The sequence below is a fragment of the Elaeis guineensis genome, chromosome 2 (genome assembly GCF_000442705.2).
Source record: "Elaeis guineensis isolate ETL-2024a chromosome 2, EG11, whole genome shotgun sequence".
In the NCBI taxonomy this organism is placed as follows: Eukaryota; Viridiplantae; Streptophyta; class Magnoliopsida; order Arecales; family Arecaceae; genus Elaeis; species Elaeis guineensis.
This window is the reverse complement of record NC_025994.2, coordinates 67192127-67326410: the sequence shown is the minus strand read 5'-3', so window position 1 is coordinate 67326410 and position 134284 is coordinate 67192127. Positions and strand designations below refer to the sequence as shown.

Sequence of the window (134284 nt, the reverse complement as noted above, 5' to 3'; positions counted from 1 at the left end):
AGACCCATTTGCAGCCAATGGGCCTCTTTCCCTGTGGCAACTGCACCAATCGCCATGTCTGGTTCTGGTGGAGAGACTGCATCTCCTCGGACATCGTCTGGACCCACCGCTCATATGGGTCTCCATTCACTGTCACCAAGGCATATGACAGCGTCTCCTCGAAGCCATATCGGTCCGGTTGCCTGATGGTCTTCTTGGGCTTGTGTAGGGCAAACACCGATATCAGTCCTCGATCCAGCTCACTCCTGCTGGACCTCTCCACCTCGATCATCCGTCCGAGTTTTCTCCACCTGTGGAGACACCTTAGGTAGGTTCTCTACCTGAATATTATGTCCTCCCGTAGTACCTACAAGAGGCAAAATCAAAGAGGTAAGCTGTCCAGCAGCGCCCTGCTGGACCTCCTCCTGCTCCTGCTGCTCCTCCATGTCTGCTCGCCTCCGTAGGACTGACTCCTCATCAAAAGTCACATCCTGACTAATGATGACCTTCTTTTCCAAGGGATCCCACAGTCTGTATCCCTTGACTCCTCGTGGATAGCTTAGAAACACCGCCTTGCGTGATCTGACGTCTAGCTTGCTCCGCTCACCAGCTCCAATGTGCACATAAGCCGTGCACCCAAATACCCGTAGATGGCCTAGCCCAACTGTCCTCCCAGACCACACCTCCTCTAGAAGCCTGCCATCCAACCTGGTGTGAGGTGATCGATTGACCAAGTAACCCGCTGCGTCTACTGTGTCAACCCAGAACTCCTTTGGAAGCCCTGCCTGCAGCCTTATGAATTATGCCTTTTCCAGAAGTGTTCTATTCATCCTCTAGGCCACCCCATTCTGCTGTGAAGTCTCCTTAACTGAGAAGTGTCTCCTGATCCCACACTCCTCACAGTAGTCCCGGAACTCTCTGCTGGTGTACTCCCCACCATTGTCTGACCTCAGACACTTCACGCTCCTCCCCTGCTCCTTCTCCACCTCAGCTCTCTAGATCTTGAACTTGGTGAAGACCTCTGACTTCTCTCTCATGAAGTAAATCCAGAGTTTTCTTGAGAAATCATCAATCAGGGTCATGAAGTATCTGGCCCCATTCCTAGCTGAAACTGGGGCTGGTCCCCACACATCCGTGTGTACTAACTCCAGAGGGGCTGCACTGCGGGTTGTACTGATGTTGAACTGAACTCTCCTCTGCTTTTCCATCTGGCAAGGCTCACAGATCTTCCCTGTAGCACCATCTTCCAGATCAGAGATGAATCCTCTCCTGCTCAACTCCCTCAACCCCTTGTCACCTATGTGGCCTAGGCGGTAGTGCCACATCCTGTAAGCCCCTGCTGGTCCTGTGCTGCAGCTGCTGCATCAGACTCTTCGGTCACCACAGATTCCTCCATACGATAGAGGTTATTGTCCAACGTCTTGCCTCTCATCACTACCATAGCTCCATTGGAGATATTCAGTACTCCGCTTCTAGCCCTACTGCTGAAGCTGTATCCACTGTGCTCCAAGTAGCCTAGTGACACCAGATTCTTTTCCAGCTCCGGGACGTGCTTTACATTTGTCAATGTCCTCACAATCCCATCAAACATTCTCACCTTGACTGTCACTATCCCAGCCACCTTGCAAGGATGATTGTCGCTTAGAGTCACTGATCCCTCATCTGTCTTGGTGTATGTCGCAAACCAAGACCTGTGTGGTGTGTAGTGATGTGAGCACGCAGAGTCTAGTGTCTACTCCTCTGTGTAATGCCTGTGACCATCTGATACCACAAGTAGATCATCCTCCACCTGCTGCCCAGCAACTGCACTCACTGATTCTGAGCCACTTCTTTCTCCCTTCTTGCTCTTCCATAATGGACATTCTCGCTTGAAGTGCCCGAACTCGTTGCACTTGAAGCATTTCATCTCTTTCTTTCCCTTCCTGGACTTGGACCACCCCCTGGACTTGCTTCTGCCTCTGCCTCTACCTGTCCTCTCCCTTACTGCCAAACCCTCCTGGAGAGTCTGATCTCTGGACAACTTTTCTCTTTGCTTATTAGACCTCAGCACTGAGACCATGTCCTCATATTCCAGAGTCTCCTTGCCGTAGAGCAGTGTAGTTACCAAAGAGTCATATGATCCTGGCAGTGAACACAAAAGCAACAGGGACTTGTCCTCCTCATCCAACTTCACCCCGATATTCATCAACTCCGTGCACAACTGATCGAACCTCTGAATGTAGCCAATCACATCAGATCCCTCCTGCATCCGAAGACTGTACAACCTCTTCTTCAGCATTAGCTTGTTGTACATATTCTTCCCCATATACATGGTGTGCAACTTCGACCAAAGGCCCTTCGGGATCTTTTCTTCCAGCACTAAATACAACACCGCATCCGCCAAACATCCTCTGATCATCGAGCATGCTTTCTTCTCCAACGATGCCCACTGTCTATCTGTCATTCCCTCAGGCTCTCATCCAAAGCCTGATCCAGATCTGCTTGCACCAGAAGATCCTCCACCTGGATTTTTCACATGAAAAAATTTTCCTTGCCATCAAACTTCTCAACATCGACCTTCATATTGCTGCCCATGACTGGATCCAAACCAAACAAGCAATATAAAATCAAGAAGTATAGAATATACCTTGATGGTACCTTGCTAAAAAATTTCAGCACTTGGGATCTTCAACTTCTCGTGCTTGAAACTGCTTCCTCACCATCGTAGCTTTGATACCAACTATTGGAGTACGATCCTGGCTCCTCCCACAGACCTTGGGTGCAACAGAACCAGCAACAAACAGATCTGGAGACTTCTAGACTCGATCCAAGGCCCTTGACGAAATCAGCCTGATTGCTGTCTTCTTCATCAGCCTTTCGTTCCAGATGAAGAATACCTCTGAAATCACCTCTAAAAAATCCAAGATTTGGTACCCAATCAGATCAGACCTGGACCGAGGTCCTCCAATTCATAGATCTTGAATTGGGACATTCTAGATAGGGAAGAAGGTAGATGGAGACAGACCTTGCAGATCTGTCCTGCTGCATCCTTTCTTGTAGATCTGTTGATGGAGATCTCACCCGTGCCTCAAACAACCTCAGATCAACTCCAGATCTGAGAGAGACTTGTACCAACCTCTTTTCAAGAGATTTCAGATCTTAGACCTAATGTTTGGGTGACTGCAAAAGAGGAGGGGAGCAATCTGGTTGGCGGCTGCAAGGAGGAAGGGGCTAGCGCCTCCTTTCTTTCTTCCCTTATCTGGAGCTGGCGGCAAGAAACCCTAGGGTTTCTTGTTCCTGGGGCATGGAGGATGGTTGGAGAGAGAGGGAGAAGATAGAGAGAGACTTGGGAGAAAGAGTCGTCTATTACTTGACTTGATCAAACCTATACAAGTACATATATATATAAACACCGGGTCAAGTGACCCAGATCCAAAACTCCCTTGACCAATTCTATGGGAGATTAGGTTAACCCAAGCCCATGTACACCCATGACTCGACCTAATCTCACCTATTCTGGGCCCAGACCTGATCCATAAAGAGTTGGTCCCTTGAGGCCCACATAACCTAGACCTCAAGAACCCGAAAGGCCCACAGCCTTTCAACCTAGGGCCCAACTAGTCCTAGAGCCTCCATGAAACCCTCATGAATGATGGACCTTGGCCTTAGCCTTGATTCTCTGGGCCTTGGGCACACCACCTGGATCATAACAAAACGAACCACATCAAAGGCACAAGGGACCTCATCTCGATGAGAGAAAAAACCCTTGTCGAAAATCTCTAGTCCCTAAGGGCAAATCGACACGGCGACAACCAGGAACCTTCAAACTACGTCGGCAATGAACAAGATGGAAGACAAAAAAAATTCAGTGAACGACGACTCAACGCAAGAACCGACGAGGGATTACAAACTACGTCGACTTCAAACAAGACGGAAGACAAATGGAGTTTGGTAAACAACCATTTAATACCAGAATGGACAAGGTAATAGACAATTTCATTTTTATTTTGTTGGTGAAGTACACGTTACAAAGCCTTAAAGGCCAAAAAAAAAAAAGAAAGAAGACAAAGAGGCTCTAAGAAAGTCCAGTTTCATCAGACTTTGAACTCTCAGTTCTAGCCATCGTCGAAAATTACTTCAAGTACTTGTCTTCTTCTTTCAGTCCCCCTTTTGGGTCAGCAATCACTCCAGCATTATCTTCGAAGTACATGTAGACACCATCTTAGCCACGCCATGGTTTCCACTGCCTCACGATGATGGCGGGCATGACCTTCTTTCTGAGGTCAGGTTCCCCCTCACAGTCATGGCGGGCATGACCTTCTTCCTGAGGTCGGGTTTCCCCTCATGATGACGCGCACCAGGAAGCCCTCGCGATCGAAGATGTGCCATAAGCGCGGGCTCTGGGCCATCAAGGTGAAACACAACCAGATCTGTCTCTTCTACCCTCACCTTCTTCGCCAACCCGAAAGTTGCAGTGTCTTCCCGCTCGTGGGCTTTCAGGCTCTGGGCTAACATCAGGGCCGCATCCGTGCCCATATCTACAACGAAGGGAGACCATCGTAGTCTACAAATGGGGCCATGGAAGCGGAGAAGGTTTTGAGGCTAACCCAAGCCGGTCCGAGGGATGCAGGGGTACAGAGATAAGGATGACTCAACGGATGCCTAAAGCCAGGGAGAAAAGACTGAAGAAGCTCCCGTACAAAGTGAGATCCCCGAAGGGGGGAGGCAGGTTTAAATAAGCGATGGGGTCCGATGTAATAATGACTGCAAGACTCCTCAGACCAGCCCGTGACCGCCGCATGACCCACTCACTGTGGCAAGCGGCTAGAGGTGGCCGACAATTAGTAAAACCATTATGGCACCATACCTGGGATCGCGCTCCAACGGAAATTCCAAAAAGAAGAAATCTTTTTTGAAAAGGCTCCAGTACCAGCATACCGAACGTCAAAATATCTGACAACCGCTGAGTACGAAAATCAAAGAGAGTAGCTTCGGTCGTGAGAATTTTTCTATACTTCCTTCATTCGGAATCTGAACTCAGAAGTAGGGGGCTGGTGTTGGGTATGAAATACCCCCCGATCGAAGTCTATAAAAGGCCGACCCTTCCGGACTTCTCCGACAATGAGTTCCTCCATTCGTCTATCGGACCGCCCTAAAAGCTCTCTGGGCCTCACCACCAGCCGACCTTCTACAGTGACCAACTATCCTCCGAACTCCTTCCGGACTTCATCAATATCTGAGCTCCTTCAACAACGAGGTCTCTACAGTAATCAGACTCTATCCAAGTTTCTACGGCGGTCGACCACCTTCAGGATTTCGATCGAGCTCCTACGAGAGCATTCTACTATGAGCGATCTACTCCGAGCTTCTACTACGAGCAGTTCCAGTCGAGCTCCTACGAGACTCGAGCATTCTACTACAAGCGATCTACTCCGAGCTTCTACTACGAGCAGTTCCAGCCGAGCTCTTACGAGAGCCGAGCATTCTACTACGAGCGATCTACTCTGAGCTTCTACTACGAGCAGTTCCAGCCGAGCTACTGTGAGAGCCGAGCATTCTACTACGGGCGATCTACCCCAGATCTCTACCGTAAGCAAATTCTATTCGGGCCTCTACTGTAAACAGATTTCTTTCGAACTTCTGTTGCAGATAGACTCCAGCCGAGCTACTCCGTAACGAGTGGGCTATGGACGAACTTCTACAGCGGGATGCTACTCCGAGCTTCCATGACAACTGATCCTCGCACGAGCTCCTACAATAAACGGCCCCCTTTCGACCTCTCGCAAGAATCAAAGCCCATCCGAACTTCTCCAGTGGATGGATTCTAGACGAGCTTCTACGACGGACGAGCTTCAGCAACTAGGTCCCTGCGATAACCGATCGCCTTCGATGTCTGTCGAGCCTCCTTAGCGCTATCCGAAGTCCATCGCTGGCCGACCTCCTACCAGGCTCCCCATAAAATCGGACTTCCCCGGTGGACGATCTTCGGATGAGCTTCTGCATCAAATAAATCCCAGACTGACTTCTCCGGACTTCATCAACAAAGATCTCCGTCAGAGCTCCTACAACAGATGACTCCTGCCTGAAATGTCAGCATCCGAAGCGTCTGACAATAGTAGATTCGTCAGCGACCTCGGAACATCCGAGCCTCTCCTAGAACGATGATATAAAGAGCCATTCTGCTCCATCAGACATCCCAACCGAGCTTCAACCGATGGATCCAAACTCTCTGACAAGTCACGACAAGAGCCGCCATCCTGCTCCACTCTCTGCAATGGATTCCATGCAGCTCCACCACTTTCTGACAAGTCACGACAAGAGCCGCCCTCCTGCTCCACTCTCTGCAATGGATTTCATGCAGCTCCACCACTCTCTGGCAAGTTCCGACAATGGACACCACTCCACTCTCCGCAACAAGCTCCACGTAGCCCTGAACGACCCCTGACGGCACTACTCTCCGTAACAAACTTCAATGCGGCTCTGAGCGATCCACTACCAGACGGTTACAGACATCGCTGTCGGTCAGTTACACCCTCCGTCTATAAATAAAGACCCCCAGATACGTTCTTCTCTAAGCTGGTAACTCTATCTCAAAACTCTGCTAAAATTTTTGCTCGAGCACTCCATTTCTGTTGAAGCAGAGTACTGACTTGAGCATCGGAGGATCTTGCTGGAGTACCCCCAACTCCGATTTAGACTTTCTTTGCAGGTCCCGACGGCGGCCGTGGTCATCCCAGCTCCAGCTTCTCCAATCTCGACGGATCTGCACCAACAACTATCAACCCTAATTAAATCGATCACATTGTATTTCAACTTTTCAAATCCATCTCATGGATTATCCTGGTCAAGGTTTTGCTAAATTGAAATACACTGACGCATATCTCCTACCAATTCAGAGAGGTCAATTCCATCTTGACTCACACACCGACTTGATAAGTACTTGACTGTATCTAGTATCCTTCCGTCACTAAGTTAGAAACTCAGATAGTCCAATACTAAAGTACAGTGAGTTGCTTACAAGTCACCATGGTGGTCTCCGATCAGAGAGACACTTATATCCATACCCTTCACAAGCTACTCTTGACAGCAGAGTGCTCGATACATGATCACGTTCGATATGAATGTACTCCTACATTCCATCTGTATGTCATAATAGTGTCTCCACACTCCTTGATTAAGAGGACAACCAATTTATATGGCACACAATGACCTAAACTTGATATCGCTATCGTTCTAGTAATAGCGTATCATTTGGTCACGAATAATTTTAAGCACTTAACAATAAATCTTTCTTTATCGATTAATATATATAGTCCTAAAGACTTCATTACAATACAGGAGTTCAAAGATAGTTAATTTGTAATAAAAATATCAAATAATTTTTATTAATAAAAATTTATATATAGTTTACAAGATGAGCACAATCGTCTAACGATTGGTTTTGGGACATATTTTCCAACAACATCCGTGTCATGGCATCTCCCTCAATTAAAGTCAATGGGGCTACAGTAGTCACGGTCGATTTGCATCCTGGCTCCTTGGGAGGGGGTATAGGTCGGGATTCATTTTTCTTCCTCACCTCGATTGGTTGATAGGATGGAGGCTCGACCCAGGAGGTACTCTGTGGACCTCGGGGAGCATCGCTTCTCTCTGAATTGGCAAGTGAGGGAGTGGCAGACGAGGACTGGGATGGTGCTCGAGTGGGAAGAGGCTCTGCCTCCTTGATCCTTTTTGGTACAGGAGCAATAGTGGACGGCTTTGATTGTTCCTTCCTCTTCCGTTCCTCCACTCTATTCGAGTTAAACCTTATTTCTACACCGAAAGGTTATATATTTAGAAAAAATATGATAATACAAAAGGAGGAAAGAAAAGCAAAAAAAAATACATCAATCTTACTTGGAGGAGAGTATAGGCTGATACCGACATGAAATAATGTCTGATCATCAATACACCTGAAAAGCTTGGGTGCCTTGGTGGTTATCAAAGCTGAATGAGCCACCTCATCTTTGGGGAGGATTTCAGTATTGGAATTATGCTTGGTGTTCGAGCACCCCCAAGAGTTCTAAAATCCCATGGGACAGGAGCTCGGACAAAGAAGAAACAACCTTTCCAGCCATGAATTGAGGAAGGTAGACTAGGTCCAAACTTGCATTTTTTTTAGGTGAGAAGTACCACCAATCTTTCTCACTCAAATATCTTTTTAAAATAATCAAAGACCTAAACAAAGAAATCCTAAGTTCTATACCCTGGAGGCCATTATTATGAACACTATAATCATCCTAATTGCATTTAGGGTTATTTGAGTAGGATGGATCCTTTAGAAATCAAAAATATTGCAGAAAAAAGGGTGTAGTGAAAATCAAAGTCCAAATCAGAGGGCTTCATCATAGAAGGCTATACAACTCTAAGGGGGTTCAGAAACCTGATCTTCGGGACCCGACACCAACATCTCATACTCATAAGGTATATCATATTTTTTTTAAAGATTCATTAGGTTCTCCTCGATCAAAATAGATATCTTTGTTTCTGGATCAAGATAGTCCATGAGATCACGTACAGGAGATTTCACACCGCAGTTTGAACTCCCCTCGTCTGTGGGATTGGTATCCGGATTTTCTTGAAGAGGATTTTCTATCTCTAAGGCTAATACAGACTGGGTCGACCTAATTTGTCAGTCATCTATAATCTTCTTCCCCTTCCTACCTCTCTTAGACATTTTCAAAGAAGGTTCTCTAAAGAAAAATGAAGAGGGGGATATGAGAAGGACTGAAAAGGAAGAATGGCTACTCTATGGTTGAAAAAAAATAGATGAAGAAAAGGTCGATACCTAAGAGAAACAGATGAAATCTTCTTGAAAGATGAAGAATAGGCCCCTCTTTTCCCTCTCTGATGAACTTCTCACTATTTTTGATGGCCATTCAGTATAGAAAAGTCTGAGAAAATAATCTAACAGCACCTTTACACAATAACAGCAGAAATGAACAGTGACCGAAGGACAAAAGCCTTTTATAGGCGAACCAATGGCCTAGATTAACTAGCTTTATTATTGATTCTCGACACTTAGCGCTAATCCGACAACTCAGTCAGATGATGGTTGAGCACATCCCCTCCAGGTTTAGCCATGATGGACCAATCCATGCTCGGGCTGATAAGCCAATCAGGTGTCGATAAATGGCCTGCTCTTATTTGGTATTTTCAAACCATCCATTTAAGCAATGATTGTGAGAGATCTGGCAGATAGTTTTCTGAAAGGTCAAGTCTTCATTTTCACCCCAAATATTAAATTCTGTTATTATTGAGATGTGGCACCTTTATATCCGACGATGGAACCTATGAATGATTGAGCCCCAGGGGCAAAAATGGAATCTGACTTTCAGTTTGGCAAAACTTTGGAGAGGCACGAGTCCAATTTTTAGTCCGCAAAGCTCTGCGAGGGCAAATATGGAGATATGATCTCCTGATCGATAAAAATTAGATCAAAAGGTAAAGTATAGAGATAAGATCTCCTGATCGATAAAAATCGAATCAAAAGGCAAGTATGGAGATAAAATCTTCTGACCGATGAAAATCAGACCAAAAGACAAGGATGGAGATAAGATCTCCTGATCGGTGAAAATCAGATCAAAAGGCAAGTATGGAGATAAGATCTCCTGACTAGTGAAAATCGGACCAAAAGACAAGTATAAAGATAAGATCTCCTGATCGGTGAAAATCGGACCAAAAGGCAAGGATGGAGATTTTACCGACCAAAAGGCAAGGATGGAGATAAGATCTCCTAGCCAATGAAAATTAGATCGAAAGACAAGTATGGAGATAAGATCTCTTAGCCGATAAAAATCGGACCAAAAGATAAGGATGGAAATAAGATCTTCTGATCGATAAAAATTGGATCAAAAGATAAGTATGGAGATAAGATCTTCTGATCGATAAACATCGAATCAGAAGATAAGTATAGAGATAAGATCTCTTGATTGATAAAAATCAAGCCAAAAAGCAAGTATAGAGATAAGATCTCATGGCCAGTGAAAATTAGGTCAAAAGACAAGTATAGAGATAAGATCTCTTGATTGGTGAAAATTGGATCAAAAGGCAAGTATGGAACTAAGATCTCTTAGCCGATAAAAATCGAGCCAAAAGGCGAGAATAGGGAGAAAGTTTTTTGATCGATAAAATTCGATCTCGATGGCAAAAATCTCCTAAACCAATGAAGACCCAATCTACGAAAGGTAGATGTGAAGATACTACTTCCTGGTCCAATATGAAAGTTATCACTGCGGACATAGGAAGTAGGAGGCAAAGTGTTAGTGCACTAAACTAATCCCAAGCCACGTGGCATCATCATATGAGGTCAAAGAACTATCAATCTCGAAGTACCAAATTGCGGTGCACTAACTTACTGATTAGCAGACTCAGATCAGTATTTTACCGACCTGAATTGAGATATCCCGATATTCTATGTACTCGAGATGATAGGTCTGAGCTGATAATAATAGATCTTTGTTTCACCCCGATCATTTGTCGAGGTGAGCTACTACTTTAGTGACGGCGGCCATCTTACTAGATTCCGCCACAATCTCTATAACTAGGCCATAGTTGGCCACAATCTCATATACAGTTGGAAAATATAGCCAGGTATAACCTAACAAACTCTATAACAGCTTAACAAACTCTAAAACGGTCTCATCAATCTCTCTATAAATAAAGGGCTAGAGAGTCTCCATTGGTAAGTATACAATTCTAGGACTAGGAGAGACTCTGTCAGTGGGAACTCTGCCAATTATTGAAAAAGAACTCTAGTTCTCACTCAATCTAATCTCTCCAGTTCTATTCAAATCTTCTTCCCATACTCTTCTACTTTTTTCCACCCTCTGTTCTCGAGGCTTGAACTGACCTAGGTATCAGAGGGTTAAGAACTGGAGGATCCTCATTTGAATTTTGACTGATTTTTTAGGATTCTTCGAAGGAGAATTAGATCAGATCACTACAGCCACTCCAGTCCATCTTCATTTGATCCTCCTCTGTTCCAGATTTGAGCCTCGTAGCAACAAAATCTATATATATATTTATCACCAAATAATATTACAATAATAATGGAAGCATAATCTTAGTGTCTGCACTTGCAGATACGTAAATCAAATGTCTACATTTCTTTATCTTCTATATTGCTAAGTAGTGGCTATAGTTTAGTGATTTTTAAAAAGCTTTTGAAAGAAAAAAAAAATAAAGAAAAAAAATCCTTATTAATGACCTCCCAAAAATGGTCTCATCTACTCATTGTAAGAGAATATACATCGAGCTCCAATAATGGCTGGGTAAGCATTTTGTATATACATATATATATATATATATATATATATATATATATATATATATATATATATATATATATATATATATATATAAAAGTAGAAACTGAGTAAAAATGGAGTAGTCAATTAAGCTATCTATGTAAGCAGCAAATTTTTAATCTATGAATGTCATGTGGATTGAAATTAATTTTCAATATACTACGTATTTGGCCTCTCCTATCTAACAATCCTTCCGATATTAAATGAAAGCATTATGTCATTCATGGATGTAATTGAAATTCACTTATATATATTTAATCATGCTATTAAAGTCTGCTATTATTGATATTAAAAATATGAATAGACATCTGTTACTATTCATAAAAAATATTTTTTTAATAAATGAACAATTCCATAATGTAGAACCTATATCCAATGCGCAGGTTCACAACTAGTATAAGATAAAGACTATTACCTAAACAATACCCATTGTTCAGGTGCCTGCAAGAGTCTGACTCTTCAAACTTCTAAAACCAGACACAGAGGCATGGAAGCATGGATGTAGGGAGGCCTCCTAGGAAAATAGAACGCCAGAACTCATTTAATATGGGGTTGAGACTTCTCAGGAGCCAAATAGGAATCCCAAGCGCCCACTACTCCTCAACCATCATGCTACCCATATCAAATAATTCCGTATGGTTTTAACCGTCTTTCCATGCTACCTAAACCCTGGTCTGCATTTTAATAGCCCCAGTTTAGCATTCGGCATGCGAAATTAAATGACGTGTGCTTCAAAAGTCCCAAATTTTGTTATGATGGTTATCTTTTACTTTTGACTACAAAAATATATTCAGTATGTGAAGTTAAATGATGCATTTTTTAATTCATCATTAATTCAAATTGCTCAAATTTTGTGATGATGGCTATCTTTTTCTTGTGAAGTTAAATGATGCGCTTTTCAGTGTTATGGAAACGAACCAAATGGCTGAAATACCGCAGGAATTAAATGGCCGTGGATCCCTCAAATGGCTGAAATAAATATCATGAATTAAGATTACGAAACTAACCCTCAGATGTTGAAATAGAAATTAATCAAATGACCAAAATGTAGCGAAAATTACATGAGATAGATATGAGATGGAGGTTCTAACAATGCAGAAGATTTCATTTTTTAATATATATATTAGATTAGATAAGGCATGGTTCTCCTTTAATACCCTTAACCCCTAAACTCTTGCAAGGGGATTTGATTTTGATCACTTTGTATACCGATCAAAGATTTTATTAATTTGGTTAGCTAAAAGTAAGCATGAGTTCACGCTTGTCATTAATTTTTTGGTACATTTTAAATTATATAATTAATTGTACTGTTTATGTTATATGAACGTTGCATGCAAATATCCTTAGCGATGTCGGCAGTTGTTGCCGATTATTTGTTAGATACCGCAGATAAAGGCGCTCCTGTTCTTCTCTGGTTCGCGGTTCTTCTCAGGGCCCCGGTGTCCGTCCCCGTGATGGCGAGCAGAGATTGATGAACAACTCCGATCTCTTGATTCCTTCGATACCAATCGGCCGTGATGTTCATCGCGGAGGCACTGCGATCGAAGGTAGCAGCTCGGCTACGGCCATGGCTGCAAGAAGAACCAGATATGGAGCTCGAACTAGGGTTTCTACGATCCCATGGGAGAGCGAAGAACCTGTCCTTCGATCCCTCGGCACTCAATTCTTTAATGGAAGACTCTGTGTCTCTAGAATTCAAAAGTTTTAAGGTTGGGGAAGTCCATATTCGGGTTTCTCCCTGGTCTAGCCCTTCCCTCGTTCTTCAAGTGCGAGGTATCGATGTAACCCTAGCTCCAAGGTTTGTTCTGAATCTTTTATCTTGTTTCTGTTTTGTTTTTAAATTTTTTGGCTGTAATTTGATGAAGTTATAAGTTTTTAGGAGTTGATGGTTGGTATGCCCATGGTTTATAGGGAAACTGTCAGCAAGAAGCGTTCGAGTTCGAGAGATTTAGCCGCAAGAAAGAGGAAGAAGGTGATTGCTTCGATCGATCCTCAGGTACTTTAGTGGCTTTAACTTTTTTTATTTGAGTCCTTTCGAATCTATTGATGTTGTTTCGAGTCTGGTCCCACTGCCTTGCTATCTTTGAACCGATAAAACCGCTGTTGCTGAATTTTAGGTAATGGAAATTAAACTTTTCTCATGGAATGATATATCAAGGATCGGGTGTGGCTAGAGCCCCTTCATGAAGTAAGATGGAAGCCTAATAGAGCAACTGAATGTGTCTACCCACCCATGAACTTGCCAAAAACAAATAGAAAAGGAAGCAAAGATTAATTAAAGCGTACTAGATAAATTCTGATTAGAAGGGCAAACCAACCGTCTCACAAACAGGAAAAAAAAAAAAGAAGAAAAACTTTAGGATGGAATGATTCAAAGAAAGTCACGTTTGCGTGCTTGCTCATGGCACGACTCCATTAGTGTTGGCATTCAAAAAACCCTAGAAACAAGTAACATAGGTAGTAGCTTGCAAGACGTTATTCCCAATGTGGTTGTGTAGATAGGATTGTGTTGGGAGGATTCCTCATGAGTGCAGAATACGGATCTTCGTCCAAGATCTCAACGTCGATGATGATGTTGATACCACAAGAGAAAGAAAGAAGAAAGAAGCACAAAGGACAAAATCAAAAATAACGTGGATAAGCACAAGACTTACCTCTACGGGGCATACAAACTTCACTATGAGAGAAAATAAATACAAAAGAAGATCATACCCTCTCAACTCTCATACATCAATCTCTTTTTCTCAACAAGAAGCTCTTAACTCTCAAAACCCTCTCAATGTTCTAAAAAAAACTTAGGAAGACTTTTCGCCTCCCAAAATCCTCAGTCGCTTTTTGTGCTCCACAGCCGTTAGGCCTCTTAAAAAAGCCCTAAAACCGACTTCTGTTGGGACTTCAGAACCCTCAGACCGTCTGATCACTCATGCACGCATTCGCAGCCATCCGATCGCACCCACACGCACCCGTGGTCGCCCGATCGTGCACACCCGCATGTAGACTGCGCGCTGTGCACGATGGACCGCACCTAGGACATGTGCTATGGGTTGCACGCGCCTGTTGGCCTGCATGCCTAGTCTGCAGGCCTACTGTGGGCAGAATTTTGAGGCATCAAAAATCCAACAATTTTCACCTCGACTCGACATTTGACCTTCACATAACTTTAAAAGCTTTTGGATAATCTCACCTCCATGCCCTAGGGCAAATATCTGGCTGCTCATGGATGGACAAACATGAAAGTCGAGCTTGACCATTTGATCCCATCTCCATCATATACTGTGATCTGCCTGACCTGAAATCTGCTCGGGATAGTCTCTTGCGGCAATAGAAACTTAACCCTACGACGTCATCTGTCATCTTTCGAATCTCTTATCTCATGCCTAAACCATTTGTACCTGGAGCTCTACCTCATGTTGAGCTCCCACTGACATCTGAAGCTCCATCTTGCACTGAGCTCGTTATCAAGAGGTAGTATCCTCCACATTTCTTTCCCTTCATAGCACTCCTATAGTCACGCACAACCTTCAAGATTCTATTATTAGCTCTCCAACTATAGCTGCTTGAATCCAGTCTGCTCAGTGAAATCAGATTACTCTTGAAGTTGGATATGTATCAGATCTCATCCAACTTCCTCACCACTCCATCATGTATTTGCAAGTTGACTGTCCCAATGTCTTTGATCGCATAGCTTGATCCATCCGGTAAATGAACAGTGATCTCATTACTTTCTAGGGAGTCAAACAATTTTTCTCTACAACAAACATGATATGAACATGCCGAATCTAAAATCCACTGAGGAGAAGAAGTAGATACCTCATCTGAAATCAGAAAAACATCATTATATTTTTCAGTGTTGCTATTTTGGACCGCTACCGCAGTAGCTTTCATCCGATCTTTGAGTTGTGGACAATCTTTGACTCGATACTCCAACTCATCATATCGGTAGTATTTGATCTTGCTGAAGTCCCTCGACTTGGATCTAGACCGCCCACTTTGCGATCCTCTGCAGCTTCATCTTCTGCCCACCACCACCTCCAATCACCGTCAAAGTCGAGTCGCCGTCTGAACTCGAGGCTCAGTTCTTCCGTCTGAGAATCTCATTCTGAAGAAGTACAGAAATGACCTCATCCATCTTGATGGTGTTCTTCCCCACAAGAAGATCAATCATCAAAGACTCAAAAAAAAGAAAAAGCGACGAAAGTAAGATCAACGCCTTGTCTTCTCCTCAATCTTCTCGCCAATGCTGAGGAGATCAATGAGGATCTTCTGTAAGTTGCTGAGATGCTCCTGTATGCTCTGTCTCTTGTTCATCTGAAACTGGTAGAACTGCTTTCAGAGGAAGAGAGCATTGGTGAGTGACTTTGTCATATACATCTCCTCGAGTTTCATCCACATCGCCATCGAAAAAGTCTCGCTAAGCACATGAATCACTACATCATCCGTCAAGTACAAGCGGATCGTGCTCACTGCCTGCATCTGGAGCCGCTTCTAATCCTTCTCCTCCATGGTAGTCGGCTTCTCCTTGCATAAAAGAGCATCAATCAATCTTTGTTAGATGAGTACATCCTTCACTCTCGTTTGCCATAAGGAGAAATTGCTCTTTCCATCATACCGATTGATTTCTACTTTAATTGGGCTTGTCTTCTCCATCTTCTCTAACCTCGATCAACACCGCCATAATCCAGACAACATGGTGCTCTGATACCACTTGTTGGGAGGATTCCTCATGAGTGCGAAATATGGATCTCTGTCCAAGATCTCAACGTCGATGACGATGTCGATATCATAAGAGAAAGAAAGAAGAAACAAGCACAAAGGACAAAATCACAAAAAATGTGGATACCTTCATGGGGCATGCAAGCTTCACTATGAGAGAATAAATACAAGAGGAGATCACACCCTCTTAACTCTCATATATCAATCTCTCTCTTAACAAGAAGCTCTCAACTCTCAAAATCCTCTTAATGCTTTCAAAAAAACTCAAAAAGACTCTCTGACCGCCTCCCAAAATCCTCAGCCGCTTTTTGTGTTCCACATCCGTCGGGCCTCTTAAAAAAGCCTTAAAACCGACTTCTATTGGGACTCCAGAACGGTCAGACCGCCTGATCACTCATGCACGTGCCCGTAGCCATCCGATCATGCCCGCATGCCCCCGTGGCTGCCCGATCGCATGCATCCGAGCATGGACTGCATGAAACCACGTGTGGACCATGTGATGGACTGCATGGTAGACCGCGCCTCGCATGTCTCAGGCCACGTGCTGCAGGCCGTGCATGCCTGGGGCTGGGTCTGCAGGCCTATGTGCCTGCAGGCTGCGCGTGCCTGTGGGTCTGGTTTGCGGGCCTGCTGTGGGCTGAATGTTGAGGCACTAAAAACTCAACGGATTGAGTTAAACATAGCAGACTTTGAGTTGGCCGAGCACAAGTTTGCTAATTCAGGTTGGACTTGGCAATAGTTTTGCACCAAACTAGGCATTGGTCTTTGTCTAGGATAAATTTCTGCTCAATTTTTTATCTGATTGGCCAGGGCCAAACAACTCAGATCTGAAACTTTTTTTTTTTTTTTTTAGCAACCATTTTTTGAATAGTGTATCACCACTGGGTAGAAGAAAGAAGCAGAAAATCTGCAAATTTCTTGTTGCCTTTGTAGCTGGGAAAATTCTACATAGGGTACTACAGTTGCTCTGGATTATTTGGAAACCTACTTCCACTTTCTAAATACTTCCATTCTTTCCTATCTATTTTTCTTATTTAAAGTCCCACTTCTTCGCTTCTGTACTTGATTCCACTTCTGCATCTGTTTCCATGTCAGGTAATTAAGGTCACTCCTAATATATTCAGGATTAAAAACTTATCTGACCTTGTAACACAATAAGTTGCTTAACTATGCTTTGGTACTATTAATTTGGTAGCAAGATGGGCCACTGCTGATACCTACCATGTTATTTTTGAACAGTATTATATGATATGGACTGCCCACTTATATTATTGCTTTGGCCAGATGAATAGTTGAATATGGAGTGAAATGATAATCATGTTAGCATGCTAATTACATCTCCATAAATCACAGTCAATGCACTGACATCCTCAGATCGAAAGGTTATTTGGAAAATGAACAAGGAAAACATGCTTAATCCAATCAAGAGATAAGTTGGAAAATGGATGGCTTGAACAAAGGTTAAGTAAGTGCCCCTCTCTTGGTGGTGTCGCCATTGTGTGCAATTGTGCATCGCACCATCACACACAAAAAATATTGGATTGCCTAAATAGAGTCCACAGAGGACAGCTAGTGTATGAAACAAAATTTCCAACTGAAGGGAACTCTTTTCAGTTTGTTTGAGTGAGGAGGTTAGAAGACTAACCTATAAGGCATGAAGAGGATGATAGATCTCATGGTTAAACATGATTTTGAGGCAATATGATTTGAAGAAGGCCTTACTGTAAGAAGACAAGGGCAATGGTAATGATGTTTATGATACATGTCTGACGTGCATTCTATGCATCATGGTTTGTCCTGTTATCATGTTCATTTACTTGTCATACTCCCACATATTTTTTCACATGTAGAATGAGTGTTCATATGTGAATCTGCATGAAAGATTACGTGAGGCCATTATGTATCTAATATATGCAGATGTAGCATGATAGTTTTATTCCAACCTCTATGAACATAATGTTAGCTCAGACACTATAGAACATGCTTCTTATTATTTTCAGGGTGCTTCCATGCATGAAATGATTGAAGGACTTCTGTATAGGTCTTCTTCAGTAAATACAGCGACGTCTTTGTCTGGTGTTATATTAAGTTGTTGTCAGGTACAACTCCAAGACATCCAATTAAAGTTGCAATTTATGAATGCATATCATACTTGTGTGTTGAAGGTGAATGATATTTCTTTGGAACCTGAGCTTCTTGAGTACAGTTCTTTCTTAAGAGGAATACTACACTCATTACTTCTGCCTAGCAAGGAGAGAATTTTAACTATTACTTGCAATAGTCTGGAGTTCAGGTTGAAGGATAATGATCACACAAACTGTATCACATCTTTGATGGGTCTGTCAACATGTGTCAGATTAAAAGGTTTTCAACCACTGGGATTTGGTATCCAAATAGCACATGTAGACATCAAATTTTCACCAGATAGTATTCCTCTCCTTTTGGTAATGTCATATGTATTATCCTCCAAAGAATGTGATGGTGTCAGGAATGGTCAGGAGCTCTGGAAGATAGCTGGACAAAAACTTGGTTGTTTGACTCTTCATAGAACTTTTTTGCAAAGGATTGTTAACATTGTTGTGCTATGGTCACGATATGTTTGTGCCTATGAGTTACTGCTATCATTGGTTGGATATTCTGCTAATGTGACATTAAAAGAAAATGTTGCTAGGGTGTCCAACGATAGCAAATGTTTGAGTCATGCTAAACATCAGTGGAAACTAATTAATGAACTAGAGGAGAAACTTCCTGCAGAGGCTGTGGGACGTGCACGACAGATAGCACGCCACAGAATATCATCGCGCTCATCATCCACTGATTTGAAGACATCAATCAGTCTTGTAACCACTTCATTGTTAAGAATTCTTGCACTAGTATCACTTCTTTGGAGATTTATCTGCTTCATCTATCAGCTAGCTGCACGTTTATTTTTTAATTTGTGCATCCTTTGTCTGCACCAAGGAATCAGTAGATCATCTGCACTTATTCTCGATGGTGTTTCTCAAGATTCTTGTTTGCAGTTTCAATTGACTCTCAGTTTAGGAGAACTCTACATCACCCTTTGTTCTGCAACTTCTGCTCATGATCCTATCGGTGGAAAAGTTGAGCATGAAGCAAGGTTTCATCATGTTAAACTGCCTTCACTTTGTCTAATAATGAAGTGCTTGTGCTTTAACTATACAGTCAACAGCATTACAAAATCATTACTTAGTGTTCTTGGTGAACTGAGGTTATGCCTGTCTTATATTTCAAGCATTTCATTTGGGGATAATGACCCAGGAATTAAGCGAACCTTATCTTTTAAAGCACCTAAAGTTCGGTCTGGCACTGAATCTAAGATAATCATGTGGAGTGACCCTGCTCTGGCATATGATCCATCAGAACGAGATGCTATTGATTCTTCAATTTCTGCAGATAATGCTTCAGTCTTTGTCTTGGAAAATAATATTGGAAACTTGTGGTCAAATTGGAAGAAAGTTTGTCAGATATATGCAGAGATAAATATTCAGCAGACTGAGGAGCCATTTGTTCTTTGCGAGCTTCAAAACTTCCTTATAGATCCATATCTTGACAGTGGAGACTATGGACTTCATAAATGCAGCTTGACAATTGGAAAAATGAACCTTGATTTGGATTATTCATCTATAGTTTTTTCTTCTCTGTTGCTTGGGCAGCTGCATCATTGTTGTCATTGGGCTACTACTACTGGGAGAATGCAAAGTCCTTCATCTTCGTCAATTGTACATGAGGAGAAACCTGAAATCAGGATGGAGGATAGGATAAGATCATACACTAGTAGGCTGAAGATTCTGTTGATTAATATGATTCCAGTTAGGAACATCCAAATTGGAGCACTCATTGCTGGACCATCTATTCGAATTTTTTCACAAGATCAGCTGTCCCATGATACTGAACAATACAAGAGCCCTATAGTTGCTAAGGAAAATAACAATTATTTTTTTGCTTTGGATCTCGCAAATATTGAATTTGCTGTGTGGCCAGCTTCTAAAGCTGTTTTAGCTGCGCTGACTGAAGAGTCAAGTTTCAATGAGGTGGATACTGAGTACATTTGGTATAAGGAACCCCGCACGTTAGACATTTTGGAAGCACATGCCAGTGAAAGATATGTTGCTCGAGGGCGGATTGCGCTTGATGCTTGTTTAAGATTCATGGGCATAGTTGTATCCATTGACCATTTAGAAGTAAATCAGAAATCTCATGTCGTTGGACCCATGTCAATAACAATACATTCCTCAATCTGCAGGTAAAGTCTAATGTACTCCTACTCTCTCTTGTCCCTATCTATCGAATTTCACCATCAATTCATGTTGCAACCTGAGCTTTTGCATCACAATTTCGGTACATTTATTTGTTTTACTGATTTTGTGTATAAGTGCAGGATAAGCAACCTAATGCAATTTTTTTGATAATTCCTGTCAGGATATTTGGATATTTGATGTCCTTAACAGGGTCATACTTGTGGGCTAAATTGTGCTTTGTCTGGATAATATTGTGTGTGCCACCCTCACCCCCCCACCTAGTGGCCACCCACCATCCCCCATAGAAACAAAACAAAAACAAAAAAGCTTGATAATTAAACAAGACTCAAATGTTTCCCAGAATCCCTATAGTTGACCCTAAAGGCATCCCCCTGAATTGGGAAGTTGATTGGCAATTTGAAGACTTGAATGTAGCTATAATATCATGTTAATTTTCATGATATTCTCAACATGGAATTCAAAAACCTAGCCATCACCTTCCGAAACAGAAGCCTTGAAAGTCAACCAAGTCATTTAATGCCTAATCATCAGGCATCATCAGGCATTTCAGACTTTCATTCTGCATAGCTTCAGACCTGGTCCTTTCATGATGTTTCACATGTTCTTCTGGTGGCAATTATTTTAGCAAGATAATATATTCAATTAGCTGGTTTTGAAGGGTTTTCATTACAAAATCATGAACTTTTCCTTTTCCAAAGTTTAAACTTTTTTTATGTTTGATGGTTAGGAATGTTAAGGTGTTTCATTGTTAAAAATAGAAGGTTTGATATGGAAAAATCGTAAAATGATAAGGAGAGAAAACGTGAACTTGGAAATTCTATATAGAGTCCAAATTATCAATTTCATGATATTAGAGCTTTTATGATTTGTGCAACAAATGAATTATGATAAAATCATCACTCAAAAAAACATAAATATCACAACACATAATGTTACCATATCAATTTTAGACATTTATTTTCTATCGTTTACCGCACTTGCCCGTGGTTGGGATGAGACTCTTCATGGACTTAGTTTTCTGTTTGCATATACTTGTGGGGTTGAGGGCCATATGCTCAAGTGCATGTGGCCATGTTCTCCCATTCCCTGATTGTTTTATTTTGGTAATATTAAATTTTATCTTCATGCCCGCTTGTTAATTTGCAATTTTGTAATATTTGGGAATCTTTTGCAGAGATTATCTTCGTTCATTATCTGCAGAAGTAGATGTTCTATCAATTAGTCTCAGTGGAATTACAACTGGTGTTGCAGTTTATTTATATGCGGATGAACTTTTGATTTTCCTCCAGGTAATGATATTTTTATCAAATCTTTTTGGTTAGAAAAAAACTTTATTGGGATTTGAATATTAATTGAAAGTTGACGACCACAAACTTGAACAGACATTTCATTTTTCCTCTTTGTTATTTGGTCCTAATTTGGAATATCTATTATCCCTTCTATTCCTCCTTGTTCAATAATTTTGGCTCCCTTTCCTAATGGGAAAGTACCAGAATTCCTAAATCACATTTCATATAAAAGATTCTCTGAAATACCCAGTAGATGTTCACGTGTTTCAACCAAGGTTTGAAATCCTGACTATACTGTCCCATCTTGACCTTACACGGCATGCTATATCAACCTGTCCTGATATGGGTGTATTTTCTGATTTGGCAAACTCATCTCACACAATACCAATATTGTATGCTGCTGTTGTTATTCCTGATTGTAAGGTGTTGTCCAAGCTGAGTGCCCTGCAAAAGGTTGTCATTGGCAGCCAGTTAGGTGCTGGGCAGTTCATCAAGGTACTTTGTCAAGGTCTGCCTCATAAACTGTCAATGTTCAGGCCATTTGAGCTTTGAAAGTTACCATATGGGCAATGGATTTTGTTTTAAAAAAATGTCATTATTTTCTTTAATTGTAGATGTCTATGAAGTCAAAATTTACTAAATTTGGTCTAATGGTGTAAGAGCATAGTCTTGAATTAATTTATTGTTATAGTAACTTTGAAACATGTGAATGTTATGAAAATAACGGTGGGTTTTAAAATATCATTCTTTTTTTTTTTCCTTCTTCTTTTTTCTTCTTGAGCTATAGAACATTTGTATTTTTGTTACGTGGGTAGTTGAATTGGACTTTGCCAAGTTCTATTAACTAATACTAAATTAACATCAAAGTAAAAGGATGATGCAGGATGATCTTAATTACAACAGGTGTTGGCATAGGCACAATTCATTGATCTGCTTCAAGTTTTAATTCTAATTTCTATTCTTAAAACTTGAAAAAGTTTGTAATTCTTAATACTCATTTACATGTCCATGATATTTCTGAGCAATATGCAAATTAGATTGCTGGAACAATTTAGGAAATGGTAAGGTGAATAGGACCATGGGAGAATGATGAGGTTAGCAAAACCTGCTTAATTTTACCCTACATCAGGGCTTTCTATTAATCAATCTTAAGCTGGAAAATTAATGATAATATGCCCGCATACTGATTGTTATAATGCCCTTTCTTGAGCATCAAACAAGTTAGTCTTGTTGGCAAACACAGACACAACTGCAATATTATGATCTAGTGTGGTTTGACATACATCAGGGTGGTTCATCTCTCACCATGCTATGCATGCGTGCAAGTAGGTTTGTTTCTTAATAGCTTGTTTCATATAATTTTGTTTATTGGTATATACTGCCTGTGTTCACGTCTCTTCTTCTTTCAGGTTTTTAAAGCTATGCTTTCAGCATCATCTGGTTTTAGTAATTTGGACATCAGTCTTTGTTATCCTCGAGAATTCTTCAGTAAAGTAATGACTTTAGCCAAGAAATATAATGATCCGGACTTGGCAAAATCTAAAGCTACTGATGAAAACATGTTTATTAAGAATACAGAAATTTTAGTTGATGCTGCACTTGAATCTGAGTCTGTGGACATCATTTTGAATGATTCACGAAATAAACATTTAAGTTCTATGAATTCCGATGAAGCTTCCAGCAGTGCCATGGACAATGTCAGCATGCGATCTACATGCAAGGAGATAATGATAAGCAATATGATTAAATTACTTAGTTTCGGTATTGGAGTCTTTGTTCAAAAATCTTTCATCCAGATCTCATGCAGTGGAAGTTTTGCAGAAATGCTGATTAATATTTCGAAAATTCAGTCAGTTGTTTTCAACCATCAAAGTTCTGTGGAAATTGGCATGGATATATTGCAGCTTAAGACCCAACTTGATCAATCTTTAAAAAAATTACATCAATTCTCACTCTGTAACTGCATATTCAGTTTACAAGTTGGTTCTCATGGTGGTGCCTTCCCGACTTCATATGAAGCAGAAAGAGCCTTTCTGAATGCTGGAGAACCAGAGACCCTCTCATGCGGTCCAAATCATAATGTGGAAGCAGGTCGATTGCTTGTGACAGATAATCCTGGGTCCTCATCTGGTTGCTGGATTTTCATGGAGATTAAATTTGGTGAGGTTTTTATGGCTGAATGTTGTATGAAGACCCTGCTAACTGCAACACATCAACCAAGTATGCTAAAAACTTCAATTTCCTTTTGCCAGGACCTCCAGACAATCAGGTGCAAACTCCAGGTGGTAATAATGGCTTGAAGATACAACTGTTAATGCTTCAAATACATTTGCTGCATATTTTTCTTTTAAAAAAATTAATGATTTTTCATATCATTTTTGGACATGTTCAGCGATCCTGTCATTCATATTCTCTTTTCTTTAATAAATAGATTGCTCTTTGTCTTGCTTCTACTGGCATCATTAGAAGAATATCCTATTTTTCTCATTTGGCTTGTCTCAGTCAGTCTTGTTTCAGTGCTTCATGTACTTTTTTTGCAAATTTGGCATTAAATACACATTTTCCTTCTTTATTGTTTTCTGAAAAGATACACCGATTTAAATTACTTGCTTCTTATGCGGTGTTAATATTGTGGACAGGGTGGTTTAATCTTTCTTGAAACATCAACACTGGCTATGTTCATTGAGTGCTATAAATTGTATTGTCTTCTGGCCATGAAATGCTTTTCATGGGTGTGCAGTGTATCTGGAAAATCATCTGAAAAAGTTGGCATCCTGACACTTTCCAGTGAACATATTGTTAGATCAACTAACTGTTCCATTGAGGAGCATGACATAGGCATTGTGTCCTCAGCTTCAAATTCAGAAAAGTGGAAGGTGTTCGAACATAACTTTGTCAGGGCACTTAATGTAGATATATCTCAGTTTTCTCTTGCTCTTGCTGTTACGGATGGATCAGGTAAATAATTGTAATTTCTTATATTTTACAACCCAGCTTATAATATACTGATATCCTTTTGTTTTGGTTCACTTCTTAGACAACATTCAGGAGCTAATTCTAGAAGCTGATATGAGCCTGCAGCTTATGAGCTTTGGGAAAAGTCTCTTATTTGATTTAAATCGATTGACAATTTTTAGTCAGCATCTTCATAGAAATATGCTCAATCAAACAAGAGAATCTCTTATGCCCCATTTTCACTCCAATACAGCAGTTGCTTTGTCATCTCATGGTAGATCTGGTGAACTTATTCTTGCTTCTCAAGTTTCAACAAGCATGCCTACTGGCCTTGGTGATGCACATTCTACAAGTCTTCCAGCTCCTGGGCAGGAAATTTTGGTGGAGACATCTGGATTTTCTCCCTTATATCATGGCAATTACATCTTAAAACATCTGGCTGCTTCTATTAAGATCGACAAGATGGTTTTGGAGAATGAAGTGGGTTTTGGCCAAGTGCAGAGTGGTTGGTTCGGGGAGGGCTCCATTTCTGGTTTTGATTTGACTATAGCAATATCTGAAATTCAGGTCCACAATGTTCCCTTTTTTTGTCTTTTCTGAGTATCTCTTTAACTGAATGTTTTGGTAATTTCTTTAGAGGATTGCGGAGATATGGTTTACTTCTGCTGGTCTGAGTGACACTTAAATTAGAACAATTTGTTTTACATGATAATTTTGTCACATCTACATCAGGAGCAAATTCTTTGACTCGCGTGACATATTTCATTTTCCTAATTTGGCCAGTTTTACATTTTTAAGGGGTACTTTTGAAAGAACATATGAAATAGGTATAATTCTGCAAGCGATTCTAAGCAATGCAAGCTTATGGTTATAATTTATAAAGTTTGTAGATGAATCCTTATTTCCTCATTATTTGGAAGGATTTTTTTTTAATTTTTTTTTAAATTTGATTCTTATCACAGCACTGAATGAGTTTGTTACAGTGCAGTATGGCGTCTTCTTCAAGTGTGTGTGTGTGTATATATATATTTTATAAAGCATATCTAAATACTTTTATTCACAGATGCTTTTGGCTTTGTATGCACCTTTATGTGGGATATTCGCTGCAAAGGCTGGCCAAAACTTGACGCAGAATTTTGCCTCTAGGAATCAAGGATGGACCACTGATACAGACTATAAGATTCCTGATGGTATTTATGTTTAACTATCTGCACAGAACATGTCCATATCTGAATAAGGTATCATGAATTTGAACAAAGTTCTGTTCTTTAAATAGGAGCAATTGTGGCACTCCGGGATCTTCACCAGCACATGTACTTTGCAGTTGAAAACCGACAGAAGAAATATTGTTTAGTTGGTGCACAGCATTACTCTCTTGTTGGAGAACGAGCTCTCTTTCGGGTATGTAATTTGATTTTCCCCCCCAACTCCCATTTTGCATATACTTATGAAATAATAATCACTGACTGGTAATTGCTGTAGGTAATATATCTTATGGAGAATGGAATGAAACTGTTGTGATAAATTTTCATAAAAATGTATTTAAATTATATAGCAATCTTTTTGTGGCATGAGTAAATTTCTTTGTATGTTTGCAACTTTTTTAATTTCTATATTTTGATTTTGTTAATCAAGATAAAACAAACACTTGCAAAATTGCTTTTACTCTATTATTGCATACCATTATCTTATTATTAGAAAAGAGAAAGTCTTATATTTTTTCAATATTGAGATGATGTAACCTTGTTATAACTGCTTTATTTTACATTGGATTTTTAAAGGGAATTTGTGATGCCACTTAGTTTATGATATACGGGACTATGGCAACACTTTGTAGTTTGTAGTGCTGCCTTCCCCTTTTCCTGCTTTTTTTTGATTGATGATAAACATATGTTTTTGATTAGTTGGCCTTAAAAGCTAACTAGAGGGCATGTTCTAGCATTATTGGGCCTGTGGAGTGCATGATAGAGCATCATTTATCCTGTTGAGCACCTAATTTTAGAGAAATACAAGACAAAAGCCTTTATTTGGCTTTCGAAGTTGCGAAGGGGTGCATTTAAATCAAGATTGCCCCTTCTAATAGTTTGGAGAAAAGGTGAGGCCAGCTACTTGGGAGTGGAGCACTCCTCTCTCCTAAAATATAGGATAGAAGCGTCGTTCGCTTTTGTGGAGTGCACCCTCTCTCTCCTGACCTTATTAGTAGAAAGGGGCCAACTCTTAAGTAAGCATACCTTCTTGCCTATGTGCATCCTCTCCCAATAACATTAGGAGATGCTGGCAACCTAGAAAGGGGGGCCTTTTCTGTAAAAAGAAAGGCTGTTCCTTGAGTGAAAAAAAAAAAAAATTCTCTCTCCTTCGCACTTTTTCTCCTTGTTCCTTCCCTTCTTTCTCATCTCTCCACACAAGCTACGCCCTGGGGTGTGGAGAAACTCCTGAGGTCTTTCCCTATGGGAAAGCAAACTAGGTGGTGAGTTGGCATGCATAGATAGTGTAATGCTTTAAATCCTCAGGCTTGTAATTGTCAGTGGAAGCTTGAATAACATAAATCAAACTAATGCAATTAGGTAACATATGCATCCAAGGTTTTATGTCCTGATGGGATGGGGGGTGTTCCAGCTATCTCATCGCATTCCTGTGAGTAAACGGGATAGGAATGGATTTGGAACTCCGAAACCCATGCATGCAAGAAGAGAAGAAGAAAAGATGAAACAAATAAAGGAAGCAAAGATGAAGAAAATGAAAAAGTGAAAGAAAAGAAGTTAAATGAAAGAAAGCAATGAAGGGAGAAGGAAAGGAAAGAAAGGAACGAAAGAGAGAGGAAGAGAAAGGAAAAAAAGATAGAAAGGAAAGGATAAAGAAAAGGAAGAAAAAGGAAAAGAAAGAAAGGAAGGTAGAAGAAAAAAAGAAAAGAAGGAAATAAAGAAGAAACGAAAGAAAGGAATGAAGAAAAGAAAGAAAGAAGGAAAAGAAGAAGGGGAGAGAGATGGAGAATATCTATCAGGATGTGTGATCGGGACTACCGTCGGAACAGGGTAGGACAATGGGGCATCCTATTCCATAGAGAAGTCGGGACACCCTTGTCTCATGGGATTTAAAACCTTACTTTGATCCTTGTATCTTGTCACTTGAGAATGTCTTTTGCTGTGTTTCTTGATCTTGGGTTTTGTGATAGTCTTTTTTGCATTGTATACTATACTTTATTAGATATCACATAATCATGTCTTCTTAGGAATCAGGATGTAGTCAAGAATTCTTTAGATGCTTCACTTCTTAATGAACTTTCTTAGTTACATGCGGGGTTTGCCGAACTGACCGAAATTGGATGGTTCATGGCATGCCGAACTGTACCAGCAGCCTATTGGTATGATTCCAACATGAAATTTAGAACACCGAAAGAAAAAAGAGGAAAAGAGATAGAGGGGGAGGGAAGGTGAGGGAAAGAAACCCTCCAGAGGCTGGCTGAGGTCATTGGAGGGCTATTGTACCATTTGGAGGGCTGGCAAGAAGGGGATGGGGGAGGAGAAGGAAGAGAGAGAGAGGAGAAGGGAAAAGGAGAGAGACCTTTGGAGGCTGTCAGAGGACCTCTGCACCCGTTGGAGGATCGACAATGAGGAGGAGAGGGAGAATGAAGAGAAGGAAAAGAGAGAGAGGCGGGGAGGGAAGGAGAGGGGAGAGAGAGAATTACCCTTTGGAGGCTTTTTGAGGAAGCTAGTGTTTGGAATTGGCCGATTGAAAAGGGATGAAAGCCCTTATTTTGTATTTCTTTTGAGGATATCGGATGACGTTGGCAATGCCATTATGAACTTCACCTAATAGAAAGTCGGCAATGTCGTTGCGGATATCATCTAATAACCCCCTTTTTTAGTTTGCGGACCTATAGTGAAGTTGGTCAAAAAAAATTAAAATCATGAATTCGCGATTGAAACAAGGGAGTTGAGCGTGGGGAGGCTCTGGTGGACACCACCAGCGTCCCCACCCTCTCTTTCTTCCCTCCCTCTCCCTCACCCTCACCCTCTCCCTCTCTTCCCCTCTCTCTCTTGCCCTTTTCTCAGTTCGGTTTAACGCTACAAATGGGTCAGGTTGACCCATGATCTGGCCCAACCCGACCCGCTTAGATCTAATCCAACCCGTTTTAAAGGATCCATGGGGCCAGATCAAGTTTTAAAATTGGATTCATTCAATTTTATGGGTTGGATCTAGATTTATTGAATTCGGACCCGACCCGACCCGAATTCGGTATTGGATCCAACATATAAACCATAGAGCAAATAGAGTGGGATTAGAATTCCAAATGCTTTTGTAGGCTGTAGCATTGTTATTTGTTATATAGTTGTGAGATTCTGAGGAATTATATTTATGCTTAGATTGTTGGTCTTTGCCAATTGATAGTATAAATTGTGTTTATCTTGTACATGCTATCAAGGCAAAGATCATCAATCTATTTGTTTGTTATGATTTGTTTCCTTGGATTACAGAACAAACATTGTACCAAAAGTGGAAATAATATTTTAGTTGTCAAGAAAAGATAGAGATGTTGTAGAGAACTAAATATGATCTTCAAATTGGTTTATGTATTCATGTTTTCTTTTTGAATTTTAGCTATATTTTAGTTAGTTCTTGATAGCAATTTATCAAAGTCTTATAGCATTTGATGGTATCCGTTCATTTGTGAAATTTTGTGCTAAAGTTTTCTTAAAAAATGATTGAGCTTTAATAGTTAAAAATTGTGGATTGCTTGTAAATTAATAGCCAAGGCAAAGTAATATTTATTTTCTTTTATCAAAACTTCTTATATGTTGGCCTATCATACGAATCGAGCTCAACTTGAACCTGACCCGAACCGGATCGAAATTTTTTGAGTTGGGAATGGGTTATATATGGACCAGACCTGAGCTGACCCAAATGATCCAATGGGGTAAAATTTTTTACCATGGACCCAACCCGATCTGATCCGATCTTTTTTATTGGATTGGGTCTGGATCCAACATTAGGACCGATCAAGGAACCGGATCGCATCGAGGTCACTCATGATCCGATCCGATCTGACCCATTTGCACCCTTTGTTCGGTTCGTTCGGAGTTCCCACTCCTTAGGTCATTTGAGGGCCTCCCGTCCTCTGGCTGATATTGCCAGCGTCTCCACCTGTCTCCCTCTCCTTCCCCTCCCCCCCTTTCTATCTTTCCTCTTTCTTCTTTCCTCTCTCGGTTCGGTCCGTGTGGAGTTCCCCACTCCTCCGATCATTTGAGAGCCTCCGCAGCCCTTCAATGGGCATTGCCGGCATCTCCACTGTCTTCCTCTCCCTCCCTCCCTCCTCTCTCTCTTCCTCTCTTCGGTTCTCCTTCTCCCCCCACTTTCTTTGCCACATCGGTTTGGGCCTAGTATGGAACAGTGTGGGGGCATACCAAATTGTATTGCCAATTGATCGGTAGGGGATCCGGTTCCGGCACGGTGAACCTTGATTACATGTACATATGTTTCAAACTTCAAAGTATTTTGATAGTTGAGGGAATCGGACCTTTCTTGATTGCACGGAGATTTGGAGCAACTAAATATTTTGCTTCATCCTATGTGGTGACACCTCAGACCACTGACTTGAAAGTTCCCAATAGAAGATTTGCTTTCCTTGTTTGAATCTCCACTAAGATGTAGTCGAATATTTAATGTAGGTCATGCCTTGAACCTGAACAAAATACTTCAACCATAAGTGAAACCACCAGATAATTCAAAGCCTTTACGATTCAATATCACACTACTAAGGGACAGCTTCAAGACCATAAAGTTCACCATACTAGGTGTGTAAGGAACCAGTTAAGTTGTTGGCAAATGCAGCAAGAGAGAAGTTATGGCAAAGTATATGATATAGTTTTGATCAGCTTCTTGGTGTAATACTATGCTGTAAAGATTTTAAGCAATCAATCACAAATGCCTACAGGCCTTATCCTATTCAACAAAGAAAAGTAACTTGTTGGGATATTGAAATGTGTTCTTCACCAATTGACTTTTCTTCTAGAATATTTATTAGATGTTGGGTGCCACTAGTATTTTAAACAGGAAGGGAGTTACCATAAAATGCCATACTAGACCGAACCGCTTGGTACATCCTGTATCATATTGTACCGATCTCATACCAATACGGTGTTTTGTACCATACTAACACTCAGTATGCGATCTCGTACCATACCAAACTACATACCAACATTGTAATTGGATGGTATCTGTATGGGGTCGGTACTGAGACGGCGAACCTTGGATTGATCATGTGAACTTTTATCATTTGGAGTTTTGTGCTTTCTTTCTGACTGCTATTTGTCCATAGTTGGAAGTCACAGTAGGGCAAATGATGCTACAATTGTTTTAGTGATAAGAATAGTTGTTACCGGTGGACTTCTCATAGTTTTATGCTCGAAATCTGAAAAGTAGATTCTGTTTTTTTTGCAAATCTTAGTACTATAATTGAAACATTTCTCAATTGGCTTGTGTTTAGGTGAGGTTCCATAAGACTTGGAGAGCAAGAGCATTGTGGATTTCCTTGGAATCATTGTATGCCGAGAACGAAGAAGGTAAACCGTTGTGCCTGAACTACAGTCCAGGATCAGGCTTTGTTGAAATATCTAGCAGCAATGGTAAAAGGTGTTCCCTTTGGCAAACCATCCCATATGAACCTGAGAGTTATGAGGATGATGATGATTACATGAGATCTTGCAAAATAGCTTCTGGAAATGCTTTCTATCTTGTTAACCAGAAGAATGACTGTGCTGTTGCTTTTGTCGATGGGCTTCCAGAGTTTGTTAAGAAGCCGGGGAATCCATTCAAGGCAAAGGTGTTCAATAAATTTTCTCTAGCAAATGATCTTGGGAGGTTGCATGTCTCTAATCCCAGCTCTGGTGACACTACTGGAACGAATGTTCAAGGAGAGTCATCTTGTATGGATGGAGAGAGATCAAAATTTGATGCAAATCTCCCATCTGTAATTATAAGCATTGATAAGGTTGTCTTTACCATCGTTCATCAAGTTTCAGATGCAAATGACAAGCTTCCACTCTATCAAGGCAGCATCAATGATATTCATGTCACTGGACAGATATTACCATCCAAATTCAGAATCATAAGCTCATTCAAGATTGCTGTTAACCACTTTGATGCACAAAATAACCTCTGGTTAGCAGTCATATTTGGCATTAGCATGTCTTCTATTTTCATGATCTATTTGTTTTCCTGTTTCAAATTTTGCAGCACAAACTAGACCTTCGTTCCTATGCTTATAACTATTTTAAAATACGCAGGAGGGAAATTATTTCTCCTGTTGATTCATCTCTGTTCTTCCGTTCTAGATTCTCACATCAGATTTTAGTTAACAAGTATCAAAAAGTGCCTGTTTATTTCTATTTTGGGGTGAAGCAGGTGAGAGGTTTATATTATTGATTTGCCTTTCATTTAGTTTCAAGTTAAATGTGTTAATGCTATCAAGGTCAATGTAAACAATTTTTCATGACATTTTTGCAGGTTGATATATCTCTTACTGAGCTCTCATTAGATGTACTTCTTTATTTGCTTGGGAAATTAAATATAGCTGGTCCTTTTGCTGTGAGGAGCTCGATGATATTTACAAATTGCTGCAAGGTTATTGATCTTCCTAAGATCCCTATTGCTGTAGCCTGTAGATGATAATTTTAATTCCATGGGATGAAAAATATATAAATCCTATGTATGGCACATACACATCCTCCATGTCATATACACATACAAATATACATTCTACAATAATAGCAAGTAGCTGGCTACTCAAGTGCCTTTTTTACGTAATGCTGGACAATATGATCACAGAAACATACCCCAATACGAGCTCTCTGAATTCATGCCATGTGGATCTTTCAGTGAGAGAGGATGTATAAATGCAAAGGGCTTACAAGAATGCTTAATAGGCAGAGGAAGCTGCTTGGGATAAGGGAGCTGGTTAGATCTGTTGTCACCAATGCAAGTAAATCAGCAAAGACCACCTTGCTGGGCTAAATAGTCCTGGATGACCGATAGCAAAGTGGTACCATGAGGGAAAGGAGAAAAGAGGCCCCATCAGGGAGAAACTGGACTAGCTACGAGGAAGGGCCCATGTACGTTCTCAAGTTCAGTAGAAACAGGGAATACTTAGGCATTTTCATTGTCAGGGCTTCAAATTGGACCACCTGGACTTTGTCTTATCCTGTGACAGAAGATAAGTTCTTTTGTGATAACAGATCAAACTGGTTAGACTTGTGAGTGGTTTTGGAATTGACTGGTTTTAAGCTAGAGTTGGGATGGGATGGAACAAGGCTACTTGTCATGAAGTTTTGAGGCTGCAGAAAGGTCAGTTGAGTCTTGATAGAAGGGCAAAAGTGCAAAAAGGAAAAGGAAAAAAGGTAGTGGATGTCAAAAAGCAAAAGAGAGAAATATAGAGAATTAGAGGTAGTGTTGTCAAAAGTGCTGCCTAGGCACCTAGTGTCTGCCTAGACACTTAGAGAGGCTAGATCGCTAGGCAGTGACCAACTAGGTGCTCTTACATTAAAAGATACACTCCATATTTTTGTTTGTACTTCCTTTCTTTATTTTATTTTCACTGTTGCAACTAAAATATACTCTTTTAGTTAAAATAGAAGTGAGACTACTATAATTTATAATTTTTTTAATTTGGATCATTGCTTCCTCCATCTCTCCTAACCCAATGCATTCCTCATTTATCAATGTTAGATTAACTAAGCAGCCCTCTACTGGTTCATCTACCCATTTGCATATGCATGATAGACTAGATTTCCTGATCAAGTTCAGCATCCTTCTAGGAGGCTGTGACAATAGTTGTTAGTCTCCCTAGAAGATTTTGTTTTAATTTTTTCACACTTAGTAATTTCCTTTTCCTCTTCACTTCTCATGTTACTCCCTTTCCTTCTCATTTGGAAGTTTTTTTTCTCATCTTCTTCCTCTTTTCTATTCCTTTTCATTCATATTTTTGTCAGATCTCTATTTCCTCTTTTTTCTTATTCCTTATCATTTGGAAGATTTTTTCCTCCTCTGCTTCCTCTTTCTGAATGTAAATATGGGATTCAATTATGAGCTATAAGCTTTTGGTTTCATTCTTGGTAAGACTTGTCAAATTTTCATCTTTTCGGATTTAACTTTTAATAATGTATTTTTGTTATGACTTGTTACACCCACATTTGATTGGCTGATTAACACATGATGCAATCTTGCCATTGTTTTGATTAATTGTAACTCCTATTATGCTGTAATGGTGAATTTGATTTTTTATATGTATGATTTGAAAGAAAAACGAGTTTGATAGTGTTATTGTTGGCCTTTGATATATTATTTGCCCTTTTAAAAGATGGACTGCCTAGGCACCTAGGTGGCAGTGCTAGGCAGTTAGGGTCCATATTAGGAGCTGCCTTGTCACCTGACAACCTTGATTAGAGAGGAACTATCTCAGACATGATGAAAGAATCACTTTTTTTATGGTCTTGCGGCCATCTCATGGTTCACTCTGAACTCTGAAATAAAAAGAGAAGAAGTCTCTTATTGAAGTCTTGTAGCCAAACATTTTTTTATTTTTATTTATTTTTTATCCTTGTGGTGGAGGTGGTGTTGGCGGTGCAATTTGATGGATTCTAGAAAACCGTTGGAGAAACACAAAATAAGCAACCAATTCTCTAAAGTCAGATATCAATATTGTGCAAAATCTATGCAGACCATACTATAAATAAAAATGATAGTCTTGAAATTAGAGAATATTTCTCTTGATTCCATCTGTTTTTTGTACGAAGAACCTTTTTCTGATTTATATTAAAAAAAATTGTTCATTGCCCCACTAACTTTAATTTACATTTTCTCCTTTCAAATCAAATCAGGCCCCTGCATAAAACTCCCAAATAGTTTGGATCAAGGTCCGCTGTACCGGTATCGGACCCCATACCGGTGGCGGACCGGTACGATACGGTATTGGTACCATACCGTACCACACGATATGCTTTGGCATACCGGTTCGGTATCGGTACAATTTTTTTTTTGTTTCATTTTTTTTTTGGGTGTTCAAGTTATTAATTCATAAATACAATCCCAAAATTACATTATATTGCATATTATTGACATATTTGATTTTAATTTTTGAGTTCGGTAGCGATACAGAGACTCTTGATCCAAAATTTCAAATATATATTTATTTACATTATATTACAACTATATCATCCTAAAATTAAAATAAAATTATAAATGTGCATTAAAATATATCTAAACTTTTAAAGTACAAATCACAAAAAATGATATACTAACCTCAAGATCTGCTCTGCATTTAATATTTCATCGAGTGTCTGTGAAACTCGTAGATATTTGGATCATTGGTATAATCTGAGGGACATCAGTCCAACCTCTAACCAAGATGCACTGTACTCCTGAATATTCATCCCATAAGGCATCCTCTCTGGATTGTAAGACATCTTAGATCTCTCACTTAAACTTTGATTCTGAGAAGTATCCTCGGGATGATAGTGTGGCTGTGAGGAGCCCATCCGAATATGCCGGTAGTAAAATCTGATCCGTAAGATGCTTCAGACTGTATAGGATAGTAACCACTAGAAGATGATGCCTCGGATGCACCATATCTATATGGATCATAAGGTGGCTGCGGATAATAGGATCCATAATGCGAGGATGATTCAGATACATCCATGGACCTACACATGCAAGATCGTTTGCAGCTGCATCATGTGCTGGACGACTTTAAGAGCCCGTCGTCTATATGAAATGGCTCCCCACGGTCTCTACCGACTCATCCACCATGGTCCTATCTTGTGTGGCATATGTAAACTGGGACTCACCGATGAATTGAATATCACCCTGCGGCTGTGTCTCATAAGCAGTAGTCTCTTATCCTTCAGTTCCTTCCTGATCATCAGATCCATGACTACTACTATCAGTATCATCATCACTCTCCTAGTCTCCAAATTTGAGCCAGATAGCTCCTGTACTCTCAAGAGTGGTGCACGTGCAATTGTCTTTTCTTTTCCCCTCCTTGTGTCCTTCTGTGACTGAGTTTTCTGTGATTGAAAGGATGGATGTCTTCTTGTTAACTGCCGATCTCATCTAAACATCTGTCGCTCGAACCTCTGTGAGGATGTATCGGACATCGAGTCATGTGATGAATGAGTCTTCTGTGTCCCTCAGATTGTGGCTGATCAGTTGGAACCTTATGTGGAATATTTCTTTCTGTCCATTGCTCTGGATCCACCCTGATCTCCTAGCTACCACATTGGTTGGTCATGGAGGGGATCCCGGCTCATCAAGCTCTGGCTCCTGTTGCTGACCTGCAAGCCATCTGATGATCGGATCATCGTCCTCGTCAGTATAATCATCTAATGTTGGATCAGTGTACTTCAGTTATACTTCCTTCTGAATGCATTTTAGTCTCAACCTCAGATTATAGTAAACATATACAAGATCATTGAGGCATTTTTGTGTCAGACGATTTCTCTGTTTGCCGTGGATAAGGATGAAAGTCGATCAATTGCGCTCACAGCCACTAGCAGAGACCGTCTGGAAAAGAATATGGACAGCCACACCTCTCAAATATTCTGTGGATATTTTAAAATGAATCCACTATTCAACTGCAAAAGTAAAATTACATATCAAATTTTATGATATTATTAAGCAAAATTATATATCAATCTATGTTGCTCATTATTGATATGTAATTTATCTAGATTCATCTGCTTTTTGCTTACGACAGCTGATGGGATTCCAAAGCTGTCTGATCCCTCTCTAAACTATTTCATCTGTAAAAAATATATTTATTATATTTATAAATATATCATTGAGTATAGATCGAATTCAGTTGAATAATCACATCTGTTTTAAACTAGCATATCTTTTGCAGACACAACGATGCAATTTTTGGATGGGCATCATTTTATATATCACATTACGAAGAGCAGCAAAAAGTTCGTTATCCATATCTATTTCAGGAATGGTATATCGGAATCTCGGATTCAAATAATAAGCTGTAGATAAATTTCATAATTGATTAAGTATACTTTTACATGCATAAAAAAAATATTTTAAAATATTGTTGAATCCATACTTGCCGGCTAGATGTAAATCTCTATCCATCTGATAGTCCCAACGGCGCTCAATGATGTTAATGAATTTTTGAGCATGCTTCGGATCATTCTCACTGATCTGTTTCTTTACCCTCTCCATCATGTAATATAAAAGTCCATCTGGAGGTATCTTTCACTATCCATGGCACAAAGCACATCATATAATGGCTTAATAGCCTTCACTACCTTCTCAGCCCGCTGCCAGAATGACTGACTCGTCATCAAGTTCTCCACATGACTTCTATCAGTGCCGGCCCTCGCATATCTAATCTCCTGCCACTTGACACTGACAAACATCGACGTAAGGCTGCTTTCTTCTAAAGAAGACTATCAAGTGCTATGTAGTTGGTAGCAAATCGTGTGATATTCGGTCTTAAAATCTCTCGCCCAGTATATGTCCGCATCAATGAAAGAATCCATGTGTGATTGTAGATGAATCTAGTAATAGTTAGACAATCTCTATTATCTGCTGCACTCTACGAATCTTTTCAATATCCATCAATATAAGATCAATGCAATGTGCAGCACATGAGGTCCAGTATATCTGCGATTGCTGCTCCATCAGCAACTCTCCGACAGCCTTATATTGTGATCCATTATCTGTGATGATTTGCATGACATATTGCTTACCCACTGAATCAATCACCTCCTCCATCAGACCAAGGATATATGTGGCATCATGCATCTTATCTGAAGCATCAATTGATTTGTGAAAAAATATTTTTCCATCACAGTATGTCAAAAAATTAATGATACTCTGTCTAGTAGGACCGGTCCAACCATCACACATCACTGTCAGTCCGTATATAGGCCATTTATTCTTGTAAGAAGCAATCTATCTCTGCAGATCTCCTTATTATTGTCAAGAAGCTGACATAGATATCCTTAGGTCCTGATGGATCTACATCCTGGCCGGCAACTTGTGTGGCTGAAATGCAGATTGATAGTAAGGATTGTCTGCTGCATTTGCTGGAATATGGCTGAAATGAAACCATAATCCAATAGCTCGCAACATTTCCTTCTTCTTATCCTTTTTCATCATAGTATCAATCTTCTACTGCTTTGAATTTTGCTGGAAAAAGCATGTGGATCCAAATCATGGATGGTGGCTCCTGTTGGAATATCTCTAGGGACCTCTTCTACTGCCAAAAGCTCCCAAAAAAGATGACATGCTGTATCTGCTTCCTCTACCACCAGGCTTCTGATTGAGGTAGTCCTTCTGAACTCGAATTCTCCCCTCCGATCGCTGATCAGACCCCGATTCGTAGCATGATGGTCCAAATCTCTCTCTATATTGGCCATCTCTCCTGCCGGTACTGATCAGCCAAGCTCGCCTGAATGGCAACTTCAATCTGTGCCTCCTCATCATCTGGAGCGAAAGCCTCCTCTGACTCTCTAGAGTGATAAGGTGTCTCTGCAGCTCGATGGTCCACTTCCGTCTTTTTCTGCTTTGCCCTTTCTTTCGCTGTTTCGAATCAGCAAAGTATTTTTTCATCAACTGTCGGATCTCCTGCAGACATTTCGACACATGGACACATCAGGATAACCACCAGTCAGGTGCTGTTTCAACCTAGTCACTCTTCCTCCTTGAACTTCGTGTTGCACTATTTGTATCTCCAATGATGTCGAGATGAGAGTATTTCGCCATGATCCCAATCAATGTCATGCTCTGAATATTTTTCTTACTCATTTCTGTAAGTATAACAAAACATGAAGTTTAATAATTATTAAAAAATATTATATATAAATTAAAAACTCATAAATTCAAAAAAATATATGTTATATGCTTCAAATAATATTTTTGAATTAATATAATATAATATTAATTTTACATATTTTTATTTGATAATATTTTTTATTATTTAAATAATTAAAAAATATTTTTTAATTTCAAAAATTAAAAAAAAATCTGATGTTAGATTTAAGTAGCTTGATTGCTTGAATCATTTTAAACATGATTCTGAAACTTTGATTTTTTATTTTTTTAATTTATTTTTTTAATAATTTTTTATACATAAATATATATTAAAAAATATATAATTAATTAAAGTCAACGAATGTCATGCTCTGAATTTTTTTTCTTATAAATATCTGCAAGTATAACAAAACATGGTAGTTTAATAATTATTAAAAAATATTATATATAAATTCAAAAAAATTCAATAATAATTTTAAAACTTATAAATTCAAAAAAAATATGTTATATGCTTCAAATAATATTTTTGAATTAACTAAAATATAACACTATTTTTAATATTTTTATTTGATAATATTTTTTTATTATTTAAATAATTATAAAAATATTTTTTAATTTAAAAAATTCAAAAAAAAATTCGAGGTTAGATTTAAGTAGTTTAAATCATTCTAAACATGATTTTGAAACTCTGATTTTTTATTTTTTTAAATTTTTTAATAATTTTTTATGAATAAATATATATATATTTAAAAAATATATAATTAATAAAAATCAATGATTTTAGTGTTATCATGTAGATCTTTCAAAGATCTATCACATATGATCAAATCATACCAAAATCACAAAATTTTGGCATGATTTCTTCTTATTTTCATACTTCTTCATTCTTATCCTTTTTTTAACAATAAAAATATAAAAAATAAAATATTTACTAAAAGAATAATATATTATCTTACTTCCGATCAAAAATCAGCGTCTCCTCGAACCAGTGCTTAATTTGACGAATTTTTTTCTCTTTTTCTTATTTTTTCGATGTTTCGTTGAGTCTCAGATGAGCTCGGGAGTTTCTGAGAGCTCTCGAGTCTCTCAGAGAAGACAACCCACCTGGGCTATCACTAAAAGACAGCCTAGGCCCACCCCACTCCCCCCCTCACTTTCACGTGATGGATGTCGGTACGGTTCGATTCAACGCCGAACCGAACCGTACCGGTCCATACCACTCGATTTTGGGCGATATGGAGCCGAATCGTGCCGAACCGCCGGTTTGGTGCGGTTTGGAGGTGGTTTTTGAAAAAATGGCCGAACCGGATCGGCTAGCTGCCGATCCGGTTTGGTACGCCCCGTACCAGGCGGTTCGGCCCGGTACGGCGAACCTTGGTTTGAACTCTATTTTTTTCTAATTTGACTCCCAATTAAACCCTTTGATTCGAGTCCTAGATAGATTGGAGACTATCACCTGCTCTTTTTTCTCTTTTCCATCAAACATGCATTGCATGTGCTCTATTGCAAGTAAACTCTAATAAAAATTTCTTGACGCCAAACATTAACTAAAACTGAACTAGGCTTTAAATATGCCTTCGTAACTTGATCTTAAGTTGTGCAAACCATCCATAGGCTTGGATGTTCTTCCAACAGCAAATGTACAACTTGGAAGTATGAAAATCTCCATCAGTAGGATTTGTGCTGAAGATCCCTGCCTAGGCTGTTTGTGCTAAAAAAAGTTCAAAGGAAGGATGTTCCTATTGGTAATATGTATAAATTACTAGAAAAGTGTAAATAATTTTAAAAAGAAAAAAGATAAATATTGGAAATTATACACACACACACATATGTCAGGACCTATTTTGCTGTAACAGACATGTTACTTGTAAATCAATCATTTTCTCTATATTTTATGCAATGACATTGTCCAATCATTATTGCAAACTTGCTGAGCAATTCAAGTCAATGCCACAAGCAACTACAGCAAAGAGAAAAGAATCAATACAAAAGTTGGAAATAAACATTTAATCAAAAGCTAGTAAAATTTGTGACTCGAATTCTAGGTAAGCCAAGAAGTTACAGTACCACTGAGAGAGAAGGTGCACTGAAACCTACTTATAAGACCCACTTAATATAGTCTAATATAGTTATGTCCAAAGTGATTGTGCAAACCCAACCCACCTGGGTTTCCTAGGCTTAGGCATGCTTCATGACCCAACATGCTATTGATTTGCATAAAACTCGTTGGCAACTTCGCCGCAGCAGGCTAATTGATGGTCGACCTAGTTTAGGGGGTGTAGGCAGGTTGCATGAGCACTTGCTAGATAGTTGAGCTGCATATAGGGGCTGCCTAAATATCCAATCCCTGGATGAGGCAGGTGCACCCACTTAGGCCTGAAATGGTTTTCAGGATGCATTTTAAAACACCAATATGCAACATGCAATAAAGTGAATTGTTTAGTAAATACTAAATTTCCTAGACATTTCATATTATTGAATGAATAAATGTATTAAAGAATCTGGAAACAAACTTTATTTGCATATAGCTGATGTTAATTATTCTTAGCACTGGTGATAATTTAATTTGATTGCATATTGCAAATGATCTTGGGATGCTTCAAGACAATCATTTTATTTGCTGCAGCTGCAAAATCATTCTGGATTGAGCCTTCTTTGTCATTTTGCTGATAATCAAGATGTAATAATTGCTGGAAAGCAATCAGCTTCCATTTTCTTGAGGTATTTATGTGCTAGTAGTTGAATTCTTGTATGTGTTGGAATGATTTGTGTACTTCATAGTAGACTGATCTGCAAATTGTTTTATCACAAATACTGATTAAAGCATGGTTTAATGGTGGTCTAGAACAATTGTAGGAATTTGTTAGAGAGTTTTGAAGCACTGTGCATATGTGAAATGTGATTCATTTGCTGAACATGGATAAGGACTTTGAAAAAATTTATTCTTATGGAGTGACATCATTAGTTTGATTGATTTGTTATCTACATATTGCTACTTTCTACATGATTTTATTGATAGTAACAAACACATGGCACAGTTAGTCTTGTGATATTTTCATTCAAATTTGTGCCTGGAATAGTGCTTACTTTTTAGAGTAATAAGTGAACAGTTTTGTGCACTCAAATGTCACTATGGGCGACCTGCCGACAATGCTATCCAATTGGAGGTTGAGAATGGAACTTACTGTTATTAACTTATTATTGAAGTTAGATTGTGAGCTTGTGCATGCCTACATTGGAAGATGAAACAAGTTTAAGTTATCGAAATTTGATATATGGAAATATATTGTGTCTCATCAATGTGACAGTGATATAGAATAAAAGCAGAAGGGCAAATAAACTTGTTATAGCAGTAATCAAGTGGGAAGTTTTTTGTATTTTTGGGGCCTTGTACAAAACCATTATCCTTGTGTATGCGAAAGCACTGATGCTGTAATGGTGATATACTTTGCCACATTTATCATGGCTGAACTTATGAATAAGTTCCGGAAAAACCATAACCATGACTCACAAGTTGCATGTTCTTGGCTGGGTCATAGCATTGTATGATACTGCTTCTTTATGTGTCCCTTAGGGGCTCTTGGTTGCCAACTTTTTGATAAGTTTTCTTAGGCTTTGATCTAGTTTTTTCAAGCACACCTCATCTTTCCAGACCTTTTAACCAAAATTCGAGCCCATATGATGATTATCAGCCAATTATAATTCCCTCCTTTATTCCAACAAATCTTAAGCTCCTTCTTGTTTAGTCATCAACTCTTTCCTTTTAAGCATTAAAACAGATGCACTCTCCTCATCTATACTGTATTATTTTTGTATTATTTTTCAACCCGCACCTGCTAAATTATTTTACATTCTAATTTACAACATATTGATGGCCCTACTAATATCTTATGGAAGTTTTTTAAGCCTGTTTTTGTTGTTAAGAGCAAGGAGAGAAAAAAGTTAAGAAAGAAACCAAATCTCTGTTATTGATTGCAAGAATAAAACATAAGGAAGTGAAAAAAAAAGGAGAAGATGATTCTTCTTAAAAAATTCTTCTGAAATTTGGTCAGGGAGTAATAGAACTAATGGAGGAAAAGTAAATTAAGAGTAGCTACAATACAAGCTTCACAAAGCCAACCTTGTAGCTATTATTAAGGAAAAGTTAGTTATGAATTGATCCAAGTTCCAAAGTTCGCTAGGCCGACCTTGTAGCTATTACTGTTGCTGTGACGATTAAGACCTAATTACCTAATGTGGTGATTGCCACCGCTGTTATGGCTTCCTTTTCGACCATTATTGTTGCTATTGCTGTATCACTGGCATTACTGCCACTGCAACCAGTATCATAGTTGGCATTGCAAACACCATTTTATGGGTACATTTTGTATTTCAATTGATTCTTAGCCATTATGATTAGCTTCTGTCAACCTGTCACCTCCGTCTCTTGTTATAGATACTGCCATAACATTGCAATGGTTGTTGTGAAGACCATCAACACTACCACTACTATTTTTTTCTCCACAATAATTGCCACTACATGCTTCAGCATTCTTATTAGTGCTGCCACTGCTACCATGATTGCTAGAAACAGTTCCACAGCCCTTGAGAATACTGCTATACTTCTCATGGGTGCAATTCGTATTACCATTGATTATTAGCCATTATTGTATCATCTGTCAACCTCTCACCTCTGTCTCTTGTTATAAATACTGCCACAACATTGCCATGGTTGTTGTGAAGACCATCAACACTACCACTACTATTTTTTTCTCTACAATGATTGCCACCACATGCTCCAGCATTCTTATTAGTACTGCCACTGCTACTGTGATTGCAAGAATCAGTTCCACAGCCATTGACAATACTGCTATACTTCTTATTACTCTACTTGCATATGTATGACTTCTTAATTTTCTATTATGCTAGGACGGTTAGCCTATCAATTTTGATTGTATATTTATAATGAAGATAACTTACCTTTAAGAAACTGCATTTCAGTTCCTGGCATTTCAGGATTAGAGAGCAAGTCTCTTTGCTTTTGATTTGCATTTGATCATGGATTTCATGTGTCTTGTTTGCATATGGACAAGAAAACTCTTGGTGATGTAAATTTTGAGCACCCTAGTTTTGCTATTCTTTTTTTCTCTCAGGATCTAATCTGAGTTTTTAGTTCGTCTTGGTTGCAGCTCGTCTACTCCTATACTGCCTATGTAATTTTAGCCATATTTTTTGCCATGTACTTCAGGCATGCGTCTTTAGCTGATCAGCCTTCTGAAAGTAAATACTCAGTGTCAGTATCTCTCACCGAACAAGGGGTTTTTTCAACCTATCCGATTCATATTTCACTTGCAGCTTCTTCTATCTTTGCATGGAGAACCCGTGTTGTATCCCTTAAAGGTAATTGTTGCATTCTGATGTTCTTTCTTAAAAATTTCATTGTTATGCTACTGGATTTTGATGGGGAAATTATGGATGATATTGTCTTTGTTCTTGTTTGTTTTTCGGCTTAATTGAAGTGTGTTGATTTCCTGCAGTTTCCTCAAAAAGAAAAGAAAAGAGATATGGTTTTAAATTTCATGTTTTCGGCTAGCAAAGTCTTATGTTCTCACTCATACATAGACCCTAAATTTTCTCTTTTGAAGAAAAAGATCTTTTCCGAGCATGTAATGGGTTTGGAAGCCAATTTATAAGAGTGATTTGAAAAAGATGATGGAAGAGACAGACCAAACTTCTATCCTGCAATAAAGAAAAACCTCTACTTGCTAATTGCTATGCAAGCTTGCCCCTTGGAAAAATTAGATTAAGGATTGGTGGGAGATAGTAAGTGATCTTTTTGGAGTGGAATTGTTCTGGTGAAATCAGTCTTTTAGAACCTGCTAGTCTACTGTTTCTCAATTTTAATACCCTAATTGCAAATCTTCATAGTTCTCCAAGATAATTTTTCATCAAATAGGGGTAAATGACTAGGGTCAATCTGGGATTCATCTTATAGGCCTTAATGATATTTGTTTATCTACTCAGCAAGGAAATCCTGGGTAAAGAATCTTGGGTGATACTAGTGGAGTTATTGCATGGTTAGTAGTGTTGGAGGTTGAATTATTTACAAAGAAGTCCTTGTAGATTATTAGTCAAGAGTAGATATTAAAGAGAGAATTGTTTTCAGTAGAAGGGTGAGATTAACTGTTGCTGGGATCTGAAATGACATTTTTTTAGTGCTTGGAAGTTATAGGATGAGAAAATATATAGATTTCCTTCGTTAGTTGGTGCTGTAAGATGTTTTTCATGCATTGCTTCCAAGTTTATTTGCTTTCTGTGCTCTTTTGTTAGTATTGAACAGGCACGAAACCAGTACCATGCCTTGTCCAATTTAAACCAAGTCAGCATTTTCCCCAACTGAAAACACCCGTTCCCTGAGAACAAATAGGAATCTCTTCGCATATTTTAGTTACCTATACCTCAGATATGGGTATCATTTTGCTTCCTTAGCAGTATTTTCTTCTTTTCATTCAAATTAGTTGACTTTTCTTAACAAGCTCTGTCCATCTGCCATCATGTGACCATGTAATTTTAGTTTACTTTTCTTAACAAGCTATGTTCATCTGCCATCACGTGACCATGTAATTTGGCTATGAGAACTGTATAATTCATGCAATGAAAATTCTCTGCTATATCTTGTTTCTGTCTCTTGTTATTGTTCTCTGCTACCTTCAGCAGATTCAAGAAATTTCCCTGGGCCATTTATTGTTGCTGAGGTGCTCAAAACAACTGAGGTATGAACCATATGTAGCTTTGGCCATATTGGAAATTTATTGAATATATAATACTTCATAGAATAAAAAAAAAAATCATTTGCAGGAAGGGCTATTGCTTGTCGTTTCTCCTTTATTGAGAATACACAACAAAAGTGAATTTTCAGTGGAATTGCGTGTTCGGAGACCACAAGAAGCAGAGGGGGAATCTGCTTCTGTACTGCTAAGGAGTGGTGACACAGTTGATGATTCTATGGCAATATTCGATGCAATTGATATGTCTGGTGGTTCAAAAAGAGCATTGATGTCTTTAACTCTTGGTAAGTGAACTCAGACTTTGTTCTCTTCTGTTATTGAGTTTGTTTCCTTATTAATTACTATAGCAGTAGCTCTTGTATTAATGCAAGTTTTATGTCTTTTTTGTTTGCAAGTACTCAGTAATGGGTGATTTGGTATGTTTTCTTCCAGTTAAGTGAAATACAGTGGCTTAAAATGGAAAAATGGTTCATTCAGATTTGCAATAGCTGTAGTAGAGTATATTGATCAACTTTTATCTAACAAAAGGCTATTAGTCAGAGAAAAGTCATTGTTTTTTGGAGAATCTACCATCTCAAATAGGCTTGAATAAGTTAAGAAGTTTCGATAATCCTTTATAAGTGTCATTAAAATTTTTTTCAATAAATGCATAAATATATATTTTCTGAATGAGATGAAATCATTGAAATGAGATGAAATTGAGGAATTTAATTATTTTCTATAAATTATTTTTCTCTGCAAATCAACTATTTTTTTTATTAGTCTTGGTATTTTTGTTATCTCTTATTCCTAGGTCTACTAGTAAAGATATTCATTGATTTTGTCAGATCTAGACTTGGGTCAAACCTGTAATTATTGTCAATTAGAAAATCTCTAGGTCTCAATGTTAAATACCTTTAGAATTTATTTTTGGAGTTCCTTTATTGATGACTGATCGTTGAATTCTGTATTTTATTGAGAGTTTTGCATGCTGAAAGCAATAATTTAGTGCGAATTCTTTTAGAAATTTGTTCATTGCTTTTCCTCTATTGTGCAGGGTTTTAACTTTGAGAGGAAGACAATATGACTTCTCACTGTCCTGTATTTGCTACACCATTGTTGGGAGGGAAGAAAAAGAGAATGAAATAGAAGAAACTATAATAGAAGGCATATCGATGAATAGGTTATGGTTTGCAATTTTGCATAGACTAGAATGGAAAATTATCTTTCTCATAAGTCATCACAATCTGAGCTATAACATTACCACTTAAAGATTTCATTGTGGAGCACGTTAAAAGAATAGACATTGGGTTCCATTTACCATGACCTTTTTGATCTTTGTAAAAATTAACTAAATGGAGGAAATTGCTATCCATAGAGAGAACTATAACTTGTTTAACTGACAATGAAGAAAAGAAAATGGTATTCTTTTTTAGCTATGTATCTATAAGAGGTTGTCTTAGGTTAATTTGTGTAAGGATCCATGAGTTGTAATTGTAGTCCTATTGGGGGCAACCTAGTGAATCCATTCAACTGTCACTTGACTATGGTGAGGTTAGGTCTGATCATGACCCCCAATTCCACAGAACTCAGTCAGCTTACAGACTTTGGCAACCACCTAAGCTGGATGGCTACTTGACCTGGTCCATTGTTAAATGGGGGTTGGGAGGAGATAATATAGAAAAAGTGAGTATGGCCTCTTACCTTTAGATGCCAATCTCCTCTTGCATCTTCTCTCCTCTCCCTTTTGTAAGTTCTGTCAAGCTTGATATACATGGTTGACCCGTTACCTAGAAACTTAGCTTTTGGGTCCATTGGTTAGTTAACATGGTATGATAACCCAGCAAGGTTCGCCGAACCATCCCAAACCGGATGGTTTAGAGTGTTCCAAGCTGTAACGATGGCAAATCGGGATGGTTTGGCCGGACAAATCGGGAGGAGGGAGAGAGAAAGAGTGGAAAAGAGAGGGAGAGAGAGAGAGGAGAGGGAAGGAGGAGATGACACCGTTGGAGGTCGGTGGTGGCCTGTTGAGGCCGCTGGAGGCCCGCGGAGGCCTTCGCAGCTCGGTATCGTTAGATAAGATATTTAATTGAGAAAGAAAGAGAAAGAGAGGGGGAGTGGAGGGAGGCGCAGTCGGTGGAGAGGCTGCTGGAGGGCGCCGAGTGGCTGTCGTGGCCATCAGGCGACAGAAAATGCGCTGGCGGAGTTGCGGCCGTGGAACAGGGGCGATCGTCCCTGTTCATTCATAGCATTTTTTTAATAATGATGATGAATAGTGAAGCCGGCAAATCCATTGTCGGCTTCACTATTTATTTTTTTAAAAAAAATTTAAACATAGTGAAGCCGGTAATGGGTGTGCCAACTTCACTTGAGTGAAGCCGCCAAACCCATTATCGGTTTCATTGTAGTCGAGATTTTTTAAAAGAATCCCGTAAAACAGGGGCAATCGCCCTTGTTTCACACCGACAATGCTGCAGGCCTCGATTGCGCCATCCAGCAGCCAGTTGGAGGCCCTCCAGCAGCTTCCCCTTCCTCCTTTTTTCTTTCCCTCTCTCTTTTCCTCCTCTCCGGTTCCCTTCTTCTTTGTGTCGGTTCGTGTCAGTCTGGTCCAGTATGGACCCATACCAGCTTGTACCGCCATCCAGTAATGATGTTGTTTATGAGCTCTAGATTTTGGTTCCAATTCCCTTGCTCCCCTCCTCCAACCCTCATCTGTGAGAAAGAAATAGCCCCTTGTTTAGACCGATGCCTCTGCTCTCACATGCCCCACAATTTTTTTCTTTTTTTTCTTTTTTTTTTGTAAATCAATGGAGATCTTATAGGATTTAGGATTGATACATCACATCTCATGGCCACAGATTTAGGAGTTGGCTGGCCTCCCTCTTCAATGATGGAGACATGGAGATGGAAAACATGACTATCTCTTTTGCTTGCATTTGCATGTCCAATCTGAACTTCAAATTGTTTTTTGTGCCAATTTTTTTTGTTGTTTACTCCCAAAACTTAGGCATGATGAGGTCCTGATTCTAATGAGTGAAATCCATTGCCTGTAGAGGCCGGATAGAAAATAGTAGTATTGTAGTTAGAGCCAGCTCCATCAGGGCAGTGCCACCTGCCAGCAATAATTGATTTTGTTGTTCAACCAATTGAACAAAAATCCATTTGTGAAGTAAAAGGGGTAAAGGATTGCTATTGGTCGTTTCTCTTTGTATGTGCTCTCTCTCCTCTCTCTCTCTCTCTCTCTCTCTCCAAACACACACACACACACACGCACTCACTCCTCTCTCTCTCAGCCAGGATGCATCCTGTTTCTAAACTCCTGCAACAGCAAAAATGCAGATCTTGTGGTCTATAGCTCCATAATTTACTCTACCCAAGACCAATCAAGGTCCATTCTTTCTTTTTCTATAGGCTTTTCTTTTGTTCTATGTCCTTGAAATGATGGTTTATAATGTCTTGTAAAGGCTGGTTGTTTTGTGAATAATGATAGGACAAGCACACCATATAAGCTTGGTTGTTTAGTGAATAATGATCGGACAAGCACACCATGTAAGCTCTCTCTCCTCTCTATCAAAGTTTTCAAAAAGAAACAAAACTTTCTTGAGCTGATAAAATACACTATCCTCTATTTCAATGTATACTCAAATAGTTCTGGATTTGCTATGGTCTGGAGTTATTTTGCAAGGTTGAGTTTGGAGCTAGCAAAAATAGTATGTTCATGCTATGTTGAACAAGAAAAAAAGATGAACCAATAGTAAATATGTTGACATGGGATGAAGCATTTTACAATATTGAGAGAAATTAAGAGATAATATTTCATACACTTGCAATATCTTAAGAAGCGTTCCTTAGAAGTTTGTCATTGGGGATTTAGATGTCTCTTTACACAGCCTCGATAGTGATTTAGGAATTGAAATTTCAATGCTAGCATCTGTATCATTATACTAAAGTTTGAAGATTGGGATATAGTTATAAAACTTTTGAAGACATGGGTTTTTATGTCTATTTACCAAATCTTTATAGTTTTTGTTGCATATGCCTCTTCATGGTTTAGTTACATGATCATTGAAAAGTCTCAGGCAAAAAATAAAAGATAGGTTTTAACCTTAATATAAGAAGATGAGAAGGGTGAAAAACTGAGGATAAAATGAGGGGGGAAGCCTAGATTTAGGTTTATAAATCGGACAGCAATTAAATTCAAATGCTAGCATCCCATGCTAACATTTTGATATGCAAATTTGTCATTATACTAAAATTTGAAGATTCGGATATAGTTAGAAAACTTCTAAAGCCATGGCTTTTACCAAATCTTTATAGTCCCCTCCATGGTTTAGTTAAATTATCATCTAAAAGCCAAGACAAATATAGAACAAGATAAGTTTTAACGTTACTAGAAGATGATGACAAAGGGTGAAAAATCCAGGAGAAAATAAGCAGGGAAACCTAGATTTATGTTTAAGAATTGGACAAGTTCCTCTCCCCTCTTCCCCCCTTCCTTCCCTGAAACAGGTATGAATATCCTTGCTCCACTCCTGTTTGTAAGGAGACAATGAATCTACTTAATAAAGAACTATACTATAATCTATATAGATGGAACTCCTGTTATTGCCAAAGATTATGTGTATCCAACTTGTATATAACTTGAAATATACAATTTTGATCAATCTTTTTCATATTTGGACATTTAACAATAGCATTGTACTCCCTTGATGAAGATTGGTTAGGGGTATGACATTTATGATCACTAGGTTAAAGATGTAAAGGATTGAGGGGCTTTGAAATGAAAATTAGGAGCATGTGGTTGTTGTTTAGAGGTGGAGGAAAATGCTGGCTCTTCGTTTTTTAAGGCTGAGGGAATTGGGTAAGGCTTTTGTGTTTGACAATGGATGGAAGTAGGTAAATCTTATGTTCAAGGTTATTGGAACCGATATTGAGATCTGAATCGATTTGGTATGGTATCGGTACCATATCGTACCAACACTCGATACGGTGAAGCATGTCGATTCTATACCGACATATTTTTTTTTCATTTTTTCAGTTTCTTTTTAATTCAATCTTTTTTATTTTTGAATTATTTTAGATCTAAATTAATGTTTATTTATGTTATATAATATTTCTGTTACTTCGAAATAAAATAAAAGAAATCTAAAACAATGCATTAAATATATTTAAAGTGCAAACTACAAAGTACAATGTACTAACCTTAAGATCTCTACTGATCTAGTTTCTCGTCGAGTGTCGATGACATTCATAGATATCTAGATCGTTCGCATAATCAGGAGAAACATCAATCCATCCTTCTAACTAAGTGACATGTAATCTTGAACGCTCATCTCATAAGGCATCCACTCTAAATTGTAGGACATCTCAGATCTCTTATGCTCCGGCTTTAAGAGGTATCCTTGGATTGATGGTACAACTATGGAGGGATCTATCCAAATATATCGATAGCGAAATCTGATGCATAAGATGCTCCAGACTGCATAGGATAGTAGTCACTGGAAGATGATGTTTGAATACATCATATCATATCCATATGGATCATAAACTGTCTACCTGCGGATAATAGTATCCATAATACGAGGATGAATTTGATCTATCCATAGATCCTACTCCACGTGTAAGATCATCTGCAACTGCATCGTGTGCTGAACGATCTTTAGGAGTCCATATCTATATAAAATCATATTGTCGCAGGTTTTGTCAGCTTGTGCACCGTGGTCCTTATTTTGTGTGGTATGTATATTGGAACTCATTGATAAATCGAAGACCACCTTGTGGTTACGGCTCAGGAATGATGGTCTCTTGTCCTCCACTCCCTCCCTAGCCATCAGATCCATGATCATTAGAATTGTCATCACTCTTCCTAGTCTCTAAATTTGAGTGAGCTGACTCCACTCTTGTTATTGGGGCTTCAACTATCTTTTCTTTTTGTCTTTTCACTGAGCAGTTGCTTGATCTCCTCTCATGCCCCTCTGTGACTGATTTTTTTTGTGCGTCAGAGGATGGTTGTCTTCTTTCTGATTGAGATGATCGGCTTCATCTCAATATTTCTCGCTCTAATTTTTGAAAGGATCTTGAACATAAAGTTATGTGATGAATGACTCCCCTATGACCCCTCAGGCTGTGGCTGATCAGTTAGAATTTTACATAAAATTTTCTATCTGCCCGTTGCCTTGGATCCATCTTAATCTCGCTAGCTATCAAACTGGCTGGTCGTGGAGGGGATCTCGACTCATTAAGCTTCGGCTCCTACTGCTGGCCTGCAAGTTATTTGATCGTTGGATCATTGTCATTAAGAGCATAATCATCTATTGTCAGATCTGTGTACTTCACTGTACTTCTTGAATATATTTTAGCCTCAACCTCGATTGTAGTGAATATATACAAGATTGTTGAGGTGCCTTTATGTTAGACGATTTCTCTGATTGCTGTGGATGAGGATGAAAGTTGACCAATTGCGCTTAAAGCCACTAGAGGAGACCATCTAGGAAAGAATACAGATAGCCATGCTTTTCAAATTATTTGCGGATTATCCAAAATGAATCCACTATTCAACCACAAAAGTATTAAGCAAAATTACATATCAGATTGTATGAAATTAGTAGACATGTAATATCAATAAAGTCTTATCGTTATTGATATCTAATTTATCTGGATTCATCTTTTTTTTTTAGCTTATGACAGCTGATGACTGTCCAGAGCTGTCTGTTCCATCTGAATTATTTCATCTATGAAAAATATATTTGTTAACAAATATGTTATCAATTGAAGATTGGATTCAGTTAAATACTCATACTTCAGTTAACCTAACATATATCTTGCAAACATATAGCTGTGATTTTTGGATCAGGTACCATCTTATATATGACATTATGAAAAGTATTTAGAAGCTCATTATCCATATCATCCTAGATATACTGTACTGGAACCTCGAATCCAGATAGTAAAATTATAGATAAATTTCATAAATGATTAAATAAACTTATATAAGTATAAGAGCAAAAAAATTTTTAGAGGATTCTTGATTTCATGCTTGCTAGATGCAAGTTCCTATCCATCTGATAATCCTATAATCGCTTGATGATGTTGATATGTTTCTGGATATGTTCGGGATCTATCTCACTGATCTGTTTCTTTGTCCTCTTCATCATATAATATAAAAAGCCCATCTAGAGGTATCTTTCGCTGTCCACTGTCTGAAGCACCTCGTATGATGGCTTAATAGCCTTCACTATCTTATCAGCCCATTGCCAGAATGACTGACTGATCATCAAGTTTTCCACATGAATTTTCTCAGTGCCAACCCTTACATATCTACTCTTTCATCACTCGGTATGGACAAACATCTGATGCAAGGCTGCTTTCTTGTTTAGAAGGCTATCAAGTGCTATATAGTTTGTAGCAAATCGTGTGACACTTAGTCTCAAGATCTCTCTCCTAGTGTATGTCTGCATCAATGATAGGATCCATGTATAATTGTAGATAAATCTAGTAATAATCTGGACTGAGTTCACTGTTTACTGCATCCTATGATGCTTTCCAATATCTATCCACATGATGTCGATATAATGTGCAGTACATGAGGTTCAGTAAATATGCGGTTGCCACCCATCAGCAACTCTCCGACGATCTTATATTATGACCCATTATCTATGATGAGCTGTACAACATTCTTCTTTCCTACCGCATCAATCACCTCCATCAATTCGAGGATGTACATGGCATCGTGCACTTTATCTAAAATATCAATTGATTTGTAAAAAAATATTTTTTCATCACAATATATCAAGAAGTTGATGCTCCATCTGGTAGGATCGATCCAATTATCACACATCACCGTCAGTTCGTATATGGCCATTTATTCTTATAAGAAGAAATCCATCTTTGCAGATCCTCCTTATTATTGTCAAGAAACTCACCATAGATATCTCTAGGTCCTAGAGGATCTATATCTGAGTCGGCAGTCTGTATGGCTGAAATGACAGAGCGATAGTATGTGTTGCTTGTTGCATTCGCTAGAATATGGTTGAAATAAAATCATAATCCAATAACTCACGACATTATCCTTCTTCGGCATACTGTAAATCCTCTGCTGCTTTAAATTCTTGCTAGAGGAAGTCTGTGGATCCAAGTTATAGATGCTGGCTACTATTGAAATCTCTTTGGAGGACTTCCTTCTATTGCAAAAAGTCCCCAGCATGAATGAAATAATATACGCCTCTACTGACGATCTTCTTGACTGAGGAGGTTCTCCTAAACTCAAACTCTCTCCCAGCGGTCGTATGGTCGGACCTGATTTGTAGCTTGATGCTCTAAATTACTTTCTATATCTGGTCATCTCCTCCGGTCGATATTGATCATCCAGACCAAGGTTTGCCATACCGTGCCGAACCGGCCGGTACACCCCATCTCGTATCGGACCGACGGAGAACCGGCACGATTCGGTCGGTAAAATCGGTACACCGACGGTATCGAAAAAAAAGAACGAAAAGTGAGAAAGAGAGAGAGAGGGGAGGGGAGGGAGGGAGGTGGGAGCCGTCGGAGGCCGGCGTGGTCGGCTGCGGCCGTCGGAGGGCTTCCGAGCTCCGTATCGCCAGATAGGGCTCTCAAGAGAGCAAAAAGAGAAGAGAGCACTCGGAAGGGGGCAGAAAACCTACCGGACGGACGGTGCCTCCGTTGCGAGGCTCCCAGTGGCCGGTGAGCCGACGGTCTGAGGGCGGTCGAGCGGGCGGAGCCCCTTCGCGGCTCGTCCCCTTCTTTTTCAAAACAGACGACGTCTGTTTCGATTTTCTTTTTTTTTTTGTTTTAAACTTATGAAGTCGGCAACCAGTTACCGACTTAAGAATTTTTTTAAAAAAAATAAAAATCGTGAAGCCGGCAAATCGTTTGCCGACTTCACTTAAAACCATGTTTTTTAAAAAAATTGCGAAACAGGGGTGGTGCCCTTGTTTCACGCCTGCGGCGCCGCGCGCGTGAACTGTGCCCCGACGACCGGCAGTCAGTCGGAGGCCATCCGGCCCCGCCGGCTCCTTCCCCTTTTTTTTTTTCATCCTCTTTCTCTCTCTATTTCTCTCTTTTTTTCTTCCGATTCGGATCGTCGGTTCGGTACGGTATGAAACCATACCGAACCGTACCGTCGGCCGACTAAAACGGCCGTGGTATCGGTTCAGCATACCTTGATCCAGACTCATTTGAATGGTAATCTTAATCTGTGCCTCCTCATCATCTGGAGTGGAGGCTTTCTTTGACTCTCTGGAGTGATAGAAAGATGGCTCTATGACTCGGTGGTTCATCTACATCCTCTTTTGTTTGTCCTCTTCTTCGCTATTTTGAAATCAGTGAAGTACTTTTCATCAGTTGTTGGACCTCCTGTGAGCATTTTCGGTACATGGCTATATCGAAATAACCACCAGTCAAATATTGCTTCAACCTAATCATCTTTTTTTGAATTTTATGTCATACCATTTGTATCTCTGGTAGTATTGAGTCGAGAGCATTTCATCATAATTTTAACCAATGTCACGCTTTGGATTTTTTTTACTCGATAGATTCATTTTTGCAGGTTTAACAAAATCCACTAGTTTAATAATCATGTAAAAATAATAAAATTTTTTGTCATACTTAAAAAAAATAATTTTTAAACTTTAGAAAATACATCTGAATAATGTATGTCATACTTCTAATTTTTATAATTTTTATTTATATCTAATTTTTCTGTATTGAAAAATAATTTTAAATCTCATAAATTTAAAAAATATATTATGTGCTTCAAATAATACTTCTGAATTAGTTAAAATGTATTACTAATTTTACATATTTTTTAAATTGATTACATATTTTTTATTATTTAATGAATTAAAAAATATTTTTAATTCTAAAAATTTTAAAAATTTATTTGAGCTAAGATCCAAGTAGAAACATATTATGGATGCTACATATATTTTTCTAAGCCTATGAATATGCGTTAAATATTATTTATCTTTTAGTTTTATTCAAAGATAGGCCTAGGCTGCTATACGCATCATGCATCAAAATCTTCATAAAACGGACATTAATTTTATGCTGATAGTAGCTTGAATTGTCCTAAACAATATTCTGATTTTATAGTTATTTTTTGATTTTTATTTTTTTATAATTTTTGTTTCAAAAATATATTTTTAATTTAAAAAGTATATAGTTAATAAAAATGAATGATTTTAGCATTATCATGTAGATCATTCAAAGATTTACAATATATAATGAAATCATATCAAAATCAAAAAATTTTGCATGATTTTCTTTATTTTTCTATGTATTACCAATTTTCGATAAAAAATGCAAGAAAAAAAGAGAAACGATAGAGGAAAAGTTGGATTACCTTGAATCCGGTTGAAATATCTTGATTTTCTGATGAAATCATGGAGAATCGGGCGATTTGGGATGTTTTTTTTTCTATTTAAAACTAAACGAATGAACAAAGAGGCAGAGAAGCAACTTCTCTACCTCGTTGCTTCTCTGCCTCTTTGATGGCTTCCTCCTCTGCCTCTTTGATGGTGTTTTGCCTAAAAGCTATCGACAACCCACCCCACCCCACCCTATTGCCACCCCATGTGCTGGTTGGTTGCTCCTCTGCCTCTTTGATGGCTTGCTCCTCTGCCTCTTTGATGGCTTTTTGCCTAAAAGCTATCGACAACCCACCCCACCCTATCGCCACCCCATGTGCTAGTTGGTTTGCTAGCGAACCATCCTGAACCAATCAAAATCGTGCTGTTTTGATTTGTACCACACCGAACTGAGCAGTTTGGGATGTTTTTTTCTGGTGATTTTTGAATTTTAGCCACAAACTAGACTGATTCCTATCGATCCAGTTCGATACGGGGTGTATAAGGCAGTTCGGCTCGATACAGAATTCTATGTTTGTGTTTATGGTAAAATTGAGCTTAGATTTCTCTTTTTAACACCTTGATTTTTTTTCTCATCTTTCCTGTTTGTTTGCTCCATTAAAAGCATGAGGTCTTTTCTAGCTAGGGTAATTGGTAATTGCAGTGTTGGAAGGATGCTATTTGGTCAACAGACTAAGTGGTAATTAGATGGGCTTTGCAAAATATGTTTGGCTTCCTAGCATAGGGTTAATTTGGATCTCTGGATCAGAAGGATTAACTCAATTCTTCTTTTAACCTTTTTTTTCTTACTACTTGGGTCTGTCTAAAAGCAATACATGGATTTGGTTTGAGAAGGTTTTGTGGCCTTGAATTCTAAAGGTTTATTTGTTTTCTGTAATGAGGTTTTGGTTTTTGGGTAAAGAAAAATTGGTTTGCCTTCCTGTATAAAATTAATCAAGTTAAATTTAATTTGGCCTTGCCAAGGTTCACTGCACCGATATAGGGGCCCAGACTGGTTGACTAGTGGTATGATTTAGTACGCCCCTGTGTCATTCCGTACCGGGTCCAAATCAACATAGAGAGAGGGTGGAGGGAGAATGGGAGAGGAAGAGAGAGGAGGAAAGGAGAGAGGGCTGTCGGAGGCCATCGGAGGATAGTCGAGCTTGCTGCACACGATGGAAGCCGGAGGAGTGGGAGGGAGGGAAGGAAAGGGAGAAGGAGAGGAGGTTGCCAAAGGCCTTCAAAGGGTCAGGGGTGCCATCTTACCATCGTCAAGGCCGATGAAGGTCAGAGGAGGGCCTCCGCCCTCCTTTTGAGTGAAATAGGAGTTTTGGCCCTTGTTTCAATTTTTTGAGCCATTTATCAAAAGAAGTGGGAATTGCATTGCGGACTTCATTGTTTTTTCTTTTTTTTTTTGAGATTTTCAAGGGAAGTTGGCAAGCATTTGCCAACATCATTCGATAAACCACAAAAAAGAAAAAAAAGGGCTGAAGCCCCTATTTCGATTGGAGGGTGGAGCCCCTCCTTCGGCTATCACTGGTCTCGATGGTGGCCAGGCGGCCTTGTGGCCTTCTGGAGTCCTCCGGTGGTCTTCTTTGGCTTCCACCATGTGCAGCAAGCTCGACTCCCTCCTACAGCCTTCAGCGGCCTCTAGAGGCCCTCTCTCCCTCTTCTTTTCTCCCCCCTCTCTCTTCCTCCCTTCCCTTCTTCCTCTCCGCCTCATTGGTATCTCATTTCTAATGCTGGAACCATCTTAGTCGGTCGCCAGTATGGTTTGACACATCCCGAATCGGGCAGTTTGGTGAACCATGTACATGCCTAGTAAGGTTTTAAATCTCATTGGACGAGGCTGTCCCAATTTTTTATGGAACGGGACGTGTCGCCATCCCGTCCCGTCCCAACACTTGGGACAGAGGATGTCCCAAGGTATTCGATCAGAACGCTGGAATGCTAACAAGATGGCCTGTCCCAACACATGAGATGGTACCCCGTTCTGATATCTTACGGGACGTCCAGGATATCCCGCTGGAACCTAAATCCCTGCTACCTAGCATGGCATGTTTTGGTCAATATTAACATCTTTTATTATGTTTTTTACTAAATGGGTTTGTTTGGAAAAGATGTATGTTGGTTAGGTTAGGAAGTTTAACTAGTCCAGATCAGAAAGGTTGATTTGGTTTCAGGTCTTGGTTTTTGAATCCGTGGAAATTGGTTTTCGTTCCTTCATAAGGCTTATCAAGTCGATATTACTTGGTCTTGGCTAATTGAATTTTTGGTACTGGGTTAGGAAAGATTGGTTGGTTTGATGTAATTAGTTGGTGCGTTTGAAGGTTGATTAAACTTGGGTTAAAATGATCGACTGGTCTAAATATTTGTGTCAAGCTTAATTTGTTTAAGCTTGATTGAGTTTTGTTCTGGGTGTCAATTAATTTTTATTGGGCTTTTTCTTCAAGTTAATTATGTCTTGTTTTCTTCCATATGGATGGAGGAATTCAACCTATAGGGCCCCTCTACAACTCTAGATCCTTGGGTATTATAACAGTTGTTACTATCGAAATATGGGACTCAGTCGGAAAGGCTAAAGTGGTGGCATGTCTTTCTGGAAAAGAATCCTATAAAGCAAGTCCTGGTCGGAGTTGGCTCTAGCGGGACCCTCTGATGCTGAAGTCAGAAATCAGAAATTAGGAAAATAAGTGAGGAGTATAGTGAGACTCTTTGCACGGGTACCTTAGGGGGTCCCCTGGAGGTCTTTTTGTAGGCGAAGGTTAGAAAACCGTTTTAGACAGGTTACGTGCCCGATTTAGATGCAATGTGGTAGGATTTTCGATCGAAATTTTTGCGATCGAGTGGTGGTTACATCTGCCTTATCAATTTCGAAACCATCATGGACGTCTTTGAAATTTGAAATAAGGGCGCGAATTGGGTTGAATAGACTTTTTTCGTTGAGACTTCGGCGTGGTTTGATGGAGACAGGTGTTGAAGGAAGAAGCGGCTGGAGTCAACTGCATTTAGTAAGATAAGACTGGTGAAGGCTGAAATACGTCTGCAGCTAAAGTCAGAGATCAACTAATTCAGGTGTCCGATTGTCGGTAGATATTGGACAGTTGTCAGATGTCGATTGTCATGGAGGCTGGGACAGGCTTGATACCAAAGTTGGGATGAGACTGAGGTTAGGACCGACTGATCCTGAGTGTTCTGCCTAGGGGGTCTCTGGGAGTTAAAGATCGTCATAGGCCGAAGCTAGGATCGGGGGTTCCCGAGTTATACATTGGATGACTTCAGATGCTTCTTGTATGATGCAGGGGAAACATATTCCTTCGGGATCACACACTTCCCTTTCTGATTGTGCCGTGACATCGACTTTGCATATCATATCATCTGCCCCTTCTATTAATCCATGTCTTCAGCCTAAGTGACAAATTTTCCTCCAACAGTGATATGCATAAATATTTGGTTTCCAGGTTACCGTCTTTAGTACTCATATAAGCATAGCTTCGCTACCTTCACTATGCTGAAATTTGTTCCCAGCATCTTTAAGCTTCAAATGGCCAAAGCTAGCTCATTCGTTTCTCTTTTGTGTAGTAAGTACTATAAATGAAAGAATGTCTTCTTGTGATGTGTCCCTTGTAAACCCTTCCATAAACTAAAGAAAGACATATAGTAATTTCAAGTTTCCAACATCACTTACTGCAAACTTTCTCTTGTCTGATTTTGAAATAAATGAGACTTGCATTATTGATTTGATTAAAATGGGACCTGTTACTTAATCTGAAATATTGAGAGCTCAAAGATGTAGTTGCTGTTCCCTTGTTAGGTCTCAAAATAGGTATTGTTAACTTACATAAATGGAACAACTGCCCAGCACATTACCTTCTCAAGAAAAGGATGTAATGCTTGAAGCTGAAGGCAAAAATATTTAAGAAATAGACGCTGGCACCCTTCCAGTTCTTGGAGGAGATCCTTACCTATGCATGCAAGACCAGAACATATATGTTGTAGGTGAAGATCCATACTCTTTTCTAAGTTGTTGAATGCAGACCACTGTGGGGCATTAGAAGTTGCTGCAAGATTTTGTGTGCATGTATGTTTCCTGATGTGTTATTGAAGTTCCACATCACATGACTTTCCTGTTCCTGTTTTTAAGAAGTTGCAAGGTTAATTTAAGGTGGAATTTGACATTTTCTGCTTCAGCTTTTGTAGCCAAAAATACTAAACGGATTGAATCTTAATCAGTTTCTTTGATTTGTTTTTCTGGAATCTCTACTACTCAAGGACCATTGTTATATTGAAACAGAAGCAATTCTTTTCTGTTACCTGAAAACTTTTGTCTGTCTAATGTTCTTACCAACATCTCAATTTAATTTAAGGCATTCTCCATGTAACTTGAGCAATTTATGAACCTTTGTTCTTAGATGTTGGCTGCAATTTCATCTACATTGTTTTCTTAGATATATTTAAGACAGCTAGTTTGTCAACTTACAGGTAATTTTCTTCTATCTGTTAGACCTTATATTACTGATCATATAGAGAAGTTTGGAGAACTTGTTTCAATAGAGTGGTCAGAAGATCTGAAAGGAGGAAAAGCAGTTCGTGTTTCTGGAGTATTTGATAAGCTGAATTACAGATTCAGGAAGGCTTTTGGTGTTGAATCAACAAAATCTTTCTTCAGCTCTCTGCATTGTCCCCTTATTACTGAAGGTCAGCATGTCTCTAATCTGCATTTTTTGATTCGGACAATTGGAAGAGATGTGCCTGTAATGCAGCCAAATGTTGGTGGTGCTTCTGAGGCCATGGTTTCACCAGTTGCCTTGCAAGTACAGAAAGAGATTTTCATATATCCAACAATTCAAATCTGTAATCTCTTGCAATCAGATATAGTTGTCCTTTTGACTGAGAACCATCCAGGTAAGCCTGATGATTCGATTGACTTTCTTTAAGGTTGTAATCTTTCGCTGTCTTCACTGTAAAAAGATGGGATAATCTTTGCCGTTTGTTGCTTTACAATCTTCACTGTACTTGCAGATCTGTGCATGACCAGTGCCTGTCAGAACATTGGGAAGCAAGCAACTATTCCATGTGGATCAAGTTCTTATTTTTATGCAAATCCAGCCATGATTTACTTTTCGGTTACCTTAACCGCATATGATTCAAAATGCAAGCCAGTGAACAGTGCTGATATGGTTAAGAAAATACATAAACAGAAAAGTGAGGTCCACTATCTTGATATTGAGTTGGATTTTGGAGGAAAATACTTTGCATCCTTAAGGCTGACTCGTGCAGAGAGGGGCATATTAGAGGTGATGGGGACTACTTTGCGTGGTTATGTTGTACAAATGTTGTCGCTTTTTCAACTACACTTATTTATTTCCTCAAACTTTTCCTTATATTGTTCATGAAATTTGTTCACAGATTGATATTTTGATCATTTTGCCGGTTTAACTCCAAGATGTGAGGTCACTCTGTAGTTTAACTCGCTTCACCGCACATGCAGGTTACCATTTTTACAACATATACACTGAAGAACAACACTGAATTTTCCTTGTTATGCTCTCCTTCCTATCAGAAGCCTTTTCCTTGGTAAGGTTATAATAGTTGATGCATGCACCTCTTTATTTGGGTGGTTTCAAATAACAGCTTAATATAATTATGCAGGGTCGAATCTGGAAAGTATGGTTCCAACCTTCCTCCAGAGCTTGGTTGCATCTTGCCTCCCAAGTCTGCAAGGTCATGGTTTTTGAAGTAAGCATCAGAGACATAATTGCATGAACACAAGCTCATTTTTGTAAATGCATGCAGTTTTTCGCAGTTTTGTGAAGTCTTTCTTTCTTTCTTTATTTTAAGGATGGGGGGTGTTCTTTGCATGGTTTTGATTTTTGAAGCTTATAGCTCTTGAAAAAACTATAGAATTTTTTTCCCCAGGCTATGGCATCTTACTTGTCTACTATGATCAGATCCAATAAAGTACATTTCAAATCATTGGAAGAGACAACATCAGGAGCATTTCTCGACCTGGATATGTTATCTGGCTTCACTGAGCTATCTGTGGAAGGTCAGGATGATAATGTTGTGAGTCGGATTGAAAAGCTGGGGGTGTCTGTACAGCCGTTTAACCATGAACAATGTGTGCCATCACAGGTGGTATGCATTGTCCCAAGGTACATTATTTCTAATGAATCCATGGAGGCCATCATTGTTCGCCAATGTTATGTGGAGGTCCTACTCTCTCTCTTAAGTTTCATTTACAAGAATTATATATTTTGCTTGTATAATTTATCTACACTGCACACAAATAATGCATTTTCACTATTACTTGATTTTATTAGGATGGTATGGATGGGATCACTACAGTGGAAGGCAAACAGAGAGTGACACTGCAAATGAGGAAAAATACGAGGAAAAGGAGAGACATAAGTTTCTTTGACTCAATTCTTAGAAGGCACAGTAATGGAAATGAGGATTGCCATACCTTTATCCAGTTTTGCATAAAAGAGAATGGATGTAGTTGGTCTGGACCAATATGTGTTGCTTCACTTGGTCGGTTTTTCTTGAAGTTCCAGAGATTGTCGGTTACACCTGCTGATCAATCAAATCCAACCACTTTGAAAGAGGACAAGTTGATGCAATTTGCTGTTGTCCATACCGTACAAGAAAGTTCTAGTCTAGTTCTGCACTTCTATATGCCACCAAATGTTGCATTACCTTACCGCATAGAGAATTGCTTGCATGGAATATCCATCATGTACTATCAAAAGGTTGTATTATTGTAACTATTACAGTGTCTTTAGGTATGAGAAAAAAAGGGATTAACTATGGGATCTTTATACTCAAAATGTTGTTTGGTTTTGTTGCTGCTGATCCTTTTCAGGAATCGATGGAATCAGATATCCTAGCATCTGGAAGTTCAGTACAGTATGTTTGGGATGACTTGAATTTGCCTCATAAGCTGGTTGTTGAAATTGTTGGTACATGCTGCTTCCTCAATATTTTCACATTATTTTGATTTTTGAGCAATTGATGGGACTGTTTGTCGAGGTTGATCTTTAATTTGTTCCTTAAACATAATTTTAGTTTCCTTCACTGACCTTTATTACTTGCCCTCTTCATGTAGAGTCCTTTCCATTTTAGAGGACACATTGGTTGCATGAGTTTGAACTGCAGAGGCAAAAATTGGCCTGGTAGAAGACATGCCCATTTTTGCAAAAGTTGTCTTGACCCAAAAAACTTATGACCTAATTATAGAGGTCTTACCCTAGGTTGAGGGCCAATTGTAGAAATTTGCTTATTGTTCATGGGCAAAAATACAGATCTGCAAGTATGGGGTGCCTAGATTTTAGAGAAGGGTCTAAGCAGTTGAAGAATGCCGGAGGCTTCCTGGGTGCAAGTTGGGAGAACAATATCTGTAAGAAAGCTAAAAGCTTTACATAATGGAAGGCAAAGTCAGAACAATAATTGCACGGTACTAACTAATCTCTAATAGGATATGGTAGGAACCTATCTGGTCCTTTCTTTCATTTTCTATTCTTAGTTAACTTTTAGTTCATCATTATTTAAAGCCTTCATCAGAGAAACATAATTCTTAGTTCTAATGACAATCATTATTTGGTGTATTGTAACTGCTCCGATCTATCATTCCAAGAACACATTGAGTCAGAGACTTACATGGATAGTTGATTATGTATTTTCTTAATTAATTGTGATTGGGAATTTGTCCACAGTCTAACTAGTTCATTTTTTATAATTCTAGAGTAATTGAAGGTTGAGCTTATTCTAAAACAACTTGATTTATGATCATAGGTTGATTTCCCTATTCATATCATTATTAATGTTATTTTTGTAAAATACTGAATTGCTTGTTTCACTTCTGTAGATATGCATCTTTTGCGCGAAATTAACATTGACAAGGTGACTGCATGGAAACCATTGTTTAAGATGAGACAAAATAAAGGGCTGGCTTTGCAGTTACCAATGGAGAAGAGATATGGTCTTGAAAGAAAACCTTCTATGAATCCCATGGACTAAGTGTGTTTAAGGTGGGTTATGAGGTGTATGCAGATGGACTCTGTAGGGTACTACGAATTTGTGAGCTTGCTGACAGTTACAAGAAGAGAAGATGCTTCAGTCTTATGTGAATTTTCAGTTGAGAATTTCATATTTTGCGCTGCATTTTCTTGAGAGCAGCAAACAGGTTTGCCTCTTCATACATCTCTACCATTTTAGTGGAACTGGAGAAGCTTGTGACTGGACACTTGTTATATAACCACATATTGTTTTGTAACCAGACTTTATTGACTAAAATACCGTGTAGATTTCCAATATAACCAAAAAAAGGAGAACAAAAGAAAGGTTTGAGAAATCTCTAGAATCCTAATCTAGAAAGAATCCCAGGATCTCAATTTATGGATTTAGAAAATCTTCAGAACCGCTGTTCAAGAAGTGAGAGTTCCAATTTAAGGAATTCCTAGAATATCACAACAAATAATTAAAAAAAAGTGAAGGGAAAAAAGCCTATTTTGGGAGTACTAGAGCCATGCTTTTGTTCACATGCATAGCACGTGCATGGCACTAGTTTTCTTTTTATGGCACTTGTAGCAACCATTGATGCGAAGTTGCCAGATTCTGAGCCTTTAAGGAGCAGCCAACATATTAGACGTTCTTAACTTTATTTTTAATTATTTATCTTCGTATATATTTAATTTTCCCTGTATTGAACAAAGACAAGGAAATGTTGTTTAACAATTTCTAAGAATAAGGTACAATTCATTGGATTTTTTGGATTGCTGCATAACACTTTTTGTTTAAAAGATACATGTGTTCAACTCTCACTTCGTCACACAACAAAACAACAGGTAAGCTTTTCAATTTCATACTCATGAACAGATTTTCAACTTCATTGTTCAGAAGCTCATTTGAATTGTTGTTTCTATATGAGCCTTTTGTTTTCATTTTCTGCCTGTAAATGTATCTCCTTCATATTTTTTATCATGTTTCCTGCAGAAACCTCTTTCCAAATTTTCTTTTTGTTAGTGGTGTGTGTGCGTGTATCTAAGCATTTTCAAGGAGTGTTCCACAATAGTTGTTATGTGCTTTATCTCAGGTTCACCTATCTCAGTCATTTTGATTTTGATTTAACTAACCAAGCAGAAACGTGTAACACTTGTAAAAATTTATATTGTTACTATGAGCCAAACTTGTAATCAGCCTAACTGCAGTTCTAATAAAAGTCTTGTGTTACATCTCATTTGTCACCTAGACATTTTTCTGCCATTCCTTTTGTTGAGTGTGTGGCAATTTCAAATTTGTGGCATTTTATTTGTTTGTACTTGCAGAAGGAAGCAGATACAAGTGATCTGCAAATGTATTCCACAATTATAGTTGCAAGGCTTGCAAATTCCATGCTCGATTTATTGACAACAGATCAGTATAAACATTACTGTGCAAGAATTCAGGTACTTTATGACATTTGGAAGCTACAGGAAATTTTGGAGTCTCGCTCATATCTCTCCCTCGCACACGCGTGCATGCACACACACATTTGAGAAGCTACAGGAAATTTTAGAGTCTTCCTCATATCTCTTTACCTCACACACACATGCACGCATGCACGCACACATGCATGAATGTGTGAGCATGCACACGCTCGCTCATGTACTCATTATTGATCCTGTTAACAATGCAGTCAATAAATGTGGATGAAAAATGGCAAGGAGCTCCATTCGCATCAATGATTCGAAAGAGCCAGCTACATGATTCTGGCTCAAATGGGAACATCCTTAAAATTGTTTTCATCCTATGTTCAACCAATTCTAGTGTTAAACAAGTCAAATACTCCTCCATCATTCTGCAGGTATATACTAAATGGTAATGAGGTATTTTTAGGTTTAATTCTCTACATGATATTCTGTTCTTCTGGCCTCAAAGTCATGATTAATTACATGCATTGGTAGAGGCCTAAGCTACAGATTCAGATATGCATTATGGCAAATCATTTTCTATGCACCATCTAAATCATCTCATACCAGCTGCCTAAGACATTGCATTTATTTTACAGCCTATTGATTTGAAAGTTGATGAAGAAACATTGATGAGGCTTGTCCCATTTTGGAGAACCTCTCTCAGTGATTCTAGAACACAGAGCCGGCAATACTACTTTAAACACTTTGAGATCCACCCGATTAAGGTATGCTTAAGCTTTACCTTTTGATATCGATGCAGTTACCACTGAACATGCTTATGTTTCTGCTGGTGGTTAGAATTGGCATCCTGACCCAGAATTCTGTGTCTTTTAAGATCATAGCAAGCTTTCTTCCAGGGAGTCCATATGCAGTTATAGCTCAGCTCAAGAGACTTTGAGATCGTTACTGCACAGTGTAATAAAGGTGCTGCAAAAAGTTCTGATGAGATTGTCATCATCATCATGTTTTTTTTTTTTCTTTTTTTTTTTTGAATAGATCATGCCCTCATATGTGTGTGTATGCTTGCACACATCTATATCTACATGCATGCATATATATGAGGCAAAAGAGTTTTCATAAAAAGAAAGGTTGACATTATGGGCAGCATCCGTGGGTTCCTTTGAATGAGTGAAGAGGGAGTATGACAGAAAGCTATGCTACATTATTGTTCTGTTTAAGCTCCCTCTGTACACCTGATAAATAAGATTTCCCTCCTATGAAGGCCCTGCCCTTGTCTCAGCTGTTGAAAGATTTTTCTGTCTCTGGAGTCCTTGCACCTGTGGATCAAACAGGATCACAACTGAAAGACTCCAAGATGACAACTAGTGTTTTTCTTTTATGTAGGTGCCTGCAGTTAATAACAGAGTTGTAGAACTAAATGGGGTCCTCCTTACTCATGCTTTAGTTACATTCCGTGAATTGCTTCTAAAATGTGCACAACATTATTCATGGTAAGTTCTTGACGTTTTATCTGCCTTACTTTCATGATCTTTGTTTGGTCATTTGGTCAAATTCCCCAGGCAAAATATCTTATAAATATATGACTTTCTAGGTATGTTATAAGGGCTGTCTACATAGCAAAAGGAAGCCCATTGCTTCCACCAGCTTTTGCCTCAATATTTGATGACACTGCTTCATCCTCACTTGATGTTTTCTTTGATCCTTCTGATGGTTCAATCAACCTTCCTGGACTTACTCTAGGTAAGTAGCTCTAACATATTGGTTTTCTCATTGGTCAGTTACTTGCATAGCAAACATGGAGACTGTAACATTCACATCTCAGACTCATAAAATTCATGACTAAAACAAACAATTGGAAGCATTAAAATCCTCAGCATTTGTATATTCAATAACTCAACCTTTAAAAGAGATATAGAAGAATCTATTATCACCTTTTTGTATATGTTCTATGATATCTTAACCTGTACAGCAATCTGGATGCCTTTTTTTCCCTATAAACAAAGTCCAAATAGCCCCAATTAACTAAAGTAAATCCTTCACAAGTTAGATGACAGAAGTACTTTGGATCCATTACCCAGAATTTAGACAAATTTTTCATGGTCACAGTGAAAGAATAACCAAATATTACTAACATTAAAGTATTTGGATTGGAGTAAGCTTTTGTATAAGTTGTCATCTGTCTAATTTGGATGAGTATATACTGGACTAAGCCCCCCAAAAGAGGAAGGCAGTTTTTCTCTGTATTCTTTAATGAATTTTAGATTTACACCATCCAAAATCCCCCTACGAGTTCTTCAAAGTAATTTAACTCAATGGTCCACAAAATTGTGGACATAAAATCTTTGCTTAGTTTCAGCACTAATTAAGGAAAATGTGATGGAAGAGAAAAATCCCTTCTCCTTTCATGGACAGATCACACCTCATTGTTGTAGTCAGGTTGTCTTGGAAGTCCAATAGTTACTAAGAATAGATGCTTTTAATTTTGCACGGCTTTCCATCTTTTCTGGAAAGCGATTATGGATAATTGAATCATTATAAACTTACGGAGATATTATAATGATTAATCAAACGATTTTTTTCTTTTGGCTTAAAAGAAGTTTGAAAGGCTGAGCCTTATTTGTAGCTAGCTGACATGAACAAATATGATTTCGTTGGTCTTGAATATTGAACCTTAAATGCTCCACCTTCTCAATTTGATGTGAAACTGTTCCTTCTTTTCCTTCTTTGGTCGGCATAAAACTAGAAACTTGTACTGAAATGTTTTTAATAAATTCCTGTAGCATGAAAGCTGGGATTTGAGTTATTCTATGAAATTATCAGGGGACTCAGTTCTTTATTGAAAAGATTAATCTTAGAAAGTGAAATCATACTATATTATTAAATAAATTTTTTGTTAACACTGCAATATAATTGTATTATTTGTTTTTCCTTCCACAGTACTCAGTAATATATCTTTCAACTTTTTTATAGGCATGTTCAAATTCATCAGTAAATGTATCGACTCTAAGGGTTTTTCAGGGACAAAACGTTATTTTGGAGATCTGGGAAGAACTGTAAGCTTCATCTGTTGTAATTTATAGAATACTAAGCTGTGATATGCTACTGAATGATAATTGCATTGCATGATGTTCTCTGCAGATCAAGACGGCAGGTTCAAATGTTCTTTTTGCTGCTGTTACTGAAATTTCAGACAGTGTTCTGAGAGGGGCAGAGATAAATGGTTTTAGTGGCATGGTAATGCTCAAGCTATCTTTTGCAGTAAATAGTTCTTGTTGGTATGTGAAAACCACATGAACGATTATTACTATGGCATTCTCTACCCCTTTCTAATGCTTTGTATGGATGATTTGATTTTGTTAAGGTTAATGGTTTACACCAAGGTATCCTGAGATTGGCCATGGAGCCTTCCTTGTTAGGAGCTGCTGTAATGAGGGTGGTCCAGACAGAAAAATTAAACTTGATCATAGTCCCGGAGTTGATGAGGTAATCTTTGCTGTTATTTCCTAATCAGATATAAGTGCTCAGAGTTTTCAATATGTGACAAACAATGGAAAGATATTTTACTTAGTTTAGGACTGATGATTTACTGGCATCAAATCTCTTGCAGCTGTATATTGAAGGCTATCTACAGGCTATGTTGGATGTGATGTACAAACAAGAATATCTTCGTGTGAGGGTGATTGATGACCAGGTAATTATTTAACTAGTTACTTTTATCTCATCATATATTGATGTCTTGTATAGCTAATCAGTTTTATCTCAACATCTATTTAATATCTTGATACTAAACAATACTCCGGTTACCAGTTTTCTGGAACATGGACCAATTGCTTGAATTGCTAGGGCACTTGATTTGCTTGCCATTATTAAAACTAAATGAATGACACTACTTACGTATTCTTTGGATATATGCAAAGTTTATATAATTGGGGTTGTGTCAAATGTTGTTCCACACTTTGAATGGATTACTATATACATATATTGAGATTCTACATTTTATGTTTTAGAAATGTAGTGTTAGTTCAGGTATTTCTAAATCCCAGTGGGTAATTTCATCATTGATCAGCGAAATTGCAACCTCTTCTTTCTTCACTCACCTGGTTGGTATTTTGGACAGTTCTGGTATGCAAAATTCTGCAATCAACCAAATCTTGGCTCATATCGATCAAAACTCAATACCAAAGGAAATTATATCTTTTTTCTCTCAGCGTAAAGGACTTCACATGTCATCAAATTATTAAATGGAAAGAAAAATAAATGAACACCCAAGAGAAGAATTAATTGAAGAAAGCAAACAGACTAGCTCTCACTAGATTTGAAGTCATATAATTTTAAAATAGCAATATAATTATGAAAAGTTGAAAACCAACATAAACTCTAGAGAAAGCAGCTCTGCTTTAGGGAGGACAAGACCCTAAAGTAGGTCATGCTTTCATGCTACAGGTCAAAAGAAAAGACATAATTACAGTAGGGAGGCTTAGAAGCTGTGTCCATGTCCATGTGTGGGGTGTGTGTTATTGTAGGATAAGGGAGAGCCCTGCATAAAGCTTTCTTGATCTTTTTATAATAGAGGAGAGTAGTTAGTTCTAGAAATAACTTCCCTTGGATAGTTTTTAACACAAAGTAACCCCTTATAGTGGTTTCTGCTTGTTTTCACTATAAGTAACTCCCTTTAATGATTATTTCCATGAACAACTCCCTGCAAGTCTTATTGCATGACCTATGGCATGAGTGGCAAGTGTTAAACTATGATCATTCCAAGTGTCAAGATACAACTAAATAAATAATTTAACCAAATCATGGTAGATTCATTATTTTGAGTATTTAATATAGTTGTCCGAGGATCAGTTTATTTGGGTATAAATATTGTCATATCTACTTCTTGTTCAGAGGTCTTTTTCTTTATAATAATAACCTAAGTTATCCACCATGCATGATGCACCATTAACTTGTCTGTTCATAATGTCTGTTGTCTGTTCATAATGCTTCATATTGATACATAAGCACTCTTGATGTTCCTCCATTCCTATAAATTTCTATTCTAGCATTATGTTGTTTTTGAGATAATGTCAATAAATCTACCTTGCCTAGCAGGTTATCCTCAAAAACCTTCCCCCAAACAGTTCCATCATAAATGAAATTGAGGAAAACGTGAAGAGCTTTCTTGTGAGCAAGGCATTGTTGACAGGAGATATTTCAACAGCTTCTCATCCTTTGCGCCATCTACGAAGTGAAAGCGTAAGTTTCTTTATTATTCCTGAGTTGCTTTGTCTTCTCAGGGGCATCTTCCAAGGTCCTTGGTGTGCTACTTGAAATAATTGCTAGAAGTAGGTATCAGATGCAGCTAATACACAAGTATTTTAAATATACTCATTCCTTCAAGTGTCCATATTTTCTGGTCAAGCATAAATATTAGAAAGCCTGACACTTGACAGTTCAAGGCAATGACTATGAGAATTAGGGAGATTAAATTTAACAATGGAAATTAAGCTTCAGTGGCTACTGTGAGATAGCATTGTAGGTCAAGGAGTAATGTTACTGGGTCAGATCTGAATTTTATTATTATTTTTTTCTGAATGAAAAAGATGAAATAGGGAAGGTGAAACCTGGAAACAAGGTCATCTTTTATTCAAATCACTAGAAAACAGCTTGCATTTACTTGAAATTTGGCATGATAAAAGGTTGTTCAGTTAGTATTCACACCTGGATTCAAGACTATGGTTTAAGCTTAGAAACAATAAATAAGGATGGCAATGTTTTGTTTTGGGGGGGCGGAGTTGGACTCTGGAATGGGAATGAGTTGACTCCCATTTCAAACCATTTGGTTGGGGGGAGGCATATTCCATTCCGACTCCAAGAGAGAATAAGAATGCTCCAATCCCTCAAAATTCAATCCTTACTCTCTCCTAGTCAAGGTTTTAAATTTCATGGGATGGGGTGTTCGATTTTTTCATGGAATGAGATGCGCTGTCATCCCGCCCCATTCCGACACTTGGGACAGGATGTCCCAAGACGTCCCAATTGGGACACGAAGATGCTAGCGGGATGGCCTTGTCCTAACACATGAGATGGTACCATATCTCGGTATCCCACGGACGTCTCATTGGGATCTGAATGTGCCCTCTTATGAACCAAATCCTGTTGACAAGAGCCTCTCCCCCTCTTCTCTCCTATTTTTGTACATTCTAGCACGGCACGGTATGGACCTCCTACCATACCAGTAGCCAACTGTATGGGTTATGGTACTGGTTCAGCAAACCTTGTTGAGGAGATAATAATAAAATTGTATAGCAGCAATCTAGGTGACATAATATGGAGTAGCATTTTAATGTCTTTATGTTGTCTTAAACAAGTCCTCATTGAGAAATCTAGCTACCATACGAAGAGTTGTTATTCTACCAAAGGTCTTGCAGTTTTCTCCATGGAGTCCAAGGGACCAAGCCTTTTAAGTCATCTTTGAGAGGTACAGCAGTAGCATTGTTTAGCTTATCTTTGTTCTGTGGTTTTGTTTTTCATGTTATCACCAGCATATGCTGCTGTAGAATCTAGCTAAGTGATTGATAACACATAAATATATTGCTATGTGAGTTTTGAGTTCTTTTTTCAAGCCTGAGGCCAGAGAGTGAGCAATTCATACAATCTGGATCATGCCATTGTGGCCATCTGTCCTTTGTTTCTCCCTTCTCTTTCTTCCCTTCCCCTCATGACTTTGTAATCCTGTTGATGTCTCGGTTTTTTGAATGTATGATTCATTTACTTAACGAATTACTGATACTTCCATGTGGATGGGAGATTCCTGGGCATTTCTTTGCATGTCTTTGGGAAGATAAGCTTCTAGAAGTTGATAGCAATGGGTCTATGCATTGCAACCCCCTTCAAAAACTGAAGGTTGCATGTTTTTAGCTATTGGATCAGTTACAACAATTCAACAGTAGTCTTTTTCTAGATCATATGCTACTAGACCCATCCTTTTTTTTTTTTTGGTAAAATATGGGTTGAGGGGGGGCGTCCGGTGTAGCTACCCCCTCTGGGGGTTACCGTAAGGGCCCCCAACCTGTGGAGAAATATCCGATGCTGGGCGACAACAAAGGTGGCTCAGCCTCTCCCCACCATGTCCAAGTGGATCAGGTGACTACGTCACCCCCAGCACCACCCAAGCACTAGAGGGACCGGATACCACCCCACGGACCTGCATCCAGGCATCGGAATTTAATCCTCATTTAATTGTAAGCCCGTAGACTCGAACCTTGGACGTGGGGACGAGGGTTAACAGCCCGTTCCAATTGGGCTATCACTTCGGTGGTAACCCATCCTTTTAGTATGGACACCTGAGCACTTGTATGCCCTTTTTGTGACAATTAACTAAATGCTTGAGATTTCATCTGTAAGCAATAAAAAGAATTCGGTTTCAAGAATCATTTAATTCACAGTATACTTGGTTGTCTGAACTGATTTCAGTTGAAGCTGTCCAATTTCTATCATGATTCAGAGCAGTTGACAGGCATTATTCATTTGCTAAAATATGCTGCAGGATTGGAAACTTGGGCCAACAGTGTTGACATTGTGCGAACACTTGTTTGTAAGCTTTGCAATTCAGATGTTGCGAAAGCATGTGAACAAGTTTTTGGTGGACATCAGATGGAGTGCACAAGCAGGTGGAGATAAAGGTGAGGCATCTTCTGATGAGAGCCAAGCAAAGCCTAATAGGATGTGGGCAGTCGGTAAGTTTCTTTTGTCAGGTATGATCGCTTACCTGGATGGGCGGTTGTGCAGACACATACCCAATCCAATTGCAAGACGAATTGTAAGTGGATTCTTGTTGAGTTTTCTTGATAAAAAAGATGGTGAATAAGCTTTCAAAGTTCCTATCCTCACTTTAGGAAGGTAATTGGTTACATATGAATGGAAATCACAAACAATAAAGAGAAAAAGGTGAAAGTATTTGGACTTTCGCACTCATGTTGAAAGAGCAGCGTGCCATAAAAATAGAGGTTTTATGCAGGATATATTTCTTGCATGCATATCTTATATTTTATCTTTGATTCTTCCAAGCTGCAACAAAAGCATCAGAAGCGCTTGCTTGTGAGCCAAACGCTTCTGTTAATAAGTAGGCCCCTTAAGACGGATGACCCGTTCCCCAAAACTAAATTTATTCTGATGTTTTCTCATTCGTTTCCCCATTTGCAAATATCTGCTATTTGAAATCCAATCAACGCCAGTGTGTCCCATTTCCGTTGGTCTCTGGCACGATTGCCAATCACGTTTTTTCTCACTCTGGTAATTGATATTTAACTTTTAGATTTTCAGCTCACAGACCTGTCCTCTTTCTATTTCTAATGTTTATCCAGATTGATTTAATTGAAATGCTGAAACTGCAGACAGTATTTAGAATTCTTCGAGGAGAATAAAGGAAATAGGAGGAACCCCGATTATTGGGTTCCGTTCATAGAATCCTCTTCTGACTGTATCAATCACTAATCAAGAACTTAGTTGGCTCAAGGTATAGGCTGGTTTATGACCAAAAGCAAACGCCTAATGACTACAGGATGAGTTGTGCTGGAGGGTCGCCGTGGTAACATATCACCACCATCATGGTAAAAGAAAATATGGGAACACTCCATTTTAGGAGGTCTTGTGACTGCTGCTGATCTCCAATTTTACTGTCAATAGGGGCAGAGTTTGAGGTTTATTACAATATATATACTAGAACTTTCATCATAAGATTGCTCTTTTTTGTAGTATTTGTGTCACTTGTTAGTATGAAGGCCCCAGTACCATGATGGAATTCTCAATTTTGGCCATCTGATGGACTTGCTATAAAATGAATGGTGTCTAATGAACTATAACAACCTGAAGGTATCCTCTCAAAATACTTTCAGCAATCCAAAGGATATATTTTCGGTATATTGTCAGCATTCTTATCCTATATATGGCACAATGTACATTTGTGGTTTCAGTGGATCTGTTGACCGACCGCGGTGGACGCTGCCCAAAGGTCAAAATTAGTGAGGTCCGAGCTGGGCCCAGCTTCCCAGCTTCCGGCCCTGCCTTCCACGTTCAACCCTAACCCTACTTTGGCTTTGAGCTTTGGGACGGGAACTTTATGATCATTTTTATTTTCTAAAAATCATTAAAAATAATTGGAGTATTTTAAAAAATGTTTAGTTTTTTTTGAAAGTGTTATTTTAAAAAATGTTAAATATGGATAAGAAGTATCGCCAACAATCTAATGCATTTCTATTATCGCGTAAGTTCCCATTTTGACGATAATTGGCTGGTCCACAAATAAATCAAAGATAATGAAATAACAAAAGAAATGAAAGCAAAAAAGGCCTGTGCCAGGCTTGTGTCGTGTTTCGCCCCAGTATCAGGCTCGACCCGTTTATTAAATGGGTCTATTTTCAAGCCCGATTAGGCCTGCTGGTCCTGAAACCTTGACTCAAGCCTGTTCAAAAGGCTGCAGGACCATGATCCCATGAACAGGTCTGATGATATGTGATTGTTTTGCAACCTTTTAGTAAAACATAATAAATGAATTTGGAAATGATTCGCAAGGGAAAACAAGTGGTGAGAAAAAGTTGGAAAACCGGGAAGCTATCAACTTTTCGCGAAAGTCTTCTATTTGACTATATCTGCCTCCCCAATTAATAAAAAAGTAAACAAATAATGAACAAAGGGTGAGAAACTTTGTGACGACTCTAGCTTTCAAGCATTAGTTTGGCAAGAGAAAGATTTGCAATTAGGGGGGGGGGGGACAGATGGACAGACGGACGGAGGGAATGTGGATAAAAAAACATTTAAAAGGAAAAAAAATATAAAAGGATGTAAGATTAATGACATATTTCCATATTAAAACATGTGAAAACAAAATGATAAAAGAATCAGTTCCCAAGTAATCAATTAATTCATTTATGTAGAAAAATTGAAAACCCACTGTAGCATAAACATAAAATCTGGAATCCTTGAATTTTGATAAATTAGGAATGATGCAATGCCGCTTCAGTTATAGGTGATAAAAATACATGAAAAAGATATGTTGGGAGAGTGAACCATTCTCTCATCTAACGAGAAGACGCATGGCTCAGCTCTTAGCCGCCATGGAGCCCTTGGCGATCTCCACCTCAAAAGCTTTGAATTCCTCTATGGAGCCTTGGCCTCTACAATCATGATTGACTTTTCTTTGGTAGTCTTGGACGTAATCATCTCGACTCTCTCTTCGGCCGTCTTGAGCATTGCCTCACTGACCTCAAGTTCTTTCTCAAGCTCAACGGCCCTCTCCCGATGGACCCCGGCCACCACCCTCTTGATCGCAACCTGACTCTCGAGGACCCCGATTTTCTCCCATGTAGATTTGAGATCGGGTCTAGCCTGGGTAGACTCTACCTCGCTGCTTTCGCCTTTTCTACAGTAGCCCTTGAGGCTTCCTAGGCCAACCTCTTCACCTCCTCAGCAGCCTTCATCCAAGTCTCAGCAGCTCGGAGCTTTTCTTCTAATGAGTGATTTACTTGATTGAAACCAATGAGTCAATCGCCAAAGATAGTGATGTCATGGATTAGCCGCAAAAGAGAAAAAAAATTAAGTCAAGACATCGATTTAGAATCACAAAGATATTTAGGGAAGAAAAGCTACTTACCCAAGGAGACTTATGTAGCTAGAGCCCACAACCTCATCTAGCGGATGGGAGGATCATCTTCATTTGGAAGATCGGAGTCAATGCTATAAACCCTCGTAGCTAAAGCAATAAACCCATGCTCAGCTCTAAATGAGAAGGAGCCCACCTCGACCATTGCCATCGAGAGCTTCGATGCTGTAGGCATCAGTGCAGCCAAGTAGCTAGAGTAGATGATGGCCTTAGCGGAGTTGAAGTGTGCTGAGGGGGCATTGCCGGACTAGACCTCAGCTCGACTGTAGTGAGCTGGGAGGGGTTGACCTTAGTGGCATGAGGGTGACGACGACCTCAGGTCATCATTGATCTCGATGTGCTCCATGCTTAAAGCCCCTAATGACAACATTGGAGTTGGGGGTGTAGTCGTTGACCTCAATTTCTTCATCTTTTTGAAAGAAGGCTTCCTCAGGAGGAGCTTGACCTCTTTTTGAAGGCAGACTTGATCGACTCCAATGAGGGCCTCTCATTGCTGCAACACCGAACAAATGGGTCACAAGGTTAAAGAAGATCAGCTATACCCTGAGGATGCTAAACTTATGTCGATATTATGAAAGCCTGCTTGGTCACCAGCTTCCGCAATGATGGCACTTCGACATCGAGCATGGATTAGAGGTCCAACTCATCATCAGAAGTGAATTTGGATTCTTGTTTGGTGAAAGTCTTGGATTGCCTCAGATCCAATTTAAGCCCTAGGGAAGGTTCAAAGAAACAAAGAGAAAACAGCTTTTCATTCATAAACCAAGGAGCGCAGTCTCGTGATAAATTGGCAGCCTCCTCAGGGGAGAAGTACCACCATCTTTTTCATGGGATGTCTTTTTAAATGAACAACACCTTGAAGAGTGGGCACCTCAGCAGATCCAAAGAAGATCGCAGAGGATGATGAACATGATGATTTATCCAAACTAAGTTTAGAGTAATATGAGTTGGAAGAACATTATAAAATCAAGAAGGTTGTTGATGAAGGGATGGAGAGGAATAGTGGAAGCCAGCTTGGAGAGACTCCTTGTAGATCTCGAGGCATCCATCCAGTGTATTGGTGACTCGATCATACCAACTAGACACCTCTAGGTGGAAGATGGAGGGAATGAAGTGCTAAGTTCGAAACCTCCTTATATCGGACTCAGCAATAATGGACTCCTCGTTGGTCAGCCCGTAGAAATTCTCGAACCCATGCATGGGACTATACAGTGCTAATCAAGGATTTGGGCTAGGATGAGGAGCCTGTATGGCAGCAGTCCCAGGAATGACCTAGGACCTGATTGAAGAGGAAAATCAAGAATTTGGCCATCTTGATGAGTTTCACCTTTGGTCTCACTGTCATCAGAGGCCATAAAAATCGAAGAAAGGGATAAAAATTGAAAGAAAAAGGTCGGAAAAAGATTAAGGAGGGATTGAAAGAGAAGCCAAGGGAAAAAAAAGAAAATAAGCTAAAAATCAAAGAAAATTATTGAAAAAAAAGAGGAAAAAAGAACCAACTAGACAATAGTTGGATGGAGGTGGTGCCAGAACCAAAGAAGATGGTGGTGCAGGCAATCATGAAGAATTCTTTGATAGAATAGCAATGGAACAGGGATTCAACTGAAACACTAGAAGAAAAAGGGAAAGGCTTATTTATGCTCCCATCGATGGTTGAGTCGACATAATGATTCAACGCACCATCCTCATGATCTTGACATGTGTTGACCATCAAAACAATTGCAATCATTTGCATTAATTATGAGGGCATATTGTCTCACAATAGCAGAGAATGAACGATATGATCTACACATCGTGATGATTAACTGACTAGATTTTGCCATGTGTCAACCCAAGATAAGCCAAGGTGCTATCCTTAGGATCCTCAGATCAAATCATTTCAAATTATTCCGTGCACCATCTTAGTTTTTACACCTCATAAGTATGGTATCTCATTCAAAGCACCATAATAATCTGGATCCAAAGCTTTTTGCACGATCTCTAGGGTGCGATATTAAATATAGAGCCACAGAGTTCCACCAAACAGAATCTTACTCCATAAATTTTCTGATGACTCAAGAAGGGCCTCATCAATTGACTACTGCTTTTGTCTGAAGTTGCTAAATCATTTCGGAGGCAACTATCAGATGAATAAATTTTCTCTTACCTAACTCGGTCGGCCCTTGGATGAGGAAATGCATGGCTTAGTCCTTGGACGAGAAGGTGTCTTGCTACTTCTACATGCCCAATGACCAAGCATTCAAAGAGCTCAATATTGGAATTACATTGTTAAAAAATTGGAGTTGCCGAAACCGAGGAGGTGATCTTGGCAAATGAAAACCGACTTAGAGCTCAGTTCCAGATTGACCTACAACTTGGTCATAGACTGACCTCAAAATAGATGATCCTAGGCAAATTCCATTGATCTTGGATTTGATTTAAGTCCCACCTCAGTGTCTTATCACGACCGACCTACTTGACTAACAACTCCTCAATAGAATTTTCTGAAAATCTTGGGATAGTTTCTTTTAGCTACATGCATGTGAGCTAGATTATCGCATATAACACCCGAGATCGTGCACCCTATCTTTAATGTGAGTAATGGATACCCACGATCTTCAATTAAGTAGGCATAGATTCTCCGATTCTATTATCAGATTTAATGGTAATGGCCAACTACTCTCCCTTTATATCAAGGAGAAAGGGACCTTCAAATAAGCCTTCTTATGTTATTCTCCAAAGAAAGAGAGCCCTACTTTCTCCATCTTTCTCATTTTTTATTGTTCTAAGCTTGGCTAACTTAAGTATCAAAGGGTCTTCTATTGAAAAATATCCATGAGCCTAGATTTTCTTGTTAGGTGCTTCTAGACAAGATACTCCGGTAGTCATCAGAATCTAGATCAGCAGGTGACTGACCTCATCCACATCCGTAGGAGTCCAACATCGGCCACACCAATCTATAACTTCGCAGCAACATGGTACAATCAAATTGGCGACATTTGTATGGAATATCACCTACAGGATTTCCTAGTTTAATTCTTGTCCACTCAAGCATTAGCAAGAATTAGAAAGGACTCGCGACTTGAAAAAAAAGTAGTGCCTACGTTAGAGTTTACAGTAGATATCGCATGCAACAACGTCTAGTTTAATTCCTGTTTTGCCAATGCCTGTCTACTCGAGCATTAGCGAGAGTTAGCAATGACCTAAGAGTTTAGACGCAGAGTTTGCCGCTCACCAATCATGTTGCCCAAAAACAACAAGAAAACAACTCAGAGATCATTGCCACTTGCCAGTGTTTTCCCACTTTCACTTTTAGTTTTTTTTCTTTATCCTGCTCTAGTATCTGTGCATTTCCCGGCCAGTCACTGTCGGAGATCAGTGGAGAAAAGTTGCACGCTTCTTAATCAGATTCGTTCCATTCATTTGCTGCTGAGCAGCGGAATAGTTTGGCTTCACATCAAGGGCAGGGAAAGTTGTCGAGTGAAACGTGGGAAAGCTGCCAACGGTCAAGAATACCAGCAATTAGCGCCCACCAGAGAGAGGTGGTGGTAATATACTAGTTTGCGTCAGCCTCCGGGATGGAGACGATTGCCGGCCTCGCCCACGATAACGCCCTCGGATTTTGGCATTTGCCAAACGGGGTGCCCACTGGTTTTATAGCGTACGCGTTAGTACTCCTGTGTGCGGACCGGATCCTATTGGCAAAGAGTAAAACCAAAGCACCTGGTTTCTACTTTCTGCCTTTTTTTTTTTTTTTTTCTTTTCCTGAGAGGGTAGGTGACAAGTTGAGGTGGTGTGGCCCCTAATCTTAGGAACTACTCGCTACTTTCTTCCTGGATTCATTGAAGGTAAATTGCTCGAAGAATTTTCGTGTAAAGCAATAGTATTCACTAGATAGACGTATAAATATGTGGACACCATCGGGCTTGGATTGTATCTTTTGTATGTGTGAAAAAAAAATGATCGATATTTTTTTTGCGACATTAATCATTAATTGGATCGTGCTCCACACAAATCTCAAAGCATTGCACTATTTCATCCATCCATTTGTATGAGATCTCTCAAAATATTTCATGCTTTCATCCATCCATCTGCATGGATCTCAAAGCAATCATTATACAATCCATCGATAAATTCATGTGAAGATAAATCCTTGTTTCGTGTGAAAGATTTAACCTCTGCCCTCCGTCATTTGCTTAGATTTTTATTTATTTATTTTTTGGCCTTAAAATACTCTTAACCATTCGATCATATTCCATACAAATCTGGAAACATTCCACACTTTTTCATCCATCCACTTTCATGGATCTCAAATCGATCATTGTGCGATTCAATGGTAGATTTATGTGAAGGAAGATGAATCCTTTCTCCATGCAAATGATGCAACCCCTACCCTCCACCACTTACTCCTTATGCTTTTTTCTTATTTATCTTTTGACCTTAAAAAATATTCTTGCATTTATTCACTGCTCTATAGCATCTAGAAGTTCCTTCATCATTTCACTACGACGTCTGTCCGGCACATCTTTCAGAAAGCGAACAATACCGCAAATGTGATTGCATCTTTTGTTGCTAGGTATATCAGAGATTAGACATGGTGTCAAGACGACAATTGCCCATGAACCCTACGAAATATTTTGTATTCTGATTTTTAGGACTGTATTCATACTAGAAGAACGTAGTTGCCTACTTATACCCCCAAAGAAAAACCCTCTTGCATGCCCTTTCTATTTTATCACATAACACCTACCTTGAAGACCTTTGACTCATGTCTGAGTGCAAGGTCACAAAGTTTTTGTAATCATATGAAATCATCCGGGATCAGATCTTGTCAAACCATGCATATGTTGTGGTAACCCTTCGAAGCCCTAGAATCAAGAAAAAACAAATAACTGGAGATAATTAAAATATAACCTCCAACAAGCTAATAGCATATTAACCAATTGATCCAAAAAAAAATGTACATAAGCTGATAAGGGTAACATCAACAATTAACTATATCAAGCCTAACATTTTTTGCCAATGCATGTTGTCTGCACCACTAGCTACAATCACGATAAGGTCCTACCGAATTTTTCAAAAGAATCTTAGTTAGCACTTACTTTAGCGTGCGCTTTTCTATATTTTTTGCGTGATGCTTATAGAACCAAGGCCTAGTAATTTGATCCTAACATAATAGGATGAACCGTGCTTGTTTCCACAATTAGGTTGGGTCACGAAGATAGTACAGATTTCTCGCCAAAGCCAATTTAATCATAACCATGGAATGACAGCATCCAAGGTGCAAATGCATCTAGACCTAGCTAACATTGGTAACGTTTTCTCCAAAGTACGGCAACATATAACTCCCAAATCGTTACTAATAGGTCTCTCTTGGCAAATGATGATGGATATGTTCGGAAACTGTGGATGTTGCCGACTTCTCTGGATCCATCTATACTCAGTAATTTGCGAACATGGGACCTCTGACGGTCACAAGACAGGTGAAACTACTCAGATATTTTCACCAACCCAACTCTTTCATAAAACCTGATCATGATGAAGCACTGATTTCACTACAGTTCGTAGCAGTGGAATGATAGCTGTAAACCGTCCTCCCTTCCGGGGTTCTTCAACCTCTAGTGCTAAATTATTGTTGTACTACATTGCAGTGATGACATCACCTATTACCCTGTCAATTATTAGCACAAAGAACTGCAAACACCCATTAGGAATCCAACACTAACTCTCAAATGATGCAGCATCAAGAAAGCTGGCGTCCAATTCAAGCTCCCTATCAGTGATCCAGTGGAAGATACCATGTCGTGCATCTGCATTGGCCCATCAATCTGGACCATCCACTACCAGCCATCTTCTACATGACTGGTAGGCTTTCTGATAGAAACAAGGAAATATTCTAAGATAATTGGTATATTTATTGATACTCATATAGTTTTATAAGTTTATAAGGTCTTCTCAGCGCCTGAATACTAAACAAAAGAAAGAAAGAAACCACGTGCTAGAGAACCCGGTTTCGGCCCCCAAGCTGCTATATAAACCCCCCCACCGGTCTTTCTAAACTCTGTTATCGCACTCCACTCTCCACCGTTTTAATATTATTCCCATTCTGCCCCTCTAGAGGCCTCTTTCGGGAAGAAGAAACTATGGCTTTTCTAATTCCCAAAAAGCCCCTGCATTCGTCCCCCGGCGCTTACGACGACGACGACGACGACGAGCGCCCTCGGCCGCAGAGCTCCGTGACGAGCTGCATCTACCTGAAGCCGGACACGGGCGGCGCCGCCGCCGTCCGACGGTCGCTGGATAAAGAGGTGGTGCTCCGCCGCATCCGCCACAGGAAGCGCGTCAACCAGATCCGCACCGCCATCCAGTCACTTCTCGGCGCCTCGCCGGACACCGGCGAGAAGGACGGCGAGCTCCCCTCCAGTTGGTGGCTCGACGATGTCTTCTCCGCCCCATGATCGAAGTTTGCCGGCGTAGTTGTACTCCGGCCGGACGCCGGCTGGTCGGAGAGTTATGAGCTCGATCTTGTACAGTTGCATTCTTCTGTGTTTTTTTTTTTTTTTTTATCAGTGTAGTGGCTTGTAATTGCATTCTGTGATGGATGGAAGAAATTTGTCCTCTGGGGTGCGTTGTTTGACAGCTGTCCATATCCAACGGCTCTGATGCAACCATGGGATGGTGGTGCCGTGGGTTTTAGAAACTGGTGGCCGGCCTGGTCGGCCGGGTAGGGAGATATCCTGGAATAAATGACCGTCCATCCTGGGATATCACCATCTTTTTCTTTAAACTTAAGATAATGTGGGGTCCTTGTACTGGATTGGACTCTTTGCGTGATAAAGAATTTATGCGGATATTGATATGTATGTATTCTAATATTTTCTGGGAACCTTCCTTCTTGCTTTTTGTAATTATTATTCTGGATGTAAAGGATGCACGTTGTAGTTTGTAGAGAGAATGAACAGAAAAAGGTGTCAAATTGCAAAATTTAATAAGGATGATTAAGAAGCGACAACGCACAGCGTTGTATTTTATTCGATGCACAAAGGACATGCCATGTTGGCCTGTTCGGATAGCAGAACCCATGTGTTATCCAATGAGATTAGATTAGGGATGGTTAAATCAATCTGATTCGATGAGCATGCATCTTATTTAAATTTGATTAAATTAAAAAATAAAATTTGATCAAATTTAAATTTAAATTTAGATTTAGATTTGATTTTAGATAAAATTCAAAAACTGTATTACAAATATGGATATTGTTGTTTTCTATCTGAATCCAGTTCGAACCTACGGATATAGGTAATATTCAAATCCATATCCGAATATATATATTTATAATTTTATTTTGATAATTTTATTTTGATTGATAATATGTAAAAAATTATTTTGATTATTTATATATTCTATATTGAATTGTAATTCTATTTTTATGTTTGATTTCTATAAATTTTGATTTATAAATTATATTTTTTGTTGAATTCATAATTTTATTTTGATTGATAATATTATATAAAATTATTTTGATTATTTATTTTTTTTGAATATGGGATAGATATGGAGCAGGTATGGATTGGGTATGAAAAAATAGATTATCCGTGAGTATTTCCGAATCCATTCGGTACGAAGATGGATATATCTTTTTTTATCCGATCGGATAGGATTTGAATATAAGGTATTAAGTTCGGATTTGAAGATGGATAGTAAAATACTCGATCCAAATCCTATCCATTGCTATCCTTAGATTGGATTGGTGATATATAGAGATAATTTGCTTTGTTATCACTAAAAAATAAAGATAGAGAGGCTTCCGTATGTCTCCTCCTAGAAGGAAGAGCAACAAATTACTCAAGTTGGCCGGTAATCCAGAGATGATCACCCCATTCTACCCAAAAAAAAAAAAAAAAAAGATCACCCCAGATGTGATGGTTATTATTGTTGCTGACTCTGAAGTTGGACTGAGGTCCGTGTGACTACAGCTGCTTGATCATAGAATCTGAAAAGAAGTATGTTTGCTGGAATTTTTGGAGTAAAAATCCTTCGATTTTCAAGTCAATTGAAATCCAAAGAGTAATGGGAAGAGAAAAAAAAGTGAGAGTAAGTAAGAGCAACAGGAATACTAGTTGAGATACTTTTCCGACTTAAGTGGACCACAACAGCTAGCCTTATCCTTTAGCAGTTATGAGTATCTGACACATGTAATAATGGCCATGGGTGTAATTGCTACAAGCATTCCTAGGCTGTTATGATCGTGATTTCAAACCATCTATATTCGGGGTATCGGGTTTGAGTGGATCAAGCTTGCCCACCTCGGATCATATCAAGGTCAGTAGAAATATTTTCTGCATCAGATATATTGGTCCAATTAAGATGTTACAATAGATAAGTATCACATTCTATTTAACTTAATCGCAGGGATGAGAATCGTCCGCCTGGCTATGTGAATGCACGGAATACATGATGATTTTTTTTGGATAATTTGGATTTATTAAATCAATATAAAATAAATACATTTATTGGTCTTTGAGAATAAAATATCTAACAACCAAGAGAGATATCCTATCATGATCAAGACTTGCTATGTCAGTATGTATGGATCGCATCATATTGTATTGATATCAAACTGATATATCGTACGATAGATATATCAACACTCGGTATGTCGAATTTATCTTTAGGCATACAAATACTATGAAAGGATGGTAGTAATATGGTTACCGATATGGAGGTGGTATATCTTAGCCATGGTTCTCCACAATGTTGATCCTGTGTGAGTAGTATTATGTGACACTCCAGTCTACAATATTGTTAGCTTCTTTGTAGGCAGCACTAATAGCTTAATGGTTATTTGCTTGCGGATAAGATATCCTGGCATAAGAAGGTGCCCAAGTTATCTACTGGTCTGTCCTGTGATATAAGGCAACTGTGGAAGTACTTTATCCTGGCTTATAGTGAAAGAGAGAATTAGAATCTTGTTAGCTTTGCTAAGTTTGGAATTCACGAATAATAACGGGCATTTGGTAGACTTTGTTGGGCTCTGATTTCTGCATGTAGGGTAGCTACTTTTTCTTCTGTCTTGAGATGACAATGTGAGTAAATAGGCCTTGCAACGGTTCAAATTGGAGGCTGTTAAGTATACAAAGAAGAGAAGCAAAGCTCCACCTGTCTTCATTAAGCAAATGAAGCAGAGAACATTACAACCTCTACAAAGGAGGCCCAGAAATAAAATGGAACAAAAATACAGAAGTTATTCTCTCGCTGCAATTTTGCAGCATTTAGTAACATTTTATACCCATCAGGTTGCGAAGTTGTCCATAGTCTCGAGGAGAGTTTGGGGGGCAGATAGTCTCTTTGTTTAAGAGTATTTTACTATTTCTCTCCAACCAAATAGCCCATTTTAGAGCTTTCAGCAAAGAGCCCCAAGCACAGCTATAGCCCTCCCAGTTTCCTATATCTTTTCTGATTTCCTTCCAGTGTTTTTAGAGTTGTTCTTGTTGGCCAACTGATTCCCAATGGTGTGCCACTAGCAGCAGCTCACCAAACAGAGCAGTTCAGTAGGATATGATCAACGGTTTCCATGCTTGCTTTAATGGATCCTGAGGAGGCTAAAAGACCTAAAGGACGCATAGATGCAGGTCACAAAATATGGTGCAAGGATAGCATATTAATGCATCAGATTCTTCACACTAAGTTGGCAAGGTGAATTGGATATCTCTATCCCCATCCTGGTATCAAATTATTTCTCCAATTTGGAAGGTGCTATGCAGTGTAATCTTTGTTCTTCTAAAACCTACGTCTAAAGCATAGAAACTCCGTCCACTCAGATTTGCAATCTAATCAAAGTTGATCAGCAGTTCAGATGAGCTAACTCTCAAGTTAATACAGAATAATAAAATATATTTTTACCAAAAAAATAAAATATATACATATAAGAAATATGTGGACATATATACATATTTATATATCTTAAACATAATATAAATATATAGATATTATATAATAATTAAAAATATAAAATACATTATCACATATGATATATATAAATATTAGATATTAATAATTATATAAATTTAAGTGTATATAGTATAAACAATGATACGCTTTAGAACTGACTACCGTTGATATGCTAGACCAATAAATTAGAGCTCACTACAAAGCCTCTGACCAACCAATCAAAGGCCCCCCCCCCCACCCCCCGGCCCGCTCCAAGTTGATAACACCTTGGCCACAATTGTAGGAGGTTTTCGTAACCGCAACTGTGAGATGTGTGGGCAGAACACCCATATGAGAACTTTGGATGCTCAATTAGCAACAAAAAATGGCCAATCTGCAAGCTCAAATTCCTTGGCAATAAGTGCTGATCTTCGCTTATATAAACTACATCAGGGGACCCTCCAGGTAAGTGCTTTTAAGTCTTTTGTATACTAGTGTTATCACTATACTGTTCTCAAAATATTACCATTATTTTTTAAAAATCTGTTTAACTTAGACATCAAAAGATCTACTATTGGATGCTCTCTCGACAAGAGGACTGCTTGATTTTGTGCTGTTTTGAGCCGCATTTGATGTTGGCATGAAAGTCTGAGCATGGTCTTCTCTTCCATATATATTGCCTTGGGAGTAACCCATGTTGGAGTCATCACTATTTGAGCACAATGACCCACACATTTCGTCCTTGGAGGCATATTGTGATCTCTGACCGATCCATTCAACATTCTCTATCATTCATCCGAGCTCCGAGCCCCAAGGCACACCCCCCCCCGCACCGGCAGATCAACCCATACAAATAAAATATATTTTATAAGAATAATTTTGAAAATTTGAGTGAGTTGGATCATTGATCCATTGAAAAACTCAGTCAAGTTGTCCAGTTGAGTTGTAGAATTTTTGATTGAATTATTTACATGAGTATAAGCAATTTAATAAGTGAGCCAACGAGAAATCCAACGAATTTCATTCAGATTTTGATGATCTTTAAGTTGGATCGACAAGATTTTAAGCAATATCTAAAACATTAGTTCTTTCACCTTTTTACTCTCCATATTTTTTTTCCTGTCGTCCTCGTCTTTTCAGCCCATTTCACCTTGTCTAATTGAGCATTTGGGTACCATGAGACATTATTGGTGGCTTGTTAGGAAGCACATCAGAACTTACTCAGGCCAATGTAACATTTTGCCTCCTCAAGACTACGAAATGGTATCAGAGTGTCTTCCCACTTGACGAATGGCTATGTTTGCAATTGTGTTTTTTATTTTTTATTTTTTATTTTTATTTTTTATCTTTTTGTGAAATACTTGAAGAGGAGGTGAGTGACCTCACCTTCGCAATATTTTATGTATACCATCACAAGGAGGAAAGGCGAACGTCTACAAGTAGGCCTATTAGTGAGTAGAGCCGGATTACCCAATGTCTACACCATGTCCTAGAGTTCCATGGTAAAACAAAAGGGAGGCCAAGCAAAGATTCTTACATTAGGTGGACTACAATGGCATGCGATGCATATGGTAACATATCAAAATTATTCCTACTCACTACTATATAGATAGGATGAGTCGAGATCGTATTCGCAGAGATCTTACTTGATTATTTCGAAAATATATAAAAAAAAAATAGATTGTAAGAAATTAAGAAAGAAATATTGAAATTGTAATAAAATTACTTTTCATGAATTAAATAAAGAAGCGTACATAAAGAAAAAAAATAAAATTATGATATAAGACAACTAAACCAAGTTGATCTTCTTTCTGCATTCGATGGTGGATGTGTCTCTTTGAATCCTACGTCTTCCTCTGTGCAGACAGCAGCAGGATGTCTAAAAGACTTGGTCTAGGAACTCTAAGAAAGAAAAGTTGATAGAAGCGGGTATGTAGAAGAGAAAGGGTAGCGTCACTAGGATTAGGATCTCTCCTAGATTTAATGGGATGTGAAAAAAGAATCTGTGGATGAATATGGTGTCGTGCTAGGATTAGTACCTCCTCTAAATATATAGAGAAGAGGAAGAGGGAGAGAGAAAGAGAGAAACTTGAAAAGAACTTAGGGTTGGTTTGATTGAAGAAGATAGAGGCCTTAGGGTTCTATTTATAGAGTGGAAAGGCTAGAGTTTTATGAAAAGAGAGGTGTGAGCATGAATAAGAACCATTGGATCTTTATATTGATTCTCCTCCGTTGATCTTTAAGTCGTATTCATACTGGAATAGAAGCTGGTTCCCTGGTTCACTTAAGTCTGATCCAATTTGAATCTAATTTGAGTCATATAAATCCAAACTATCAATTACCTGCAAAATAGACTAGAGAGCATCAAATTTTAATAAAATAACATCAATTATTACAATATTTAGTACCTCTAGCGACTTAAATTAAGTATTTATCATACCTCCCAACTTAAACTTTTACTCATCCTCGAGTAAAATAGATACATTAGTATTGTGCACCAAATTGTCCTTGAATCGAAAGTTATCCTAGACATTCCTAACTGTAGTGGATATCCAACGATCATTAATGAGGTATTTCATTGAATTATCAATTTGACCCAATTAATGATTGAGTATTAGCCATAAAAATTTTTGAAGATCTTCTTTCACCAATTTCTTACTCTACTCTTTAAGTTCTCTAAGTTGATGTGAGCAGGGTTTATTATCTTCTTACAATTTAGTCCCTTTATTTTTTTTTGAAGAAATATTTACATGTACAGTCAGTGCAATTCCTAACCCCTTAAGTTTTCTAATTGACTCTTATAGCGAGCTTTAAGCCAATGACTCCCAAACCAGTTGACTTTAGGGTATTAAGTTTAAAATACCCCTCAGGCTTACTGACTCGAGTCAAAAAGGCTACAAGTTAAAACTGACTATATAAGAGATTTCTTCACATTCTCACCTTTTGATGCGAATAATAACGTTTACTTAGGCGAAGGGGTCCGGTTACTTAGTCAGAAATGCTAAAAATCTCTTTTTTTGATTTTATCTCTTTTTTTGAAATAAAAAAAATTTGCATATCTCGACCTTTCCACCCATACCCCCATAAAATAGATTCTTCGTTGAGATGACGGAAAGAGAGTTCTAGAATCACTCCAAAATTTAGTCTGATCTAAATTCTCTCATTAATTGGGTGTCCTTAATAATTTCTTCCTCAATATCTCTAAACTTATCTAAACCGTTAATCACTCATTGATTAGGGTGTCTAGTTAACTTCAAATAGAGATAAAATTCAGATACACAAAACTAATTATTTCTGACCATACTCGAGGACTTAATTAAATTAGTTATGTTCCCCCAACTTAATTTTTATTGTCTCCAATAGAAGAAGAGAATCATAATAAAGCTAAAATAGAATGTAACAAGGAAGGATACTACCTAAGTTCGATATATGTAATTTTGATTGAGAGGTCTTTCATTACTGAGCGTGGTGTGTTCTTAACTCCATTGATCGTGGTGCTCCCCCCTAACTTGGCTAATTATCTTTCTCAAAAATTTCTACAAAATAAAAAAAAATAGATAATTGAAAAATAAAATATTGGGTTACCTCCAAACAAGTGCTAAGTTTAAGATTTTCAGCCAGACCAAGTCCAAGTTCAATTGTAGACTGGATCCTGCAATTCAATTAAGTCAACTTGCTTGCCATCTCTGATTTCATCCACATAATGTTTCAATCGTTGGCCATTTACTTTAAAGGTGTTTTCCTATTTAGGATCTTTGATTTCAATTGCTCCATGAGGGAACACCTGAGTTACGATATATGGTCCATTCCAACGTGAATAGAGTTTTTCAGGGAATTGTCATAACCTCGAATTATAAAGTCACACTTTTTGATTAGGTTCGAATATTTTTCATGAAATATATTTATCATGATAAGTCTTAGTTCGAGCCTTATAAATTCGTGAACTCTCGTATGCTTCGTTACATAGCTCTTCTAATTCGTTCAATTGTAGTCTCTTATTACTACTCGTATTTTTTATGTCGAAATTGAATTACTTTATAGCCCAAAATGTGCGGTGTTCTAGCTCAACCGACAGATGGCAGGCTTTTCCAAAAATGAGCCGATAAGGAGATATTCCTATTGGAGTCATGTATGCAGTACGGTAGGCTCATAATGCATCGTCTAATCATCCAGACTAATCTTTTCAATCAGACCTAACTATCTTCTCAAGAATTCATTTGATCTTTCTATTGGAGACTTTCACTTGACCACTAGTTTGGGGGTGATATGGTGTGGTAACTTTGTGAGTGATTTCATATTTCTTCATTAAATTTTTAAAGTACCTATTTGTAAAGTGTGCACCTCCATCACTAATAATGGCCCTTGGACAACCGAATCGACTTAAGATGTTCTATTGGATGAATTTGATTACCACTTTGTAATCATTCGTTCTGGTTGCCATAGCCTCAACCCATTTAGATACGTAATTTACTGCAACCAAAATATATTCGTATCCATAGGATGGAGAAAAGGGGCCCATAAAATTGATTCTCCAAACATCAAAAACTTCCACGACTAAAATAGGAGATAGGGGCATCATGTTTTTTCTAGAAATGTTTCCTGTCTGCTGACAACGCAAGTACTCCAGGTAAAATTTATATGCATCCTTAAACAATGTCGGCCAGTAAAACTCACTTTGCAACACTTTCACGGTCGTTCTCTTCCCACTGAAATATCCCCCGTATGCATGAGAGTGACAAAAGATAAGTATACTTTGATACTCACTTTTAGGGACATAGCATCGAATCACTTGGTCAGGATAATGTTTGAATAATTTGGATTCCTCCCAATAATAATGTTTGACCTGTGAGAAGAATCGATCCTTCTCCTATTTTATCTAATGGAGAGAAAATTATCCTGTTGCCAAATAGTTAACGATGTGGGCAAACCATGAGATTTGGTCAGAGAAAGTTGTAAAAAATTATTTGTCAGAAAAATTTTCTTTAATTTCATCTGTACTTATCGTATGATCAATTAAGATTCTAGAAATATGATCAGCGACCATATTTTTAGAATCCTTCTTGTCTCAAATTTTTAAATCAAATTCTTGAAGCAGAAGGATCCATCTGATCAATCGTGGTTTAGTATCTTTCTTTAAGAGCAGATGTTTCAGAGCCGCATGATCAGAATATACTAGAACCTTAGACCCTAATAGATATGAACAAAATTTATCAAGAGCGAACACCACCGCTAGTAGCTCTTTTTCTGTCATGATGTAGTTCAATTGGGCATCGGATAGAGTTTTGCTAGTATAATAGATCACATGTGGCTCCTTATTGATTTTTTGACCTAAGACGGCTCCTATTGTGAAATTGAAAGCATCACATATGATTTCAAATGAGAAGGACCAATTTGGGGTTTTATTATGGGTACTATTGTCAGGACTGTTTGTAATGTGTGAAAGGCTTGTAGACATTCTTTATTAAAGACAAATTATGTGTCTTTGGCTAGCAGATTGCACAAAGATCTCGATATTTTGCTAAAATCTTTAATGAAGCATCTGTAAAATCCAGTATGACCTAGGAAGGATCGTATTTGTCGAATCGAAGTGGGGGGGTGGTAGTTTGGAAATGACCTCGATTTTGATTTTGTCTACCTTAATCCTCCTTTCAGAAATAATATGTCCCAATACGATTTCTTTTCGAACTATAAAATGGCTCTTTTTCCAACTTAAAATCAGATTTATTTCCATGCAGCACTTAAAGACTTTGGAGAGGTTATGAAGACAACCCTCAAAGATGATTCCAAACATGAAGAAATCATCCAAAAAATTTTTGAGATATTTGTCCACCATATCCAAAAAAATGGCCAAAATATACTGTTGAAATGTAGCGGGTGCATTGCAGAGCCCGAACAACATACACCAAAAAGCGAAAGTACCATAGGGGCAAGTGAAGATGATTTTCTCTTGATCATCCAAAAATACAGGTGTCTAATTGTATCCTGAGTAACCATCTAGAAAATAGAAAAAATGTTGACCCGCTAGCCGTTCTAGGATTTGATCGACGAAGGGTAATAAAAAATGGTCCTTCCTAGTAATAGCGTTTAGTTTTCTATAGTCAATGCATACTCACTAGCTAGATGGAGTGTGAGTGAGAACAATTCATCTTCTTCATTCTCCATCACAGTAATACTTGATTTCTTAGGTACTGCTTGAGTAGGACTTGTTGGGAATAGTGTCCCAAAATCAATCGTCAGTCTGTTGACGGTTGTGCTCCTTTTGTATTAGTATATAAATTATAAATAAATAAAAATTATTTTAGTATTTTTCATTACAAATTGTTTCATCTTCTAATGAACTCCTGTGTTGTGGTGAAGTCCTTAGGACTATTTAGACTCGACAAAAGAGGATTTGTCGTTTAGTCCTTAAACCTGTTCGCGATCAAATGATACGTTGTTACTAAGGACAATAATGTTTATCGAGCATAGGTCGTTGTGTGCCATATAGGTTGGTTGTCCTCTTAACCAAGGAGTGTGGAGACACTAGAATGACATACAGGTGAGATGTAAGGGTACATCTGCACTGAACGTGACCGACTTCGGAGCTATCTCTGCTGTCAAGATTTACTCCGATGGAATATGGGTATAACTGTCCTCTGACCTGAGACCACCATGGTGATTTGTAAGCAACTCACTGCACTTAGGCACTGGACTACCTGAATTTTTAATTCAGTGACGGAAGGCTGCTGGGTGTAGTCAAGTACTTGACTTGTCGATGCGTGTGTCAAGATGGGATTGACCACTCCAGTTCAGGAGCTATGTACAATCATGTTTCAATTTAGCAAAACTTTGATCAGGGTAGTCCTAGTGAAGGGTCACAGGACTATTTGAGTTGAGCACGATTCGGATGATCTAATCAGGGTTGACAGTTTAACCCTGAGTCATCCTAAACACAGGAATCAAAAGGGATGAATTATACAGTAACCATATTCACGTAGGTTCTGAGTGTTGCGATTGTGACTATTCGACCTATCCGGATGTCAGGTACCATTGCTAGATGGTCACTTCGATTACTACAGGAATTGGTTCCTGTGCTACCGGCTTAGGTTCGAACCTGCGGGGTCATACACATTAGAGGTTTCTATCTGATCTGATGGCTGATAAAGAGTCTTAATATTTGTGGACTATGAGTCCTACATGTCTGGGACTCTGTGATCGAGAATCAAGATTCTCTGATCACAAGTCCCACACATTTTGGATACCGGGATCAAGAGTCCCACTAGTTTGGGACTCTTCGATCAAGGTTTCATATTGATGGACTTTGATATCCGATTGCCCATCGAATTTAGACTCAGTATTTATGAGAGATTTAATTAGTGATTTGATCACTAATTAACTCAATTTGATTGAGTAATTATTTTTGGATCAAGTCCAATTGAATTGGTTCGGTTGGATTTGACCCGATTAGGTTAAGAGTTGACCTAATCGTCGAGATGGTTTGGTCCCTGATTTGATCAGGAGTTGGGCTTAGTCAATTCTTGATTTGATTAGGATTTTATTGAGCTAATTAAGCCTAATTAAGTTAGATTTAATTTAGTCTAATTATGCTTAATCTATTTTGATTAGGTTGGTTCAATTAAGATTAAACCACCATTTGAATTCAAATCCCTGCGCCACCTCATATCTCTGCGCCCATTTGAATTCACGAGAAGCAATTTCTTATGAATTTTCTCTCATGCAAAGCCCTTCCCATGCCCCACATTTGTGTGCCATACAGGTGGATAAGGATGGTTGGTTGGCCATTCAAATTCAAAAGAAAGTTTGAATTTGAATGAGCAACCAATCCATGCGCCATGTCCTTATCTTCTTTAGCGCCCCATGTTCTACATGAGAAAGTGTTTCTCATATAAACTCTCTATGCACAAATGAAGCCACACCCTTCTCTTCTCACGCCCAAGTGGATAGGGATGAGTTGGTTTGCATTTGAATTCAAATTTGATTTGAATTCAAATGTGCAACCACTTATCTTTATCCTCTCACGCGGACAAGACACGTTCTACGTTGTTTTAAAAAAAGGAGAAGGATGGGGCGTGCGTAGAATTTTTTGGAGAGAAAGCCTGGGGCATGAGGAAGCCTTGTGCATGAGGTGAAGGTCCAAAACCTTTCGAGAGAAAAAGAAAGAAAAGAAAGAAAAGTGGGCGCAGGGTTTTTCAGTGAGTTCCCTAGGGTTTCAGCCTGGGGTTCGGGAAGTGAGAAGGTGAGCTATGAGTGTCGTGAGCCTACCAAATTTTAGTGAGAGCTTCATCAACCTCTCAAGCACACTTGCTGATGATTCAAAATATCCAAAGAATCGATAGATATCGATCGAAGAAGTTCGATCAGCATCGACCGTCGAAAAAGCTCTACAATAAGCTAGCACTCGTAAGGAGCCGATCAGATCGGGAGCTTCGTATCGACGATCCGCAGAGACCAGACACACTGTGTGACTGTATTGCGATGATCAAAACCTCTTGACGGTAATCAGATTATGGTGATCGACTATCCGCACAAAGGTATTGTGTTCTGAACACAGAACAGTAAATTATTTACTGTTCAAATTTGAATTTCAAATTTAAATGCATGCATGCTGTATATCATATTTAGATTCTAGTGTAGGGTAAATATATATTAATTAATTAGATTAATTAATAATTTTCACTGTAAAATAGTAATTTTGAAAAAGTTTTAAAATTATCATTTTACCCCTGCACTCAAATTTTACTTCAAATGGTATCAGAGCAGGTTCTAAGATATGATATATATATTTGCATGCATAGATTAAGTTATAATCTAAAAGTATAAATTTAAAATTTAAAATTCAAAAATTTAAAATTTGAAAGTTGTTCGAAATTTAAAATTCAAAAATTTAAAATTCAAAATTCAAAATTCAAAAATTTGAAATTTAAAATTCAAAATTTAAAATTTAAAATTTAAAATTTGTTTGAAATTTGAAATTTAAAATTTAAAATTTGAAATTTAAATTTTAAAATTGATATATTTAGATATACTTGATCCAAGTAGCAAGTAATCTAATTGGGTTGGTTGCCATGGTCGTTTGGTCATAGGAGAAAAGTAAGGCTTAAAGGCCCTCTCCTTCCATTCGATGGGGTTCTCCTATGGCAGTAGGGGTGCCGCTGTAATTATATCCCATACAGATGAAGCAGCGAAAAGACTTAATTGTAAAGGTTCAATTATAAAATTTATCATGAATGTGTTAAATTAGATCTAAAGGAATATTCATGATTTATTTTGATTGAGTTATTTCCTGTTAAGTAATTAGCAATAGGATTGCTATTTATGAAATATGCTGATCTATTTGTGAAATGAGTCAACATATTTGGTGAACAGAAAATAAAACCTTTCAAATTTAAAAATTATTTTCGAAATATCAAATCCTGACCCATCAGTCCAAATATTTAATTAAAAGAATTAAGTGTTGTCAAGTTGGTCTAGAATTATGAATTAAGACCTAAAACAATTGCATAAACTTGTGGGTCAATGGGTTAGATGGATTAGATCCATAATTGGGTTAGACCTAAGGTTAGCTTAAAGAAATGGACTAAATTAGAGTAATTGATCAAATCTAATCAAAAGTTGAATTAGATTAGGTCAAGCACACTCTAGACTCAACTCCAATAGTTGTAGTTGAATGGGTCCATGTCTTTAACTAGACCAAGATGGACTTAATTCATGACTACGCAGTGAAACCCTATTTACTAAGTTGATCAAATTAAAACTAATGAACCGATTGGTGTCTAAGGTAAGTTCGACAGTTTGACCAGTGGTTCTTAAGTGGGAGCTACTCGCATTGATTCGATCTCTGACGAGTTAATGGCATATCCCCATCACTGATCTCACTTACCTGGCCAACCTGGTGAGTTAGGTTTTGATTAGATCACTTGGTGATTAGGGCTCACCCATGTCATTAGGTAAATCAGTGTGACTGATTTAGGTGCTCCTAATACCGACTTTAATTAAATCTTTTTTAATCTGACTTGGTGAAGTCAGTGGGAGGATTAAAATTGACTGGATAATTTTTTCTCTTCTATCCTTTAATAAAATTCTCAAAAATTATTAGGTCCTAAAAATGATTAAGTTATAGTGATAACTAAGTCATAGCCTCCCATTAAGTGAGTGATAATGAGTCCATTAGTTTAATAATCATTGGAGGCCCAAAGGCCTGGTGCTTATTGACTAATGGAATTATCATTCATAATATGATAATTTGGTTGAGTCTTTCTGATGGTGGTTAGGTTGGCCGGCCAAAGTCGGGCCTGATCATTTATTGGTCCGATTCACCAAATCAAGTCATGTTAATAGTTGGACCTAACCAGATCTTTTCAGTGGAGGCCAAAGCCTACTGATTAGGTTCTGGGGTAAAATTGATTACTAGAAGTTGTTTAGAGAAACAACTGGTTATGAACCTACCCATAGATGCACATGGGTTGACCAACCAAAGTTAGGCTCATGTGTAGTCTGTGTGGATTCTAGTACCCACTAAGGAATTAAAGTAATTCCTCGAATTGGAGGTTGAGGCTACCAGTTCGTAAAAATACTGGGAGAAACTTTAGACTAAAGTCCAAGTCTTTAGTATTAATAATTTATGTACTAATTAAGGCCTGATTTTCCTTTATGCAGCTATGGCCACTACCCTGTCGCTTCGGTCATTATTAGATAATGACAAGCTCATGGGACCTAATTTCGATAGCTGGTATCGAAAATTAAAAATCATCCTTGAGCATGAGCGGATCCTTTATGTAGTAACGGATCCGACACTCGAGGAGCCAGCCCCGAATGCTAGAGGGATGGTCCGAGACACTTATCAGAAGTGGCTCAACGATCACACCACCGTTCGATGCATAATGTTGGCGGCAATGAATGATGAGTTCAGCCGCAGGTTTGAGAATGCCCAGCCACAGGAGATGCTTCAAATGTTGAGCGACTCCTTTGGCACACCTGACGACGTTGAAAGTCACAAAACTAGTTGTGCCATTTTTAATACTCGAATGAGGGATGGGGTCTCAGTCACTGATCATGTACTGTACATGATCGAAATAATTGAGCGCCTAAGTAAACTGGATTTTCCCTTGCACGAGCAGCTCGATAAGGATGCGATCCTTAATTCTTTGCCCAAATCCTTTCTTCCCTTCCTTACTCATTTTCGAATGACAAAGCATGTAGTGAACTACCACGGCTTATTGGGGTTGCTGCAAAACTTTGAGAAGGATCACCAGCACCAAAAGGAGTCAGTGAATATTGTGGGAGGGTCTTCTTCTGGTCATCGATCCTTTAAGAAAGGGAAGAAGAACAAGAAGAAGAAGAATAAGAAGGTGCAGCCACATGCTGGGACGTCAGCACAGGGTCAGACCAAGAAGCGCAAGCCCGACCAGAGCCAGACGGAGTGCTTCTTTTGCAAGAAGCATGGGCACTGAAAGATGAACTGTCCTCTATACATTGCCTCCCTAGACCCGAACATGTCGAAGAAGAAGCAAGGTAATTATATGATAACACCTTGCAACTTTTTATATTTGTGATACTACTGCCTGGGTATTGGATACCGGAAGTCCTTATCATATTTGTAATTCGATGTAGGGTCTGCAGGTCAGTAGGAGATTTGATGACGGTGAGAGGTTCCTGAACATTGGAGATGGAAATAAAGTTCAGTTCTAGCTTTAGGAATCATGAACCTTGTAATCAATTCTCATAATGTAATTCTGAGTGAATGTCACTATTGTCCAAGTTTTTATTAAATATTATTTCTGTAGGCCTTTTGGTCATGTACGGTTATGAATTTTTAATAAAAGAAAATGTTTGCAATATCATTTTGAATGGTGTTACAATATTTGTTAGACAAATAAATAATAAAATTTACTTACTATCACAGCCTGTTAATGTGGTTCAAACCTCCAGTAAATACCCTAGAATAGATAATGTGTCAGAAGTCTACCTTTGGCACTGTAGGCTAGGTCATATCAATAAGAACAGAATAAACAGGTTGGCTCAAGAAGGAATTCTTGAAGTTGGTGATTGTGAATCACTTCCAACCTGTGAGTCCTGTCTTCTTGAAAAAATGACCAAGTCATCTTTTACTGAAAAAGGTGAGAGAGCCAATGAACTCTTGGGTCTGGTACATTCTGATGTATGTGGACTCATGAGCTCAAGTGCAAGAGGTGGATATTTCTACTTCATAATCTTCACAGATGACCTATCGAGGTATGGGTATGTCTACTTAATGAAGCATAAGTCGGAATCATTTGAAATGTTCAAACTATTCCGAAATGAGGTAGAAAAATAAACTGAAAGTGTATTAAAACTTTTCGATCTGATCGAGAAGGTGAATATCTTTTCAATGAGTTTCTGACATATCTTGGGGAGAATGGATTCTCTCAGTGGACTCCTCCTGGAACACCATAGCATAATGGTGTGTCTGAAAGGAGAAATCGAACCTTGTTGGACATGGTTCGATCCATGATGGGGTTTGCTGGTCTGCCGATCTCTCTTTGGGGATTTGCGCTCGAATCGCTTGTTACCTTCTAAATAGGGTTCCGAGTAAGTCTGTAACCAAAATGCCATATGAGATATGGATAGGACGTAAGCCAGTGCTCTCGCACCTTAGGTTTGGGGGTGTCCGGCTTATGTTAAACGTTTAATTACGGACAAGCTTAGACCTAGGTCTGATAAGTGTAATTTCATAGGGTACCCAAAAGAGACTAAAGGTATTATTTCTACCTAACTGATGAGCAAAAAGTGTTTGTCAGCCTTAAGGCAATCTTTTTGGAAAAGAAGTTCCTTGGTGAAGGGACTGTTGCCTCTAAGGTCGAACTTGAGGAAGTTCGACAGGTGAAAAAATCGACACAAGTAGCTGAACCTGAACCAGATTTGGTTAGATCAGATCCGGAGCCCATTGTTCATGCACCCTTAAGATGGTCTGGTAGAGTATCATATCAACCGGACAGATACTATGTTTCTTGTTCGAGATGGCGATCCTATCGAACTTGATGAAAATGATGAGGATCCGATCACCTACATGGATGCAATGCAGAGACCTGACTCTGAGAAATGCTAGAGGCCATGAAATCGAAATGAATCTATGAAGGTCAACGATGTGTGGACATTGGTTGGTCCACCCGAAGGAGTAAAACCCATAGGGTGTAAGTGGGTCTTCAAGAGGAAGAGGGCGCAGACGGAAAGGTGAAAACCTATAAAGCCCGTCTGGTTGCCAAGGGATATCATCAACATTATGGTATAGACTATGATGAGATATTTTCTCCTGTGGCAATGCTCAAATTCATTCGGATTATGCTTGCGATAGCTGCCCATCTGGACTATGAAATCTGGCAGATGGATTGAAGACAGCTTTCCTAAATGGAGAGCTGGACGAAGAGGTTATATGATACACCTGAAGGATTCATATCCACAGATGAGTCTAAGGTGTGCAGGCTACAGAGGTCCATTTATGGACTTAAGCAGGCATCCCGGAGTTGGAACATACTTTTGATAAGACGATCAAGACGTATGGCTTCGTTAAGAATGGAGAAGAGCCCTGCATTTATAAGTGGGCTAATGATCCAGTAGTGGTATTTCTTGTATTGTATGTGGATGACATTCTCTTAATCGGGAATGATGTCCCTGCATTACAGGAATAAAGATTTGGCTGTCGTCACAGTTCTCCATGAAGGATCTGAGAGAAGCTTCCTACATCCTAAGGATGAGGATCTATAGGGATAGATCTAAAAGGTTGCTTGGCTTATCCCATCCACATACATTGATACTATGTGAAAAGGTTCAGTATGGAGAATTTCAAAAAAGACTATCTACCGATAGCTATGAAATTTTCTCTCGAAGAGGGATTGTCTGACAACACCTCAAGAGAGAGAGCGTATGGGTAGAATTTCATATGCTTCGATAGTGGGATCTATCATGTACGCCATGACATGTACACGACCAGATGTGGCATACTCACTAGGGGTAGTGAGTAGATACCAATCTGATCCAGGAGAGAATCACTGGAAGGTTGTTAAAACATCCTGAAGTATTTGAGAAATACTAAGGACCAGTGGCTTATTTATGGTGAATCAGACTTGAGACTTATAGGGTTTACAGACTCTAGTTTCCAGTCTGATCACGATGACAGCAAAAGTGTGTCGGATTTATTTTTACCCTTAATGGTGGGCTGTCTGCTGGAAAAGTTTCAAGCAGCACATAGTGGCTGATTCAGTTTGCGAGGCGAAGTATGTCGTTGTATCAGATGCTATCAAAGAAGCGGTTGGTTGAGAAATTCATTACCGAGCTCGGAGTAGCACCCTTCCTTGTTGGTCCAGTTCTGCTTACTGTGCAGCTTTGGAGCCATTGCTCAGGCGAACGAACCAAAGGCACACCAGCGGATGAAGCATATTCTGCGCCGCTACCATCTCATCCGAGAAATCATGGATCGAGTGACGTTGACCTTAGAAGATCAATGGAAAGGAGAACCTGACCGACCCATTCACTAAAGCCATTGCGGTGAAGGAGTTCGACGACTTCAAGTCGAAGATGGGTATTAGATACTGCATCGATTGACTTTAGGCGATGGAAGATTGTTGGGAATAGTGTCTCAAAGCCAATCGTCAGCCTGTTGACAGTTGTGTTCCTTTTGCATTAGTACATAAATTATAAATAAATAAAAGTTATTTTGATATTTTTCATCACAAATTGTTTCATCTTCTAATGAACTCCTGTATTATGGTGAAGTCCTTAGGACTATTTAGACTCGACAAAGGAGGATTTGTCGTTTAGTCCTTAAACCTGTTCGCACCAAATGATACGTTGTTATCAAGGACAATAATATTTATGAGCATAGGTCATTGTGTGCCATATAGGTTGGTTGTCCTCTTAACCAAGGAGTGTGGAGACACTGGAATGGTATACAGATGAGATGTAAGGGTACATCTGTACTGAACTTGACCGACTTCGGAGCTATCTCTACTGTCAAGATTTGCTCCGATGGGATATGGATATAACTGTCCCTCCAACCTGAGACTGCCATGGTGACTTGTAAGCAACTCACTGCACTTAGGCACTGGACTACTTGAATTTCTAATTCAGTGACGGAAGGCTGTTGGGTGTAGTCAAGTACTTGACTTGTCGGTGCGTGTGTCAAGATGAGATTGGCCACTCCAGTTCAGGAGCCAAGATAGTCCTAGTGAGAGTCACAGGACTGTTTGAGTTGAGCACGATTCGGATGATCTAATCAGGGTTGACAGTTTAACCCTGAGTCATCCTAAACACAGGGATCAAAATGATGAATTATACAGTAACCATATTCATGTAGATTCTGAGTGTTGCGATTGTGACTATTCGACCTATCCAGACATCGGGTACCATTGCTAGATGGTCACTTCGATTAGTACAGGAATTGGTTCCTGTGCTATCGGCTTAGGTTCGAACCTGTGGGGTCACACATATTAGAGGTTTCTATCTGATCTGATGGCTGATGAAGAGTCCTAATATTTATGGACTATGAGTCCTACATGTTGGGACTCTGTGATCAAAATCAGGATTCTCTGATCATGAGTCCCACACATTTTGGGTACTGGGGTCAAGAGTCCCACTGGTTTGGGACTCTTCGATCAAGGTTTCATATCGATGGACTTTGATACCCGATTGCCCATCGAATTTGGATTCAGTATTTATGAGAGGTTTAATTAGTGATTTGATCACTAATTAATTAATTTGATTGAGTAATTATTTTTGGATCAAGTCCAATTGAATTGGATTCAGTTGGATTTGATCCGATTAGGTTAAGAGTTGACCTAATCGTCGAGATGGTTTGGTCCCTGATTTGATTAGGGGTTGGACTTAGTCAATTTCTGATTTGATTAGATTTTATTGAGCCTAATTAAGCCTAATTAAGTTGGGTTTAATTTAGTCTAATTGTGCTTAACCTATTTTGATTAGGTTGGTTCAATTAAGATTAAACCATCATTTGAATTCAAATCCCTGCGCCACCTTATATCTCTGCGCCCATTTGAATTCACGAGAAGTAATTTCTTGTGAATTTTCTCTCACGCAAAGCCCTTCCCATGCCCCACATTTGTGCGCCATATAGGTGGATAAGGATGGTTGGTTGGCCATTCAATTCAAAAGAAAGTTTGAATTTGAATGAGCAACCAATCCATGTGCCATGTCCTTATTCTCTTAGCCCCATGTTCTATACGAGAAAGTGTTTCTCGTATAAACTCTCCATGCACAAATGAAGCCACGCCCCTTCTCTTCTCATGCCCAAGTGGATAGGGATGAGTTGGTTTGCATTTGAATTCAAATTTGATTTGAATTCAAATGTGCAACCACTTATCTTTATCCTCTCACACGGATAAGACACGTTCTACGTTGTTTTAAAAAGAGGAGAAGGATGGGGCGTGCATAGAATTTTTTGGAGAGAAAGCCTGGGGCATGAGAAAGCCTTGTGCATGAGGTGAAGGTCTAAAACTTTCTGAGAGAAAAAGAAAGAAAAGAAAGAAAAGTGGGCACAGGGTTTTTCAGTGAGTTTCCTAGGGTTTCAGCCTGGGGTTCGGGAAGTGAGAAGGTGAGCTACGAGTGTCGTGAGCCCACCAAATTTTAGGAAGAACTTCATCAACCTCTCAAGTACACTTACTGATGATTCAAAATATCCAAAGAGTCGGCAGACATCGATCGAAGGAGTTTGATCAGCATCGGCCATCGAAAGGGCTCTACAACGAGCTAGCACTCGTGAGGAGCCGATCAGATCGGAAGCTTCGTGTCGACGATCCGCAGAGGTCAGACATGCTGTGTGGCTGCATTGCGATGATCAAAACTCTCGACAGTGATCAGATTATGGTGATCGACTACTCGCACAATGGTATTGTGTTTTGAACACAGAACAGTAAATTATTTACTGTTCAAATTTGAATTTCAAATTTAAATGCATGCATGCTGTATATCATATTTAGATTCTAGTGTAGGATAAATATATATTAATTAATTAGATTAATTAATAATTTCACTGTAAAATAGTGATTTTGAAAAAAATTTAAAATTATCATTTTATCCCTGCACTCAAATTTCACTTCAGGGCTGACCCATTTACTGTCGGATATGAGGTAGATGATTCTAGCATCTAACCATTTTACCATCTCTTTCTTCACTACTTTTTGTATGTTTGGGTTTAGTCTCCTCTATATGTCTCGATGGGGTTTGGCATCTATCTCGCAATGAATGTGGTGCATACAGATGGAGGGGTCAATTCTTTTTAGATCGATAATGGACCAGCTGATAGCCTTTTTGTTTTCCTTCAGAACACCAAAAATTGTGCTTACTGATCTGGGGTCAAGTCTGATGCAATAATCACTAGGAGGGTGTCATTAGGTCCTAGGAATGCATATTTGAGTGCAGCTAGAAGTGGCTTTAATTCTAGTGCAGGTGGTGATTCTAATGATGGACTGTGGGTGTATTGGCTAATACGAACAATGACTCGTACTTGATTATCTAAGGAGGAGTAGTTTCAGCATTTGATATATCAACTAGAATATTTACTTCTTCGCTATCTCTCTCCATATCACAGTCATCCATTCCAAAGTACGTCTAGTGGGTGTCTCAAGAATCATATGCAAAAATCGTTGATGTTGCTTCCTCTATGATGTCCTCGAATGTATCTATCTCAAAGTAACTATCAGTTGATGGTCCCTGGGATGCACTGAACACATTCAGTCTCAGTTTCTTATTCCCAAACGATATGTCCATAACTCCTGTCCTACAATTGATGCACACGTTTGTCATAGCTAGGAAGGGTCTGCCTAAGATAAAGAGAATTTGCCTTGGATTGCCACTCAGCTCTATGTCAAGGACTAGAAAATCAACTGAAAAATAGAACTCATCTACATTGACCAAAATATCTTCGATCATTCTACGTGGTATCTTAATTGATCTATCAGCTAACTGTAAAGTGACCGACATAGGTTTCAGTTCTCCAAACCCAAAAAGTTTATAAATGAGCTAGGTAAAAGGTTCACACTGGCCCTAGGTCCAGGAGAACTTGTTCGATGTGAAAGTCTCCTATAATGCAAGAAATGGTAGGGGTACTTGGATCTTTAAGCTTTGGAGGGATAGTGTGCTGGAATATAGAGCTAGCTTGTTCGGTGAGGCATACTTTCTTCGAGAGTTGTGATCAAATTTACGTTTCTGAGTCACAATTTCTTCAAAAATTTTGCGTAAGCTGGGACCTGTTTGATTGCGTCTAAAAGGGAGAGATTAATTTGGACTTGCTTAAATAATTCTAACATCTCGTCGAGTCTTCCTCCCTACTTATCCGCAGGAGTAGGAGCTTTTAGGGCACTCAAAAATGGAGCTTTAGGCAAGTAAGGTGATTCCAGTGAGTTGGTCCATTCTCTACTTTTGGGTCCTCCTTGTTCTTGGATGATTTGGGCTTGGTCAGGGGTTAGGGTCCGTCTCATTGGTTTTACTCGTGTGTTCAATGACCTTCCACTTTTGAGAGTCATGATTGATTTGGCATGTTTAGAAAAGATATTTGGAGTATTGGAGCTCTCAACCATGAATTGCCCTCTCAGATTGCTCTCAAGTTGGCTAGGTAATTTCTTCCTTCCCTCCTATTAACTGCGGTTGCTAGTTGACGTATTTAGGTCTCTAGCTTAGCAATGAATTGCATGTGGGAGTTAAGAGTCTAGGTGTTGACTTCTAATCTTCTAGCACTTTTAGAACCTTCTCCTCAAAAGCTGAGCTGTGACCAGTGGTAGACAGTTGAGGAGCATTTTGGAACTGGTGGTATGGTCCATGTCTATATGTCGGATCTGAAAGTTAGGTCTAGGTATAATAGGGTCAACCACTAGTTGTAGTCTTTAAGAAAAATTTGGATGTTTCTCCAGTCGAGGTTATAAGTGTTCGATATAGATCATTTTCTGATCTACGAGCTTATTGGGTTTGAGCTTGCTGGACCTGCTCGTGCACAAACTCAAAAATTGAGATGCGGTTGGCATTCACTAATAAAATGGGTCGGGCTTGCACACAATGCACAAACATCTTGGACTGGGTTAGGTAGAGTCGAAGAGTATCCAGTATTCAGAAGATGGTCTAATTTTTGGGACAACTCATCTACCTTACTATGGATATCCATAATGTTTCCAATCTGATAGATTCCACCTCTTTTTTATTGAGACATGGGTTGTTCTCTAGAGATGGCAGACATGTGATGCAGGGAGTTCTCACTAAGTGTTTCAAAGAGCTGCCAAATCTCATCCTCACTCTTTAGTATGAATATCCCACCACACAATGCATCGATCATTTATCGGTGTTTCTCCAATAGACCATCATAGAAACACTGAACAAGTTGCCATTTGGGGATAGAGTGGTGGGGGCATTTACGAATAAAGTCTCTTAACCTTTCTCAAGTCTCATGAAAAAGTTCACCATCTAATTGAAAAAAACTAGTGATGACTTTTCTAATTTGATTTATTTTTTCAATTGAAAAGTATTTCTTGAGAATTCTCTCTGAAGATGGTCCCAAGTTGAAATGATTATGGAATCTAGGGAGTTTAACCAATGTTTGACTTTGTCCTTAAGTGAAAAAGAAACAGTTTCAACCTGAGGGCATCATCAGAGAAGTTTTAAATTTTTACTGTGGAGCATATCTCAAGAAATTGTCTAAATATTTACATGGATCCTCATTCATCAGTCCATAGAATGATGGTAGTATTTGAATAATGCTAGACTTGATTTCGTATTATGTTGTCTCCACAGAAGGAGGTTGGATACATGGTGAGTAGGTGTAAGATGAGGGAGTAAAATACTCCCTCAATTGTTGTGGTGGGTCAATCTCTTATTTTGGATCCATGGTTTTGATTTAGTTTATTCGAATCATTCTTTCTAGCTCTAGGTCTAATAGGTGTAAATCAGGTTGTAATGATCGACGTCCTAGCATGCACCCAAAAGATCTCACCGAGTTTTAATTTCAACAAGTTTTTTTTTTTGAAAGAGAAGAGGAGAAAAGGAGGAGGAAAAGAGTTCTAAAGAAGAGAACCCAAGGAGTTCTAATGCTAAGAAGATAGAGAAGAATTAATTAGATTTGATATTTTTAATTAACAATCAAGTGGTTCAATCAATCCTATGTATGGGTTATCCTAGATCTGGACAGCACCTAACTACCAAGGTCACATTCAAGTACTCCAAGTAGTAGACTAGCCACTCAATTGGAAAGATAAGTATAAGGTTGGTGGGGGTTTCTCCATTCCTTTTCTTAGATACCAACTGCATTGGCCAGATAAGCGAACAGAATCAATTAATGAACCATTTTTTTCAGGACGTAATCTCTGAATCACCTTTCTAGACACCAGTTATACTAACTAACTTGAATCCGATCCAACTTTTAGGGTTCCTTGTCCTACTGAGCTCAAAGATCTTTAAGGGTCAACATCTAATTGATTTTAAATTAGATGTTTAGGTCATTGCAATTGCAAGATGGTGGTTTGTGGGCCAAGAAAGGGTGATGAAATCTCTACTTTATATTGATTAGGATTTTGCCCTTAAGATTTTTTATGAAAATATGCAATGCAAAAAGAAAAAGTGTCCAAATGTGTTAAGTAACTTTTAAGATTTAACTGATTTATTTATATTAGTCAAGTGTTATGTGGTGTCTTTGTATTCTTTTTATATTATGTTATCTTTAAGCAAGAAAGAATAAGAGGTAAGTTTTAAATTAGATTAATTAGGTATGAGAAGATTTAGTAAATCTAATTAAATAGAAAGTAAATAATGCTAAGATTAAAAGGCAAGTAGATAGCCTACAAATAAAGCAACAAATTAAATCTACTTTTAGGACAATAAATTATTCTAAGCTATGAAAGTAGTAAATTACTAGAAATATTAAGCTGTAATAAATAAGGTAACTAAACTACATAAATAAGGTAATTCATAGTTAAGAATAAAAGATAATTAAGAATCTAAATAAAAGATAAAAAATCTAATCTACTTAGGAAGTAAAAAATTACTAATTATATAAAGTAGTAAATAATTCTAACTTATAGAAAGCAGTAAATCACTAGGCTATAGAAAGTAAAAAATTTTCAATGCATGCAAATAAAGAAATCTAGATATAAAATAATAAATCTACCATATATGAAAAGTAATATGAGGCAAAAATTTAAAAAAAATAAATAAAAAATAATTAAATAATTAAATAAATTAACTAGCAATAAAAAGATAAATTACTAATCAACAAAGTAAAGTATGAAAAATAAGAGTACAAGAGAAGAAAATAATCAACTAGAAATATAAAGCAGTAAAGCATATAAGGCAGTCAAGCAATCTATAGTAAAAAATAAAAATCTAAAAAGCAGTAAAATATATTTTTTTAATTTTATAGATTTTTTTAAATTTTTATTTTTCAAAACAATCGTGCCAAGATCTCCGACAACGGTACCAAAATTTGATGTATGTTGTAGCACACCAAAATTAACCCTACTCACTACTATGTAGATAGGGTGAGTCGAGATCGTATTCGCAGGGATCTTAGTTGATTATTTTGAAAATATAAAAAAAAAGAATAATAGATTATGAGAAACTAAGAAAGAAATATGAAAATTATAATAAAATTATTTTTCATTAATCAAATAAAGAAGCGTACATTAAGAAAAAAATAAAATTATGATATAAGATAACTAAACCAAGTTGATCTTCTTATTGCATCTGATGGTAGATGTGTCTCCTTGAATCCTTTATCTTCTTCTATGCAGACAGCAGCAGGATAGCTGGAAGGCTTGGTCTAGAAACTCCAAGGAAGAAAGGTTGATGAAAGTGGATATGTAGAAGAGAAAGGACAGCGGCACTATGATTAGGATCTCTCCTAGATTTGATGGGATGTGGAAAAAGAATCTGTGGAGGAATATGGTGTCATGCTAGGGTTCGTACATCCCCTAGACTTATGGAGAAGAGGAAGAGGGAGAGAGAAAGAGAGAAGCTTGAAGAAAACTTAGGGTTGGCTTGATTGAAGAAGATGAAGGCTTTGGGGTTCTACTTATAGAGTGGAGAGGCTAGGATTTTATGAAAAGAGAGGTTGGAGCGTGAATAAGGACTCTTGGATTTTCATATTGATTCTCCTCCATTGATCTTTAAGTCGTGTTCACATTGGAATAAGAGCTGGTTGCCTAGTTTACTCAAGTCTAATCATCCAATTTGAGTCTAATTTGAGTCATATGAATCCAAACTCCAATTACCTGCAAAATAGACTAGACAGCATCAAATTTCAATAAAATAACATCAATTATTACAATATTTAGTACCTCTAATGACTTAAATTAAGTATTCATCAGCATGCAGCCATATAATCAATTTTCAAAGCCAAAGTGTATTAGGCCATTCAAATATACTATACTATTCGATACTAAACCGATATACAGTTTGGTACTATATCGACACTCGATATATCTCTGTCTTATACTATACCATGTATTAATCATGGTATCAGTATGGAGAGGCGGGGGGGGGGGGGGTGGGTGGGGCGGGGGGAGTCTAAAGGAGATGCTTATTTTAGTTTAAAAAATAAAATCTTGAGAGAGTGAGTGAGAAAGTGATAAGGATACCAAATGTTGCTGCAAGTCTCCAGGCTGATGTTGGTCATCTATCGATATGAAGCTTAAATCCAGATGAGGGGTATTTCTACTTTTGTGAACCTGTAACAAAAATTATCGGAGGGATCGTCTGATGCTTAAGTTAGCCAGAGCTTGAGAATAGGAAAAAAAAAAAGAAAGGAGAAATGAAAGAATGAGAGGGTAGGCATTATTCTTTGTGTTTGCTCATTTACATTAGAATCCCTTCATTACCTCCTTTATATAGAGATGGAATTGTAGGCTATTATATTTAAATCCGGTATGCCATTGGGTCCTAGCTTAGTAAACTATTAGGCTTTAATCTAGTAGACTATTAGAATAAAAAATCTGTCCATTAAACTATAAATTGTGATTGTTAATCGTTGACATCAATTGTGAATTTTATCCGTATTTCAGGAGTTACTGGAAAATTCTGGAAGTCGACCTCACCATCGAGTTAGCTGGTAGCTTGATGTTGGTAAGGCACTTGGATGTTTCTCGATGTGATTTCAGGGATGGTTGAGTAAATAAAAGGCCATAATTTTCAGAATGACATTATCCAATGTCCAGATTAATTTTCGGTGAGCTAAAATTAGGTGTCACTAGATCGGCTTTTGTCTGATAAAAAGCTCAATCGTCATGTAGGATTATAAATTTACTGCTAATTCTCCTTGGATTGGGACTCTAATACGGTTTGCATCATCTCCATCCCTGGTCAAAAAATCCTGTTTGATAGAAATGACTCATTCAAACGACTTACGCTCCAACGCCAAGAAATTTCGACCGTCAAAGTTTTTTTTTTTTTTTTCTTTCAAATGAAATATGCAACTGGCCCGAAATGAATTACGGGTCTAATAAAAAGAGAAAGGGCTATGTGGACAAAAAACCGACAGAAAGGGGAGAGAGGTCCGTACACAGATTTCTATCTCTCCGGTCGCACGAATAGATATTTGTAGAACATTAAAAGTGCACGGCCGGTTACTTATATTAAAAGTTTGCATCACGCCACCTTCTACCGAATCCACCTTGAATTTTTGGATAGATATTATATTTTGAGCTGAAAAATTTTACAATCACCTCAACGGTGACGTATTTAGATGATTAAACAACAGTGCATTAATATAATATAGAATTTTTCAGTCAAGTATCGATATGTTATTTTTTTATCGACTTTATCTGTAATATATGAGGTAGACTAATCTGCCAGGGAACTTCTTTGAATCCACCCAGACATAATTTTGGAGAAAAGCCACGTCGCCACTCACGGGACTCACTCGAAGACGGATGTTTTTACCAAAGACTATGATTTCGGTCACAGACGGCAGGTTTGCCGAATTCATCGGGCATGGTTCTTTTAATTTTTTTTTAAAACAAAGCACCTCCCGGGCCCCATCAAATCGGCACTTTATTGGATTTGAGCGCATGTTGCCCGTTCAATGTCGGCATGGTGTCCCAATTTCTGCATGCTTCCATCACGCGCCCTATCAAAGCGGCTAGATTGCTCTTTCACGCGTCTCACTCCGAACCATTCCAACATACGTATTTCAAGCCATCCAATAAAAAATTATTATAATTTTATTTTTATCCAAAATTTTTAATAGAATAGGGATAATAATAAACCTTTCTATAACCACTATTGCGGCTAAAAACTCATGACTCGACACATGAAATATTATTCACTTTGATCCATGAATCTCACAATTTTGCTTTTAAAAAGACACCTCACATAAGATAGATGGTTCCTTCCTATATAAACCAGAGTTTTTCTTGACTCATAACTAATATGAAACTAATGATGTCCTTCTTTCTAGATCAAAATATAGCCCCCCACTCAAGAAAAAATATGTGTACAGATGGAAAGTACTTTTCTTATTTTTACTACAGACTGGTGTACAGATGGAAGGAGCTCATTAGCCATAATAGTGATGCATTAGGGAGGAGATTACTCTTACAACTATGGGGCTTCTTCCATCTGTATACCAGTTAAGGCTGCAAAGGGGCGGATTGATCCGTGATCCGATCCGATCAGATTAGATCCGATTCGGATTCATTTAAAAGACCCATGGAGCCGGGTCGGGTTCAAAAATTGGACCCATTCTTTTTTTTGAGTCGGATCTGGATTTTTTAAATTTGGATCTGACCCGATCTGATCTGATCCGTGGAGACTTTTGGGTTAATTTGGATCTTAAGATATATGATCCGACCTGATCCGACCTGATCCAGACCCAAACATAGGATCCAAACCCAGTTAGAGTGACTCACCCAAATAGGGGTTTGGGCTTAGGTCAAAATTTTTCAAACTCTTTGGTTTTTCCCATCCGATTTTTAAACTAAAAATCTCCAAAACTAAAAATTTTTCAAACCCTTCAGTTCTTTTATTCTGATTGTTGTAACATCTATAATAATCCGAGGAGGAAAGATTGGATGGATTCCTTATAATTTAAATAAAGGGCAGCTCGATTACTTCTTCTGGCTTCTTACTGGGCTCAGTTTTATAAATCTTCTGATTTATGTTTACTGTACCATGAGGTACAAAAACAAGAGGACTTCTTGAATTCCAATTAGTTTTGTTGACTTTAAGAAATTTCAGAGCATGCTCTAATATGCACAGATATTGTGTCATCCACAGTATATGCAGTCTTATTTTTAATCATATATAAGTATTCCTCTTGTATAATATTTTAGATTGGGATAATTATATCACTATATAAAATTTATGATTTTTTTTTACTTTTCTTCTTTTGTGTGGACTTTTGGAATCTTGACTCTTCTCAAAAACTGCTTATTTCCCTCTGCTATCTAATATAATTAATTATTAAAAGTTACAGTTGGAGGATTAGTGAAAAAAAAGAAAAGAGGCCTTTCTTAGTTGTCATCCAGCATTAGTATTCACTGATGGTAGATTTTAAATAAATTAAATCTGTGACTCGATCCGACTCGAACTGGATCCGAATCGGATCCGTATTTCATGGATTGGGTCTGGTTATATATGGACCCGATCCGACCCGAATGATCCAATGGGTCAATAAATTCAACCATGGACCCGATCCGATCTGATCTGATTTTTTATTGGGATGGGTATGGGTCCAATATCAAGACCTGATCAAGAAATCAAGTCGGATTAGGATCACTCAGGACCTGGTCTGATCTGACCCATTTGCAGGCCTAATACCAGTCTATAGTAAAAATAAGGAAGGCACCTTTCATCCGTACACACTTCTCCTTAAGTGGAGAGCTGTGTTATGGTGTAGAAGGGAGGACATTATTAGTTTTACATTAATTATGAGTCAAGAGGGACTTTGGCTTATATAGAGACACTACTACAAAATATGGCTAGGGCAGCGGTTGCATATTAATTGTGAGTCAAGAGAAATTTTGGCTTATATAGAGACACACTACTACAAAATGTGGCTATAGCAGTGATTCGCAACCGCTGTCGTAGCCCAAAAAATAGTCTATGGCAGCGGTTATTGCAGCGGTTGGATCAACCACTGCGATAGATAAGATATGGCAGCAGTTCTACAACCGTACTGCTATAGAAAAGTTAGGCAGTGGTTTTGCAACTGCTGCTGTAAAAAAGTTATTGCAGCAGTTGTCCAACTGCTACCATAGCTTTTATAGCAGTGGTTGTCCAACCAATGTCATATTGGCTATAGCAGCGATTATCCAACTATGGCCATATGGCAGGAAGAGAGAGAGATCGATCGACGGGCCTACTGTCAGTGGGAGCTAGCGACGGCGGAGGGGCCTACCGACGCGACGTAGTGGCTGCGACAGAGGTGGCACAGCGGCACCGGTGGACGATGGTGAACAGTGAGGCAGGGGGCGGCGGCAAGCCGCAACCAGCACTGATGGGGCCCCCGATAGGTGGCAGGGGGGCCACAGTCAGTAGCAGACACAGCGACGACAAACAGCGGTGCAGTCGTGAGGTTCGGGTAGAGAGAGAGATTGTGAAATACTTAAGCCTAAGTTGTTGCTGGTTGACTACTTAAGTCATTATATACATATCATTCATTTCTTTCATAACCGATGTAAGATTATCACAATCAACCATAGATTGGACTTATCACAGCAGTTATAGATAATTGCTACTATATGTCACCTATGGTATTGGTTATCGATAATTGCTGCCATAGATTGATTGCTGCCGTAGGTCAATCTATGACAGTGTTTGGTGATAATCGCTGCCATAGGTAGACATATAGTAGCAGTTATACCTAACCGCTGTCATAAGTTCGAGATATAGCAGCGGTTAATAAACCGCTGCTATAGATCTATAGCAGCGGTTATTATGCAACCGTTGCTATAGAGGCAGAATATAATTTTTTTTATTTTTTTTGAATATGATATAATTTTAAAATTTAAAGTCTATCTTCACTGTTCATTACTTAAATAATCATCATTAGAGTATTGTCACAAAAGACGGTCTCGATCTGATAGCCCTAGGTATGTCGATCGTTAAAATTTAATTTTGACGGCCACGAATGGCTGCATGATGATATGATAGATAGAGACCATCGATGGATTTGAAAATTTTCAATGATGATCTCGATGATATTTATATTATACTATCAAAATTTTATTTCAATTGGACATTATCATCATGGTCAATTTGTTTGGGATGATTTGGACTGTTAAATGAAAAATGAGTGATCAAAAGGTCAAACAGTATTCGATTATAAGATAATTTTTTAGATAAATAATTTTCTCTACTAGTTTGATCACTTGTACGGTGATGATCATAAAATTCAAACCGTACGTATATAAATGATCAAAAATCATATGTCTTTTGATTCTCATTCTTAAAGTCCTTAATTAATTATACTTGTGCTTTTGTAAGATTTGCTTAATGTTGATGGTTCATATATGTACAGTTTAAATTTTACGATCAGTATCATATAAATAATTAAAATAATAGCAAGGATCATTTGTCTAAAAAATCACCTTAATCAGATGCAGTTTGACTTTTTGATTACTCATTTTTATTTAACGATCGAAATCATCCCGTGCTAAATTAACCATAATAATGATGTCTGATTGAAGTAAAATTTTGATAGTATAATATAAATATCATCAAAATTATTATTACAAATTTTTGGACCCATCGATGGTCTCTATCTATCAGATCATCATGCGGTCGTTCGTAGCCATCGAAATCAAATTTTAATGATCGACAAATTTAGGGCTGTCGAATCGAGTGTGGGGAAAATTCAGTGCAGGGATAAAATGGTAATTTTAAAAATTTTTCAAAATTACTATTTTACAGTAAAAATTATTAATTAATCTAATTAATTTATAATAATTTATCCTACACTAGGATCTAAATATGATATATAGCATGCATGCATTTAAATTTGAAATTCGAATTTGAACAGTAAATACTTTACTGTAATGTGTTCAGAATACAATACCTTTGTATGGATAGTAGATCGCCGCAATCTGATCACCATCGGGAGAGTCTGATCATCGCGATGCAGCCACACAGCATGTCTGGCCTCTGCGGATCGTCCACACGAAGCTCCTGATTTGATCGACTCCTCACGAGTGCTAGCTCATTGTAGAGCCCTTTCGACGGCCGATGCTGATCGAACTCCTTCGATTGATCTCTGCTGATTCTTCAGATGCTCCAGATCATCAGCAGACGTGCTTGAGAGGATGTTGAAGATCTTTCTGAAATTTGGTGGGCTCACGACACTCGTAGCTCACCTTCTCACTTCCCGAACTCGAGGCTGAAATCCTGAAGAACTCACTGAAACCCTGCGCACACCTTTTCTTTCTTTTCTTTCTTTTTCTCTCGAAAGGATATAGACCTTCACCTTGCACACAAGGATTCCTCATGCCTAAATTTTCTCTTCAAAATTTTTTTTGCACATGTCCCACTCTACTCCTCCTTTTAAAACAATGTCAAACGTCTTATCCACGTGAGAGGATAAAGATGAGTAATTGCACATTTGAATTCAAATCAAATTTTGAATTCAAATGAAAATCAATTTATCCCTATCCACTAAGGGCATGAGAAGAGGAGGGCGTGGCTTAATTTGTGCATGAGTGATTTCATGAGAAACATTTTCTCGTGTAATAAATGGGATGCTAAAAGAGGATAAGGTCAAGGCTCTAAGATTGGTTGCTCATTCAAATTCAAATTTTATTTTGAATTTGAATGGCCAACCAATCATCCTTATCCACTCATTTGGCACATTAAAGTAGGGCGTGAGGAGGGCTTTGCGTGAGGAAAAATTCATGAGAACTTCCTTCTCGTGAATTCAAATGGGTGCAGTGGAAGTGAGGTGGCGCAGAAAGAATGGGTCAAGGTGGTTTCATTATTTAAACCAACCTAATTGAACCAAATAAGTTAGGCCCAATTAGACTAATTTAAATCTAACTTAATTAGGCTTAATTAAGCTCAATAAAATCTTAATCAAATCAGAAATTGATTAAGTCCAATTCCTGATCAAATCAGGGACCAAACCATCTCGATGATTAGGTCAACTCTTAATCTAATCGGGTCAAACCGAACTGAATCCAATTCAATTGGACTCGATGCAAAAATAATTACTCAATCAAATTGAGTTAATTAGTGATCAAATCATTAATTAAATCTCTCATAAATATTAAGTCTAAATTCGATGGGTAATCGGGCATCAGAATTCATCGATATGTAACCCTGATCGAAGAGTCCCAAACCAGTGGGACTCTTGACCCCGGTACCCAAAATGTGTGGGACTCGTGATCAGAGAATCCTGATTCTCGATCACAGAGTCCCAGATATGTAGGACTCATAGTCCACAAGCATTAGGACTCTTCATCAGCCATCAGATCAGATAGAAACCTCTAATGTGTGTGACCCCACAGGTTCGAACCTAAGCTGGTAGCACAGGAACCAATTTCTGTACTAATCGAAGTAACCATCTAGCAATGGTACCCGATGATCGGATAGATCGAATAGTCGTAATCACAACACTCAGAATCTACGTGAATATGGTTACTGTATAATTCATCCTTTTGACCTCTGTGTTTAGGATGACTCAGGGTTAAACTGTCAACCCTGATTAGATCATCCGAATCGTGCTCAACTCAAACAGTCCTGTGACTCCTCACAAAGACTACCCTGGCCAAGGTTTTGCTAAATTAAAATACGACTGTACACAGCTCCTGAATTGGAGTGGTCAATCCCATCTTGACACACGCACCGACAAGTCAAGTACTTGACTACACCCAGCAGCCTTCCGTCACTGAATTAGAAATTTAGGTTGTCCAGTGCCTAAGTGCAGTGAGTTGCTTGTAAGTCACTGTGGCGGTCTCAAGTTGGAGGGACATTTATACCCATATTCCATCGGAGCAAATCTTGACAGCAGAAATAGCTCCAGAGTCGGTCACGTTCAGTGCAGATGTACCCTTACATCACACCTATATACCATACCAGTGTCTCCATACTCATTGGTTAAGAGGACAACCAATCTATATGGCATACAACGACCTATGCTTGATAAACGTTGTCGTCCTTGGTAACAACATATCATTTGGTCGCGAACAGATTTAAAGACTAAACGATAAATCCTCCTTTGTCGAGCCTAAATAGTCCTAAGGACTTCACCACAACATAGGAGTTCATTAGAAGATGAAATATTTTGTTATGAAAAATACTAAAATAATTTTTATTAATTCATAATTCATGTACATATACAAAAATGAGCACAACCGTCAACAGGCTGATGATAGGCTTTGGGACACTATGTTGAAAAATGTGTCCCAAAAAGTCAATCGTCAAGCTGTTGACGGTTGAGCAATCAAGTATTGTAATTGATTTGTTAATAAATAAAATATATTTGGTATTTTCATCATAAACATTCATTTTTAAATGAACTCCATTGTTATGATGAAGTCCTTAGGACTATTTAGATTCGATAAAGAGAGGATTTATCGATTAGTCCTTAAAACAGTTCACGACCAAATGATAGGCTGTTAATAAGGACGACAGCTTCTATCGAGCATAGGTCGCTGTAGGCCATATGGGTTGGTTGTCCTCTTAATCAAAGAGTGTGGAGATATTGGTATGGCATACAGGTGAGATGTACTGGTACATCATCATTGAACGTGACCAACTCCAGAGTATTCTGCTGTCGAGAATATCTCTGATGGGATATAGGTATAAGTGTCCCTTAGATCTGAGATCACCTCAGTGACTTGCAAGCAACTCACTGTGCTTTGGTACTGGACTAACTGAATTTCTAATTCAGGGATGGAAGGCTTCTGGGCACAGTCAAGTACTTGCGAAGTCAGAGTGTGATCGAGATGGGATTGACCACTCCAAGAGTTGGAGAAGAATGAGTCGCTGTATTTCAATTTAGCAAAACCTTGACCAGGGTAATCCATCAAATGGATTTGATATTTTGAAATACAATGTGGACAACCTGATCAAAGTTGACAGTTGAACTCTGGGGTGTCCTATGGTCATTTTGGTCAAGGGGATGAATTATATGAAAACTATATCCACATGGGTTCTAAAGATGTTGTTCTACACATTCGACCTATCCGGTCGTCGGGTACCATTACTAGATGGTCATTTTGATTGGTACAGAAATTTATTCCTGTGCTACCAGTATAGGTTCGGACCTATGAGGTCACACACATTAGAGTTTATGATCTGATCGGATGGTTGATCAACGATTAAGAATCGTTTTAGGGTTAAATGATCAATACGATTGACATTTAACCCAGTGCAAGTGTTGCAGGAGGATCGATTAGCAATTCGATTGCTAATTGGCTTAATTTGATTAAGCCAATGGGCTGAGATTAAGTCTAATTAAATATAATTTAATTAAATTTAGTTTGGGCTTGATTGGATTAAGTCCAATTGGTTTATTGGATAAGTCAAGTGCAAGAAAAAACTAGTCCTAGTTCAACTAGGACTTGAGTCAATCTAATTTCTAATTTGATTAAAAAATTAAATCAAATTTAAATCAAATTTAATCTGATTAAATTAGGTTTTTAATTGGGTTAAGACCTATTTTAATTGGGTTGATCTAATTTTGGTTTGATTTGGTTTGAGAAACTAAATTAAAACAAGTCATAAGATAGAATCATAGTAAGACTAGGATTCCACCTTGCGCCACATAAGCCTTCCCCACGCCCTCTCTCTCATTCAACGCCAATCTTCTCTTATTTTGTGCAACAAAAGCCCTCTCCCAAGTCTCTCCCATGTTCACAAAAGGTTCCTCTCTTCTTTCTTACATGGAAGGTGGTTTGGATCAAATCAAAGAGGAATAAATTTGGATTTCGAATTCTATGAGATAGAGTTTTAGAAATCCAAAACTCTTTCAATTTTGCACCGAATTTATTCAATTTTTTTTTGAAATTTTCATGACTTTTAGGGTACACATTATGTACCCTTTTCTGGTGATTCATGCACGAAAATAAGGAGGAGGTGCTCAAGAGTTGGGCGCCCCTTATCTTGTCATGTTTGGATAAGCCTTGACTAGGTATTTGACCTAGACAAAGACTCTATTATATCTCTCTATATAAAATGAGTTTCTTCACAAAATTTTCGAAGAAGATAGAGATTTGAGAGACCTTTGGGTCACCCAAAAATCAGAGAGAAAGACCTTTGGGTTGTAAAGATATAATAGACACAAGATAGGATGTCTAGAGAGAGAAACGAGAAGAAGAAGAGGGTCTTCTTCTATGGTTGTTTGTTTTCATATCTTTCCTCCCTCCATCTTGAGTTTTCTGAGAGCGTCTCAGATCTGAAACTCCTCCTCCTAGTTTTCATCTTTGGAAGAGTCTAAATCAAGAAGAAGGAGGCACCTGATCAACCATCAAAGAAGGATCAGCGTAGTACTAGCATACTGTGCTGATTTTCTGAAGTAGAACTTTTGATCGAGATTCATGGGCTCGTGTGGATGACTCCTAGAGGCCGGATGCATGTGCGGCTTGTGACATCATCCTCAAGCCCAGATCAGCGAGGTTAGAACGTCTAACTTGCAAGGTAATGTTATGATCCAGGTGGTGTGCCCAAGGCCCAGGGGACCAAGGCTAAGGCCAAGGTCCATCATTCATGAGGGCTTCATGGAGGCTCTAGGGCTAGTTGGGCCCTAGGTTGAAAGGCTGTGGGCCTTTCGGATTCTTGAGGTCTAGGTTATGTGGGCCTCAAGGGACCAACTCTTTATGGGTCAGGTCTGAGCCCAGGATATGTGAGATTAGGTCAAGTCATGGGTGTACATGGGCTTGGGTTAACCTAATCTCCCATAGAGTTGGTCAAGGGAGTTTTGGGTTTGGATCACTTGACCTGGTGTTTATATATACATGTACTGTGTGTAGGTTGGATTAAGCCAAGAAAATAGATGACTCTTTCTCCCAAGTCTCTCTCTCTCTTCTCCCTCTCTCTCTAGCAATTTTCCACGCACCAGGAGCAAGAAACCCTAGGGTTTCTTGCCGCCAATCCATAAAAGGAAAGAAAGGAAGGGAGGTGCAAGCCCCTTCCCCCTTGCAGCCGCCTACCAGATCTGATCTCCCCCTCTTGCAGGCACCCAAACATCAAGTCCAAGACCTAAAATCTCTTGAGAAGAGGTTGGTACAAGTCTCTCTCAGATCTGAAGTTGATCTGAGGTCGTTTGAGGCGTGGGTGAGATCTCCATCAACAGATCTACAAGAAAGGCTGCAGCAGGACAGATCTGCGAGGTCTGTCTCCATCTATCTTCTTCCCCATCTAGAATACCCTGATTTGAGATCTACAAATTGAAGAACCTCGGTTCAGGTCTGATCTGGTTGGGTACCAGATCTTGGATTTTTTAGAGATGGTTTCAAAGGCGTTCTTCATCTGGAACGAAAGGCTGACGAAGAAGATAGCAACCAGGCTGATTTCGTCAAGGGCCTTGGATCGTGTCCAGAAGTCTTCAGATCTATTCGTTGCTGGTTCTGCTGCACCCAAGATCCGTGGGAGGAGCTAGGATCGTGCTCCAATAGTTGGTATCAGAGCCACGATGGTGAGGAAGCGGTTCCAAGCATGAGAAGTTGAAGATTCTGAGTGCTGAAAATTTTTAGTAAGGTACCATCAAGGTATATTCTATACTTCTTGAATTTATATTACTTGTTTGGCTTGGATCCAGTCTTGGGCAGTAATATGAAGATCAATTTCGAGAAGTTTGATGGCAAGAAAAATTTTTTCATGTGGAAAATCCGGGTGGAGGATCTTCTGGTGCAAGCAGATCTGGATCAGGCTTTGGATGAAAAGCCTGAGGGAATGACAGATAGACAGTGGGCATCGTTGGAGAAGAAAGCATGCTCGATAATCAGAGGATGTTTGGCGGATGCGGCATTGTATTCGGTGCTGGAAGAAAAGACCCGGAAGGACTTTTGGTCGAAGTTGCACACCATGTACATGGGGAAGAATATGTGCAACAAGCTGATGCTGAAGAAGAGGTTGTACAGTCTTCGGATGCAGGAGGGATCTGATGTGATTGGCCACATTCAGAGGTTCGACCAGTTGTGCATGGAGTTGGTAAATATCGAGGTGAAACTGGATGAGGAGGACAAGTCTCTATTGCTTCTATGTTCGCTGCCCGGATCATATGATTCTTTAGTGACTACACTACTCTACGGCAAGGAGACTCTGGAGTATGAGGACATGGTCTCGGTACTGAGGTCGAATGAGCAGAGGAAAAAGTTGACCAGAGATTGGGCTCTCCAGGAGGGTTTGGCAGTAGGGGAGAGGACAGGTAGAGGCAGAGGCAGAAGCAAGTCTAGGGGCGGTCCAAGTCCAGGAAGGGAAAGAAAGAGGTGAAATGCTTCAAGTGCAACGAGTTCGGGCACTTCAAGCGAGAATGTCCACTATGGAAGAGCAAGAAGGGAGAAAGAAGTGGCTCAGAATCAGTGAGTGCAGTTGCTGGGCAGCAGGTGGAGGATGATCTTCTTGTGGTATCAGATGGTCACAGGCATTACACAGAGGAGTGGACACTAGACTCTGCATGCTCACATCACTACACACCACACAGGTCTTAGTTTACGACATACACCAAGACAGATGAGGGATCAGTGACTCTAGGCGACAATCATCCTTGTAAGGTGGCTGGGATAGGGACTGTCTGGGTAAGGATGTTTGATGGGATTGTGAGGACATTGATAAATGTAAAGCACATCCCAGAGCTGGAAAAGAATCTGGTGTCACTTGGCTACTTGGAGCGCAGTGGATACAGCTTCAGCAGTAGGGTTAGAAGCGGAGTACTGAACATCTCCAATGGAGCTATGGTAGTGATGAGAGGCAGGAGGTTGGACAATAACCTCTATCGCATGGAGGGATCTGTGGTGACCGGAGAGTCTGATGCAGTAGCTGCAGCACAGGACCAGCAGGGGCTTACAGGATGTGGCACTACCGCCTAGGCCACATGGGTGACAAGGGGCTGAGGGAGTTGAGCAGGAGAGGACTCATCTCTGATCTAGAGGATGGTGCTACAGGGGAGATCTGTGAGCTTTGCCAGATGGGAAAGCAGAGAAGAGTTCAGTTCAATATCAGTACAGCCTGCAGTGCAGCCCCTCTGGAGTTAGTACACACGGATGTGTGGGGACCAGCCCCAGTTTTAGCTAGGAATGGGGCCAGATACTTCATGACCCTGATTGATGATTTCTCAAGGAAACTCTGGATTTACTTTATGAGAGAGAAGTCAGAGGTCTTCACCAAGTTCAAGATCTGGAGAGCTGAGGTGGAGAAGGAGCAGGGGAGGAGCGTGAAGTGTCTGAGGTTAGACAATGGCAGGGAGTACACCAGTAGAGAGTTCCAGGACTACTGTGAGGAGTGTGGGATCAGGAAACACTTCTCAGTTAGGGGGACTCCACAGCAGAATGGGGTGGCCGAGAGGATGAACAGAACACTTTTGGAAAAGGCACGATGCATGAGGCTGCAGGAATGGCTTCCAAAGGAGTTCTGGGTTGACATAGTTGACGCAGCGGGTTACTTGATCAATCGGTCACCTCATACCAGATTGGATGGCAGGCTTCCAGAGGAGGTGTGGTCTGGGAGGATAGTTGGACTGAGCCATCTACGGGTATTTGGGTGCATGGCCTATGTGCACATTGGAGCTGGTGAGCGGAGCAAGCTAAACGTTAGATCACTCAAGACGGTGTTTCTAGGCTATCTGCGAGGAGTCAAGGGATACAGGCTGTGGGATCCCTTGGAAAAAAAAGTCATCATTAGTCGGGATGTGACTTTTGATGAGGAGTCAGTCCTACGGAGGCGAGCAGGCATGGAGGAGCAGCAGGAGCAGGAGGAGGTCCAGCAGGGCGCTGCTGGACAGCTTACCTCTTTTATTTTGCCTCTTGCAGGTACTACGGGAGGACATGACATTCAGGTGGAGAACCTACCTAAGGTGTCTCCACAGGTGGAGAGGACTCGGATGGATGATCGAGGTAGAGAGGTCCAGTAGGAGCGAACTAGATCGAGGACTGATATCGGTATTGCCCTACACAAGCTCAAGAGGACCATCAGGCAACCGGACCGATGTGGCTTCGAGGAGATGCTGTCATATGCCCTGGTGACAGTGAATGGAGACCCATATACGTATCAGGAGGCCATTGAGAGCCAGGATAGAGAGCGGTGGGTCCAGGCGATGTCCGAGGAGATGTAGTCTTTTCACAAGAACCAGACATGGCGATTGGTGCAGTTGCTACAGGGGAAGAGGCCCATTGGCCGCAAATGGGTCTACAGTCGCAAGGACAGAGTGGAGCTGGTTGAGGCCTTGGGACACCAAGGTGGAGATTGTTATGATCCAGGTGGTGTGCCCAAGGCCCAGGGGACCAAGGCTAAGGCCAAGGTCCATCATTCATGAGGGCTTCATGGAGGCTCTAGGGCTAGTTGGGCCCTAGGTTGAAAGGCTGTGGGCCTTTCGGATTCTTGAGGTCTAGGTTATGTGGGCCTCCAGGGACCAACTCTTTATGGGCCAGGTCTGAGCCTAGGATAGGTGAGATTAGGTCGAGTCATGGGTGTACATGGGCTTGGGTTAACCTAATCTCCCATAGAGTTGGTCAAGGGAGTTTTGGGTTTGGGTCACTTGACCCGGTGTTTATATATACATGTACTGTGTATAGGTTGGATTAAGCCAAGAAAATAGACAACTCTTTCTCCCAAGTCTCTCTCTCTCTTCTTCCTCTCACTCCAGCAATCTTCCATGCACCAGGAGCAAGAAACCCTAGGGTTTCTTGCCGCCAGTCCATAAAAGGAAAGAAAGGAAGGGAGGCGCAAGCCCCTTCCCCCTTGCAGCCACCTACCAGATCTGCTCTTCCTCTCTTGCAGGAACCCAAACACTAGGTCCAAGACCTGGAATCTCTTGAGAAGAGGTTGGTACAAGTCCCTCTCAGATCTGGAGTTGATCTGAGGTCGTTTGAGGCGTGGGTGAGATCTCCATCAACAGATCTACAAGAAAGGCTGCAGCAGGACAGATCTGTGAGGTCTGTCTCCATCTATCTTCTTTTTCATCTAGAATATCCTAATTTGAGATCTATGAATTGAAAAACCTTGATCCAGGTCTGATCTGGTAGGGTACCAGATCTTGGATTTTTTAGAGGTGGTTTCAAAGGCGTTCTTCATCTGGAACGAAAGGCTGACGAAGAAGACAGCAACCAGGCTGATTTCGTCAAGGGCCTTGGATCGTGTCCAGAAGTCTCCAGATATATTCGTTGCTGGTTTTGCTGCACCCAAGGTCCATGGGAGGAGCCAGGATCATGCTCCAATAGGTAATAGATCTGATCTATTGTTTAATACATACATTAGATATAGTATAGAAACATGTTGATATGATCAATATGTAGTTCATGCTGTATATATATATTTTAATTTCTAATTTAATACTATATAATAATCATATAATAGGATCTTAGATCTAGAGATTCTCTGATTTTAGAAAATAAATTTTGATTTATTTTAGTCTTCCGCTGTATGATCTTGAAAAAGTTTCAAGATCTAATCCTGAAACCCTAGATCTGGTTCCTACAATTGGTATCAGAGCCCAGGTTCTTTATTACATGATTATTTATACTTGTTAGATTATTTTTTAGATTAGATCTAATTTATAATCTGATTATTAAATCTAAAATTAAAATTTTAGATCAATCACAAACTGCAAGGTTGTCCTGCTGTAAGGTTTACCCCTTACGGTGCAAAGGTTGTCTTAGTTTGTGTAGATTATCTTTAATCATAAATTTATTAGATATGATCTAGATTAAATTTATGATTTATTAGATTTAAAAATATTTAAATCTAAAATAAAATTTTTTTGTTAATAATTTTTGTGCAAAGAAATTATTTAAAATTAAAATTATTTCAATTACATGAACCTGTTTAGATTAGATCTAAAGTAGTTTCATGTTTATTTCACTTGCATCTTGATTATGAATCAAACATGCAATATGGTTGGTAGAATCATATTATAAAATTATTTTATAAATATGAAAATTATTTTTTGAAAAGCCAACCCAATCCTCAGCCCAAAACTTAATTAAGAATTAAGAAGTTGTTTGATTAGGTTCTAGGATTGTGAATTGAAGAACCTAAGACACAAACTATAACACATTGGGTTAATGGGTTAGTGGGAATTAGGTCCATTGATTGGGTTAAACTTATGGTTAGATTAAAGATGGACTTAATTAGAGAATTGACTAAATCTAATCAATTGTTGTCTTAGATTAGGTCAAGGATTCTCTAGATCAATTACAATAGTTGTAGTTGGTCAAGTCCATGTCTTTAACGAGAACCAAATAGACTTGATTCTTGGCTAAGCGGTCTAGCACGAACTGTTAGGTTGATCTAATCAAAACTAATTAAACCAGTTGGTGTCTAAGGTAAACCAGACCGGTGGTTTTTAATTGGGAGCCCGCTTACCTGGCCATTTCTGATGGTGTGTAAGGCAAGCTTTGGCAGACCCTCCCACTGATCGAACTTACCTGGCCTCTTGGTAAAATTATGTTTTGATCGGATCATTTGACTATTCGAGTTGATCCATGTCAGCTAGGTAAATCAGTGTGACTGATTTAGGTGCTCCTAGACCAGCCCTTTTAATAGTCTCCCTTAAGCTGACTTGGTGAAGCCAGTGGAAGGATCATGATAAGCTGGTTCATCTGACCTCATCCTCTAAATTATTTAAATCCTCTAAAATTATTAGGTCCTTAAAATGACAAAGTTATGGAGATAACTGAGTCATAGCCTTCCATTAAGGTGTTTGATAATGAGTCCATTAACTCAATAATCATTGCAGACCCAAAGGCCTAGTGCTTGTTGACTAATGAAATTATCACTCATCATATGACGACTTGGAAGTGTCTCTCTAATGGTGGTTAGGTGAGTCAACCAAAGTTGGGCTTAATCATTCGTTGGTTAGATACACCAAGTATGATCATGTTAATGGTTGGACCTAACCGGATCCTTACAGTGGAGGCCAAAGCCTACTGATTAGGTTTCTGGGGCAAAATTAAAATTACTAGAAATTATTTAGAGAAACAATTGGTTATGAACCTACCCTTAGATGTACATGGGTTGGCCAACCAAAGTTGGGCTTGTGTGCAGTCTAAGTGGATTCTAGTACCCACTAAGGAATTAGGATAATTCCTCAAATTAGAGGTAGAGGCTACCAATTCGAATAAAATAGTGGGAGAAACCTTTTGATTAAAGTCCAAATCTTTAGGTTTAATGAATCAATTACTAATTAGGTTATGGTTCTCCTTTGTGCAAATATGGCCACTTCCCTATCGCTCTGATCATTGTTGGACAATGATAAGTTGGTGGGATCCAACTTCGGTAGCTAGTACCGAAAGTTGAAGATAATCCTGGAGCATGAACGGATCCTATATGTGATAATGGATCCTGCACCTGAGGAGCCAGCTGCCAATGCACGTGGAACAGTTAGAGACACTTACCAGAAGTGGCTCAGTGACCAGACCACGGTGCGCTGTATCATGCTGGCTGCCATGAGCGACGAGTTCAGTCGCAGATTTGAGACGGCTCAGCCAAAGGACATGCTTCAAGTGTTGGAGGATGCCTTTGGCACACCCGATGACGTAGAGAGGCACAAGACTAGTTGTGCCATCTTCAACATCAAAATACGGGATGGTGCCTCTGTCACTGATCATGTATTGTACATGATCGAGCTGATGGAACGATTGAGCAAGCTCGGCTTTCCCTTGCATGAGCAGCTTGAGAAAGATGCAATACTGAACTCGCTGCCCAAGTCTTATCTCTCATTCCTCACTCATTATAGAATGACAAAGCCTGAAGAGAACTGCCATGGGTTACTGGGGTTGCTTCAGAACTTTGAGAAGGATCACCAACTTCACAAGGAGTCGGTGAACTTAGTGGGAGGTTTGTCTTTTGGTCCTCGATCTTTTGAGAAAGAAAAGAAGAACAAGAAGAAGAAAGTGAAGAAGGTGCAAGTTCAGGCTGGAACATCAGTACAGAGCTAGACCAAAAAGATCAAGCCTGATAAGAGTCTATTCTACTGGCAAGTACCCTAGATTAGATAGTGTGTCAGATATCTACTTATGGCATTGGAAGCTAGGTCATATAAACAAGAATAGAATAAACAGGTTGACTCAAGAGGAAATCCTCGAAGTCAGTGATTGTGAATCACTTCCAACCTGTGAGTCCTGTCTTCTTGGTAAAATGATCAAGTCATCTTTTATTAGAAAAGGTGAGAGAGCAACTGAGCTCTTGGGCCTAGTACATACTGATGTTTGCAGGCCCATGAGCACCAGTGCTAGAGGTGGATATTTCTACTTCATAACTTTCATGGATGACCTATCCAGATATGGATATGTCTATCTGATTAAACATAAGTCGGATTCATTTGAAATGTTCAAACGATTCTGAAGTGAAGTAGAAAAATAAACTGGAAAGAGTATTAAAACTCTTCGATCTGATCGAGGAGAAGAATACCTTTCTAGTGAGTTTCTCACATATCTAGGAGAGAATGGAATTCTCTCCTAATGGACTCCTCCAGGAACACCACAGCATAATGGTGTGTCTGAAAAGAGGAATCGGACTCTGTTAGACATGGTCCGATCCATGATGGATTTTGCTAGCTTGCCAATATCCTTCTGGGGATATGCACTCGAATCGGCCTGTTATCTGTTAAATAGGATTCCAAGTAAGTCTGTAATTAAGACTCCATATGAGATATGAACAGGACGTAAGCCAGCACTTTCACACCTTAGGGTCTGGGGGTGCCCAGCCTATATCAAACGATTAGTCACAGACAAATTTGGACCTAGGTTTGACAAATGCTCATTCATAGGGTACCCCAAAGAGACAAAAGGATATTTTTTCTACCATGCTGATGAACAAAAGGTGTTCGTCAGCCTTAAGGCAATTTTTTTTAAAAAAAGAGTTCCTTGGTGAAGAAACCGTTGCCTCTAAGGTTGAACTTGATGAAGTTCAATAGGTAGAAGGATCGACACCAATAGCAAAACTTGAGTCGGATATGATTAGATCAGATTCAGAGCCCAATGTACCTGCACCATTAAGGCGATCCGGTAGAGTACCGCGTCAGCTGGATAGATACTACGATTTCTTGGTCTGGGATGGTGATCCCATCGAATTTGATGAGAATAATGAGGATCCGATCACCTATATGGATGCAATGCAGAGACCTGATTTCGAGAAATGGCTTGAAGCCATGAAATTCGAAATGGAGTCCATGAAGGTCAACGATGTATGGACATTGGTTGACCCACCTGAAGGGGTTAAACCCATTGGGTGTAAATGGGTCTTCAAAAGGAAGAGGGGCGCAGACGGAAAGGTGGAGACCTATAAAGCCCGTCTGGTCGCCAAGGGGTATCATCAACGTTATGGTATTGACTATGACGAGATATTTTTTTCTGTGGCAATGCTCAAATCCATTCGGATAATGCTTGCAATAGCTGCCCATCTAGATTATGAGATCTGGCAGATGGATGTAAAGACAGCTTTCCTGAATGGAGAGCTGACCGAAGAGGTGTATATGATACAACCTGAGGGGTTTACATGTACAGATGAGTCCAAGGTGTGCAAGCTTCAGAGATCCATTTATGGATTGAAGCAAGCTTCTCGGAGTTGGAACATGCATTTTGATAAGGTGATCAAAATGTATGGCTTCATTAAGAATGGAGAAGAGCTCTGCATCTATAAATAGGCAAATGGTCCAGTTGTGGTATTTCTTGTCTTATACATGGATGACATTCTCTTAATCGAGAATGACATCCCCGCATTACAGGGAATAAAAGTTTGGTTGTCATCACAGTTCTCCATGAAGGACTTGGGTGAAGCATCCTACATCCTAGGGATGAAGATCTATAGGGATAGATCTAAAAGGATGCTTGGGTTATCCCAGTCCATGTACATAGATACTATGCTGAAGAGGTTCAGCATGGAGAATTCCAAGAAGGGCTATCTATCGATAGGCCATGGAATTTCTCTCTCTAAGAAGGATTGTCGACAACTCCTGAAGAGAGAGAGTGTATGAGTAGAGTCCATATACTTCAGCCGTGGGATCTATCATGTACGCCATGACATGTACAAGACCAGATGTGGCATACTCACTAGGAGTAGTGAGTAGATACCAATCTGATCCTGGAGAAAATCACTGAAAATTGTTTAAGCCATCCTTAAGTATTTGAGAAATACTAAGGACCAATGGTTGGTTTATGACGAGTCAGATCTGAAACTTGTGGGGTTCACAGACTCTAGCTTTCAATCTGACCATGATGACAACAGGAGCATGTCGGGTTATATCTTTACTCTGAATGGTGGAGCCATCTGCTGGAAGAGTTTCAAGCAGCATACTATGGCGGACTCTGTTTGTGAAGCAGAGTACATCGTAGCATCGGATGCCGCGAAGGAAGCTGTGTGGCTGAGAAAATTCATCAACGAGCTCGGAGTAGCACCCTCCCTCGATGGTCCGGTCTTGCTCTACTGCGACAGCACTGGTGCCATAGCTCAGATGAAGGAACCCAAAGCACATCAGCAGACGAAGCACATCTTGCGCCGCTTCCACCTGGTCTGGAAGATCGTGGATCGAGGTGACGTCAACCTTCAGAAGATTGACGGAAAGGAGAACCTGGCCTACCCCTTCACTAAAGCCCTGGCGATAAAGGAGTTCAACAACCATAAGTCAAAGATGGGTATTAGATACTGTGCCGAGTGGCTTTAGGACAAGTGAGAGTTGTTGGAAAATGTATCCCAAAAAGTCAATCGTCAAGCTATTGATGGTCGAGCAACCAAGTATTGTAATTGATTTGTTAATAAATAAAATATATTTGGCATTTTCATCATAAACTTTCATCTTCAAATGAACTTCGTTGTTATGATGAAGTCCTTAGGACTATTTAGATTCGATAAAGAGAGGATTTATCGATTAATCCTTAAAACAGTTCACGACCAAATGATAGGCTATTAATAGGGATGACAGCTTCTATCGAGCATAGGTCGCTGGAGGCCATATGGGTTGGTTGTCCTCTTAACCAAAGAGTATGGAGACACTGGTATGGCATACAGGTGAGATGTATTGGTACATCATCATTGAACGTGACCAACTCCAGAGTATTCTGCTGTCGAGAATGTCTCTGATAGGATATAGGTATAAGTGTCTCTTAGACCTGAGATCGCCTCAGTGACTTGCAAGCAACTCACTGTGCTTTGGTACTAGACTAACTGAATTTCTAATTCAGGGATGGAAGGCTTCTGGGCACAGTCAAGTATTTACGAAGTCAGAATGTGATCAAAATGGGATTGACCACTCCAAGAGTTGGAGAAGAATGAGTCGCTGTATTTCAATTTAGCAAAACCTTGATCAGGATAATCCATCAGATGGATTTGATATTTTGAAATACAATGTGGACAACCTGATCAGAGTTGACAGTTGAACTCTAGGGTGTCCTATGATCATTTTGGTCAAGGGGATGAATTATATGAAAACTATATCCGCATGGGTTCTAAGGATGTTATTCTACACATTCGACCTATCCGGTCGTCGGGTACCATTGCTAGATGGTCACTTCGATTGGTACAGAAATTTATTTTTATGCTACCGGCTTAGGTTCGGACCTATGAGATCACACACATTAGAGTTCATGATCTGATCGGACGGTTGATCAATGATTAAGAATCGTTCTCGGGTTAAATGATCAATATGATTGACATTTAACCCAGTGCAAGTGTTGCAGGAGGATCGATTAGCAATTCGATTGCTAATTGACTTAATTTGATTAAGCCAATGGGTTGAGATAAAGTTTAATTAAATATAATTTAATTATATTTAGTTTGGACTTGATTGGATCAAGTCCAATTGGTTTATTGGATAAGCCAAGTGCAAGGAAAAACTAGTCCTAGTTCAACTAGGACTTAGGTCAATCTAATTTCTAATTTGATTAAAAAATTAAATCAGATTTAAATCTAATTTAATCTGATTAAATTAGATTCTTAATTGGGTTAAAACCTATTTTAATTGAACTGATCTAATTTTGGTTTGATTTGGTTGGAGAAACCAAATTAAAATAAGTCATAAGATAGAATCCTAGTAAGACTAGGATTCCACCTTGCGCCACATAAGCCTTCCCCACGCCCTCTCTCTCATTCAACACCAATCTCCTCTTATTTTGTGCGACAAAAGCCCTCTCCCTGGTCTCTCCCACGTTCACAAAAGGTTTCCTCTCTTCTTTCTTACATGGAAGGTGGTTTGGATCAAATCAAAGAGGAATAAGTTTGGATTTCGAATTCTATGAGATAGAGTTTTAGAAATCCAAAACTCTTTCAATTTTGCATCGAATTTATCTAATTTTTTTTAAAATTTTTGTGGCTTTTAGGGTACATATTGTGCATCCTTTGCTGGTGATCCATGCACGAAAATAAGGAGGAGGTGCTCAAGAGTTGGGCGCCCCTTATCTTGCCATGTTTGGATAAGCCTTGACTAGGTATTTGACCTAGACAAGGACTCTATCATATCTCTCTATATAAAATGAGTTTCTTCATGAAATTTTTGAAAAAGATAGAGATTTGAGAGACCTTTGGCCATCGAAAAATCAGAGAGAAAGACCTTTGGGTCGTGGAGATATAATAGACACAAGATAGGATGTCTAGAGAGATTAACGAGAAGAAGAAGAAGAGGGTCTTCTTCTAGGGTTGTTTGTTTTCATATCTTTCCTCCCTCCATCTTGAGTTTCCTGAGAGAATCTCAGATCTGAAACTCCTCCTCCTACTTTCTATCTTTGGAAGAGTCCAAATCAAGAAGAAGGAGGCACCTGATCAACCATCAAAGAAGGATCAGTGCAGTACTAGCATACTGTACTGATTTTCTGAAGTAGGACTTCTGATCGAGATTCGTGGGCTCGTGTAGATGACTCCTAGAGGCCGGACGCATGTGTGGCTTGCAACATCATCCTCAAGCCCGGATCAGCGAGGTTAAAATGTCTAACTTGCAAGGTAATAGATCTGATCTATTGTTTAATACATACATTAGATGTAGTATAGAAACATATTGATATGATCAACATGTAGTTCATGCTGTATATATATATTTTAATTTTTGATTTAATGCTATGTAATAATCATGTAATAAGATCTTAGATCTAGAGATTCTCTGATTTTAAAAAATAAATTTTTATTTATTTTAGTCTTCCGCTGTATAATCTTGAAAAAATTTCAAGATCTAACCCTGAAACCCTAGATCTGGTTCCTACACACTATTCCCAACAATCTCCCACTTGGCCTAAAGCCAATCGGTGCAGTATCTAATACCCATCTTCGACTTGTAGTCGTCGAACTCCTTCACCGCAATGGCTTTAGTGAATGGGTTGGCCAGGTTCTCCTTTTCGTCGATCTTCAGAAGGTCGACGTCTCCTCGATCCATAATTTTTCAGATGAGACGGTAGCGGTACAGAATATGCTTCATCCCTGGTGTGCCTTGGGTTCCTTCGCCTGAGCAATGGCTCCAGAGCTGTCACAGTAGAGCAGAACTGGACCAATAAGGGAGGGTGCTACTCCGAGTTCGATGATGAATTTCCTCAGCCACACCACTTCTTTCGCAGCATCTGATGCAGCGACATACTCTACCTCGCAAACTGAATCAGCCACTGTGTGTTGCTTGGAACTCTTTCAATAGATAGCCCCACCATTAAGGGTAAAAATAAATCCCGACACACTTTTGCTGTCATCATGATCAGACTGAAAATTAGAGTCTGTAAGCCCTATAAGTCTCAAGTCCGATTCACCATAAACAAGCCACTGGTCCTTAGTATTTCTTAAATACTTTAGGATGGTTTTAACAATCTTCCAGTGATTCTCCCCTGGATCAGATTGGTATCTACTCACTACCCCTAGTGAGTATGCCACATCTGATCGTGTACATGTCATGGCATACATGATAGATCCCACTATCGAAGCATATGGAATCCTACCCATATGCTCTCTCTCTTGAGGTGTTGTCGGACAATCTCTCTTCGAGAGAAAAATTCCATGGCCTATCGGTAGATAGCCTTTCTTAAAATTCTCCATGCTGAATCTCTTCAGCATAGTATCTATGTACGTAGACTGGGATAAACCAAGCAACCTTTTAGATCTATCCCTATAGATCCTCATCCCTAGGATGTTGGAAGCTTCTCCCAAATCCTTCATGGAGAACTGTGACGACAGCCAAATCTTTATTCCCTGTAATGTCGAGACATCATTTTCAATTAAGAGAATATCATCCACATACAAAATAAAAAATATCACTACTGGACCATTAGCCCACTTATAAATGCAGAGCTCTTCTCTGTTCTTAACGAAGCCATACGTCTTGATCGTCCTATCAAAACGTATGTTCCAACTTCAGGATGCTTGCTTAAGTCCATAAATGGACCTCTGTAGTCTGCACACCTTAGACTCATCAGTGGATGTGAATCCTTCAGGTTGTATCATATACACCTCTTCATCCAGCTCTCCATTTTGGAAAGCTGTCTTCACATCCATCTGCTAGATTTCATAGTCTAGATGGGCAGCTATCGCATGCATAATCCAAATGGATTTGTGCATTGCCACAGGAGAAAACGTCTCGTCATAGTCTATACCATAACGTTGACGATATCCCTTGACAACCAGATGGGCTTGATAGGTTTTCACCTTTTCGTCTGTGCCCCTCTTCCTCTTGAAGACCCACTTACACCCTATGGATTTTACTCCTTCGGGTGGGTCAACCAATGTCCACACATCATGGACCTTCATGGACTCCATTTCGAATTTCATGGCCTCTAGCCATTTCTTAGAGTCGGGTCTCTGCATTGCATCCATGTAGATGATCGGATCCTCATCATTTTCATCAAGTTTGATAGGATCATCGTCCCAGACCAAGAAACCATAGTATCTATCCGATTGACGTGGTACTCTACCAGATCGCCTTAAGGGTGCTTGAATAATGGGCTCCAGATCTGATCTAATCAAATCCGATTCAGGTTCAGCAACTTGTGTTGGTTTTTTCACCTGTTGAACTTCGTCAAGTTCGACCTTAGAGGCAACAGTCCCTTCACCAAGAAACTCTTTTTCCAAAAAGATTATCTTAAGGCTGACAAACACCTTTTGCTCATCAGCCAGGTAGAAATAATACCCTTTGATCTCTTTTGGGTATCTTATAAAATTATACTTGTCAGACCTAGGTCCTAGCTTGTCCGTAATTAAACGTTTAACATAAACCGGACACCCCCAAATCCTAAGGTGCGAGAGTACTGGCTTACGTCCTATCCATATCTCATATGGCATTTTGGTTACAGACTTACTTGGAACTCTAATTAGAAGGTAACAAGCTGATTCGAGCGCATATCCCCAGAGGAAGATCGGCAGACCAGCAAACCCCATCATGGATCGAACCATGTCCAACAAGGTCCGATTCATCCTTTCAGATACACCATTATGCTGTGGTGTTCCAGGAGGAGTCCATTGAGAGAGAATCTCATTCTCTCCAAGATATGTCAGAAACTCATTGGAAAGGTATTCACCTCCTCGATCAGATTGAAGAGTTTTAATACACTTTCCAGTTTATTTTTCTACCTCATTTCGGAATAGTTTGAACATTTCAAACGACTCTGACTTATGCTTCATTAAATAGACATACCCATACCTCGATAGGTCATCTGTGAAGGTTATGAAGTAGAAATATCCACCTCTTACACTTGAGCTCATGGGTCCACATACATCAGAATGTACCAGACCCAAGAGTTCACTGGCTCGCTCATCTTTTTCAGTAAAGGATGACTTGATCATTTTACCAAGAAGACAGGACTCACAGGTTGGAAGTGATTCACAATCACCTACTTCAAGAATTCCTTCTTGAGCCAACCTGTTTATCCTGTTTTTATTTATATGACCTAGCCTACAGTGCCAAAGGTAGACTTTTGACACATTATCTATTCTAGGGCATTTACCGGAGGTTTGAACCACATTAACAGGTTGTGATAGAAAGTAAATTCCATTATAAAGTTGTCCAATAAACATTGTAATACCATTCAAAATGATATTGCAAACATTTTTTTTATTAAAAATTGATAACCGTTCATGGCCAAAAGGCCTACAAAAATAATATTTAATAAAAAATTTGGATAATAGTGACATTCACTCAGAATTATATTTCAAGAATTGATTACAAGGTTCATGATTCCTAATGCTAGAACTGGAATTTTGCTTCCATCTCCAACGTTCAGGAACCTCTCGCCTTCATTAAATCTCCTACTGACCTGCAGACCCTGCATCGAATTACAAATATGATAAGGGCTTCCGATATCCAATACCCAGGCAGTAGTATCACAAATGAAAAAGTTGCAAGGTATTATCATATAAGTACCTTGCTTCTTCTTAGGCCTGTTCGGGTCTAGTGAGGCAATGTATAGAGGATAGTTCCTCTTCTAGTGCCCCTGCTTCTTGCAAAAGAAGCACTCTGCCTGGCTCTGGTTGGGCTTGCGCTTCTTGGTCTGACCCTGTGCAGACGTCCCAACATGCAGCTGCACCTTCTAATTCTTCTTCTTCTTGTTCTTCTTCTCTTTTTTAAAGGGTCAACGACCAGAAGAAGACCCTCCCACAACATTCACCGACTCCTTATGGAGCTGGTGATCCTTCTCAAAGTTCTGCAGCAACCCCAACAAGCCGTGGTAGTTCACTGCAGGCTTTGTCATTCGAAAATGAGTAAGGAAAGGAAGGAAGGACTTGGGCAGAGAATTAAGGATCGCATCCTTACCGAGCTGCTCGTGCAGGGAAAAACCCAGTTTACTTAGG

At 39.1% G+C, this 134284-nt stretch overlaps 2 protein-coding genes and 1 non-coding gene across 3 annotated transcripts; all 3 read left to right on the top strand.

Moving 5' to 3' along the window:
• The first annotated feature begins 12690 nt into the window (after window positions 1-12690).
• Window positions 12691-72845, top strand: LOC105034577 (uncharacterized). The gene is given in 40 exon segments (XM_010909790.4): window positions 12691-13104; window positions 13218-13302; window positions 18020-20283; window positions 21474-21588; window positions 22998-23870; window positions 24228-24546; window positions 24626-25110; window positions 25607-25733; window positions 25820-25944; window positions 31028-31701; window positions 31827-31944; window positions 32047-32163; window positions 40982-41076; window positions 43583-43734; window positions 45052-45107; window positions 45193-45406; window positions 59948-60370; window positions 60488-60762; window positions 60957-61042; window positions 61118-61204; window positions 61417-61678; window positions 61789-62217; window positions 62331-62427; window positions 63333-63464; window positions 63467-63562; window positions 63565-63650; window positions 64792-64911; window positions 65142-65309; window positions 65514-65642; window positions 65753-65783; window positions 65786-65841; window positions 66262-66368; window positions 66470-66618; window positions 67849-67931; window positions 68017-68112; window positions 68240-68303; window positions 68306-68361; window positions 68486-68569; window positions 69973-70116; window positions 72410-72845. Coding segments are annotated over 40 exon segments (9681 nt in total). The 5' UTR covers window positions 12691-12823; the 3' UTR covers window positions 72731-72845.
• An 8713-nt stretch (window positions 72846-81558) lies between these two features.
• LOC105034579 (uncharacterized) lies at window positions 81559-82385 on the top strand. Its single transcript, XM_010909792.4, has one exon. The coding sequence runs from the start codon at window positions 81643-81645 to the stop codon at window positions 81955-81957; it is 315 nt and encodes a 104-aa protein (XP_010908094.1). The 5' UTR covers window positions 81559-81642; the 3' UTR covers window positions 81958-82385.
• A 22414-nt stretch (window positions 82386-104799) lies between these two features.
• LOC114913942 (small nucleolar RNA R71) lies at window positions 104800-104905 on the top strand. The gene has a single exon (XR_003800070.2). It is a non-coding gene; the product is annotated as a small nucleolar RNA R71 (small nucleolar RNA).
• Window positions 104906-134284: the final 29379 nt, after the last annotated feature.

Bases quoted from the DNA above. Each gene is read 5' to 3' on its own strand.
- LOC105034579 (XM_010909792.4), top strand. From the start codon at position 81,643: ATGGCTTTTCTAATTCCCAAAAAGCCCCTGCATTCGTCCCCCGGCGCT.